Here is a 143,237-nt window from a genome sequence, read left to right on the forward strand (position 1 = left end):
AAAATACTGTTATGAGTACATTAGTTTAATCATCAAAGCACAACATAAGGATATCTTCTTAATTTAGTTATTTTAAAAACCCATTAATCCAATAGCAAGAAATGTAAGATAGATGTTTAAAAATTGCCCTTTTGAATGTAGTATGCTACAGTACTGTACATTACAGTACATTACACTGTTTTCACATTTGGCAATACACTTGCACTACTCAATTGAAATTGACTGAACATCACATTTCCATCATTTCTATCCCATGTGTGATCAAAGGTGTGGTCCCTGAAGACATATTTCACAATGCAATCAAAGGAAAGAAATGAAACAATTATAAGTTGTCACTAGTTTGCATCAAGCCTTTCTTGAGCATTTGGCCGTAGGTTCTCATCAAAATTGCAGTAAATATCCTCATTGTTCCTGCACCTGGGGAAAAAAACTTTTGGCATGGCGAATCCAAGCCTGACATAGGCCTGGACTGAAATCCTTGCATGCCTCATCCATGGGTGGTACGCTTATAGGGATGGCAATCATACATCTTCCACCTGTATTGTAATCGTGTATTGTATTTTATAGTATTGTACAATCAAAAAGACCCCAGCAACTGAATTTTGGACACATGTTTATGCATTTCTTTCTTGTTTGTGACTTTCTTGCTTATTTGCGTATTAGTATTGTATTTATATTGAATTACTACACTGTAGGAGCTAGAAACACAAACATTTCATTGCACCTGCTGTAACATCTGCTAATATGTGTACAATAATAGGTGTATAAACATACAGTACATGGGTGGCAAGGAATAAGTTAGTCCTAAATCTTTCCAAAACTAAAAGCATTGCATTTGGGACAAATCATTCACTAAACCCTAAACCTCAACTACATCTCATAATGAATCATGTGGAAATTGAGCAAGTTGAGGTGACTAAACTGCTTGGAGTAACCCTGGAATGTAAACTGTCATGGTCAAAACATATTGACACAACAGTAGCTATGATGGGGAGAAGTCTGTCCATAATAAAGCGCTGCTCTACCTTCTTAACAACACTATCAACAAAAAACAGGTCAAAATACAGCTTATGGAACAACAGGGACTGTGAAGAGACACACACAAGGGTACAGACACATACATACGCACACAAGCGCTAGCACTCACACTACACACACGTACATTGCAATATTGTTGCATGGTGGTATTACAGTGCATTCGGGAAAGTATTCAGACCCCTTGACTTTTTCCACATTTTTTTTTTTGCAAATGTATTAAAAATACCAAACTGCACCTTTGGCAGTGACTACAGCATCATGTCGTCGTGGGTATGACACTACGAGCTTGGCACACCTGTATTTGGGGAGTTTGTCCCATTCTTCTCTGCAGATCCTCTCAAGTTCTCAATGTACTCCTCCATGGCCTTGGTCTCAGGGCCAGACAGGGAATATAGCCCGGCCTTGAGGTGGTGTGGTGCCCGGGAGGAGGTCAATAGCACCATCGTAAGGACAATGTGGAGGAAGGGAGGCAGCACGAGCCTTGCTGAAAACTTCCAGGAGGTCATGATACTCTGCGGGAACGGCAGAGAGATCCGAGGCCGTACTTAACCCTGAAGGCGTCTGCCAGGGAAGGCTGCGCCGCCTTTAGGCAGTGCGAATGTCAGAACGGGCTCCAACCCAGGATTGAACCCGTGGTCCAGTCAGTATTGGGGTTGTGCTTCTCGAGCCAGGAAAATCCCAAAACAACAGGGATGTGAGGGGACTGAATGAGGAGAAGCTGTATTGACTCACTGTGATAACCAGATATCCGCAGATTAATTGGAACTGCTGTGAGTGACTACCAATGGAGCGGCCGTCCAGTGCTCTGGCATCCATGGGAACGGAGAGGAGTTCAGTGGGGATACTTAGTTCCGATACCAGGGTAGCGTCCATGAAACTCTCATCAGCCCCAGAGTCAATGAGCACCCGCAGAGACTTATCCTGCTGTGGGGATACCAGTCTAACAACAAAAGGAGTATGGGCAGTGAGAATTAGAGGGTTCCCAGTCTGGCTCACCAGTGTACTTGTACCTACTAATGATTGAGGTCTCTTCACTGGGCAGGTGGCTATGAAATGCCCCGCAGCACCACAATACAGACAACTGTTGGAGCTTAGTCTTTATGAACGTTCCTTCGGCGATAATCTAGCTCTGCCCAGTTGCAGTGGTTCCTGTGTATCTGACTCACCCTTCGCCGATGATTCTCGAGAGAACTCGGGTGGCTTCGGGTCTTCTCGGAAATACAGCCTTCGGGGACTTCCAGATTCCTTCGGAGATGAACGAGCAGCAGCAGATGAACAAGCGTGCCCAAGACCAGACCTCCTCTCACTCCTACGTTCCCGTAGACACCCATCAAGCCTAATAGTTAGGGCGATAAGCGAATCGAGGCCCAGCGGTAACTCCCGAGCCGCTAGCTCCTCTTTTATTTCCTCAGAAAGTCCGTGAAGGAAGGTATCGAATAGGGACTCCGGATTCCAGGCACTCTCGGCGGCCAACGTGTGAAATTCTACTGCGTAGTCTGCCACACTACGGGAGTCTTGATGTAATTCAAGTAGTTTTTGGGTCGCCTCTCTCCCGGATACCATAGAATCGAATAGAATAGAATCGAACACCTTCCTCACCTATGCCATGAAATCTTCCAGATGATGACAAATTGCGGATTGTTGCTCCCAAACATCCGTAGCCCAGGAGACCGCCCTTCCTGACATTAGCGTAATAATATATGCTAACTTCGACCGATCCGAAGGGAACGAAGATGGCTGTAGCTCAAAAATGAGGGAGCACTGAGAAAGAAAACCCTGGCAGGTTCCAGGAACCCCAGAATATCGCTCTGGTGGAGGTAAGCGGGGTACTCGGGGAGCCGGGGTAGGTTGTACAAACCCACCACTGATAGTAGACAGGTTACTGGGTGGTTGGGAGGTCTCCGATGTGGCAGGCTGCCTATGAGCTAACTCCCTGATTTGCTCCATAATAGCCTTGAACCCTTGGTCGTGGCGTTCCATCAGGGAATGAAGCCCTTCCAAAAGGTCCAGCAGTAGCTCCTCATGCCTCCCAATGGTGGCTCCCTGCAGGGAGACAGCGTGACTGAGCAAGTCGAAGTCTGCTGGGTCTGTCATGGCCAGTTCGTACTATAAGGGCACAGGGTGAGACCCAGTTGCAGACACGGGAGACAGATGGTTTGAGCCTCTGATATTTATTATAATCCAAGAGCAGGCAAGAGCATGGTCGTGGACAGGCAAAAGATCATAACAAGGTCAGAGTCCAGGAAGTACTGAGTGGCAGGCAGGCTCGAGGTCAGGGCAGGCAGAAGGGTCAGGCAGGCGGGTTCAGAGTCAAGCCAGGCAAGGGTCAAAACCGGGAGGACGAGCAAAAACAGAGAAAATGAAAAGGCAGGAGCAGAGCACTGAACAACATGCTTGTTGACTTTACAAAACAAGACGAACTGGCAAAAGACATACAGGAAAGACAGGAATAAGTACCCAGGGACTAATGGGAAAACAGGTGACACCTGGAGGTGGGTGGATACAATCACAAATACAGGTGAAACAGATCAGGATTTGACAGTTGTCCTATTGGAAGGGGAACCTTCGCCCCAATCTGAGGTCCTGAGAGCTCTGGAGCAGGTGTTCATCAAGGATCTCTCTGTACTTTGATCTTTCCCTCGATCCTGACTAGTCTCCCAGTCACTGCCGCTGAAAAACATCCCCACAGTATGATGCTGCCACCACCATGCTTCACCGTAGCGATGGTGCCACGTTTCCTCCAGACGTGACGCTTGGCATTCAGGCCAAAAAGTTCAATATTGGTTTCATCAGACCAGAGAACCTTGTTTCTCATGTTCTGAGTGTCTTTAGGTGCTTTTTTGGAAAACTCCAAGTGGGCTGTCATGTGCCTTTTACTGAGGAGTGGCTTTCACCTGTCCACTGTACCATAAAGTCCTGATTGGTGGAGCGCTGCAGAGATAGTTGTCCTTCTGGAAGGTTATCCCATCTCCGCAGAGGGACCATTGGGTTCTTGATCCCTTCCCTGACCAAGGCCTTTCTCCCCCAATTGCTCAGTTTGGCCAGGCGGCCAGCTCTAGGATGAGTCTTGGTGGTTCAAAACTTCTTCCATTTGAGAATGATGTAGGCCACTGTGTTCTTGGGGACCTTCAATGTTGCAGAAATTTGTGGGTCCCCTTCCCCAGATCTGTTCCTCAACACAATCCTTTCTCTGAGCTCTACGGACAATTCCTTCAACCTCATGGCTTGGTTTTTACTCTGACAACTGTGGGACCTTATATAGACAAGTGTGTGCCTTTCCAAATCATGTCTAATCAATTGCATTTACCACAGGTGGACTCCAATCAAGTTGTAGAAACATCTCAAGGATGATCAATGGAAACAGGATGCACCTGAGCTCTTTTTCAATACTTATGTAAATAAGGTATTTAAAACATATAAAAAATAATGTCTAAAAAGCTGTTTTTGCTTTGTCATTATGGGGTATTGTGTGTAGATTGATGAGGAAAAATATAATTTAATTCATTTTAAAACAGGGCTGTAACGTAACAAAACTTGGAAAAAGGGAAGGGGTCTGAATACTTTCTGAATGCACTCTATTTACATGCACGCGATGCATGTGTATACTAGCTGAGTTCATGCATATGTTACATGGTTTTAGGTGATAAAAATCTGATTGTACTCCCAGCCTTTTGAAAAGCATAGCATGCAATGATTAAAATGAGGAAAGGGGATACCTCGTCAGTTGTACAACTGCATGCCTTCAACAGAAATGTGTCTTCCGCATTTAACCCAACCCCTCTAAATCAAATCACATTTCAAATCAAATTTATTTATATAGCCCTTCTTACATCAGCTGATATATCAAAGTGCTGTACAGAAACCCAGCCTAAAACCCCAAACAGCAAGCAATGCAGGTGTAGAAGCACAGTGGCTAGGAAAAACTCCCTAGAAAGGCCAAAACCTAGGAAGAAACCTAGAGAGGAACCAGGCTATGAGGGGTGGCCAGTCCTCTTTTGGCTGTGCCGGGTGGAGATTATAACAGAACATGGTCAAGATGTTCAAATGTTCATAAATGACCAGCATGGTCAAATAATAATAATCACAGTAGTTGTCGAGGGTGCAACAAGTCAGCACCTCAGGAGTAAATGTCAGTTGGCTTTTCATAGCCGATCATTGAGAGTATCTCTACCACTCCTGCTGTCTCTAGAGAGTTGAAAACAGCAGGTCTGGGACAGGTAGCACGTCCGGTGAACAGGTCAGGGTTCCATAGCCGCAGGCAGAACAGTTGAAACTGGAGCAACGGCCAGATGGACTGTGGACAGCAAAGAGTCATCATGCCAGGTAGTCCTGAGGCATGGTCCTAGGGCTCAGGTCCTCAGAGAGAGAGAAAGAGAGAAAGAAAGAGACAATTAGAGAGAGCATACTTAAATTCACACAGGACACCGGATAAGACAGAAGAAATACTCCAGATTTAACAGACTGACCCTAGCCCCCCGACACATAAACTACTGCAGCATAAATACTGGAGGCTGAGACAGGAGGGGTCAGGAGACATTGTGGCCCCATCCGATGATACCCCCGGACAGGGCCAAACAGGCATGATATAACCCCACCCACTTTGCCAAAGCACAGCCCCCATACCACTAGAGGGATATTTCAACCACCAACTTACCATCCTGAGACAAGAACGAGTACAGCCCACAAAGATCTCCGCCACTGCACAACCCAAGGGGGGGCACCAACCCAGACAGGAAGACCACGTCAGCGACTCAACCCACTCAAGTGACGCACCCCTCTTAGAGACGGCATTGAAGAGCACCAGTAAGCCAGTGACTCAGCCCCTGTAATAGGCTTAGAGGCAGAGAATCCCAGTGGAGAGAGGGGAACTGGCCAGGCAAAGACAGCCAGGAGATGGGGAGGGTGAATCAGAGAGGTGCGGAGGGCTGCCTTAATCGACACCACATCTTTGGCACCCGGGGAACAGTGGGTTAACTTGCTCAGGGGCAGTTTTCACTTTGTCATTATGAAGTATCGTGTGTAGATTGATGAGGGGGGAAAAAAACAATGTAATCAAATGTAAAAAACAATGTAATCCATTTTTGAAAAATGTAACAAAATGTGGGAAAGGTCAAGGGGTCTGAATACTTTCCGAATGCACTGTATACATTTTTCATTGTAGATATGTAGTGGTATAAGAATGTTATATGATGTACTGTTTTATCGTTTGTTTTGTATGTAGTGTATTTGGCTTAATGTGGACCCCAGGAAGAGTAGCTGCTGCCTTGGCTAATGGGGATCCCTAATACATACAAATACAAAATCTCTGATAGACCACTACATTACATAAGTACATTTGTACTTTACAGACATTCATTTTCATTATGTAGTTCTCAAAATCTGTGGTAGATAAACCCGTTTACATGTAAAATAATAAATTAAGAGCAATCAAATGAAGTAACAATAAAATGTATTTTAACAAAAGAGAAGAGAATCATATGAAATTATATGTGAGCATTGCATTGTGAAAGGCAAATACTTTATATGAATATGTATCGCAATGTGAAACATGTATTTCTAGATGAAACTGATTAAGTTATGTGAAAAGTGACTGTGATTTTGTGTGTTATACTTAATCAATAAAAAAACGGTTCCTTTGAATATTGACCACTAGAGGGTAACACATTATAATATACCATGACATAGACATAAACTCCACTTTAAGAGCAGAGTCAGACATAGTAATGCACTCCACAGATGTCCCCAGTAGAGCAGTGGTTTCCAACTTTTTTGGTTACTATACCACCAAAAATGTTTTACTCTTTCCAAAGTACCCCCTCGTGTGCATTTTACCAGTAGGCCTATGGGCTCATGAGTCTTCCCAAGTTCCCTGTGGATAGACCAAGTACCCCAAGAGGTTCTAGTACCCCTGGTTGGGAATCACTGCAGTAGAAGGGAAGTACAAACACACACAACTCCACACAGTGAATCACTTTAATTTGTGCTGTGTGATAGGAAGGACCCAGAGAAAAAGGAGGAGACCCTAATATTTGGAACCAACCACATGCCTTTTCCCTGGAACAGTTAGCAGTGGGCAGTGAGCAGGAGAGCCATGCAGGCCAGGGTGTGTTACAGGAAGGGCAGGGCCCCCTTCTCTCTGCCCAGGGGAATGGTACATTATGAGCCCTGGAGGTGGGTGGTATGGCTAAAAAGTGTGGTGGTTATTATGGTGGAGAAGGACGCATTTCCTGCTAGAAACTAAAGTTTTGGAGATGGGGAGGGTAAGCTGATCCTTGATCTGTACCTAAGGGAAAGGTCTGATTTGGAGCTAGCTATTGTACAATGTTTGCTTGTGTGCGTGTGGAATGCTGAGTACAAGTGACACCTATTTACTGCTGTTACAACAGTCACCCCTCAGTCTAAACCCTGTCTCAGCTATATGGAATTGTTTTAAGAAGGTCATACCAATGATCATTTAGCAATTTTATTTAGAATTTTAAGACCACTTGAAATATTAAAAAAATATTATTAAAAAATATTTGCTGAAAAATTATTTTTGGACTTACTGCTATTAGCCCATACAATTGCATTGAATAACAGCTTCACTACATTGAACAAATAGTTTGGTTTTTTTACATGTATTTAATCACTTATTTTTGGCATTAAACATTTTCCATATATACTTCCTTTGATTTTTTCCTCTGGTACCGGGGACCTTCAGGCGAGTCTTGTGAGGCCTGTGGGCATCCAAAGCACAAAACAGAGAACACCATCATCAATCAAATCAAATCAAATTTTATTTGTCACATACACATGGTTAGCAGATGTTAATGCGAGTGTAGCGAAATGCTTGTGCTTCTAGTTCCGACAATGCAGTAATAACCAACAAGTAATCTAACAATTTCAAAACTACTGTCTTATACACAGTGTAAGGGGATAAAGAATATGTACATAAAGATATATGAATGAGTGATGGTACAGAGCGGCATAGGCAAGATACAGTAGATGGTATCGAGTACAGTATATACATATGAGATGAGTATGTAAACAAAGTGGCATAGTTAAAGTGGCTAGTGATACATGTATTACATAAGGATGCAGTAGATGATATAGAGTACAGTATATACGTATGCATATGAGATTAATAATGTAGGGCATGTAACATTATATTAGGTAGCATTGTTTAAAGTGGCTAGTGATATATTTTACATCATTTCCCATCAATTCCCATTATTAAAGTGGCTGGAGTTGAGTCAGTGTCAGTGTCAGTGTGTTGGCAGCAGCCACTCAATGTTAGTGGTGGCTGTTTAACAGTCTGATGGCCTTGAGATAGAAGCTGTTTTTCAGTCTCTCGGTCCCAGCTTTGATGCACCTGTACTGACCTCACCTTCTGGATGATAGCGGGGTGAACAGGCAGTGGCTCGGGTGGTTGTTGTCCTCTCCACTACTGTTCCATCGATGTGGATAGGGGGGTGTTCCCTCTGCTGTTTCCTGAAGTCCACAATCATCTCCTTAGTTTTATTGACGTTGAGTGTGAGGTTATTTTCCTGACACCACACTCCGAGGGCCCTCACCTCCTCCCTGTAGACCGTCTCGTCGTTGTTGGTAATCAAGCCTACCACTGTTGTGTCGTCCGCAAACTTGATGATTGAGTTGGAGGCGTGCGTGGCCACGCAGTCGTGGGTGAACAGGGAGTACAGGAGAGGGCTCAGAACGCACCCTTGTGGGGCCCCAGTGTTGTGGATCAGCGAGGTGGAGATGTTGTTGCCTACCCTCACCACCTGGGGGCGGCCCGTCAGGAAGTCCAGTACCCAGTTGCACAGGGCGGGGTCGAGACCCAGGGTCTCGAGCTTGATGACGAGCTTGGAGGGTACTATGGTGTTGAATGCCGAGCTGTAGTCGATGAACAGCATTCTCACATAGGTATTCCTCTTGTCCAGATGGGTTAGGGCAGTGTGCAGTGTGGTTGAGACTGCATCGTCTGTGGACCTATTTGGGCGGTAAGCAAATTGGAGTGGGTCTAGGGTGTCAGGTAGGGTGGAGGTGATATGGTCCTTGACTAGTCTCTCAAAGCACTTCATGATGACGGAAGTGAGTGCTACGGGGCGGTAGTCGTTTAGCTCAGTTACCTTAGCTTTCTTGGGAACAGGAACAATGGTGGCCCTCTTGAAGCATGTGGGAACAGCAGACTGGTATAGGGATTGATTGAATATGTCCGTAAACACACCAGCCAGCTGGTCTGCGCATGCTCTAAGGGCGCGGCTGGGGATGCCGTCTGGGCCTGCAGCCTTGCGAGGGTTAACACGTTTAAATGTCTTACTCACCTCGGCTGCAGTGAAGGAGAGTCCGCATGTTTTCGTTGCAGGCCGTGTCAGTGGCACTGTATTGTCCTCAAAGCGGGCAAAAAGTTATTTAGTCTGCCTGGGAGCAAGACATCCTGGTCCGTGACTGGGCTGGTTTTCTTCTTGTAGTCCGTGATTGACTGTAGACCCTGCCACATACCTCTTGTGTCTGAGCCGTTGAATTGAGATTCTACTTTGTCTCTGTACTGGCGCTTAGCTTGTTTGATAGCCTTGCGGAGGGAATAGCTGCACTGTTTGTATTCGGTCATGTTACCAGTCATCTTGCCCTGATTAAAAGCAGTGGTTCGCGCTTTCAGTTTCACGCAAATGCTGCCATCAATCCATGGTTTCTGGTTAGGGAATGTTTTAATCGTTGCTATGGGAACGACATCTTCAACGCACGTTCTAATGAACTCGCACACCGAATCAGCGTATTCATCAATGTTGTTATCTGACGCAATACGAAACATCTCCCAGTCCACGTGATGGAAGCAGTCTTGGAGTGTGGAGTCAGCTTGGTCAGACCAGCGTTGAACAGACCTCAGCGTGGGAGCTTCTTTTTTTAGTTTCTGTCTGTAGGCAGGGATCAACAAAATGGAGTCGTGGTCAGCTTTTCCGAAAGGAGGGCGGGGCAGGTTAGTGTTGGTGAAAGTCTTATCATTCTATAATAGTTTGTTGGCCAAACCGTTTGGACGCTACAGATGATTTTGTGAAAATACCGAATTTCGGAATGTCTTCTGGTCTGACAAACACCGCTCTAGCTCTGTCACCTTAAACGCAGATGCGGAAGTGCAAAATCGGCAGATGTGGTAGTTTGAGACGCATCCAATGCAGATATCTCTACTTTAAATGTACAGATTTGTATGGGGATATTTTTATTATGCTAATTAGATTTCAGAGAGGGCGCAGACATCTACCTTAGGGGGTTAAGTTGGGCCATAATCTTTACAGAATCTCAGTGATGCAGAGACAGACAGTTGCGACCATTGGCCAGGAAATCGGATTTGCCTTAGGGAACTCTAGGAATCAAGGTCTGGGCTATCCCCTCAGATACAGGGCCGGTCCTGGCTGTTTTGCCGCCCAAGGTGGGGGAAAAATTGCTGCCCCTACAAGAGTAGTCCCAGTAAGCAAAATTACGTTAAAAAGACATTTACTATACATATTTTAAATGTTCAATTTAGGTTCTAAATGAAAGGTGAAAATAGCTATTTTCTGGATGTGGAAATCAGGTTCATTTTTGGTTCTGAATGAAAGTTGAAAATATGCAATTTATAGACATATAAATGTAGATATCTATCTAAATCTATATAGATATCTATGTTCGGGGCCAAATTAAGACTGGTCTAGACCGGACAAAATCTGAACCAACCATAGAAATCTATGATTTGGACTGGACCAAAAACCAACATCCATGGATGTAGAAATCTAGTATGGACCGGACTGCACAAAAAAAATAAAGTCCAGTCCTGACAGGACCAAAAAAAGACATCTAAAAGGCATTAGCGTTGGTCCATGCTAATGGAGTTATAGCTTACAGCAGGGATGGGCAACTCCAGCCCTCGGGACCAGAGTGGTGTAACACTTTTTCCCCATCCCTAGTCAACACAGTTGATTGAACTAATTGCATTCTGAACTGAAGATCATGATTTGTTGACTATTGGAGGCAGATGTGTTAGCTGGGACTTGGGCAAAAGTGTGACACCAACCAGGCCCCAGAGGACTGGAGTTGCCCATCACTGGCCTACAGTGTTGCTTGAAATTACATTTTGTAAAACATAACAACAAAAAAGACGTCCAGTCCAAAAAGGACAGAAAAAAGACGTCCGGCGTCAGTCCGTACTTACTGGGGTGTAGCCTGCCATGTCGGCCAGCAATGGAATTTTATGAATGCCCATCCATGTGGTAGGCCCACCACTTGTAAACAGGCCGTTGCATTGGTTTTATTAGTCCTGATTTCTGTGACTAATCAATTTCAGCTCTGAATATCAGAGTTATCCTGAAGCGATTTGCAATGTGTTTACACAGTGGGAAATGCAGAAGAAGTATTTTCTTTTTCGCTATGATCAGCTCATAAAACATTTTCAATAGAAAATTGAAACCACCTGATCATGACAATTTAGACAATTTTACGTTGACCTGTCCAGTTTTTAGGATATGCTGTTTGTTAACATATATGATTGGGTGCCATTTAGGTTAGGCTATTTGATCGAAGAAACCTGCATGATGTAAAAAGTTTACTTCTCAGTAAATTGTCATAGATTTTATCTCCAGACTGTAGGAGACATACTCTGAGTGTACAAAACATTAGGAACACCTTCCTAACATTGAGTTGCACCCCCTTTTACCTTCAGAACAGCCTCAATTCGTCTGGGCATGGACTGCAAGGTGTTGAAAGTATTCCACAGGGATGCTGGCCCATGTTGACTCCAATGCTTCCAACTGTTGTGTCAAGTTGCCTGCACATCCTTTGGGATGTGGACCATTCTTGATACATTGCAACAGAAAACGTTTTTGCACGAAAATGAACCTTTCGTCTTTCGGACCCAGTTGCTTTTCAATATAGCCTTTCACTGATATAGCCTTTTTGCTGTCTCACATGCCTGTGGTGGTGGAACCTAGTACTACACTGTAATGTAGTTTAGTTTGAAAGGCATAAATACATGGAAAGATGGGTGTTTTCTTTACTGAAGTTCTGCCATAATTAGTTTTTTTTATCGCTTTGGTACTATTTTCACAAGTATATGGTGAATTTTCAAAACTCTTAGTATAAAACTCCAACTGGTAACACTTGTAACTCTTCACATTGAATCACTTTAACTTGTGTTGTGTGAAAGAAGGAGGGACCAATAGAAAAAATGACCCCAATATGTGGAACCAACCACACGCCTTTTCCCTGGTGTAATTAGTAGTGGGTAGTGGGCAGTGGGCAGGGGAGCCATGCCAGCCAGGGTGTGTTACAGGAAGGGCAGGGCCCCCTTCTCTCTGCCCAGGGGAATGGTACAGTATGAGCCCTGGAGGTGGGTAATATGGCTACAAAGTGTGATGGTTATTATGGTGGAGTAGGAAGAATTTCCTGCTAGAAACTAAAGGTTTAGAGATGGGAAGGGTAAGCTGATCCTAGATCTGTCCCTAAGGGAAAGGTCTGATTTGGAGCTAGCTACTGTAGAATGTGGTTGTTTGTTTGTGTGCATGTAGAATGCTGAGGACAAGTGGCACTTATTTAGTGCCTAAACCTAACCCTAACCCTAAAACTAACCCTATCTCCTAAACCTAACCCTAATTCTAACCCTAACCCTAATTATAATCTTAACCCTAAATCCCCTAGAAATAGAATTTGACCTTGTGGGGACCAACAAAATGTCCCCAGTTGGTCAAATTTTTCTGGTCCCCACAAGAATAGTTAAACATGTCCACACACACACGTCCACACACAAACAATCCTCCGATCTGTTACAGTCATGGTTACAACCTGGTCTCAGAGCATTTAGTATTATTCTGTACATACATCCAAGACACTCCATTTAGTATGATATGTTATGTTTTGTATGTTATGTATTAATTTTGGGATGTCCATCATCCATTTCATATGATATATGACGGCTCGATTCGGTCTGATGTAGCAAAATTTGAAATTGTGTTTTTTGCATTGGATAAAAGTAGACTCAGAGCTAGAAAATTGTATATCATACACTACAGTTGAGGAACAATGGGAAAGTAATTCTGCTTTGAAAGTTGATAAACTTGTATCCTCACTTTGGATAAAATGGCCTGTGAATGTTTTGGTACCAACTGGAAAGCTCTTCTTTGTCTACACACATTCAGCATCGTTCACACCTTCTTAAGCTTTAACCCCACCCATCTCTTTATGTCACGCCCTGACCTTAGAGCTTTTTCTCTATTTTGGTTTGATCAGGGTGTGATTTGGGTGGGCATTCTATGTTCCTTTTTCTATTTTTTTGTATTTCTTTGTTTTGGCCGGATATGGTTCTCAATCAGGGACAGCAGTCTATCGTTGCCTCTGATTGGGAACCATATTTAGGTAGCTTTTTCACACAGGGTGTTTGTGGGTAGTTAATTTCTGTTTAGTGTTTTGCACCTTTCAGGACTGTTTCGGTGATTCCTTTTGTTATTTTGTTATTAGTGTTCAGTTTAAATAAAGTAAGCATGAACACTTACCACGCTGCGCTTTGGTCCGATGATTCCTCATCTTCCGACGACGAATACCGTTACAATTTAAGGGTTGATCCAAGCGTTCTGTCCTAACAACAGCAGTCAAGCACCCAAGCTAACTGGCCAACATTGGCCAGTTAGCTTGACACAATGAGAGAACAGCTCACTAACCATTGTACTTGCCCTAGCAGAGCTGCTTAGGCTGTTTTTATGGTGACTGCAACTGTGCTGCTGGCAACAATTGACGCTTTTTTGCCAATGTTTACTGACAACGGCCATATTCAATGGGTGTTGAGCATTGGTAAATTCATCAGTTATTCTGTGCTCTGGCACACTCAGACGAGAGTGCTCTGAAATTGGAGTAGATAGCCAGAGCAAATTTACCAGCTACCTCTATCAACAGCTGTCGCAGTGACATTATTTTACTCGGCCTATGGAAATGGTTACTTGTATAGTGGAGTCTTTTGTTAAGACATGTAGCTAGCTAGCTAAACAGTGAACCATAATCCCAACTCATTACGTTACTACCCTGCATGAATCTGCAGGTAGATAACCAACCAGGTTCAACATTAGCTAGCTAACATTATGCTATAACAAGCAAAAGCGGAGAGCAACACTTATGCAGTTCTACTACGCAATACATATATATTTTTAAAGCTGCGTTAGACAGGATTACCTAGACATACTGACCAGCTCAAATAGACAGAAACGTGCTACATGGCAGACCAATCCAAACGCGTCTCTCGGCATGTCCAGCCCACTTATTATCTCAGCCAATTATGGCTAGCAAGAAGGTTGCTTCCTTTTTCTGTGGCTCGTAATTTAACAATTTTATTTTTATTTACAGATGGCATACAAGGTTGTTATTAAGGAACATGAAAGTTCACATGTTCCAGAATTTTGATTTAAAAAAAGTTTACGTTCAAATGGCTCTCCTGCGAAGTAGTGACGCGCGACATATGCCTAGTTTCCTGAAATGAGTCACATGTTACAAATTACAATGCATATGATATGTTACGAATTCCAATTTGTTGTCGCTAAGGTGGCTAGGTGGCTAGATGTCTAACACTAACATATATTATAGCTATGCTAGGGGTTAGGGCTAGGAGTTAAGGTTAGGGTTAGGAGTTAGCTTAAAAGGTTAAGGTTAGGGTTAAGGTTAGGGTTAGGAGAATGGTTAGCTAAAGTTGCTAATTAGCTAAAATGCTAAAGTCCATGATATCCATCCATCCACCCTGACCAACCACCCTCCTTTTGTGTTTGCCTAAAGTGTCCAACAAATCATGAAAAGAAACGTATCTAGTCTATGTGTGTCTTCAGTAAGGTCTCACTTCTGACCATGGGGAGTAAAACAGTGGCCTGTGTTGTGCTTTTATATGGAGAGTCATCCAGGACTCTAGTGGACACTGACATCTTATTCAGCTCTCGAGATAACGGCTGTGGGTGGACAAAGAAAACAGTCAGGATGGATCAAACTAATCTGAATATCAAAGCTGTGTTGTGCTGAACTAGCTTCTGAGAGAGTGGAAATGAGGCGAAGAAAAATGTGATGGAATGAGAAAACAGACTTGATTTCTACTGCTTTGGTCTCCCAGAATGCCTATGATGATATCAGGGCTGAATTAAATGAAAGCTACAGTATATTGTAATTTCACATTAGCAAATAAATCAAAATGTGTGATTGCTTTACCTAAAACATGCCTTCTCACTTCATTGACACAAGCAACATTATTTCCCTACAGTTTATGTTTCCACATTGCATGTTTGATTGAATTACATGTCTTAGGACAATGATTAATTCTGTCTGCCTTTCCTCTCCTAACTGCTCTTTGCATTCTTGAGTGGGCATGTTGATTGCTGACAGGGTGGCCTGTGTCCATGTACCCAGTCTACCCACTTTTCAACAGCTCGCGGGGCACTTCGCATGGCTACGCTGGCTGCTGCCGGCCTATCAGTGGAATGTTAGGCCCGATTACATCATGCATTCTTCCTGTGCTCTTAAGTGTAATACCCAGATAACCTCAGCACTACAACTCCCTGTGTGTGTCAGGAATAAATGTGAAGGAGCAGAGCACAAATAGCTCTAACGTTAAAGATCTCTAAATATGGAAATGTTCATCCTTTTTTTGGTTATGGATGAGCACAATGCATGTCATCAACTGTGGAATTGAAACATTCAACAATGGAAAATGTAGCAGTGAAGATTGCTACACATTTCTCTGTAACCAGGTCATGAAGCTGTGGTTAAGATGTTCCCACGCAATCATTTTTATATTCATGTATTTCCTCATATGTCTACCATTTGTGTGTGGAGTTTTGAATAATGGTCAAGTCAGTGTGGTCATCGACTGTAAGGTGTCATGCAAACAATACAAACGCAGAGGTACTGTTTGTCATGTTGTATTAAGATTGGAGACAGGCGTAGGAATACGTAATAGGGGGTTTTACTTTCTCCACCCAAATGAAAGAGAGATGTGTAAACCTCTAAATAACACACCGGACAAGACCCGCAAAACAAGTGCACAATAACACTTAGCACGGAAGCCGATACAATAGCACATGTACTCACACGACCAACGTACATGGTAACAATAACCGACAAGGACAATGGGGAACAGAGGGCACACATACTAATCAGGGGGAATGGGAACCAGTTGTGCGTAATGAGACAAGACAGTCCAGGGTTGGTGGTAATGAATCCAGTTCAGTGACGCCTAGAAGGCCGGTGGCGTAGACCTCTGGAGCTGGTGAACTGGAATGAGCAGCAGTACCGAGGGGATCCGTGACACTGTTTCACTTTCCTGTGGGGTCTTTGAAAGTGGGTAATCCCAGGACAGAGGCAAACAAGTCACAGAATGTTGAATTAGAGCCTATTAATAATTAGCAATCATTCAAACATTATGTTGGCCCGGTCTCACTCATGTCTCATCCATGCTAATACTCTCATTTTCCTTTGGACAAAGTCTTGCATTTGCTCTCCTTCCCTTTCAACGCCCAGCTCTTGTGCAACTTGTGGCTGCCATTTATGAATGAATGCAATGAAATGATAAGCATTGTAAGTACACTTCGCTTCACATCATATTCTTCAATCATTCAAAGCCCTGGATCTTTATTTATTCCCTGTCTCAATGAACAGCAGGAGGAGGCAAATGTAACTGCAGATAACGGTGCCGGCTGGAGAGGATATAATGATTCAGCTGTAAAGTGTAGACTGATACAGTCTTTGTGTGGAGAAAGACTGTCCTCTTTCCCATAGCTTTTACTGCCATGTAGGGTGCCTACATGATGACGTGCTCCACTGATGAAGAGAACAATAAAGAAAGGGTCCGACTTGAGTTATCTGTGTTATTGTGACCTCCATGAACACAGCTCACACAGTGTAATCCAAGTCAAAGGGAGGGCACAGAGGGTCAATGTTATTGATGAGAAAGACTCCTGGAAGCAAATCTCTGGCCATGAGAGGTCATGTAGGTGAAATGTGATGTTTGATGTTTTTTCACAGTGTTCATCTGGGATATGGACACATTTCTTGTTGAGGTTTCCTTTGTAATTTATGACACATTTCCTATGGTCAAGAACTGCACTGTAAAAATAAATAATGTTGTTTTTACAATAACTTACTGGCAACCAATTACTTGTAAAAAATTAAATTAACTTTGGTTTAACAGTACATTACTGTAAAAACAACAGGATTTCTTACTATGTGAGTCATTCAGTACTGTAAACGTCTGGAGAGGACGACACAGTGAGGAATGTTTACAATATATCGTCAGTGCCAAGGCTCATTGGCTTATATTATGCAATAAAGATATAGAAATGCCTGAGGTTCATGAATGCTCTGTACATAAACGTTCGATAGTGAAATGTTATGAAAATTTGCCATGTGTAAGAGACAGTGACGTGAACCACCTCAAACAGACTTAAACTAGGTATAGTATCTTCACCAAGGACAATAAGAGAATGTAAGCTAATGCTCTGAGTGTTTTACCGATTGGTATCATCTGTTCTTGTACAATTTAACTGGCATTTCTGTTTTTTGTCCTTAAGGGTATCTTATCTACACTACACAAACATTCAGACTAACATGTTCAAAGTAGTGTGAGAGTTAAATCCCTGTTTTGTCCTTCAGAAATACACTAAGCTCTATTTTTCCCTGTGACTCTGTAGCTTTAAATCCAGCTATATCTTACTCCTATTCCCCAGGCAAACAGCTTTTAGGGAGTTTTTTTTACCTTAAAAGGCCATGCCGAGTTGAGCTGTGGTTTCCTGTGGGAGGGTTTTCCTCGCTCCGCCTGTGCAACTGGGCGACTTGAGCCCCCCCCCCCTTTATATCCCTCTCTCTCTCTCTGGTTCTCCCTCCCTTTCCAGCGGCAAGTCCTGGCTCCTCCACTGTGCCACTCCCTCACACACTAATACATGTTCACTTCTGGTCTCTTTCCTGTTCCAGGTAGAGTAGAGCACAATCCCCACAAAGCCAGATATACACAGCGTATGTGTGGCTCAACTGGACGGTTCTCTGCGAGATTGTGCTGTCCCCACCACTCAAAGCTGACCTGACCTCTTACTTAACAGAGGTTTAATGTACTTTAAGGCGTTCCTCCTATCTCTCATGCTGGTTTAGATTTTTCACTAAATAACCCAAAAGTCAGAACCCAATGATTGCTTAATGGAGGATACTGTAGGTATGTCCAAACAATTTTACTGCCCACTACAACTACACAATCATGAGAGGCTGGGTGGGGGTGGGGTGGAAGAGACGGTGAGAAATGAAAAGAGAAAGGGGAGAGCGACAGAGAGCGAGAGAGAGAGAGAGAGAGAGAGAGAGAGAGTACTCCAAGTAGTAGGTGCTCATTGAAACATGAAATCATCCTCAGTGCGTAACATCCTCTGTGAGAGGCATCCTGATTCCTGCTCAGACCAGACAATAATACATGACTCAGTCAGCTCATGTCCATATAAGGTATACTTCCACATGCTGAAGATGACTCCTGCTTTACTGAGTACTGTGGAGAATTGCCACAGGTGTCGGTGTGTCATTACTCATCATTAGGTTGGATATTTATCATCCCTGTTGAGGAAATTAATAAGTGTGTTGTGACACAGAAACATAGCCTTCTGAAAACAGTAGCCATACAATAAATAGTGTATTATCACATTTGAGTACTATAAATGATTGGAATAGACCTGCATTCATGATACATTTATTTATTTTTTTATTTCACCTTTATTTAACCAGGTAGGCTAGTTGAGAACAAGTTCTCATTTGCAACTGTGACCTGGCCAAGATAAAGCATAGCAGTGTGAGCAGACAACACAGAGTTACACATGGAGTAAACAATTAACAAGTCAATAACACAGTAGAAAACAAAGGGGGAGTCTATATACAATGTGTGCAAAAGGCATGAGGAGGTAGGCGAATAATTACAATTTTGCAGATTAACACTGGAGTGATAAATGATCAGATGGTCATGTACAGGTAGAGATATTGGTGTGCAAAAGAGCAGAAAAGTAAATAAATAAAAACAGTATGGGGATGAGGTAGGTGAAAATGGGTGGGCTATTTACCAATAGACTATGTACAGCTGCAGCGATCGGTTAGCTGCTCAGATAGCTGATGTTTGAAGTTGGTGAGGGAGATAAAAGTCTCCAACTTCAGCGATTTTTGCAATTCGTTCCAGTCACAGGCAGCAGAGTACTGGAACGAAAGGCGGCCAAATGAGGTGTTGGCTTTAGGGATGATCAGTGAGATACACCTGCTGGAGCGCGTGCTACGGATACAACATAAATAAGGGAGAGATTAATAGTTCAACTCTCCTTCTCATCTAGTCTCAAAATCAAATCAAATCAAATCTTATTGGTCACATACACTTGATTGGCAGATGTTAATGTGAAATGCTTGTGCCTCTAGTTCCGATAGTGCAGTAATATCTAACAAGTAATCTAACATATTCACAACATCTACCTTATACACACAAATGTAAAGGGATGACTAACAATATGTACATATTGTAACGAATTTCCTCCTCTTCATCTGAGGAGGAGTAAGGATCGGACCAAAGCGCAGCGTGGTAAGTGTTCATGATGATTTTAATTAAAGAAAGCACTGAACACTGAATCAAAACAATAAACGATGATGTGAATTTACAAAACCGAAACAGTACCGTGTGGCCCAAACATTCACACGGAAACAAACACCCACACGGAAACAAACACCCACAAACCAAAAGTGAAACCCAGGCTACCTAAGTATGATTCTCAATCAGAGACAACTAACGACACTTGCCTCTAATTGAGAACCATACTAGACCGAACACAAAAACCAACATAGAAAAACAAACATAGACTGCCCACCCCAACTCACGCCCTGACCATACTAAAACAAATAATAAAATAACAGAACTATGGTCAGAACGTGACACATGTAAATATATGGATATATAGGCAAGATGCAGTAGATGGTATAGAATACAGTATATACATATGAGATGAGTAATGTACGATATGTAAACATTATTTAAAGTGGTGTTATTTAAAGTGACTAGTGATACCTTTATTAAGTCCATTTATTTAATTAAGTGGCCAGAGATTTGAGTCTGTATGTTGGCAGCAGCCTCTATGTCAGTGATGGCTGTTTAACAGTTTGATGACTTTGAGATAGAAGTTGTTTTTCAGTCTCAGTCCCAGCTTTGATGCAGCTGTACTGACCTCGCCTTCTGGATGATAGCGGGGTGAACAGGCAGTGGCTCGGGTGGTTGTTGTCCTTGATGACCTTTTTGGCTTTCCTGTGACATCGGGTGCTGTAGGTGTCCTGGAGGACAGGTAGTTTGCCCCCAGTGATGTGTTGTGCAGACCGCACCACCCTCTGGAGAGCCTTGCGGTTGAGGGCTGTGCAATTGCTGTACCAGGCAGTGATACAGCCCAACAGGATGCTCTCGATTGTCCATCTGTAAAACTTTGGGAGTGTTTTAGATGACAAGCCAAATATCTTCAGCCTCCTGTTACGCCTTCATCACAACGCTGTCTGTGTGGGTGGACCATTTCAGTTTGTCCGTGATGTGTACGCTGAGGAACTTAAAACTTTCCACCTTCTCCACTACAGTCCCGTCGATGTGGATAGGGTGGTACTCCCTCTGCTGTTTCCTGTAGTTCACGATCATCTCCTTTGTTTTGTTGACGTTGAGTGAGAGGTTATTTTCCTGACACCACGCTCCGAGGGCCCTCACCAACTCCCTGTAGGCCGTCATGTCGTTGTTGGTAATCAGGCCTACCACTGTAGTGTCATCTGCAAACTTGATGATTGAGTTGGAGACGTGCATCGCCACGCAGTCATGGGTGAACAGGGAGTACAGGAGAGGGCTGAGAACGCACCCTTGTGGGGCCCCAGTGTTGAGGATCAGCGGGGTGGAGATGTTGTTTCCTACCTGGGGAAGGTAGGAATCTCTCTGTAGTCTCTTGCTCTCTCCTGTGATATCAATGCTTCACGAGTGAGTGATCAGATGACTGTTTGTGTGCATCCTGCTCATTATCACCCCATATAAACTTGTACCACAGGTTTCTGCCCCAGCGTGCCTCAGGACAATTCTCAATTAACTATCTGGATTATTGTGTACTGATCAGAACAAATCAAAGAACATGTGGTCATGGAATAAACCTGCTGGACTTGTCTTTGTTATTTTGCTTCATAGAAACAATTGGCTGTAGGCCTACAGCCCATCTGGTTTCCAATGGGAAGTGTACATTGTGAGGCAGTGTAATGTGATGGTGATGTACTGATATGGGATCCCACAGGCGTCACATGGTGACATGCACAGGGACAGGCTTTGTCACCGAATAACTGAGAGGTGAGCAAAGGTTGAGTCACACAGGTGTGTGTGTCTGTATACGAGTGAGCGTCAGTGTTAATGTGTATGCGTGTACGCGTCTATGTACTGTCTCTGTTATTCTGCAAGAGTACCATGGTACAAAACGTGGTCCTCATGCCCTAGTGCTCAAGGGGAAGTTCATAGGTGAGCTCACGTCTGATTGGCTAAATGTGATCCAAACATCTGTGCATGGCCAGGGGGGTTGCATGACGTCATTTCAACAGGCACGAAGGCAGCAATGATAATCAGGGGAACATGTGCCCTTCTCACACAGGTGAGTGTTTGTGTGAGTGTGTTTGTGTGTGTTACAGAGGAGGAGGAGAACGTCATCATCACGGCTGGTAACAGAGACCAGGTGGTGCAGTGTCTAGGATGAGTCATAGTCAGAGAGTCTGAGATGGATTACAAGGTGATGAATGGAGCTGGAGGTGTACTTCAGGCCTGATTTAATTTCTTTGACTGGGAAAGAGTGAAAGTCATGACTACATGCTTTTGTGTTCACCGTAGTGATAAGGAATCAAATTGAAAACGAATGACTGTTTGAGCAATTCAGAGAAGTGTAACTACATTGTAATTCATGGTCGAAGCCATTAATAGTGGTGATTAACATGTTCATATAGATTTACCACTCATAAAATATAATAGGTATGGTAGGAATAGGATTCCTTTCCTCTTAAGAGAGAAGAAGATCAGCAGATAAAAATTATTTTAAAAATGACGTTTAAGAGTTGTTGAGTCTGTGCAGATTCCTAATCCATGCCAGAATTAATATCCATCAATTCCATTATAACTCTCCCCTTTCCTTACCCCTCTCATATGTTCCGCCTTACATACTTTCAGACCAGTATAATTCATGGTTATAAATCAAAACTGTACACTTATACTAGCCATTCAAACTCTGTTAGCAACATATTTAATATTGGTCAAACTTATTTTGAAGCATTTCTGTGGCTTCTTTTCTGAAACAGAATGTGGGCCTGGAAATGTGGGAGAGAATATTAAAAGCACTAAATTATGCTCCATAGTTTCTGTCTCAGAGGCTGAGAATGGAACATGCTGAAATATTCAAAAGTATTTCTGATCTCTGGATCCAGAGTGTTCTGAGGCCCCATCAACCTATGTGGTGCCAACTCCATAGAGTCCACCCAGTTGCCTGTCTGAACTCAGGCCTATTCCTAAAGAGGAGACATTTAGCAGATGCTCTTATCCAGAGGAACTTGGGTTAAGTGCATTGCTCAAGGGCACATCAGCATATGTTTTATCTAGTTGGCTCGGGGATTTGAACCAGCAACCCGTTGGTTACTGGCCCAGTGAGCTTAACCACTAGGCTACCTGCTGTCCCAAAGACAGACATTGAAGGGACAGAGGAAGCCAATTGTAGCACATATTTAAATAACTATCCTATGTGATCCTTCTGGTTCTCAACCCACATTCAGAAATGGGCTCCGTATTTGGGAAATTCCAGTGGGATCCATCCATGCAGAAATGCAATGTGAACAGGATAGCAGTGCAATGTCTTATTCTCAAAGGGAGAAAACACCACAACAAAGAATCATGAAACACTAGAAAAACAAGTAAATGTTCCTTTTTGGATTTGGATTCCTCGTGTCTCATTCCTTAGTGGATGAGATTTGTTATAATAAGACCCTCTAACTCTCTTAGGGGGATACCTTTAACCACACTGGCTTACAGTTCTTACATGCAATACAAATGTGTTGTTCTCCTTAAAGCCATATTATCATCATCTTAACCTATCATCAAATGATCTTTGCCATGTATCAAATGCTTATGGACTTAGCAGGCTTATGGCCCTACGATAAAGCTGTTAGCCTGGGTTAACGGGTGGGCTGGATGGTACATGGTGTGACATTTTTCCTCTAGTGAGCTTTTTCTGGCCAACTCCCTTGGCACCGCTTAAGGGGGAAATATGTATGATGGGCAGGGTTGCAAAATGACGGGAACTTTCAATACATTCCCTGGTTTTCCCGAAATCCCAGTTGGAGGATGATAGGACCCTAAACGATGGGACTATGGCAGCTTTGCTCCTCAGTGTCACCCAAGTCATAGCAGCTGATGTGTCTGTAAACAATGCTGCTCCATGAATCAGGTGAGTCGGGGCGGATGGGATGCCTTCGCCACTGACAACCCGAACATCTAACAGTGAAAGCACAGTGTTTACAAATCAGATCAGGATCCTCGCTGGATACTACGTGTAGGGCCAATCAATAAAGGTCGCCAAGAGGCCTCTTCCGACCCCTCTAAAAACATTTACTATTGTGTAACATCCAACCAGTTGGAATATTCTGTATTTTTTTCTTCCTAATCTTTAGGAATTATTAATTTACAGCTATGCTGTCTATACACAAGTAGTGTGTGTGGAAGAGACTGATCCCAGATGTATTTTGTCTATGTGTTTTGCTTTGGATAAACATGCCAAGGAGAATATACACAGTGTTAACACTGCTATTAGCTTCAAAATAACATTGTAATTAGTTGCGTAGGCTGTTGTCGTAGTGGTTTACCACAGCTAGACAGTTGTAGTGCAGCTGCTATGCTACTAAGCTGTGAACAGACAAACAGGCTACAGGTCCAGGTTTAGGGGGGGTTACACCCCTACCCCCTGCACATCTCTCCACATACACCCCTATGAGAGAAGCTCTCCACAGTTCTACCATTGTTCACAATGCCCTGGCTCTCTGTGAATTTTCACCCCTCACTCATCAAACTCAAATATCAGGTTTACAGAAATCTGGGCAAAACTGTATCTATCAGAGGTTGGTGTTTGGTAGCAAAATGCAGAATTTTGCCTTCTATTTATTACTATAGTAGATGTATGTCAAACCTTAATTAGAATCGTGTTTATCTTCCTGTTTTGATGGCAGCCATTATTCTCCATCAGGGTTGGGGAGTAACTGATTACATGTACTTTTTGGATTACTTTTAAATTCAGAAAGAATGGAAAAATACAATATGACACCTTTCTGTTTTCTCAATGACATTTAATTCAGAATTGAAAAAAGGCGGAAGATTAAGTTTGTTCCACCTGAGCGAGTCTGACCACAAGTCAGAGACCACATGATGACACACCAAATGTGTTTGATGGATCCTTTTTGTCTTCTAATGGAAAGTAATCTAACAGTAACTGAAAGTAATACGATTACATTACTGAGTTTTGGTCATCCAAATGTTACGTTACTGATTACATTTTTGGACAGGAAACTAGTAAATGTAATGGATTACATTTAGAAGGTAACCTATCCAACCCTGTACTCCATTCTCTCCCATCAACAGGACATCTGATCCCCTCATCCAAACCTCAAAACCCTGCCATTCCCACTAATATCAGCTTGGTGAGGGGAAACTACGTCAATGCAACCTCATTAGATCTGTCCTTTGATGTATCTGGAGCTGCTAAGCATCCTGTATTAGTGGCTTGGATGGCCCGTCCAACAATAGCCTACAGACATCTTCACTAAGCAATCACAACTTGATAACTCTCTCTTTTTCTTTCGTTCTCTTTCTCTCAATATCTCTGTCTCGCCCCTGCTCACTCATAACAGAGCCTAAACCTATTCTTGAGCAGGACAAGAAGTGTGTTAAGCCTTGTACTGTATGTCAACACTTCCATCCACAAGGTTAAATGTGGAAACAGGCCTTGTGTTTCTCTCTCCTGTCTGATCGGTCTTTTTTTTCAGTGAAAACATAGCAACCCAAATAAGGAGATTGGCTGAGGGCTGCTGTGTGAGTGAGTGTGTACAGCGGGCCAAGACATTCTTTAGAAAGGCCTTGTATGAGTGTTTTGATTGGGTGGAGTGGGGGGGTGTCTGGTGAGGTGAGGGGGACAGTGTGGTGAGTGCAGGGTGGGAGGGATGGAGGAGAGGAGAGGGGGTCATCGGAGATTACACTCAGGTTTAGTTGGGCGTTTCAAGTATTGACGGCAGCCCTAGGCTTGAGTCTGCATCCCTCTGTGCTGCGCGTGCTCCCTCGCTCTCTCTCACTCCCTTGCTCTCCCTTGCTCTCCCTCGTTTCTACCTCTGTTTGTCTCTCTATCCCTCTGACTCTTGTGGACGCAGGTTCCAGTGGAGGTTGCTCCAGTACTGAACAGGACAGACTTTGTCTCACACTACAGTGGTGACATCTCAACTTTCTCAGCTGCATTTCTCATCTCAGTGAGCACACTCTAACCAAGCACCATGGAGGCCATCAAGAAGAAGATGCAGATGCTGAAGCTGGACAAGGAGAATGCCATCGACCGCGCAGAGCAGGCCGAGACCGATAAGAAGGCAGCGGAGGACAAGTGCAAGCAGGTGAGTTCAGAATGATGGAGAGAAGGATACATGCCGATGGATCTATGGACCATACACTAGACACAGTAAAATTGCACACTCTTAGATAAAAAAGGGTTCCGAAAGGTTCTGTGCCTGTCCTCATATGAGACCCCATTTTTAGTTCCAGGTAGAACTCTTTTGGGTTCCATGTAAAAAGGGTTTTACACGGAAGCCGAAAGGGTTCTACCTGGAAGCAAAGGGGTTCTGCAAAGGGTTCTCCTACGGGGACAGCCGAAAAACCCTTTTATGTTGTACAGAGTTGGATGATGATGATGCTCAAACTCAAGCCATGTACAGGCTCTGATGTTATGTCTCATACTGCCCAGACTCTGTAAGCCAACCTCAGCATTTATTCCATACCAGACATATTTCTGAGGAAATGAGGCGTAAACACATCACACAGTTTATTTAATTAATCCCAGGCATTATGTTTGATTAAAGTATGGACCTAAATCAAAGATTGACATTGTTAGCAATTTATTGTTAGTGAATTTTAAAAGAAGATGTAAGACCAAGTCAATCAAAGTTGATGAAAATGGATGAAATAATCCAATTTTATGAAGCAAAATGAAAGCATATTGAAGATGATGCTTCATGGAGTGAGAGTGCACAGTATGCCTACAATGGTTTGAGCTGACAGAGCAAAGCCTGGTTTGAAAGTGTGAATGTCGGCATAAATCAACAAACGACTCATAGACGCTATGAAACCTGAGGACGCTGACCTCTGAGGCAAGTTTCCTTCCCAACAGCCCACAGCAGCCTTGGGAGGGAAAGAGGATAGGATGACATCTCCTTCAATGGACCACACACATTACCACTTGGACTTGACAAGAGGAATAAAACAGAGCTACAGTTGAAGTCGGAAGTTTACATACACTTAGGTTGGAGTCATTAAAACTTGTTTTTCAACCACTCCACAAATTTCTTGTTAACAAACTATAGTTTTGGCAAGTCGGTTAGGACATCTACTTTGTGCGTGATACAAGTAATTTTTCCAACAATTGTTTACAGACAGATTATTTCACTTAAATTTCACTGTATCACAATTCCAGTGGGTCAGAAGTTTACATACACTAAGTTGACTGTGCCTTTAAACAGCTTGGAAAAGTCCAGAAAATTATGTCATGGCTTTAGAAGCTTCTGATAGGCTAATTGACATTATTTGAGTCAAATGGAGGTGTACCTGTGGATGTATTTCAAGGCCTACCTTCAAACGCAGTGCCTCTTTGCTTGACATCATTGGAAAATCAGAAGTAGACCAAGGGCATCTGTATGGTCATCCATCCAAATGTCTGACAGGTGTCTCCACCTGGATAGCAGCTGTATTTTTAGACAGAGGAGAGATAGGCTGTGTGGAATCCAGTGGGATTATCAGGAGGCTGTGCATGCCAACGCTCTGGTTATTACTGACTAAAAATAAACTCATCTTTCAACACCCCGAAGGAAGTCATCATGCACTTTATAGACTTATCATCTCATCACTGTTACTTTGAGCAGATGATCAATCCATCAGCAGAATTGTTATAATTTTAAAGGCATTAATTTTCCTCTGTAACATTTTACCATCCCATGATAGAGGGGTGTAATAATGGTACCCATGCGGGTGTCTGCTAAATAGGTCCCTGAATAACAAGATGGATTGGTCCTGTAAAGTTCACTGAACACAAACATCTAACGAAGTCATTTATTAAATTCAACCTTTATTTAACTTGGCAAGTCAGTTAAGAACAAATTGTTATTTACAATGACGGCCTACGCTGGGCCAATAGTGCACCACCCTATAGGACTCCCAATCACAGCCGGTTGTGATACAGCCTGGATTCAAACCAGGGTGTCTGTAGTGACACCTCTAGCAGTGAAATGCAGTGCCTTAGATCGCCGCACCACTCGGGAGCCCTGGTAAATGAAAACACACACCCTTTTATTTGCGGCTCTGGGGAATTTGATGTAGCTAGATGTATAGCTGAGACACAATGCTGTGCAAAGCATACACACTCCCGCCCATACCAAAATATTTTCTTATAGAAAGTGAAAAATCTTTCCAATTCAACCACTTAAATGGATTTTATTCATTCATAAAAGAGCATACACAAGAACGATAAGACATAAAGGAAACTTGATACTAAAAACCTTGAGTTGACCTCAAACCATAAAAGCCTGGAGGAATTTGAAGAATTCTTCAAGATACTTTCTTGTTTAACTTTGATGGGGCTGTAATTTAAGAAGAGTAAAATATGTTATTATAATACTGAAAGAAGAAAAGACACCAAAATAAAATGTGTGTGTTTTTGTGCCTGTGTGTGTGAGAGAGAGCTAACGGGGTGTGTGTGTGTGTGTGTGAGAGAGAGAGAGAGAGAGAGAGAGAGAGAGAGAGAGAGAGAGAGAGAGAGAGAGAGAGAGAGAGAGAGAGAGAGAGAGAGAGGGGAGAGAGAGAGAGAGAGAGAGGGAGGGAGAGGGAGAGGGAGAGGGAGGGAGAGAGAAAGAGGGGTGGGGGTGAGTTAACTGTGTGTACTTTTAACTAACAAACACCTGTCCTGCTCTAGCTGGAAGACGAGCTGCTGAGCCTGCAGAAGAATTTGAAGGGGACTGAAGATGAGTTGGACAAATACTCTGAGGCCCTCAAAGATGCCCAGGAGAAACTGGAACAGTCTGAGAAGACCGCCGCAGACGTGAGTAGGCACCAAAGCCTCTGGGTAGAGCCCCTATAACACGCCCACTGGGTAGTGATTGGAGGGAGGGGACTAGGAGGAGGTTGGAGGTTGGAGGTATGGGTTAAGTATGTTTGGGGCACACCTGAGCCAATACCCTCATTAACCAAGCCACAGGCCCCCCAGTTCCTGTCATATGTTTAGGTTTGTTTAGAAAATGTAGAAACTAAGAATAACGGCTAAGAATAACGGGCTAATATTGCTTATTTGGGGAATGGTAATGTAATGTAATAGTCCATCTATAACACAGGTTCTCTGTTATGAACAGTCCCTATTACCAAGGCTTTATTATTTAGTTAGATAATTGTTACAGTATTGAGCATTAGTGGACTGGCTCCCACCTGTTGGGACTGAGCCTTCACCCTGTCCCTTCACTGTCACTAAGGGCTGGAATACACCAATAGCGTTTGCCTACCGAGAGTACTTGCGAATCGAGTGGAGACTAATTTTACATGTAGAATCGCAGAATCGGCAGTCAGACGTCAACAGCATGGTGAGCGATCGGTAGGCGGAAAGGAGATCCACATTCCTGTGCAACTTGTGTGACCCTTAAGAGGCCTTAACACCAAAACCAAATATGGACACTGTTGTACCAGCACAAATCATTATTTTGAATGGGAATATCCATTCTACATATTCTAGTTCTATAGCTGGCCAGTTGCCCCAGTGCCAGTGCCAGCTGTGAGTGTGCTTTGATCAGGCCTATCTGCTGGGGAGGAGATCAGAGAGTGTGTTCACATTCCTGTGCACCCAGTCCTGAAAGATGAGCTCACTAACACCCCATACACACTCACACTCAGTCGATCTGTTCCACCTAAACACAGTAGCACTGGTTAACAGACAGTAATGCTGATAAACCCTGCATAGTGATTATTGCATGGCTGGTCAGCTGCTGTAAAGGGGGTATCCCTACACCTTCTCTGACTGTACTGCACTGTCCAGCTGTACTTACAGGCTTAGGCTTCATTTCAAAGTTTCATTTAGAATTAAGGGTGTATTTGTCATGCTTAGCCACAATCTTATTTTAATCTATAGCCATTCAAATATACAAAATGCACAGATTTTCATCAGAAGATTTTGACACAAGCAGCTGTCAGAGAGGACGACACTGTCTGTTTTGCCTGTGGCTAAATTATGTTATCCTGCTTTCGTCCTCAGATATTATCACTCACACCAAACACAGCAGGCCTGGTGCCTGGGATCTGCAAGCAGACAGACAGAATGAATTACCATAAATATTTATACAATAAACAATATAAGCTAACCAACATAATGATTAACATCAGGATTTTGGGGAGGGGGAAGCTGATCCTAGATCAGTGCCTAGGGGGAACTCCAACCTGAAGCGTGTGGTATGTCCTACACTCTTAGAAAAATAGGTGCTATCTAGAGCCTAAAAGGGGTTCCTCGGCTGTCTCCATAGGAGAAGCCTTTAAAGAACCCTTTTGGGTTCCAGGTAGAACCATTTGGGGTTCCACGTAGAACCATTTGGGGTTCCACATAGAACCCTTTCCACAGAGATTTCTATATGGAACCGAAAAAGGTTCTAACTGGATCCCAAAATGGTTCTACGTGGAACCAAAAAGGGTTCTCCTATGGGACAGCCGAAGAACCCTGTTAGAACACTTTTTCTAAGAGTGTAGGTCTGTGTCTTTGGGGCATGCTACATTATGAGGGAGTGGGCTGTAGTGAATAGGGGGCTGGTGGTAGTTCATTGCAGGCCTGTTACTGATAAGGACTGTGGAGCAGCAGGGGAGAGCAGGCTCCAATAGCTGAGTAGCAGTCCCAGAATGTCAGGAATGCAGCTAAAGCAAACAGAAAGGCCCACACAGTCCTGTGTCTAATGAAATCAATGCTCCAAGCTTTTCTGGTGGGCAAATCACACTGGCATTTACAGAGCTGGAGCTGTATCGACCACATTTCCACAACAGACACTCACTCAAGACACCATAAATCGAAACCTGCTTATTCTATCTGCTGGTTGGAGTATATACAGACAACTGAATCATAAGTATTGCTTTGTGTATTGGCACCCACACACATATGAGATATTTAACAATAAAGTTACAGTAGCCAATACAAATAGGCATCTCCAGAACTACACTAACACACCACAACATACAGTAGCGTGTTGTCAGGAAAACAACCTCTCACGCAACGTCAACAAAACAAAGGAGATGATCGTGGACTTCAGGAAACAGCAGAGGTGGCATCCCCCCATCCACATTTGAGGGGACAGTAGTGGAGAAGGTAAAAACTTTTAAGTTCCTCGGCGTACATATCACTGACAAACTGAAATGGTCCACCCACACAGACAGTGTGGTGAAGAAGGAGCAACAGCACCTACCTCTTCAACCTCAGGAGGCTGAAGAAATGTGGCTTGTCACCTAATACCCTCACAAACCTTTACAGATGCACAATTGAAAGCATCCTGTCTGGCTGGTACAGCAACTGCTTCCTCCTCAACCGCAAGGCTCTCCAGAGGGTGGTGCAGTCTGCACAACGCATCACCGGGGGCGAACTACCTGCCCTCCAGGACACCTACAGCATGTCACAGGAAGGTCAAAAGATCATCAAGGACAACAACCACCCGAGCCACTGCCTGTTCACCCCGCTACCACCCAGAAGGCGAGGTCAGTGCAGGTGCATCAAAGCTGGGATCGAGAGACTAAAAAACAGCTTTTATCTCAAGGCCATCAGACTGTTAAACAGCCATCACTAGCACAGAGAGGCTGCTGCCTACATACAGACTCGATTAATTGGCCACTTTAATAAATGGATCACTGGTCGCTTTAAATAATTCCACTTGAATAATGTTTACATATCTTACATTACTCATCTCATTCATATATACTGTATTTTATACCATCTATTGCATCTTGCCTATGCCGCTCGGTCATCGCTCATCCATATATTTATATGTACATATTCTTATTCCATCCCTTTAGATTTGTGTGTATTAGGTAGTTGTTGTGGAATGTTAGATTACTTGTTGGATATTACTGCACTCTCGGAACTAGAAGCACAAGCATTTTGCTACACTCACATTAACATCTGCTAACCATGTATATGTGACCAATTCAATTGAATTTGAGTATAGGCTAAAAATCTAACACTTTGGACTTTGATCTGGACAACTGTTGATAAAACCTGGATTTTTTGGTACACTGTAACATATACTACATAGCATCATACGAATTAAGTGTTCAGTTTAATTTCTTTAATGTCAAGTATCTTTTCCCTGTCAGAGAGGGGAGCTATTTTTTAGGCAGTTAAAAGTGTTACATTTAGCCTTATGTTTGCTGTACTGGATTTCCCCTGTAACGTGACTCCTTGTTCTTTTGTTAATGAACTGAAGCCCTGAATTTGAAGAACATTCGTTGAAAAACTGTTGACTTACATACGGATGTATAGGCTATGCACTGTGTTGATGTCTCATCATTTAAGCTGTTCATTGAATTTTCATTGAAAGTTCCCTTCGCCTACACCCCCCTCAAGCATCACGCAACCAGGACCGGCACGCCCTGCCTACCCTGGAACCGTGACCTCATCTGAATCACACTTCTCTGGGTTGGAGGAGTGCACATTAACTTTCCCTCATCACTCCTGCCATTTTATCTGGCTTTCAAAACGGGAACGCTGCGCTTCGCTAATGCGTTCATCCATATTACATTCCAAATTAGATATTTTAATACTTTTGTGAAGCCATTCTTAGGCTGAAGCTGAACTAAAGAAACATTTCGGAAACACCTGGAAAGCCTACTGCTTTGGTTTATACAACTTAAATTTTTCCACTTGATTTCTATTCGGCTCTTTCGGGTCCATTCCAAAGACTTTGAATACTATTTGTAGCCTATATCCTGTTTCGAATAGACTAAAGCAGCTTTTACCACAATATTTTATTTTTCTATACCAAAAGTTTTCTTTTTAACCAAATAGTACGACAATGGCAGGTTTGAATTCTTTGGAAGCTGTGAAGAGAAAGATCCAGTGTTTGCAACAGCAAGCCGACGACGCAGAAGACCGGACCCAGGTTTTACAGCGAGAACTGGATGGGGAACGAGAACTTCGGGAGAAAGTGAGACAATAGAATACTTATCTTTTCCCTCTCTCTGTCTATTCCCTTTGGAAACGTCTTTTACCTGTCCTTCCCCCCCTGATCAAGTCTGCCATGTTCACTACGACAGAACAGTGTTACGTTCAGTGATAGTGTGGTAAAGCCACGTGAATTAATTGATCTGCCGGTAGTGATGAAGACATACAATGCATGGCGTTGGTCCCCCAAAAAAAAAAAACAGGATAATCATTCTCAGAGGTGTTATAAAAGTAGGAATCATCCATCTTTGTCTTAGACAGTCCTCTTTTGACATATTTCATAGCATGAATATATGATCTTCTTCTCGTTTTGGACATTGTCACGTGTACTTTTCGTTCTAAAGGGAGTAAGCTGTAAGTAGGCTACTTCATTAGTATTACATCTTAATAATTTTGGTTTGTATAAGTGCAATGCTACTAAGTGTTAGTAGCCTATAGGTAAACCAGGGTACTTCTGGAGGGCCAGTTCAAACTTAGCTGGATGGTTTCAAAAGTATTTCACACATGGTTCCTTTTTAAATGTGCCTAGGGGATCTGAATCCTCAAACATAATATGATGATATTTCCAATATAAGTATTAAATGGCTTGTTGCATTATGCGATATTAGATTTTGACTGAGAGTGAATGAGGGAGGGAGAGCGAGAGATTGGCAAAAGAATGAGAGCGAGAAAGGGAGAGAGAGTTGTGGAGTTACTGCTCAGTAGAATGGGAGGCAGTCTTGACATGTTGTGTATGGTAAAATACTTGATTATGTATGTAGAGAGCGTATGTAGGCTACCATTTGCATACTTGTAGGAGGCCCGGATGAGAGAATTAGAGAGAGAAAGCTCAGGTCTTTCCTGGAAAGGCAGCAGAGGTGAGGTAATGAGAGGATCTGGCTAAAGGAAGTGTTTCCCCTTCATTTCAGAGGAATCTATTGCAGGGAGCAAAGAAAGAGAGATGTGAAATGGATGGAATTGTCCTCCATGAGAAGCCCAGGATGTCAATGTCCCAGACCACTGGCATCTTGGGAGTTGTTGTCAGCTATAGGCCTTGTGGGGAGGCAGCTTTCACTGATATATGGTGATAAACAAAGAAGAGAGAACCTCAAAGCTCACTGATAACAGAATACTGACTTATTATCATTGTACCATCTAAATGCGGTGACATATCTTTTCAATAACCAAAACATATTGTATTTTCAGCTGTTTGAAGCTGGTGTACAAAACCGAAAGTAATACACGCACAAACGAAACATAAGAATGGGAATCCAAGAAGGAGCGCACCGCTTCCTAGACTTGCTTTCAATGAGAATGACAGATCTATAGCTCATAGTTCTATGTGAATTTGGTCAGGTCGCTCAAAAAGTTAAATATTGCATCCCTTGACTTAACCCCAAGCCCCCAAACTGGTTGCGATTGAGATCTGCCATTCATTCACAGTTTACTCAGACACAGACTGTCTTAACATCATTTCAGTCATCTCAGCTTCAAAGCATAAGAACACGTACCTCTTAAACTCAAGCTATTTGTCTGTGTTCAAGGATGAAAAGACTTGAAGTGGTTGACTGAGCACTTGTGTAGCAACCTTGTGGGAGTATGGGCCCATGTGTGAGTAATTGGCGCAGAGCAGGATGATTTCTTGGCACAACAAACCCTTTCATTGCTACATGGTGCACAAAAGAGGGAACATTGGTGTGTCTTTGAGGTAATGAATCGTCTTTTGAATAGTTAAAGAAGGGAGACTCTTTTGGCATCAAACAAATTCCTTGACGTTAATTTGGTGTGAAGTGGTATTCTTGTCTTTCAAGGCGTTGCTTTACTTCACACAACACCCTCAGCTTTTGTTGAATCACCATTGAAAGATTCAATTAAGGAACGTGTGAGGAGCAAAGTGTGTACCGTTTACATTCTTCTGGATATTCAGGTCAACAGTTCTCACAGTTTAGTTTAGAGATTATTTGAGGTAAAATCTATTTTCCATTCATGTCGATGAGAAGGATGGTTGCCACCCACTGGGCACAGACACCAATTCACATCTATTCCACGTTGGTTAAACGTAATTTATTTGAAATAATGTGGAAACAACGTTGATTCAACCAGTCAGTAGATATAGCCCAGGCTCTGCTAACTCCATTCCCAGCTGAGCCAAGTATCTTCCTGGAGGGAATACCTCTGGCTTGATATAGACCTTTTTGCGCCAAACCACAGATCTAGGATCAGATTACCCTACCCCCAGTCCTAGTCTTAACCATTAGAGGGATGAAACAGTATCTGACCCAATATCAGTGGTTAGAGACACAGCTTCTCTACTCCCTGCCCCTGAGGAACATACCCAGGATACTGCCTGTCTGCCAGCTCCACTCCGACACTTCCTGTGCTTCAGCCCAGATCAGCAGGAAGATAAGCAGATGCTGGACATTTCTCCCAGGCTTGGGCTCTATGATACAGACACATCCTGATGATGCGAAGGGTCAAGACAACCCAGTTGCTATTTGAAGTTGGCCGCTGTTGCTGAAAGTATTTCTCACCGATACTTTTTTTCTTTGAAATACCCCCAACTAATCCCTTCTTATACGAGTCTTGTTGTCTGTCCCTCTCACCAAGCTTTAAATTACATTTGTTTGCTTAGATCCGTATGCTTTTGACAGCCACGTAAACATACAGCAGCCTGCAGTGAATGCCAAATAGGCCTAGATCTGTTGACTGGCCTGTCTGGTAATTGGCTAGTGGTTTCCTGCCCCTAATAGCACCAGGATGAATTGCATGCTATGGAAAGAATTACTTCCTTGTTCCACTGGATTCTTTTTTCTCTTTGGACTTTCTCTATGGGAATATCATGACTTTCCTAATTTAACTTCAACAGTCATGCATTTTGGCATTAATTGAAGTTCCACGGGGCACTCCCATGAGCCTTCGAAGTACAGTATTTGAGGGAGTGGATCAGGGATGCAGTGGCGGGTAAACGCACGTAAACATTTACGCCGTTTACGCACTTTTTGTTGTTGTTGTGAAATAGCGTTTACTCACCTTTTTATTTTGTTAATTATCGTTTACCTACTTCTTATTGTGTTCCCAGCGTTGATCAATACTCAGAACACGAATATTCTATATGGGGTCCCCTGAAATGTACATGGAGTCCATTGAGAGAGTCTGTAACCTTATCAAACTTATGTCTCTTCAAATGGGTATAGAGTACATTTTAGAGTCAACTAAGGGCCTTTTACACTGGTGCACTTAAGCAGTTTACAATACAGAATTGCAGTGCTGCTCACATGAGATACTAATAACATGAACATGATTTTTTTTTAAACGCCACATTTCAATATAAACATCTCTACATCCTATTTTTCTTTACTTTTCTAGCGTCCAAATGGACTATTTTGGGAGGGATTATCTTATGTGCATTATGTGGAATTTCTACCACTGAAAATGACATTAGGCTTCCCCTATAGACATGCATGAAAATTCAAACAATACAGTTCTAAAAATGTAATATGTTTTGGTTTATATCGGTGGTTGTTCGTCTTATCTCGATCACCCACTGGAGTTGATATTTTACCACTACATCGCTGGAGTGGATGTTGTCTTATACTTACTTACAGTGTTGACCAGGGGTCCCACTGGCTGCCATGCGTAGTGACAGGCCTAAGCTTGTCCACTGCTTTAGAGTTGTGGGAGGGGGTCACCATGATATATAGACCAGTAATTAGTTTTACTAGCGGAATGTTTACTTGACCTGATGGCACTTAACTCTCTGGTCTCTGCTGTCAGCAAGGCTCAAAGATTTAAGACCCAACTGAGCTCTTGCATCCTTATTTGCATGCATACCCACACTACTGTGGACCCTTCTGAAGCTCGGGCCTTTGGTTTTACCCATGTTCTAAGACTCATATACGAATCAGTGAGCAGTGAGCAGTCTCCACTATAAGGCTGGCTTAAGTCTGGATGAAGAATGGAGCAGGGTCTGAATGTGGCTGAAATAGGATGGAGTTGTCCACTCTATTGATTCAGCATCCTATTTGCATTGAAAAGGAGTGAGGAGCTGCATTAGAAGCATGTGCCTGATGTTTAATAGCCTCTCTTTACATATCTCATTCTCCTCCTGACATGCCTGCTTATATGAGGCTGTCTTTGCATGTCAAGTCTCTGCTAACAGATGGGATCTCACCAGGACTGGATCAGCATATAACATAGCGCCTGCCTGGAACACTTCCATAGAAACCCAAGCCTTATGCTCTTCATTACCCCACCATCCTCAAATTAAGCAATTATTACATTCCTGATGTCTCACTTCCTTGTGCTGTAGCCCTTCTTCCCTCTCAATGCCTATGACTCAACAGGATGAGTGCAACAACAGGAATGTATTTCCTAATGAATGGCATGTCTCACCTCCTTGGTCCTTTGTGGCTCAGTTCAAGTACCCCTCGCTGCGGCACATAGAACGGGGTGGGGTCGGCTGTGGGGTTGACCCCATCCACAACACATTGTTATTGGTGGAGGCGCATTCGCATTCCACCGCGTTTGAGACGTTTGTTCAGCAACACAACCTAGCCTGCGTGGTTATACATCAGCACGTCCATGCAGCTACTGATCAGCTAGCTTTCCACTCTAGCTCTAGCTAGCTGGATAGCATTATAACTAGGTTTACAGTGTCAGTCACAACTGTCACATCACATGTTTACAGAGTCCGTCACAATAAAAAACATTTGTTTCTAAAACATTTTGGGTAATAATTTTGGTTGCCTGTAAATACTTTTTTATGCATGTTTATGGTGCTATAGCAATTCACTTTTCACACTTCGAAAATGTTTGTTTACTCCATTGCTATGGTCACCATTGGCTGTTGTCCTCTGTGTGTGTGCCCTAACCCTAACCTTAACGGTCATGTATAGTAAAAAAAAAAAAAAAATCTTCATAAAATTGGATGATATTTGGATGAAACCAGTTCAAAGTATGATGACCAAAGTATTACAAAGTACTGGTGCTTCTACAATGGTAAGGTTTGATCAGAAAGATACTGGTCCCTTCCCACATGTCAAACACTTGGATTCAGGATTCAGCATTATTAAGGGGATGGGGGTTACTCTTATTTTAATACACCAATGGTAACATGATATTCTCTTACCTAATTTAAATAATTACAGCCTTGTGACACACAAAGGTGTGTTTTGCAGAGGGGCGTGGTTAATATAGCTAGATAGCTACTCAACTGCTGCCAAAATTTGACTGTAGGCTGTCAGGAAATATAATTAGAAGTTTACACTATTCATCTATGGCAAAGATACTTATATGTTTCCCATTTCATGTGTCTGGTGTTAGCTACTTAATGGCTAGCTAGGTCTTCAGCCACCATGGAACAAAAGGGAGGAGGGTTGTTCAAAACTCTGATGCAGTTGTCATGTCAACACATCCATCAGTGCTGCTGTGAACCGCATCACAAGAAATACGCCAAATTTCAATGTTGTTTCAGTTGCTTTGTGTTTCACCAAATTTGCTTGAGATGATTTTAGTGCAACACTGTTCACTGCATCCAAGTTTCTTGACATAGGCATTTCAAATAGCTGTCAGTCAAGGCGAGCTCATGATTATAAGCCCCCCAAATCAGCCTCTTTTTTAAAAAACTTCCTGGTCGTTAGCCATGAGAAAAATACATTTTTCTCAAAATTTGAGCATTTCAACCCCCCCCCCAAAAAATATTCTAGGTGATATTTTAATCACCCAAAAGGCTATTTTACACGGAATCAGAATGACTGATCGGGACCTTTAACCCTTACCAGAACCATTTTACATTTCATCTTCAATAGGTCAGAGTCGGGAAGTCCAAAGGATTCTGGATAGCACGGACCAAGGCACTAGCCACTTTGACAAGAGGGACAAGTGCGTACCAGAGCCATGTATTTAGATTAATAAATGCATGCCTCTGGTGGGTACCAGGCATACCCAACTCCACTCATCACTTGTATGTATGGAAAGAACTCTTAAGCAAAGATGGTTTAGTTTGAAAACTCTGGCATAAGTATGAATATGGTAGTAGTAGTCTTGGTCCTGGTTGAATAGCACAGAGCGTCTGCTCTTTTCATAAAGTATGGTCCTTTGCCTCCACAAGTAAAAATGTGTGGTGTGCTGGTTCGGGCTCAGGGTGGTAAGAGCGTGACGCTAGAGACGCCAGGGTCTTGGGTTCGATTTCCGCTGGGGCCATCAATGCGAAAATGTATTTAGGCACTGTATAAGTCGCTTTTGCAAAAAGAAAGTGCGAAATTATATAGCCAAACCCTGTCGTCTATTGCTCGGAATTGACATAATTGTGGCCATTGAAAAGGCTCTGGTGTTGATATAAAGTATCTTGAAGTTATATTGGCAGCATAAAGAAAGCCAGTCGTGTGGCCCAAGAGAGGGAGATACCACTGTGTGCAGAGCGAGGGACAAAGGGAGTGATTCAGCGATTCAGCACTCCAGATGCTGGGCTAACAACATCAAGCTTATTCTAGTGAGCTGCGGGCGCTCATTGAGGATGCTGTGTCAGTGTGTAATTAGTGTCAGTAGGGTGCCGTTGTGTCATCAGCTGCCAAGCTTCAAACAGCCTCCATATAACATAACACATTCAGCTGGTACTTCAGATATATTGTTGCTACCGACCTGCAAGGAGTCTTTCCTGACCAATATAACTTGGGTTTTCAGTTTTTCCTGATCTGGCCATGGGATCAGAAAAAAAAAACGTTCCTAGTTATAGACTGTAACGTTAACTGAGGTTGCACGTTTTTCCTGACCAGGAGACACTCCTGGCCCTAGCCATAGCTACTGAGAGACTTTTCATTCTGAACACATTATTGTTGATAGCTATATTAAGTGTCATCATGACGTAATATTAGACATGTCATTAATGTAGTCTGTTTAGTTTCTCACCAGACATTTCCTATCGTCATTCGTAATAGGGGGCGGCAGGTAGCTTAGTGGTTAGAGCGTTGGACTAGTAACCGGAAAGTTGCTAGATCAAATCCCCGAGCTGGCAAGATACAAATATGTCGTTCTACCCCCTGAATATGGCGGTTAACCCACTGTTCCTAGGCCGTCATTGTAAATAAGAATTTGTTTTTGACTGACTTGCCTGGTTAAAATTATAATAATAATTCAATCGGCTTAGTTTATATGAGGAAGAACAAACAGAGCACGTCCTTGTAGCTTGGTATCTTTCCTTTTCCTGAATCCCAGATGGTTTAATTTAAGCATTGTTTTCTGTGTGTCCTTGTGTGATTGTGTGCATGTAAGCAAGTGTGTGTGTGTGCGCGCGCGCAGGTCTGTGTGTATGTGCGAGTGTATGTGCGCGAGTGTGTGTGTGTGTGATTGCTCTCAAACATCTTGCTGGCACTGCTCCACAAACATTCTTGTGAGTATGTTTTACCATATAAGGCGTGCAGGCAGCTGGAGAATGCTGGGTGACTAAGGAAGGGGCATGGCTAGGGAAAGAGAGAAAGAGGGAGAGCGAACTTTCCTCTGACCCTGAACTGACAGAGAAAGAAAGAGGGGAAGGAGGAAGGAGAGGGTTGTCTTCCTGTTCCTTTTCTACCTTTTACCCCCTTGAAACTTATTCCACTTCCTTTCCCTCAAAAAGGGTCATTACATTTAGTCTAAAACGTTTAATGTGTAACAGGAATGTACTCATGTACTGTATATGGTGAACCTGTAAGCTGTTATGTCAGCTTATTGGAAATGTGTTGCATACTTTTCAAGTCTCCACAGAGTATTCATTAGCGACAATCCATAATGACATGGGCCTGGGCCATAGATAAGTGACTGTGTAGCTGAACTAACAGCAACAAAATGCCTCTCCCATCCAACCCTGAGAGACTTCAGTTGTTGAATGCCAGTATCTACCATCATCATGCATCTCACAGAAGAATGCCTGGTTCCCTCCACATGGCTGAATGAATTACCTTCGGCAGCATGAAGGGACATACTGTATAGATGGATAAGCATGTTTTAAAACCCACAGAGTTCTGTCTGAGGGAGATTTCCCTACGTCTTAATCGAAGACATTTCACTGTACTTGTGCATGTGACATTAAAAACGTAAAAACTTGAAAGTCTGACGTTAGATCGCCATTACAAACTAGTACCTCAACACTATTGCACATGTTTTTATGTGGTAAATCCCCTGGTAGTCATGTTTCTATGCTGCTGATATTTTGACTACAGCCGTTAAACTGTTCTGGAAGCTAGCTCTGTTGCTAACTGCCTGCCTGTCTGTATCTGGACCTGTTTTACAGCCGCATACCGACCTGCATACCTAACTGACCTGCGCTCATGAATAGAATGTTTGTTTATGGAGGAATTCTCCAGATAGACATTACTTCACCCAGGAAATAACAATCCGTTTTTCCGGCCTGGTTTGTATTTTCTTTCAAACTGTCTGACAGTTGATCTGATATCCATAACATCCCATAAAGAAGTCAGAGAACAATATATTATCCAATTTATGCAACAGCATTCACTTTCTGGAAAATCGGTCATGTTGGATTCAATTGGCTTTTAGCTGGCTGGCTGTTGTTCCATCAACCTTCATTTAACAGACATTTCCTGCCCTCCTCCACTGTCTCTTTACAGGCTTCTGTCGTAACTAGGGAAAGACAGAGAGAGAGAGAGAGAGAGAGAGAGAGGATGGGTGGGGTGTCAGTCAGGCCTGAAAGAGAGGGAGAGATCAAGAGAAAGCAAAAGAGACGCATAGAATGGAGAGTGCTGACTAACCACCAGTCCCTGAGCAGAGCAGGAAGCCATGTCTCTCTCCCACAGTCAGCCCTGAGCAGAGCAGGAAGCCATGTCTCTCTCCCACAGTCAGCTCAGAGCAGAGCAGGAAGCCATATCTCTCTCCCACAGTCAGCTCAGAGCAGAGCAGGAAGCCATGTCTCTCTCCCACAGTCAGCCCTGAGCAGAGCAGGAAGCCATGTCTCTCTCACACTGTCAGCCCTGAGCAGAGCAGGAAGCCACGTCTTTCTCCCACAGTCAGCCCTGAGCAGAACAGGAAGCCACGTCTCTCTCCCACAGTCAGCCCAAAGCAGAGCAGGAAGCCACGTTTCTCTCCCACAGTCAGCCCTGAGCAGAGCAGGAAGCCACGTCTCTCTCCCACAGTCAGCCCAGAGCAGAGCAGGAAGCCACGTCTCTCTCCCACAGTCAGCCCAGAGCAGAGTTTGAATATCCAGCCCATGAGAAAATGGAATGGAGTGGCACTCACTCTGCACAAATATCTCCTAATTACCCTTTTCCCCTGTGCTCTGTTAGCTCCCTCTCCAACTGGAAACATCCCTCTCTGTGGCCCTTTTATTCCAGGCCCTAGCCCTAACGTGTGTTTTACTGGCCTCTGAGACAGCATCTCTAGCAGGCAGGCCTCATGTTCAGTCCTCACACCCATGGTAACTACCTGACTGAAAGACTGACTGGCTGGAGATAGGACCAAGTGATAGAGGGCAGTGGAGGGCAGCTCCCTTTGTCAACACGCCTTGTAATTAGGAGGAGAGTAACTGCAGGTTATGTAAAATGGGTCTGGTCATGGTCAGCCAGAGGCAGGCCTGCGGGTGCTGTACTGAACTGTGGGATAAGTAGTAGTAGGGCCTGAGTGAGTCGGAGTTCGCTGGAGAACTTCCATTGCAGAGGTCTGGAGTCAGTTCGCTGGGAGGTGGATATGCTTATGGACTAAATAAATGTTTGCTTTTCTGTTTGCTTTCTACAACGCGGATTGTTTATTGAGTGAAGAGCATCCAATTTAGTACAACAGCGTTCCGATGCGAGTGTGACCCTGATATCTGTCTAACCGTTGACCCCTCTTCCCCCTCTCTTCTCCCAGGCGGAGGGTGATGTGGCTGGTCTGAACCGCAGGATCCAGCTAGTGGAGGAGGAGTTGGACCGGGCCCAGGAGAGGCTGTCTACCGCGCTGCAGAAACTGGAGGAGGCAGAGAAGGCCGCAGATGAGAGCGAGAGGTCAGTACCAGCCAGCCACAGAACCTGATGGATTTCTAATCTTTCATTTGACAGCATATTTATATGCCCTATTTTCCTGCTAATCTGAGGCCTGATGGATAGTACCAGGCACATGCAGCTTCCTTTGAAGGTTCTTTATTGTTATAAGGTTTGTTGCTATGTGCTTTGCTAGCAAATGACAAGCCCCTCCAATAGCGTAGTGAAAGCGCGCTATTTCCCAGACAGCCATCTTGATTGTGTAAAACGATTCAATGTGCCTTCGTGTTGGATGGGCTATCTAAATGACAGTAGAAATTGAGTGTGTCTTGGGTGTTGCTGACATCGCTGTGTGTCCTATCCAATCAGAGGAATGAAGGTGATAGAGAACAGAGCCTCTAAGGACGAGGAGAAGATGGAGATCCAGGAGATGCAGCTGAAGGAGGCCAAGCACATCGCTGAGGAGGCCGACCGCAAATACGAGGAGGTGAGATGTCATATAGTCCCATAGAGATTGTCTTGTCTGCAGTTCTACACCAACCGTCTGTTCACCCATCCGTAGTGTTTTCATACTCTTCTCCCATTCACTCCTCTTCCTTTTCATATTCCTTTTACTCTTACTGTTCACTCATACAGTTGGCTCTGTCTACCTTAGGTGGCCCGTAAGCTGGTGATCTTGGAGGGGGAGCTGGAGAGAGCTGAGGAGAGGGCAGAGGTCTCAGAACTGTAAGTGCAGCACAGTCCGCCTATTACGCTGGAATGACAAAGGGGAATTGGGGGTTAGGACCTCTGTGATGGGGTCTCTTATCCTCCTATTTAGAAATAGATGAGTCAAAGACTAAGGTTTGTAAGGAGTTTCATAACATTTTTTAAAAATTAACATTTAAAAAACAGTGTCTAGTTAAAAACTGGGATTTTCTGCCATAAACTAAAATGGACATCAGTAACTTGAAGGTTTTTCCAGGCTTGTGTAGCTATTACGATGTCAAAGCAAAGTACTTTTCTTCCTTTCTCCCCCTGTAGTAAATGCAGTGACCTGGAGGAGGAGTTGAAAAATGTGACCAACAACCTCAAGTCCCTAGAAGCCTCGTCTGAGAAGGTCAGTGTGCATACTATTACATCATACAAGTAAATGCAGTCAACTACTGATAAGTGAACGTTGGATAAGTGCGAAGTGCGGTGTAGATCACCATTCACAATTCAAAATACATGATTTGAACTTATTCTGGATATCTGCATGTTCAGGGTTAGTTCACCCACTTAAGGGCTGTCCCGAGCCTTTGTATCTATCAGGAGTTGACTCGACATGGCTGATGTGAAAGCAGAGTAGTTTAGAGTATAATCACTGCCTGCCACACTTTTACCTTCACAGACGTCAGAGCAAAGACCCTGTTATCAACCGGACAAACTGGACCTTGATTTCTTTATAATAATGTTGATGACGCATGACGGTGTAATAGTTCTAAACCAGCACAGATTTGTCTCTGCGTTCCGACCCAGCCGCTCTAGTGCCAGTCACGCCACATGATTCCACCTTAGCCACTTAAGCAGTTGCCCTGTGCTGATTAAATCAATGTCCTTCTCTTTGGCATCGCAGCACAATGTGTTCCTTATACCAACACATAGCCAGTTTGATCACACTTGAAGAGTTGTGTTTACAACTAAGCATGGTTGACACGCAGTCCTGCAAGACCATCATTCTCTGTGCACTTTCATGCTAATATGTCTGCATCTGTCTTGAGAGTTCAGGCATGTTCAAGAGTTCAGAGCTTGTCTGTAACAGACTTGTATTTTGACAGTACTCAGAAAAAGAGGACAAGTATGAGGAGGAGATCAAGGTTCTTAGTGACAAGCTGAAGGAGGTAAGCAACTGCTGGCATCTGATTCTTTATTCATATAGTAGTAAACCAATTTGCTCCATGTCAAAGATGGCGTCTTGTTCTGACGCCCTCCCACTCCCTCTGTGTCCCCCAGGCTGAGACTCGTGCAGAGTTTGCAGAGAGGACTGTGGCCAAACTGGAAAAGTCCATCGACGACCTGGAAGGTATGAGTGCTTTGTTTAAGAAACTGTTGCCAACTGCTCTATGGCAATGTAGAAGAGAAAGTCAACTTATCTTATTGTAGAGCAACTTACTGTAAGTTAGACATATTTCATGGCATGATATTACACTATATTTGGGAAGAACTGTTTTATCATTGTTTTTAGTAGCAACCCAGACCTGTAAACCTGGGTATCTCTAACAAGAATAACATACAGGGATTATAATTATTGTTTGGATAAACCTTTTTCACTATTATGGATAGATTTGTACCTTTTAATTTGTTCACTCTTTATGCAATGCACACTGCAGAGAACCCCAGAAGAAGAATTATCACTGAATTACCACAGTGAATTATTGTAATGTTTGTTTGTGTCAATTGATCACATAAGGGATGGGTTGCCAGTGGCGATTTGACACAAAAATAAAATGTCATTAAATTCATCCATACAGTAGTATATCAGGCAAGAGAGGCCACAGTTTACCATATACATTTCTCCCAGGGAGACGTTCCAATTTATTACATTACTAAAGATGTCAAAGCTTGTTCAGGAATCCTCGGTGGATGTAGTTTCCTAGGTCAAGAGGTTTGGTTATTTAATCCTCTCCGTGAGCAAAGCAACATCATCTTAATATACACAGTTCCATTTTTGTGATAACGTTTCCTGTTGACACGGTCCTAGCAAGGGTTTTGTGTTTCAACTAGCTGGAAATATTTCTCTGGAAGAAATGGTACCTTGCCAAACGTATGGAAACTTCTCCGACAAGCTAATAAAACACACTGCTGTGGTCTCAAGTGTAAAGAAATATGTAGGCCCATTCTCTACTAACCGGCAAAATGCCGGCTTCCAAAGAGAACCACTTCTTGTGTCTGCTGTCTGCACAAAGGACAAAGTATACTCAAATTCCTTTTAGATCAGCATATTTGGCCCTAAAGCCACATGGAATGGGTTTACCGGTATGAAGTACTTTGATGAAAACCTTTAAATGGGCTTAATTGCATAAAGTCACCTCCTGCCCATAAAAAAAGATGTGCAACAACATTTTTATTTTTAAATGCTCACAGGTAGACAAACATCTCTTATCTTTCTGGCATCTTCTGTTCTTAAATGTTTATACTGTATGAATTTTCTCTTCTGCAACCAGTGACCTGTCCTCTATTTCTCTTCCCTCTCTTTTTGCTGCTATTTCTTTTCTCGTTCCCTGTCCTCCACCTCTCTCTCTCTGCTACTGCTGCTTCCCTTGGGCCTTACCTGCACTACTTCCTGCTGCGCTTTGACCTCCAGATGAACTGTACGCTCAGAAGCTGAAGTACAAGGCAATCAGCGAGGAGCTGGACCATGCCCTCAATGACATGACCTCTTTGTAGATGTCTCTTCCTGTCTGTCTCATGCTGCCTCTAGGGTGTCTGTCCTCTCACCCTTCCCACTGTAGGCCTACTGTGTCCCAGGGTTCGCTTCCAGAAACACAGGCCGTTCTCCAGTTCTCTGTGCCCTTCTGTCCATCTCACTGTGCAAATGAAACTCATTAAAAGCCTAATCTTTCCTACGTCTAAACCAGCCTTTCTTCTTGAATTGAATGTTTGAATGTTTGAAAACAACTGTTTTAAGAAGGTGAGAATTTATGGAGTGACGTATGCATTCACGTTGAGTGGCCCTCACCTCTTTTGCATAAATGTCACACAACTGTGTATCTCTTGACTAACACACTCCTGGTTGTGGTTGCAGTTTAAGTATTTGAGGTGTGTTCACAGCAACGTGTGCATTTTGCTTACAGCTCATAAGATCGGAAATGTCCGGTGGCTTTGTCTTTTAAGTTCAGTTCAACAAATTGCTTTCAATAGACTGTCACTGTACATAGTTGCTGAATAGAGGCAGACTTCGCCATCATCCATTTTATGCATGCAAATCTGCCTTTTGTTTTGGGGTAGGGTTCTTTAGTGTGGTTGGGGTTTGCATATGGAACAACTTAACATGACCACAGCAGTTATGTTAAACAGCTGTTGGACATACGGTATAAGAACCGCTTTGGCGTCAGTGTAGACTATTGTTTATCAAACCTAAGGAGAGTGAATGAATATGAATCAACTTTATGATGCTCCTGTCCTGTGTGGTTTCATTCAATTATTCTTCAATATGTCATTCTTTTTTATTTTCCAGAAAAATTAGCAGGTGCTAAAGAAGAGAACTTGGGGATGCATCAAGTCCTGGACCAAACACTGCAAGAGCTCAACAGCTTATAAAAATGATGAAGAAGGAAAGGATAAAAGTCTTGCAACATTCCATAAATATTCAATTTCGTTCCACATTTCCAGCTGTAAAGTCTTATTCCCAGGGAAAGGGGATTAACTTAAATACTTGTACCCTTAATATTCTCTTCTCTTTTTAAGTCACAACTTTCTCTCTCTTTAAGAGAAATGCATTCCAAATCACCAGCTTCCTCGAATCCCGTTTCTTATGTTTACAGCATTTTGTTTCATGGAACTTTGAGATTATAGACCAGCATTAAAATAAAATGGATTATGACCATATTTACAAACAGTCTTATATTCAGGCCAATTAGTAAAGAATAGAAAAAACAACTATCTGAAGTGTGCACTCCAAGAGCATGTTTTTGAAATAGGTCTTGTGACATGGTCTTCATTTTACGTATGATTCATGAGCTCCACCTCGGTCTTATGTGAACAGTTTACAGGAATCAGCTTTACTGTCCATGCACCCATCGACATGGTCATATTTAATGCATTCACAATGTGTGTGACCATATTCACAGGTTGGACTGTGCCTTTTCAGAATGAGCCAATATCCTACCTTTGGTGTGCTTGCGTGTGTTAACATGGTCGTTGAGACGAAAGGATGACTCAAGGAAAGTATGGTGAACATGTCTGTGGTGCTACTTGTGGTGGTAAAATACTATGACCGACAGTCAGGTGGAGGGTTTGCCAAAGCCAAACTCAAAATGTTTTTGATGTGAAAAGAGCCTCATGCAAATCCTTTAAAGAACTGCATCCCATCCTCTGACTTAACCTATAATCTGTATGGTTTTAAAGTGCCACCATATGCTGACATGCAGCTTTATAGCACCTCCTTTCCACTATCCCAGCTCTACATTTGACTGCCTGAGCCTTGGATGTAAAATCACATTCCTGGTATTAAATGTGGTGGTAGCATATGCAGTAAACGTTATGCCAAATAAGCACCACTGGAGCCTCAATCAAGGTAATACAACATGGATACTTATTGTATATAGTAGAATAATGTTAGTTATTGAGAAGATGTATTGCTCCAGTTTTTCACCACTTTCCAGCAGGGGAACTCTCGAAACCAAAGAATACACATACCAGAGAAGATGAACCCTCAAATGTTTTTTTATTGTCTGTGAAGGTGATCATGGCTTCTCATCCTTGGCCCGTGAAAAAAGCTTCTCATTTGACTTGAGTCTGTTGAAATGTTTCATTCACCTTTCCCTCTTTCAATCTAATAAATTTTTACAAAACAAAGTAACCTGGCTTAAGCTATTATTTATTTGATGATTTACTAAGAAAAATATACATTTCATACACATACAGAGGGAGATTATTTCAACTTATATTATATCATATTATTCCTATTCAATATGAAAAGAAGACATATTGTAGCTGAACATTAATCTGCTTGTATTTTGCATGAAAGACATCACAATAAGATCCAAACACTGTCAATCAGCTCAGCTAAATATACCCATTCCAATCAACATAATGTAAGCTAAAATTAAGACTGAACAGTCAATCATTCATGGTCCACCTTCCACGACTTTCAAGAGTTGAAAGCTCACAACTGTAACCTCCCTCAGTGTTGCTTTCTTCTGAACGAGCAGCCTGGACAGAGGCGAGAAAGAGGAGTTGAAATTAATAATCAGTAGACATTCAATAGAGCTCTAAACTGATATAGTGTGCGTCTATGCTACTGTATAAGTTCAGGCTCTTGAGCAATGTGATTGTACAACGTCTTACCCTCAGTGAGGCGACATTTACCCCCTCTGGGCTGGCACAGGACGAAGGAGCAACCGCCACAGGGCACCACTCTCTGGGCATGACTGAACACTGTGGTGATCCTGTAGCAGCCTGGAATAAACGGGGAAACAAAGATGTTTTTCTGTTCCCTTATATATGTTATTTTACCAGGTAAGTTGACTTAGAACACGTTCTCATTTACAGCAACAACCTGGAGATTAGTTACAGGGAACAGGAGGGGGATGAATGAGCCAATTGTAAACTGGGGATTATTAGGTGACCGTGAATGGTTTGAGGGCCAGATTGGAAATTTTAGCCAGGACACCGGTGTTAACACCCCTACTCTTACAATAAGTGCCATGGGATCTTTAATGACCTCAGAGAGTCAGGACACCTGTTTAACATCCCATCCAAAAGACAGCACCCTACACAGGGCAGTGTCCCCAATCACTTCCCTGGGGCATTGTGATTTGTTTTTAGATCAGAGGAAAGAGTGCCTCCTACTGGCCCTCCAACACCACTTCCAGCAGCATCTGGTCTCCCATCCAGGGACTGACCAAGACCAACCCTGCTTAACTTCAGAAGCAAGCCAGCAGTGGTATGCAGGGTGGTATACTGCTGGAAATGAAAACATTCATATGTTTTCATTAAACTAATAGTTTGGGATTTTGGCAATGACACCCTTTATCCACCCCAGAGTCAGATGAGCTCATGGATACCATTTTTATGTACCTGCGTAGTTTGAAGGAAGCTGCTAATGAGTGTTAGTGCAATTGCTAACAAGCGTTAGCGCAATGACTGGCATGCTAGTTGTTCCTGTAGATTTTGTCATTGCGCAACACAAAAAGATACATAAAAATGGTATCCACAAGTTCATCTGACTCTGGGGAAGTAGCTAAAGGGCCTCATTGCCAAAATCCCAATATATCCCTTTAATAAGCCTTTGTAAATGCTTTATTTTCATGCTTCATTTATTTGTTGTAAATTATAATTATTTTAGATAATAATGTTATTAGAATAATAATGTGAACACCATTTTTATTTATTTTATTTTTATTTAACCAGGCAAGTCAGTTAAGAACAAATTCTTATTTACAATGACGGCCTAGGAACAGTGGGTCAACTGCCTTGTACAGGGGCAGAACGACAGATTTTTATCATATCAGCTCAGGGATTTTATCTAGCAACCTTTCGGTTACTGGCCCAACGCTCTAACCACTAGGCCGCCCGCCGCCCTGTACATACGTACATACATACACATAGTTTATCAATGGAGTATGGTAAATAGTGATGGTGGGGAAATAGTTACATGTCATTATATTATTTTGCAAGACATACAGTCTCCATACTTTGACTCCAAGTAGAGGGCTGCGCGTCCTGACAGAGATCATTGTGGTGCATCCTAATTTTCCATGCTGTGGGCAGGAGCGGCCAGTCAGACAGACAATTTTGGGATGAAAATGTTTTTTTTTGGTCGCGCATATTATTTGGAAACAATTGTCTTTTTGCTTTGTATGCATTAGCCTGGGCCTACCTACTGTATTAAAAGCAACCTTTTGGCGCATTATTCACACACTTAGAATTCACTGCTTCCAAGTTCAATAGCCTACCTCTCCTCTCCTAGTTGGGCTTGCAAGATCAAGTGTGCCTACAGTATGTGTGGTCTCAATTAAATAGAGTAGGCTGCCTACACATGGGCGGAAGAGAATCACTTGACAGTAATCTTTCCAAGGAAATTAACTTAAATATAGTTTACTACAGTGTCTGTAAATAAATATTGGTAATGGAAAAAAAGTGTCAGGCCCTCAACTAATGAGAGTCGAGGTACAATCAAACAATTAGATCCTCATTGAAAAGGTAAAGGCTCAAGGCGCACACAGGCTATGGTGAGCAAGCGTTGTGCTTTTTCATTTTCTGTGCCAAAGCTCCAGTATTGTTCATCCAATAGCTCGTTCCCCGCCTTCTTTCTATAGTGAGACAACATGTTTCCAACACATTTATTTCCATGACTAATCAAAAATCATTTTCTCATGGTCTCTCTGCAGCAGACATATAGTGAGCAATATTTGGACCATCAAATCGCAATCAAATATCAGTATGGAAGTGCAACGCATATACAGAATCGTGAGAATTACAATGCATATCGTATCGGCACATATGTATTGTGATAATATCATATTGTGAGGTCCCTGGCAATTCCCAGCCCTAATGGTAAATCGCAAACTTGGGAAGTTGTACATCCTTAATACTCACCTGGGCATTTTACATCCATGAAGTAGGAGTTGGGACTCTGAACCAACCTCTTCTTCTTGTGTCTTTGCCTCTCAGCCACCAAAGTAGGGTGCATTAGGTCCTTAGCGAGCTGCAATACGGATTAATGTGTAAATATATGACTGTACAGTTCATACATTAAGATCCATAGAAAGATATAAACACAGATTAGAAGGGAAATCGTTGGTTATAATAACATTTGATATAACTGTATGTTTTTTTATGTAAATAAGTCAAGGGCGCCCTCTCATGTCTGATACAAAAACTTCAGCAGAGCTATTTTTGAGGCATGCCCAGACATGTATCCCATTCCCGGGACAAGCTCCACTATTTAATTTGTTTATGACATGTGGTGAAAAAGTAATCAATCGTCATACTTGAATAAAAGTAAAATGAAAATTCTATACATCAAATTCCTTATATTAAGCAAACAGCACGATGTTTTACTTACGGACAGACAGTAACACTCCAACACTCAGACAAAATTTACAAACAGTATGTGTTTAGTGAGTCCACCAGATAAGAGGCAGAAGGGATGACAAAACGTTATATTGATAGGTGCGCGAATTGGACCATATTGCTGTCCTGTCTGAGCATTCGAAATGTAACGAGTACTTTTGGGTATATATTTTTACTAAAGTACTTTACACCAATGAAAGCAAGGCCTACAATAAAGAATTAGGCCTACAGTATTTGACTGGCTATTCCAATGGTGTAAACACGATAACGTTATATGTGGCTACTTCCCACATGAGCAAAGAAAAAACACTTACCGACATTGCTTCTCTTAGTTATTGTTATTTCACTGGCACTGTACTTTGATAACAAGATTATCGCACGGCTTTCAGACTGTACACTGATATTGTTGTCGTGAATGTGAAGCTGAGAAGTTGTAAAACTGTATAAAGGGTGAGATCATATAATGGGTGGGATCACATCTTAATGGGTGGGACAATGACTACAAACGCACAATCAGCTGCCTTTTCTATTTTGATTGACAGTGGGGAAGTCGCGCTTCCGGAGCCACGACTGCTGTCAAGAGTGACATGTTGTTTGTCCAATCACTGGTCCAGTATAAATCGAAAAAGAAGTGACATATCCAAATATTTTTTTCAACTAACCATATCTCTTTACACAGCTGCCGGGCGGGATTTCCGCAATAGCTAATAACATGGCGAAGACTTACGATTACTTGTTCAAATTACTCTTAATCGGCGATTCTGGCGTCGGAAAGACTTGTGTGTTGTTCAGATTTTCAGAAGATGCGTTTAACTCAACGTTTATCTCGACAATAGGTATGTACATTTCGTAAGTTTTGTGGTTCGAAAAGTTATGCAGGAGGAGGGGTAGCTAGCTCTCGACCCCAACTAGCAATATTGGTGGTGAGCGCCCATCCTGTCATGCTAACGCTAGCTAACTAGAGCTTGTTTGGTTAGCATTTAGTTCCTCAGCCAGGAAACAACCGGCTTGTTTACAGGGCTCGCTTGACAATAAAACCAGCACTTCAGCATCCCCGGCATACCTCAAATTGAAATGTTCATGATATTTTTTTAGCTGGCGACGTCACCAGCTGACTCCTTAGCTATCTAGCGAACGTTAGCTGTCAGGTGAGCAAGTAAACTACCCTGACTAAGTAACTACACAATATATATATACAAAAGTATGTGGATACCAGTTCAAATGAGTGGATTCCGCTATTTCAGCCACAACCGTTGCTGACAGGTGTATAAAATCGAGCTCACAGCCTTGCAATCTCCATAGACAGACATTGGCAGTAGAATGACCTTACTGAAAACCTCTGTGACTTTCAACGTGGCACCGTCATAGGATGCCACCTTAACAACAAGTCAGTTTGTCAAATGTCTGCCCTGCTAGAGCTGCCCCGTTCAACTATGTGCTGTTATTGTGAAGGGGAAACATCTAGGAGCAACAACGGCTCAGCTATGAAGTAGTAGGCCACACAAGCTCAGTGCTTAAAATTTGTCTGTCCTTGGTTGCAACGCTCACTATTGCTACTGAGTTCCAAACTGCCAACACAATAACTGTTCTTTGGGAGCTTCATGATTTTTTTTTTATCATGGCCGAACTGCCATACACAAGCCTAAGATCACCATGCACAATGCCAAGCTTCGGCTGGAGTGGTGTAAAGCTCGCCCCAATTGAACTCTGGAGCAGTGGAAAAGTGTTCTCTGGAGTGGTCAATCACACCATCTGGGTTTAGCGGATGCCAGGAGAACACTACTTGCCCCAATGCATAGTGTCAATTGTAAAGTTAGGTGGAGGAGGAATAATGTTTTTTATGATTTGGGCTAGGCCCCTTATTTACAGAGAAAGGAAATCGTAACGCTACAGCATACAAGGACATTGTAGACCATTATGTGCTTCCAACTTTGTGGCAACAGTTTGAGGTAGGCCCTTTACTGTTTTAGCATGACAATGCCCCTGTGCACAAACAGATGGTTTGTCGAGATCGGTGTGGAAGAACTTGACTGGCCTGCACAGAGCCCTGACCTTAACCCCATCAAACACCTTTGGGATGAATTCAAACTTCGACTGCGAGCCAGGCCTAATCGCCCAACATCAGTCCGCGGCCTCATTAATGCTCTTGTGGCTGAATGGAAGCAAGTCCACGCAGCAATGTTCCAACATCTAGTGGAAAGCCTTCCCAGAAGAGTGGAGGCTGTTATAGCAGCAATGGGGGAACCAACTCCATATTAATGCCCATGATTTTAGAATGAGATGTTCGACGAGCAGGTGTCTGTTTTTATAGAGTCGCACACTACATGTATAAACTCCCAGTAATTTATTGGGTAAACCTGATGAGCATGTGTCCACATACTTTTGTTCATATTGTGTATTCTAGCTAGCTAATCTAGCAGTGATGTTCATACACAGCAAGCAGTCCAATTTTAGCTGAGAGTTGCATTACAGAAAGGTTAGCTCGGAGGTGAGGTCTCCCCTGAAGTTTTGCAGCAATTTACATTGAAATCGTTGACCTCCTGTGTGTGGCTTGCAACATCATCTAAAAAAATGGGCCTCCCTAGCCAGAACCCAGTCACTCTGGACTTGGTGTCATGCAAATAAGTACTTGCTAGCTTCCGAGCAAATGTTGAATGCAGTCTGCTTTTGCTACCTGTGCATAAACAGTGCTGTACATCAACGTCAAATGGTTGTTTCAAAAATCCTTTGTCATTTGCAACTCTGAGATGACAGTGAAATGTACATCTATTTTAGGTGGGTAGAAGTGCAAGAATTGTCTCACTCTTGCTAATCCCCTCTGCCTTTTTAGGTATTGATTTCAAAATTAGAACAATAGAACTAGACGGGAAGAAGATCAAGCTACAGATATGGTAAGACAGCCCTTTGACTTCTTCACACAGTGTCTTAAATTATGTATTAGAAAGAGCACCTTGGGAATGCTCACAATTGGCCTATAATTCAACAAGTGGGTTGATTCAGGGACAGGAATGAAAGGCTCTCATTGTGTTGTTCTCTTACCAGGGACACAGCTGGCCAGGAGCGGTTTCGAACAATCACAACGGCATATTACAGAGGAGCCATGGTCAGTTGCCTTGCTTCACTATGTCACTCTCACAATGTCAGAAATGTACTAAGCATATGCCTAGCTAGCTAAGAACTTAGTTTGAATTAATTTTTGTATCATATTCGGAGACGTTCATGGCGATCAGTGCATCAACTAATAGATTCCAAACTAGTTTGAGCCGCTCCCTTTTTAGAGTTGTAAATGAAGCAGTACATACCTGAGATCATCCATGGGAGGTGGGTACAATCACCCTGGAATCCTGTTTAGGCCCTTTATAACAATTCGCTATCCTCCCAAGTGTACAGGTTTCTCAAGTTTAACAGGATGCTAATATCTGACATGCTCTGTTTAAATTGGTTGTTTGATTTTACTTCCTCCCCAGGGCATCATGTTAGTCTTCGACATCACCAACGAGAAGTCATTTGAAAACATCAAGAACTGGATAAGGAATATAGAGGAGGTAGTCATCAGAAATTGTAACATTTACATCTCTGCAGGAGAACAGAAGTTAGTGAAATTGAAGGCGTTGCATTGCTCTATAAATGCTATGGATGACTTATCCTCTCTTCCTGTCCAGCATGCCTCTGCAGATGTGGAGAAGATGGTGCTGGGCAACAAGTGTGACGTCAATGACAAGCGACAGGTGTCCAAAGACAGAGGGGAGAAGGTGGGTGATCACTGACCAGTAAATGAAAAGTATATCATAAACTAAATAACTCATAGTGTCTATAGAGTAGATGTCGATTTCTGATTGTGATACTGTCCATGTAGCCACTCGAGGGCACCTGATCCACACAAACTTACATTAAAACGCTGCATGTAAGCTCACAGGATCAGGTGGCTTTGCGAGGCAACATGGACAGTACAATAAGAACTCTACATGTTGACTGAGGTTTTTTGTGTGTGTCCCTCTTATCTCCTGTTGGCAGTTAGCGTTGGAGTACGGTATTAAGTTTATGGAGACCAGTGCAAAGGCCAACATCAACGTGGAGAATGTGAGTTGCAGTGGGGTAAAATTTGATAAGACTATCCAATTAATATGATCAAAGTCTATTAAACCAAATGCCTGACTCGATTCAACATTATAGTAAAACCATGTGCAATTATGTGTTTAGCTGACTAAGATCAAGGAATGGTCATGAGAAGAGAATATCAAAGCAAGTATTATTTAATAACTCTGTTAAATGAATGGATTCACATTAGAGGTCTTCACGGGTCCAAGTCCGAAATGGATCTGGGCTTTCCCACCCAGACCCGATATGAATAAATATATATTTTTAAATATTGTGACCAATTCCAAACGAACCCGAGGACAACTAGACCCATTCCGTATCGACCTAGTTGGCTCCAGACCCGGTCCGATCCGAGTGAGGGAAACAGCAGAAAATTATTTTTACAAGCTACTCTATTAACCGGAGCTAAAGCGTAAGAGGGAGAGGGAGGTGCTGCTTTAGCAGGTGGGGGAGGAGCCGAACTGTGATGGAGTAACACGGGGAGGAAGAGATGGCAACCAACCAAGACGACTCGCACCATAGTAGACTAATGGCTGCCGTAGCGAACTTATTTATCGTCACATATCATTATGTAGTACCTGTCTGGACTGCATCAAACCGGGGGAAGCTAATTAAGCTCGCTAGCTAGGCTAATTGCAGTTTCTCATCCTACAGTTAGAAATAACAACTCCATTCAGAATATTAAGTAGCAGCCTAGCTGTTTGCTCTTGGTCATTGTAGCCTATCCTCCTTTAACATTTAATTACATCATTTTAATTACATCTTCCATTGAGTAGATGTCTCCTAACTTTAGACATACACAGAGGCTCTATGACTGTAGGTTATTGCTGCTTTGATGGCTTATGATAGACCAAAAACAAGCTACACGTGCCATGCTCCACTCTCGTGAAAAGCAAGAGTAGCAGCATAAATTATTAAAATGTTGTTCTCTCTCGACTGCAGCAGTTGCGTTCGGATCTGTACCAGCCCTTACACATACCCGTGACGATCAGACCCGTGACTTTATTTAGAATTCTGGATCCAGACCCGCTCGAGTCCCGGTTTGGGTCTTGGGTATTCGGGTACAAGTGGGTCCGTGAAGACCTCTAATTCACACACAAGTCATAATATTAAGGTTAACTTACAAGACCAAGCATGAACGAAGAGATGCCTACTAGGCCAGTGTCTGAGGAAATATCACACAACCATTATCCAATGGACTGCATGCAGGATAAGAGGGAGAACAGAACTTCATTTCATACATCTGAAGGTGTAAAACCAACCACCATTGACCAATCATATGATACAAAGTTTACAGTAACCTGATCACCCATAGGGTGTCACAGCATCTACAGGCTTGTGTGAGGGGTGAGACTAATGCAAATAAGACAGAATTCCTGAAGACAAACTCCGATTCATTTGTCATTTAAAGTTCACCCTGTACAAATACAAGTTAGCACAGAGATCATGCATCCATATAGACAGCTTCATTTGCCGTGCAGCCCCAGGTGACAGCGAGCACAACGTTTAGGGCCGAGCCTACAGAGTTGACTCATTCCAAGCAGTTCTAAAAACAATGGGAGTACAGTAAAGTTGTGACATTAGTGAAAGACAATGCACATTGTTTTGTCTCTTTTGATTTGATCTCTATTTGCCCTGTTTTTTCACCCTGACATTTTCAGGCATTTATGACCCTTGCCAGAGACATCAAGGCGAAAATGGACAAGAAACTGGTAAGTGTGTGTGTAGTATGTGCACATCTATTTCAATGGGCTATAATGTGTGTTCCCTCTGACTTACACTCAGTGTATGTGTGTTCCAGGAGGGCAACAGTCCTCAGGGCAGCAGTCAGGGGGTGAAGATCACAGAGCAGCCCAAGAAGAGCAGTTTCTTCCGCTGCACCCTCCTGTGAGGACCACGGCCTTCTCATTGTCCACAGCTGGACAGAACTGGACTGAGCTTGCTCAGAGCTCTCCTCTCTTTCGCCCTGTTCTCATCCCTTTCTCATTCCCCATATCCCAGGCCTCTTTGGGTTTTGAGCTTTTTTTTTCTGATTCACCATGTGTCCCCCAGTTTAAAAACAGATGTATTCATTGGTCAGGTGGATCAATCAGTTGCTCAATCAGGGTTGTTAGATGGAGATCTCTATACCGGGCACTCCTCATGCTCTTATATCGTTTCTCATAATTACACTTAGGCTTCTGCTCCCCCTCTCCTCTCTTTGTCTTATGCAACTGGTATTGTTACAGGTACTTCATGTTGCTATGTGGTTGCACTGCTGCCAAAGTTGATCCTTAGTGAGTTTTTTTTCCTTCTCAACATGAATTAACCTTAAAAGCAGTGGCTTATTTCCATGATAAGACTAGTTAACCATCATATACATCTGACGTCTTCTGTCAGAGTTGCCTTCTGTGTCATCTAGCTACTACTATGGAGATCTATGCGTCCCTGTTTTTTTCCTTTCTCAAATGATAGTGATTCTCTCTATTCTACCTTGACATTACTCATTTGCCATCCAAGAAAGACACTTATGTTCTTAAGATAATACCTAGAAAAATTCTGAAGTCTTACCATGTTAATAGTGAAGATGTGTGAGGTGAGGACAGTGGGAAGGTAGGCCCCTAAATGGCAGGCAATCCAAGAAATAAGATGAGTAGGTGGCCAGTACGTTATAATAAACTTTAGTGAGCTGTTAACAGAAAATATACATATTGGAGCAGATCGGCATTGTACTTGAGGACGCACAACTGCAATGCATTTTGACGCTGAATGTAGAGAAATCAAAAAGCGTTGCAGTTGTGCGTCCTCATGTACAATGCCGATCTGCTCCAATATGTATATATTTCTGTTAACAGTTCACTAAAATGTATTGCAACGTACTGGCTGCCTAATCATGTTTTTTGTTTTTTTTTCAATAGTGGACATTCCATCTTAGACATACCTAAAAAATAAAATAAAAATACCTGTGTTCATCATTTTACATGTACTCTATCGTTATGCAGTTCCAATTTGTTTCCTGCGCAAGGTTTATCAACCATATTTGAGTGGTAAAACAATTCTGTGCCGATATCTGCACATTTTGATTGCACTTTAGTAATGAAATTGGCTTCACTGCTTAACATTTGCAAAAGCATGTCTTATTCTGTTAGCTTGTATAGGAATATGTCAGTGTTCTTTAGAACTATTACATTCCGGAACTTCCAGTGGCTGTCAGTTGAAATCTGTTCCACAGTAACATCAGTCTAGTTGGAGCACAATTCATTTCCTAACAATTGAGTTGCATAAATTGCCCACAACTTTGGTTTTGGCATTCGAAATGTGTTTTAATATTAAACCACTCCACAAAATGTTTTCTTTGCCCCAATTTTGAATATTGTGTGTGATGTGGAGAACACTGAAACAGAGAGAATCTTTTGGGTGGTAATAATCACTTTGTCATGGATTATAATTATTTTTTTAAAGTCATGTCTTGGGCAACCTTTTCAAATGCCAACCTCAACCTATTCCTTATTTGTTTACTGGTTGTTAAATTGTGATACTGTAATACCATTCGGGTTTAGTTGTGTGGCCTTTGTCTTTCTAAGCCTGTTTTAATGCTGCTGTTGTCAGTATTTGTGGCAGAAAATTAGTGACAATGGCGCAAATATTAGTCTGCCTTGTAGTTGTTTTGTAGGCCTATAGTCCATTCCAACTAAAGTACATGTTATGGTTATAAGAACTCAATTGAGTAACGTCAACCTACTGTATTGAGAATATTTGAAATACAATATGCATTGACAGTCCATTTCACTAGAGAACCACTCCTGCAGCTTTTTTTAGTCGAGGATAGTAGCTATATGTTTTCCTAGTACTTGCTGCTTTGAAACTGAAGAGACCCACATTTTGGTGTTGATAATTACTATTCATGTGCCAGTATTAAGACAATCTAATTCTGGGTGTTTTGGGTTTGTTGCAGTTTTACATTGAATGCATTGGCATCAGTACTTTTTCTAAGCACTAGGGGGCAATGTAGTGACATGGCAATGAACTAAAATGTCACAAGCAACGAGTCAAAAGGACATGTAGTCAGTATTTTCAGTGAAACAACATCCAAATATGAAAGTGCCCTTGTAGAAACCCTTGCCAGAGTTGAAATATTCTTCCAGTCCCTATCCTCAAGACTTAATCATAGTTTCAGTGATTTTTAGTCCGTTATAGGGTGACAATGTTAAATGGATGCCTGGAGGAAAGTAGCTTTGCTTATTGGAGTTTGCGTTTCGGTTTCGTTCTCCTTCCTTGCTTGCCCTTCCCTCTGAATTTGCCACTGTCCATGACAGCGTCTTATTTTCACCTAATACTTGATATCATGGTCTTTGCAACTATGCATCATGAGGCTGTAGGTCCTCTTGAGGGTTTGCACATTTGACTTGAAGAGCTTTTCTTTGATATTAGACATGTGCAAAGGATCATTATTGCATTGCTTTCTGTTCTCTTTATACTTTGTCACTCCCATCATTCCCATTCAATCCGTCTTAATGTGGAACTTGCATTCCATTTGTCAACACAAACATTTCTAGGAAATTGAGCACATATTAAATCACATCAAAAGGAAACGACTTCCCCCTGATTTTGCACAGCTCTTATCTCTACTTGTGACCAAGTAAATTGTATTTAGAAATACTGTATATTATTTTGCGGATGAGCTTTTCATGTCCTCTCTTGTGTAGAACATCACGAGTGGCACAGTCAGTTTGCTGAACCGCTGTGTATGTTCAGGACCTTGTATAGGTCTGGCAAATGTTTATTCAGAATAGCAATTATGACGGTTTCGTTTCCTTTTGGTGGAACTATTTGTACATCTTTTTCAGTTCATAAATCATTCCAGCATTCCATGTTCAAGACAATTTGGATTTCATAGATAACTTATGGAAAATGGGGGAGAAATGGCATTTAGAAAACAATTGTAAATAAGAAAGATCTAAAATGATTGTACTGTACTTTCATAAATATTACTGAATTGATCTACACCTTTTGTAGATGTGTACTTTTGATGATTTATTAAAATGATTGTACTGTACTTTCACAAATATTACTGAATTGATCTACACCTTTTGTAGATGTACTTTTGATGATTTATTAAAATGATTATTTTAAAACTTGCTGCAGTTTCTCAATTGACTTACAACTTATTAGGCCACCATCATTGTCCCAATGAATTCCTTCCTATAATATTAAGGGAACCGTTAGCCATGCAGAAATGTCAGATATTTATATCCCAAGATCGGCCACAACGAAACTCGTTTTTATTTTTCTTACTTTCGATTGCACCTGTGCTGTATATCTTATCAATCGTATATATTGAAGAGGACTACTCCTATAGAATTAAAATTAAATGTTTAAATTAGCTTGATAAAGCTGTAATTGGTATTGAGGCTAGGCAAGGCTATTTTACGACGATAGACCTACCAGATTCACGCATGGGAAAAATATCTCCACCCTTTTCCCTCACAGGAGCTAACTTGTAAAGGTGTGTGAACAGCGCAAAGCTTCAGTTTCGAGTTGCTCCTCATGAGGTAAATTGCTTTATTGAAAAGGCGACAAAAATTGTAACTAGCCACAACAGGTGCGTAGACAATGTAATGTTCGTTTTATTTGTGGGATTGGACAACTTTTCTTATTATGTACATTTTCAAAGAAGAGTATTTGTTTTGTTAGACAATGTGGTATGCAGATGTATAGTTAGTAGGCCTAATTACTCGGGTATTACTATAGTTTTAGTATTCATTTGGATGCATTTTTTGTATCTGGTTTTACCCACTTGTCTAAATAATATTTGAATATTAAGAGCAGAGTAAAAAAAATAAAGATTTCCATTGAGGCCAACAATGTATGTGAAGCTATTTCACTTTGTGTTAACTGTCTCAGTTTAAATGTAGTTGAAGATATACGTAATACTAATCCAAGGTTTATTAGTGCTACTAAATATTTGGCAGCATAAATGTCTTTGTTGCCCTAATGTAAATAAGTATCAACCAGCCAGCTGAATGGTCTTCCTCTTTGAATTCAGAAACTGCAAATTATAGAGGAACAATCAGAGCAATAGCGAAGTGCTCTTTGAAGTTGGGGTGATTACATCTTTTACCTTCTTACAGTTTATAACTGGACATTAAATCTGTCATTTATACCAAATGTGTTTATACTGTCCTTTAAAAAATAATTGTTGACATGTCAAACTGGCAATGGAATAACATTTAGAGAATGAGGGGTGCTTCCTGACATCATTCTTTACTGTATGTTACCAGGACACAACTGGGGGGGTATGGATGGAACACAGACTCAGGGAAGACATGACGCCCTTTCCTGGTTCACTGAGTTCCAACTGGACTGTGTCATCAGGAATGGGGTAGTTCCAGAATGGTTCCATGGCATTATTTCCAGGAAGTAAGTTCTCAAATTGTGTCTCTGTTTCTTTTCCCTGATGAACAACATGGATGAGACCAATGTGTGGCTTGTGGTGAAGGATAAACTGTATGCTTTATGAATGTTATTGTCTTACAGTAGGGCACTAAGTTTGTTCTAACGTCGTAGTGTTTATTCACCGCAGGGTTGCTGAGGAAATGCTCCTGTCCAATCCCACAGGCTACTTCCTGATCCGTGTCAGTGAAAGCAGGATAGGATACACACTCTCCTATCGGTAAGCCTCTGTGCTTTGTACATGAGATAGACAACTCCAGGTGAGGCATCATTAGATTGGTTGTTTGTTCAGCTGATGACAATAAGCATATTGGTGTGTTCTGTTTCCATAGCTTTTATCCTATTCTACGTCAATGCCACATACTACCCACTCTGAAACGTCATGTTCTATTCAACGGTGTAGTTCAAAGTCCATCTGCATTTCCTCATCAAAATAAATTCTCTGTGCATCTAGTGCCACTGATCGGTGCAGGCACTTCATGATCGATGTGCTGAAGGACAATCGCTACATTATTGTAGGAGAGGACATGCATCACAGCTCACTGCAAGACCTGGTGAACTTTCACCGCAGGGTGTCTATCATGCCTTTCAATGAGCTGCTGACTGTAGCTTGTGGACAGGTGAGGAACTATACTTGATTCAGTAAACTACAAACTACCGTATTGTTTATTTTGTATACACACCAGTACGCTATAGGCTTGAATTGAGTTGGTCTCATATAGCATAAACACACAGTGGTCCGGGTACGGTACACTGTGCTGCATTTCTGTACACTGTTTTGGATACATTAGTGAATTGACGTGTGTTTGACTCAACATTCTCCCCCTTCATCTACTTCTTGTTGTAGGTATCAAAGGACAAGACTGATTATGCAGAACTGTTATTCCCCAAAAGACCAGCCATGAACCCTAATCATGGTGTGTTGCCAAATAACCCCCCACACATGCACAGTAGTACTCATCTGAAAGTAGCTGAGGACATTCCACCTGCCCTCCCACATCGTCCCAGCACATTGAGTGACCCTGCCGGCCCACCTCCAAACACTAGCACACCACCTGTATCTCCAAACACCCCTTCTCCCAGACTCTACCCCTGCCTGGAGACTGAGTTAAACACACTGAGCTTCCAAACCCCAAGCATGGTAAAGACGCTGGACTATCATAGTGTTTACAGTATGTGTTTGTTGGGGGATAGGGCTAAATCTTTATTTTCATACTTTGAATGGTGAGATAATGCTATTGCAAATGTGTTGTAGGCCTACATTGCCATAATATTGAGGTTTCCTAACTCTGGGTCTAAAAAAAACTAAATACCTACATATTTCATTGTAGGTTAAGCAAACTAAGGTTAGACTGAATTTATTCTTTTCATTCCAGGTAGATCATACTGCTAAACCAGTGCCATTGCCCAGGAAAATGCATGTAGTCACCACGGCCCAGCCGGACCAACCTCCTGAGTTACCTGCCAGAGGCCCTGCTCTACCACAGAGAAAGGACACGGACCAGAGCAGCACAACATCTAAAGGTCCCACAGAACCCAGGACTGTGGGTACAGGCAGACCACAGACCCGACCAAACACACACCACCAGGACCCAAACTCCAACCAACAGAAGATTCAAGATGTAAAGTCCGTGGTCAGCAACCTGAGCTACTTCAGGAGGAAGTTCCATAAGAAGAGAAGTGCCTCTCAGGAGCACATGTATGCAGAGATTAGTGTGGAGGATGAGCAGGGGAAAGACCAGGGGAAACTCACAACCGTGGAGGCTAGAGATAGGGATATTGATACAGCTGCTGATAACGAGTATCAGATGCTACCAGGAGAGATTGACAATGGCCTTCCACCCATCACTGCTGTCACCGCTGTTAGACCCACGGACTGTGGGTTACTGCCAGAGTATCTGAACCCTCCTCCTTTTGCCCCTGGATACTAATGTCCACTTCTCTACCCTCAGGATGGCTGGGGGGCCAAACGGACACATGCATTTTGAGAAGGCACTGACGAGTTAAAGTTAGTCTGAAGATTTTCTAATTTAACTGGATATATCTAGAATCTCTTTTACAACGTAACATTGAGAACTATTTATGTCTGCAACCAGCTCTGGTTAGTGATTAGACAATATCCAATGTGTTTTTTTTACAGTGCTATGTATGGTCAACTATTTCATATCAAATGTGAAAATACTTTTGTTTTATTTAATTTGATGTGAGGAATTATGTTAGACATCTATGTATTATTTTCATTAAAATACAACCATGGCAAATACCTGTTTCAATTGCCCATCCAGTTATGTGATACAACTTTGTTTCTGCAAGAGATGGCAGTCAAATGCTGATCTGTTATCAACAATGTAATAGGGAAGTGTGCTCTCAGAGATAGGTGCTGGTCTAACTGGTTTGACCAGATGAATGTGAGTGAGACAATCGGGAGAATCAAGTGACAACGTGGGCATTCGGGTGCATTCAGAAAGTATTCAGACACCTTCACTTCTTCCACATTTTGTTACGTTTCAGCCTTATTCTAAAATTGATTAAATTGTTTTTCCTCAATATACACACAATATCCCATAATGACAAAGCAAAAACAGGTTTTTAGACATTTTTGCAAATGTATTAAAAATGAAAACTATCACATTTACATACTGTAAGTATTTAGACCCTTTACTCAGTACTTTGTTCATGCACCTTTTGGCAGCGTTTACAGCCTCGAGTCTAATTGGGTATGACGCTACAAGCTTGGCTCACCTGCATTTAGGGAGTTTCTCCCATTCTTCTCTGCAGATCCTCTCAAGCTCTGTCAGGTTGGATGGGGAGTGTCGCTGCACAGCTACAGTGCCTTGCGAAAGTATTCGGCCCCCTTGAACTTTGCGACCTTTTGCCACATTTCAAGCTTCAAACATAAATATATAAAACTGTATTTTTTTGTGAAGAATCAACAACAAGTGGGACACAATCATGAAGTGGAACGACATTTATTGGATATTTCAAACTTTTTTAACAAATCAAAAACTGAAAAATTGGGCGTGCAAAATTATTCAGCCCCTTTACTTTCAGTGCAGCAAACTCTCTCCAGAAGTTCAGTGAGGATCTCTGAATGATCCAATGTTGACCTAAATGACTAATGATGATAAATACAATCCACCTGTGTGTAATCAAGTCTCCGTATAAATGCACCTGCACTGTGATAGTCTCAGAGGTCCATTAAAAGCGCAGAGAGCATCATGAAGAACAAGGAACACACCAGGCAGGTCCGAGATACTGTTGTGAAGAGGTTTAAAGCCGTATTTGGATACAAAAAGATTTCCCAAGCTTTAAACATCCCAAGGAGCACTGTGCAAGCGATAATATTGAAATGGAAGGAGTATCAGACCACTGCAAATCTACCAAGACCTGGCCGTCCCTCTAAACTTTCAGCTCATACAAGGAGAAGACTGATCAGAGATGCAGCCAAGAGGCCCATGATCACTCTGGATGAACTGCAGAGATCTACAGCTGAGGTGGGAGACTCTGTCCATAGGACAACAATCAGTCGTATATTGCACAAATCTGGCCTTTATGGAAGAGTGGCAAGAAGAAAGCCATTTCTTAAAGATATCCATAAAAAGTGTCGTTTAAAGTTTGCCACAAGCCACTTGGGAGACACACCAAACATGTGGAAGATGGTGCTCTGGTCAGATGAAACCAAAATTGAACTTTTTGGCAACAATGCAAAACGTTATGTTTGGCGTAAAAGCAACACAGCTCATCACCCTGAACACACCATCCCCACTGTCAAACATGGTGGTGGCAGCATCATGGTTTGGGCCTGCTTTTCTTCAGCAGGGACAGGGAAGATGGTTAAAATTGATGGGAAGATGGATGGAGCCAAATACAGGACCATTCTGGAAGAAAACCTGATGGAGTCTGCAAAAGACCTGAGACTGGGACGGAGATTTGTCTTCCAACAAGACAATGATCCAAAACATAAAGCAAAATCTACAATGGAATGGTTCAAAAATAAACATATCCAGGTGTTAGAATGGCCAAGTCAAAGTCCAGACCTGAATCCAATCGAGAATCTGTGGAAAGAACTGAAAACTGCTGTTCACAAATGCTCTCCATCCAACCTCACTGAGCTCGAGCTGTTTTGCAAGGAGGAATGGGAAAAAATGTCAGTCTCTTGATGTGCAAAACTGATAGAGACATACCCCAAGCGACTTACAGCTGTAATCGCAGCAAAAGGTGGCGCTACAAAGTATTAACTTAAGGGGGCTGAATAATTTTGCACGCCCAATTTTTCAGTTTTTGATTTGTTAAAAAAGTTTGAAATATCCAATAAATGTCGTTCCACTTCATGATTGTGTCCCACTTGTTGTTGATTCTTCACAAAAAAATACAGTTTTATATCTTTATGTTTGAAGCCTGAAATGTGGCAAAAGGTCGCAAAGTTCAAGGGGGCCGAATACTTTCGCAAGGCACTGTATTTTCAGGTCTCTCCAGAGATGTTCAATCGGGTTCAAGTCCGGATTCTGGCTGGGCTACTCAAGGACATTGAGACTTGTCCTGAAGCCACTCCTGTGTTGTCTTTGCTGTGTGCTTAGGGTCATTGTCCTGTTGGAAGGGATCCTTCGCCCCAGTCTGATGTCCTGAGTGCTCCGGAGCAGGTTTTCATCAAGGATCTCTCTGTATTTTGCTCCGTTCATCAGTCCCTGCAGCTGAAAAACATCCCCACAGCATGATGTTGCCACCACCATGCTTCACCGTAGGGATGGTATTGGCGAGGTGATGAGCGGTGCCTGGGTTCCTTCAGATGTGATGCTTGGCACTCTTCCTAGTGCTGGCCGCCTGGCCAAACTGAGCAATCGTGAAAGAACGGCCTTTGTCAGGGAGGTGACCAAGAACCTAATTGTCATTCTGACAGAACTCCAGAGTTCCTCTGTGGAGATGGGAGAACCTTCCAGAAAGACAACCATCTCTGCAGCACTCCACCAATCAGGTCTTTATGATACGAGTGGCCAGACAGAAGCCACTCCTCAGGAAAAGGCACATGACAGCCTGCTTGGAATTTGCCAAAAGGCACCAGACACAAGATTCTCTGGTCTGATGAAACCAAGATTGAACTTTTTGGCCTGAATGCCAAGCGTCAGGTCTCGAGGAAAACAGGCACCATCCCTACGGTGAAGTCTGATGGTGGCAGCATCTTGCTGTGGAGATGTTTTTCAGCGGCAGAGAATGGGAGACTTGTCAGGATTAAGGGAAAGATGAACGGAGAACAGTACAGAGCGACCCTTGAATACTGGGGCGAAGGTTCACCTTTCAACAGGACAACGACCCTAAGCACACAGCCAGCCAGAGCACAGAACACGATCTAACATCTCTGGAGAGACCTGAAAATAGCTGTGCAGTGACGCTCCCCATTCAACTTCACAGAGCTTGAGAGGATCTGCAGAGAAGAATGGGAGAAACTCCGCACATACTGGTGTGCTAAGCTTGTAGTGTCATACCCAAGAAGAGTAAAGGCTGTAATCGCTGCCAAAGGTGCTTCAACAAAGTACTGAGTAAAGGGTCCGAATACTTATGTAAATGTGATATTGAAAAAACAATGTATTAGGTGCAAAAATGTATAAAAACCTGTTTTTGCTTTGTCATTATGGGGTATTGTGTGTAGATTGATGATGGGGGGAAACAATTTAATCAATTTTAGAATAAGGCTGTAATGTAACAAAATGTGGATGGACTCAAGGGGTCTGAAAACTTATCCGAATACCCTGTATGTCGTCTGCACATGCAGGTGATAGAAAGCTGAAAGCACTACCATCGTTTTTAAAAAGTCTGTTTAATAATTATTTCCTGTGTACATTTTGTCACAAATTCCATCTGCATAATGACTAATCACCTAGACAACAGGTTGAGTAAATTAAACTGTAATTGTATTTAAGAATCTGGCTTGCAGTGGTCCTGAAAGCACCCCTTCCAAATTATTGTACAGACAAACGGGGTTAGGGTAGGTGGGGTTCCGTGTATATCGTGGCCAATGGTTTTCCGATGTAAAACAGCAACGTGAAAACTGTTGTTTTTTTTCAAAACGAGAAACGCTTTGATTTTTGTCATCTCGTTTTCAGAACATGAACAAAACAACAATTAGCTTTTTATGCATTTTTTTTCTCTCTTTTCTTTTTTAAAAATGGTTAGTTTTTTGTTATCTCGATTTATGCATATAAAAAACAACATGATATTTCGAATTGCAGTGGGTGGGGTTACATGTGGAATGTCTGTCATTGGCCAAATGCACGGCCAACACTTCCTGTCCCTTCAAAATAAGAGTTAACTCTTTCTAACGTTTTTCTATTAATCTACTATGAATTAATGTATTATTCATTCACTATTAATCTGTTATTAATGCATCTACTGTAACATACATGGTAGGCTTTTTCTACATGCTATCAATGTTTGTAAAGGGGTTTGTGTGTCTCTGTGCTAACCATCATGCACAGTAAAAATCTTCTGTCCTCGGCTGAAACACTCACTTCCCGAGTTCCAAACTGCCTCTGGAAGTAATTCAGCACAATAACTGTTCGTCTGGAGTTTCATGAAATGGAGTTTCATGAAATGGGTTTCCATGGCCGAGCAGCAGACACAAGCCTAAGATCACCATGTGCAGTGCTAAGCATCGGCTGGAGTGGTGTAAAGCTCGCTGCCATTGGACTCTAGAGCAGGGGAAACGCATTCTTTGGAGTAATATTTCACGCTTCACCATATTGCAGTCCGATGGATGAATCTGGGTTTGGCAGATGCCAGGAGAACGCTATCTGCCCCAATGCATAGTGCCAAGTGTAAAGTTTGGGGCTGTTTTTCATGGTTTGGGCTAGGAAATCTTAACGCTACAGCATACAATGACATTCTAGATAATTCTGTGCTTCCAACATTGTGGCAACAGTTTGGGGAAGGCCCTTACCTGTTTCAGCCTGACAATGCCCCTGTGCACAAAGCGAGGTCCATACAGAAATGGTTTGTCGAGATCGGTGCGGAAGAACTTGACTGGCCTGCACAGAGCCCTGACCTTAACCCCATCGAACACATTTGGGATGAATTGGAATGTAAACTGTGAGCCAGGACTAATCACCCAACATCAGTGCCTGACCTCAATATGGCTCTTGTGGGTGGAGTGCAAAAGAGCTTTGTGTGCATCTCTGTGTGTGGAGTAAAGGTGGTCTAGAGTTTTTTGACATACTGGTAGAAATTAGGTCAAACGGATTTTAGTTTTGCTGCATTAAAGTGCCCGGCCACTAAGAGCGCCGCATCTGGAGGAGCATTTTCTTGTTTACTTATGACAGCTCGCTGAGTGCGGCCTTAGTACCAGCATCGGTATGTGGTGGTAAATAGACAGCCATGAAGAAGATAGATGAAAACTCTCTTGGTAAATAGTGTGGTTTACAGTTTATCATGAAGTACTAACAGGCGAGCAAAACCTTGAGACTTCCTTAATATTAGAGCACACCAGCTGTTGTTGATAAAGAAAAATAGATCACCCCCCAATCTTACAGGAGGTTGCTGCTCTGTCTTGTTGATGCACAAAAAACCCAGCTAACTGTATATTATCCATGTCCTTGTTCAGCCAGGACTCAGAGAAATATAGGACATTACAGTTTTTAATATCCCGTTGATAGGATAGTCTCGAACGAAGTTCATCCAGTCTATTCTCCAGTGATTGCATGTTCACCAGTGGAACGGAGGGTAGAGGCGGATTATCCATTCGCCGATGCAGTCTCGCCAGGCATCCGGCTTGTCGACCCCTGGAGCGGCACCTCCTCTTCTTACGAATGACAGGGTTTTGGGCCTGGTCCGGGAAGAACATTATATCCTTTCCGTACGACTCATTAAAGAAAACATCCTTGTCCAGATCGAGGTGAGAAATCGCTGTTCTGATGTCCAAAAGCTATTTTCGGTCATAGGAAATGATGACAAAAAAAGTTAAAAACACACAAAATATCACAATTTGTCAGGAGCCGTAAGAACCGCGGCAATCCCCTCCCGGCACCATTCTTACAAAGCAGCATTCTACAGCAGCATTCTAGAATTCTATTGGGGTCTAAAGGGTTAATTACTGTTTCCCCTTCCCATGTGAAGCCCACTGGTGTTGATAGGGTTAATTGTTTTCTGTATTTTATTTGGATTTTTGCACTATTGTGCTGTATTAACTATTTGTGAGCCCAGTGTAAGTAGGAAGGGGAAACAGTAATTAAAGGGATAGTCATACTCAAATGACAAACACTTCAACAGGAGGTCAAAACCTGAGAATTCTACCTGAATTTGATAAAGTTGGTATATATTTTCCGAGCTGCAGGAAGGAGAGACAAGGAAGATGTGTCTATCCTCAGCTTCGGATGAACACATCCTCCACATCTCTCTTCCCCAGCTGGTATTGAAGCATGAGTGAGTGGGGTACTGCTGCCCCACAGGAGAAGGGGAGACAGGGAAGGTGTCGCTCTTCGGCGTCAGATGGACACATCCTCCCAATCTCTCCATCCGCAAGCTAGGACATACCATCCCTCACTCCATACCATTCTCCACCCTCAAATACACCCCGCTACCCAAGTCCATCATGGCACAGGTGCCTCCACACCCCTGGCCCGTCTCCTCCTTCCTCCTTCCTGGTCTGCTGCCAGCTGCAACCACCTCTTCATGACTGACTCCACTGTACTTTAGATGTTTTGGGATTCTTCCGGACAGCAGCGGAACAAGAGCACAATTGGTTGGAAATATGTGAAATGTAGTTGTAACAGGTGAATGGAATGCTGTAAAATTGAATCTCTCAAAAAGAGCATGACATACAAAGTGGAATGAAACTCACCAGTTTCAGTTTGAAGTCGGCCCCCTGAAGTTTGGTTTCCAGGCTCTGGAGACCTTGTTGATCCTTAGATGGCAAAAGGCCTTCTTCAATCACATATTCTGCAGCATTCCACTATGAATTGTATGATGATTGTTTTCTGTTCCATGCTTGATGAGCATTTCCTGAATTAACGCTGAGGGGCATTTCACAATAACACAACGAGGTGGACTAGAGTGAAGTATATTGCTGCCCACCAGGAGGAGAGATTGGGAAGATGTATTTTTCCTCTGCAACGGATGGACACATCCTCCCCATCTCTCCCTCCACCAGCTGACACTGAAACATGAGCAAGTGAGGTATCGTTGCCCACCTAGATAAGAAGGAGAGACAGGGAATATGTTGTCTATCCTCGGCGTAGGATGGACCCATCTCTCCCTTGTGCGTCTGATGAATCCTTGGGTTTTCTTGTGGTGGTGTCTGCTGGGGCCTAGGTCTTGCAAGGTCTTGAGGAATCTGGTGGGCTAGAGATAGGAAAGGAAATAAGGAAAGGATGTTTCTGAACACGTCGACATTAATGTGGATGATACCATTATTATGGATAATCATGAATACATTGTGAAAGATAAAAAGTGAGAAAGTTACAGAAGGACAAAGATCATACCCCCCACAAAAATGCTAATCTCCCCTGTTATTGGTAATGGTGATGGAGGTTAGCATGTTTTGTTGTAGCCTCTGTAACCTTCTCACTCATCATTATTCCTGATTTTTCTGATCATGGCATTATAATATACTGCCATAACAAGCAAAAAGGCAGTAACTGCTCATTTGGTCAGAAATTAGTTCATGTCATTTTTGCTACATTAAATACATGCTTAATCATATGGACAAGTATCCTGTCACATCCTGACCTTAGTTCCTTTTTTATGTCTCTATTTTAGTTTGGTCAGGGTGTGAGTTGGGGTGGGCTTTCTATGTTTTGTTCTGTGTGTTATATTTCTAGGTGTTTGGCCTGGTATGGTTCCCAATCAGAGGCAGCTGTCAATCGTTGTCTCTGATTGAGAACCATACTTAGGCAGCCTGTTTTCCCACTATGGGTTGTGGGTAGTTGTTTTCTGTTTTGTGTATTGCACCTTGCAGAACTGTTCGTTTGTCATTTATTTTGTTCAAGTATTCGTATTGATTAAAAGGTATTATGAATACTTAGCACGCTGCACCTTGGTCTTCTCCTTCTCCCGACAACAGACTCTATTGTATTGTGTTTTGGAGAAAATGGGGGTAGTGTTAGCAGTAACTGCATAAAGTTACTGTGAAACCAAGGTAAATGAAAGTCATTTGGCTCAGTTTCACACTCTGAGCAGTTACTGCCTTTTTGCTTGGTAGGCAGTATAGTTCAGAAACATTTTACTGTATCCACTTACATAGACAGAAAATTATTCCAGTGATCATTCAGTTTCTATTGGGAAAAACACAGCCCAAAACAAACTCAAATTGGGGTACTAGATGTATAAAGTGCTTCAATTTCTAAACGGTAAAAACAGATATGTATGAAAATCCCCATAGGAAACATGCTGTGAGTATAGAGCCAAATATTATTATTACATTTGTGTTAGCTTCACTGTACAAATACATACAAGGGGAGTGACTGTGGTAGGGAGATTAACCACAGTCAATAGTATTAATGTTAGTTTTAGTGCAAGGCCAGTGTATTTAGTGACAGGCCATGCTGTCCTTCAACTACACTGATATGAAAAACCTGCACAGAAAAGGAGACAATGATGGGGTCCCCTCGGGGCATTGTGCTTAGTTCCCTCCTGTACTCCCTGTTCACCCACGACTGCGTGGCCGTGCACGACACCAACACCATTATTAACTTTTCCGACAACAGGGCGGTGGTAGGCCTGATCACCGACGATGATGATTCAGTCTTTAAGGAAGTTAGACCTGGCAGTGTTGTGTCAGGACAGCAACCTCCCTCTCAACGTGGGAAAGACAAAGGAGCTGATCGTAGACCACAGGAAACATCAACAGGGCTGTAGTGGAGCAGGTCGAGAGCTTCAAGTTCTGTTGTGTCCACATCACTAAGGACCTATCATGGTCCAAACACACCAACTCAGTCGTGAAGAGGGCACGACAACGCCTCTTCCCCCTCAGGAGGCTGAAAAGATTTGGCATGGCCCTCAGATCCTCAAAAAGTTCTACATCTGCATCATTGAGAGTATCTTGACTGGCTGCATCAATGCTTGGTATGGAAACTGCTCTGCATCCGACCGCAAGGCACTACAGAGGGTAGTGCTTACGGCCCAGTACATCACTGGGGCCAAGCTCCCTGCCATCCAGTAACTCTATACCAGGCGGTGTCAGAGGAAAGCCCTCAAAATTGTCAAAGACTACAGCCACCCAAGTCACAGACTGTCGTCTCTGCTACCACACAGCAAGCGGCACTGGAGCACCAAGTCTGGGACCAAAAGGCTCCTGAACAGCTTCTACCCCCCAGCCATAAGACTGCTAAATAGTTAGCCAATACATACTGGGTGAGTGTATGTGGTAGGGAGATTTAGCCACAGTCAATAGTATTCATGTTAGTTTTAGTGAGAGGCCAATGTTTTAGTGACTGTCCTTCAACTACAGTGATATGAAGAACCTAGACAGGTTAAGGCAAAATTACCTGAGAAAAATCTTAAAAGGAGACGATGATGATGTTGAGATGCAGCCAGGGTAGCAGTGCAAGTAAGTGCATCAGGATCAGTTGGTCTAATGGAAAAGGTCGGTCTGTGATTGAAGTGTTTGTCTCTTGATTCAGTGGCAGACATTCAAAATATTGTTCTGTAGAGCAGACATAACATTGTGTGATTTCTCTATGCTACAGACCTTGGGGACCCGTACAGATAGTTACAATCTGTAAATAAGTAGCTATCCAGGTAGCCTGTTACGTCATCTGATAGCTAGCTAACGCTATCGCTGGACCAAAGATACTAAAGGATGGATTGAAATGTACAGAATTGGTATCTGGAGGAAAATGGGGGAGGGTCATGCTTTTTCAATTTCAGTCAAGGGGAGAGTTTTTTTTTTTATCATGTCATTGTGTTTTAGAATGAGCTGCTTGTTAGGCTATACAGTATATCTATGTGTGCCCTATGCCGACCCTCATCTCTGATTCTCAGCTGGGTGCACAATATCAAGTTCACATATAGGCTATTTAGTGTGGTCTCAATCTATAGGCTACGAACTGCATGCTCAAAGAAACACAAAGTTACAGTATATTTCTAAGATAGCTGCTGGGATGGTGTAAACAAAACTAAGATATATTATACACGGCAATGGATATATATATTCCAACCCTGAGCCCCGGCCTGCTCTACTCTTGCTGATCAAAACCTTTTTTCTGTGCTGCCTAAACAATGCTGTGCTGTGTAGGCCTTCATGGGCAGTTCAGGAAGAGAATCAAAGGTTTCTTCCGAATTTGTGTTTTGTTTGGGCCTAGTCCAAAAAATGCAATATCTTGCGGGCGGATTAGCCTATAGCATATGTTCTGTTCAATTTGAGAAGGAAAGCGCAAAGACGAGGAGGACCAGAGGTCAACTTTGATAGTTTGATACAACTATAATTGATTTGAATAAAAACTGTTTCTTACCCATGACGTATTCATCAGAGATATTGTCTTCAAAATAAGCCAGATTCAAGTAACTTACATTGTGTTGCTGAAACATGAAACAGCGGCTGAGGCACAATCGGAAATGGACATGGAAATGGACATGGCTCACGGTGCTGAAAGTAGGCAAATTCAAGTAGACATAATTCATTTCAACGTCTTCATTTGAATGCGACTCACAACTAGACGGCTTTGTGTTGGAGTCTATTCCTTACTATTTAAGAAATAAGAGGTAGACCTACCTGTTTAACAGAAAAATGTTTGCCCATGCTACAGATGGCTGTTTTGGTCCACTAATACAGGACTAATACAGGTCCAGTGTACTACTTTTGGGGGAAAAGTAATATTCTAAAAAAATAATAGAGTTTCTCAGGGGGTGCTTTATGCCCGCCCACCCTAAAAAGCCTACCTCTGTGTCAGTGACTGTTAAAGTTAAAAACAGGACGAATTGATGAGAGAGTGTGCCATAGGCCTACCTTTTATTAAAGAAAATGGAAAAAAAGCACAGGCCTACCCCTTGTTAGATTTGGAGGAAAATAAAACTGATCCGATTTATATAAATTGATCTATGACAGCACTTTGGTCCGCGGTGGTTTATGCTACAAACAAGCTGTAAAATACCCGGGAAAGAACTAACTCTGATGCACATGGGGATATCATTGTTTAGTTTCTTTGAGATTTAGAGGCTGGGCTACAACCTTCTATAGCCGAGGAGACCAAAAAATGACTTTGCTTGGGAAGTAATCTAATTCTGTCACTATCAACTGATTAAGCTATTCACTTTCTCTGCAATAGAAGATGTTTAAACCCAGACAGCTGTTAGGGAAACACTTGTGACCTTCTCTAGTTGGATTAAGCCACAGAAGAAGGGTAGCCAGCAGTTAAAGCTTACATTTTTCAGCATCGGTAGTCCTACTCTGTCTGGGGAGGAAAGGTAGGCCTAACTTTTGAAAGTACCATGCTAATGGGATCTCAGATTTCATTGCAAACAAGACACACTGATTTGACATTGGAGAAATATGAGAAGATGAACACACAGGCATATATCTCTCTATCAGAACTCAGAATAAGACCCAGATGCAGACAGCTAGAGTCACAGATGTTTATTGACCCAAACAGGGGGCAGGGAAAATACAGGTCAAAGGCAGGCAGAGGTCCATATTCCATGGCAGAGTCAGGCTGGTACAGAACGGCAGGCAGGCTCAGGGTCAGGGCAGGCAGAATGGTCAGAACCGGGAAAACTAGGGAACAGAACATGAGAAAGCAGGGAGATGGGAAAACACACTGGGAAGACCTGACAAGACAAACTGGCAACAGACAAACAGAGAACACAGCTATAAATACACTGGGGATAAGGAGGAAGATGGGCGATACCTGGAGGGGGGTGGAGACAAAGCAAAGACAGGTGAAACAGATCAGGGTGTGACACTGTCCATTTTTAGCCTGTAGTTTCAGTAGTTTGTGTGGTATTAAAAAAGACACTGCTACTATGTCAAATTATGTAGAATTGTTTATAGAAATGTTTTTTAAAAGACAATTTTTTGTCGGCCCTGCAAATAGATAGATAGAGTCCACCCCTACTTTTGTCCATGGTGGTCTGTGAACCCACAACCTTCTGGCTTCAACCTTCAGCCCTCTGTGCTATCAAAATTCCTTGTAAGTCTTGTAATGCTTACAGGATCCAAAACAGTTGTTTAAAGCTCTGGTCTGTCCAAGTAGATAGAATAAATGGTAGTCATGTTCTCTGCTATCTACTTTGTTTTAATTATTATTTTGGGTATAGGGGAGGGTCACTTGTTTGTTTTTTCAAGCGTTCAGGGAGGGTTTAGTTAAAATATATTTTACTGAAGGGAGGGCCATCCATTTTCATTCTAGAGAGGCCCGATTTTCTCCATGTAGCCCTTATTATAAATAACGTTCACTTCCAGTGTATATCGGTGTATATCATGGCCAATGGTTTTCCGATGTAGAACGGCAACGTGAAAACGGACCATTTTTTGTTTTTTTCATGTGAAAAAATACTTGATTTTTGTTGTCTCATCTTTGGCAGATGAACAAAACAAATTGTATTTTTGTTGATATTTAGTTGTTTGTTTTTCATTTTTGTCAAAAAATTAAACAATTGAGAAATTGTTTGTTTTTGTCATCTTGCTTTTGCATATAAAATTTGATATTTAGATTTTCACAAGTGGGTGGGGTTAAATGTGTTATTGTCTGTTATTGCTCAAATGCACAGCCAACACTTCCTGTCCCTTCAAAATAACATTTCAGCCTTCTAATTTATTTAATCTACTATCTATAAATTAATCTATGATTAATTCATTATTAATCTGTTATTAATTAATATACTGTAATGTTAATAGTAGGCTTGCTACATGCTATCAGTTTTAGTAAGGGTTTGTGTGTCTGTGCTAGCCATCATACACAGCCTATAGGCTATTATGTGATGATGCGTTAGCTTGATTGCTACTTCAATTGAGTTTTGTGTGTCTGGGTTTGTGTGTGTGTGTGTGTGTGTGTGTGTGTGTGTGTGTGTGTGTGTGTGTGTGTGTGTGTGTGTGTGTGTGTGTGTGTGTGTGTGTGTGTGTGTGTGTGTGTGTGTGTGTGTGTGTGTGTGTGTGTGTGTGTGTAGGGGCTGCCGAGATGCAGCTGTGTATGAAGTCTCTCTGGTGACAGTGTTCTAGGTGTTGGTCGAGAGCTGGGAGAGTTCAACGTGACTGTGGAAAGGGCCAGACCGGGGAGCACCCCTTATACTGCATGCACACAGCCATGGAGCTATCAACAACACTCCTTGTGGTACAGCCATTACTCGTAAGACGGGGAGAAATAAGGGAGGAGGGAGGAGACGTGTGTTTGTGTGTGTAGGAGGTGGGGAGGCAGACCGTGTCGTACCCTCTGTCCTCTCTGAAGGGGCTAGTGTGTGAGGGCTCTAACCTGCTACTCTCCCTCTGCTCCCTCTGAAGAAGTAGGTCACGGAAGACATGACCTTCCTCTCCTTTTGTGTGTTGTGTGTCACTCTGTTGGTGGACATCCCAACAAAGTGTCAGTGTTGGCACAGCTACCTCCTACATGATGAATAGGAGGTCCTCACTTGTACTTAATATACCATCTATCAATCAAGTATATATTTTTTATTTCAGCAGTTGTCACAAAGTGCTTTTACAGTAACCCGGCCTACACCAGAGAAACCCGGGACATACAAGGCACTACTGCTCCTGCCATATCTATCTTGTTTGATGTCATATCCTGTTCCTGTTTAAGCCAGCCAAGTGCAGGTGGGCTCTCCTGTCAACATGAGCTTCCTGCTGCTCTCGCCCCAAATACACACACAGTATCATAATGATGCTATACAGCACTTTCAATTAATCAATATTATTTTATGAAGCCCTATTTTAGTGGCCAGATTGTTTTTCAGTTCATGGTGTGCATATGTATGTCAGACTGATGAATAATCAGACAGGATAGAGTACACAAAAAGACATTAATGAATATGTTCATAGATGGGTCATATTATAAATAAATAGGATACACACTCCTCAAAACCGATGGTCAGATTACTTTACATAGATGATCAACTAAAGTATGTGGCACAACTGTTTACAGATTCAACACATCAGCTATTGTTTATTTATTTTGGATGTTGAAAGTAAAAGATTACAAAGAAGACACTACATGAAATTTAGCCAAACAGGTTTAGAATAATTCTTCATGTATTTCGATGGGTATAGTTGGCTGGTTGTTTTTGTGGGGAAAAATTGACGATCAAGTTACAGCGTCGCGAGTGAGCGAAGCACAATGTTGCCTTCAATCAACTCTTGTTTTCTTGCCTGACAGACTAACTACAGAGTTTGCCAATGTTAGCTGATTAGTTACGAAGCTAGGACAGTTTCCACATGAATAGCTTCGGTAGAAACAGGACAAAACAAATACATTTGACTTGTTAGCTGGCTATGTAAACAAATATCACTGCGCGGGCATCTACCCTAACACGACAGCTAAACTGTCAAATAATAGGAAAACGAGGGAATGTAAAGACTATGAATATCTGTACCTAGCAAACATGACAAACCATAATATAACAGATAAACAACAATTACTCTAATCTACATTTCGGTGGGTAGTTAGCTGGTAAAAGTGACAGCTGAGTTTGACGCGTCGCAAACGCAGTTTACTGCCACACAACCTTTCTTTCCTGACAGACTAGCTAGCTAGATATACCAAGCAGTTTGGGACGTTTCCATATTAATTACATCAGTAGAAACATTACAAAACAACCAACTAGTTAGCTGACTATATACAGCTAAACACTGCAACTCTTTCCATGAGAGCATGAGAGCTTTCTCATGAGAGCCATGAGAGCTCCACCGTTGATGTGCTCGCCTGTACCAACCAAGAGACCGTGACAGGATTTGCTCTGAGAGCTACTCCCCAAATGTCAATGCATCAAACATCGACAACTTCAAACATACAGTGCATTCAGAAAGTATTCAGAGTTTCGTTAAATACTCATTATAAAATGGTTACCAATACCCCATAAGGATCCATTTAAAACAGGCTTTTTAGAAAAAGTGTTAAAAAGAAAAAACAGAAATAACTGATTTACATAAGTATTCAGCCCCTTTGCTATGAGACTCGAAATTGAGCTCAGGTGGATCCTGTTTCCATTGATCATCCTTGAGATGTTTCTACAACTTGGTTGGAGTTCTGTATTATGTCATGTTTCATGCTTTTGCATCAGCTAATGGGATCCTAATAAAATAACAAATACCACCTGTGGTAAGTTCAGTTGATTGGACATGATTTGACAGTGCATGTCTGAGTAAAAACCAAGCCATGAGGTCGAAGGAATTGTCCGTATAGCTCTGAGACAGGACTGTGTTGAGGCACAGATCTGGGTAAGGGTACCAAAGCATTTCTGTAGTATGAGAGGTCCCCAACAACACAGTGGCCTCCATCATTCTTAAATGGAAGAAGTTTGGAACCACCAACACTCTTCCTAGAGCTGGCCACCCGGCCAAACTTTGCAACCGGGGAAGAAGGGCCTTTGTCAGGGAGGTGACCAAGAACTCGATGATCACTCTGAAAGAGCTCCAGAGTTTCTCTATGGAGACGGAAGAACCTTCCAGAAGGACAACCATCTCTGCAGCCTTTATGGTAGAGTGGCCAGATGGAAGCCACTCCTCAGTAAAAGGCACATGACGGCCCACTTGGAGTTTGCCAAAAGACACCTAAAGGGCACTCAGACCATGAGAAACAAGATTCTCTGGTCTGATGAAACCAAGATTGAACTATATGGCCTGAATGCCAAGAGTCACGTCTGGAGGAAACCTGGCACCATCCCTACGGGAAGCATGGTGGTGGCAGCATCATGCTGTGGGGATGTTTTTCAGCGGCAGGGACTGGGAGACTAGTCAGGATCGAGGGAAAGATGATTGGAGGGGGAAAAAACAATTTAATCAATTTTAGAATAAGGCTGTAACGTAACAAAATGTGGAAAAAGGGGTCTGAATATTTTCCCAATTTGCATCTGCTGTTAACTCATCTCAATTACCTCGATATCATAATTTGTGGCATGAAGCCTTAAGAATGTTGGGCCAGTGACCAAAAGGTCACTGGTTCGAATCCTTGAGCTGGCAAGGTGGGAAAAAAATCTGACGTTCTCTCCTTGAGCAAGGCAGTTAAACCCCAACAACAAATGCTCCCCAGGCGCTGAAGATGTGGACGTCAGTTAAGGCAGTCCCCCGAACCTCTCTGATTCAAAGGGGTTGGGTTAAATGCTGAAGACACATTTTGGTTGAATGCATTCAGTTGTGCAACTGACTAGATGGCCGTAGATGGCCGCTATGGGTTCTAAAGAATAAGGAAATCTCACCCAAATGGCATTAGAATGTAAGCAGTCTATGGACAAGGTATGACAACAGTCCATGCTTTGGTTTTGTTTACCTGGCCACTGTTTCAAATGCTAACTTTTTTTGCATTTGTGGCAACAATCCACTGCAAGTCAATAGTACCTATATACAATGAGTACAAAACATTAGGAACACCTTCATAATGTTGAGTTGCATCTCCTTTTTCAGAACAACCTCAATTCATTGGGTCATGGACTCTACAAGTTGTTGAAAGCATTCCACATGGATGCTGGTCCATGTAGACTCTAATGCTTTCCCAGGTTGTGCCAAGTTGGCTGGAAGTCTTGGGTGGTGGACCATTCTTGACATACAGGGGAAACAGTTGAGTGTAAGAAACCCAGCAGCATTGCAGTTCTTGATATACTCAAACTGGTGCGCCTGGCACCTACTACCATACCCCGTTCAAAGGAACGTAAATCTTTTGTCTTGCCCATTTACCCTCTTAATGGCACACATACACAATCCATGTCTCAACAGTATCAAGGCTTAAAAAGCCTTCTTTAACCTGTCTCCTCCCCTTCATCTACAGTGATTGAAGTTGATTTAACAAGTGACATCAATAAAGAATCATAGCTTTCACCTGGGTTCACCTGGTCAGTCTGTCATGGAAAGAGCAGGTGTTTCTAATGTTTTGTATACTCGGTGTATTAGCATTTTGTGCACTACATGTCAGAAGCTGTCTCTTTTTCCTATGCTCCATGTTACCTGTTGCAACTTTTTATGAACCAGATAGATTTTTGATTGACTACATCTGCTCTTCTCTTTAATTTAAATACATAATTTGATAGCAGAGTACATAACTGTGATTTGGGGAGTAGCAGGTTTAATATATCCCCATATAAGGCCCGTGTGGCAGCGTGCATCTAGCCACCCTCTGGTCCGGGAATCTAGGTGGGAACTCAACCTTTGTGCAGTACTTGAACCAGACCTTTTTATTTTACAACCGTTTTGCACCAGATATGGGCCACACCTTTTACAATGAGCAATTGTACAGAGGGCCACACATTTCAATTTGATCAGTCTGCACTCTGTGGGCCAGGTCCTTTTTAAACTGATGGTGATGCCGTATTTTACCCAGGCATATGGTCCAGAAAAACACAAAGTATGTGCCCCACAGCTGCACCAGAGTCATTTTGTTAACTGGGGAACAGGAGAAAAGGCCAAGAGGCCATTGATTTTAGGCAGTTAACTTGAGATGCATGCCCTGTCAAACTCAAACACAAAGCAGAATTCTGTGAGAAAGACCATTTATTTTAGTGGTAATGAATCCTCCATGACATGAGTTTTCCAGTTGCCAATTAAATTAAGTCCTTAAAAAGTAGTGGGCATTCAGTAAAGCTCTTGACAGAATAACTATTTTCTTAATTGGCAGGTAGTATGCCCATCATACAAAGAGAAATACTGTAACGGGCCTGCCTAACCCTTTTCTGGGCTACACCCCAACCTTGTCCCAGGACATTACAGGATCCATGATGATGACTAACCACGGAAGGCAGTATGACATCACCAACCCTGCCTTTACATGCCAGGAATCATTTGCTAGTTGTTTTCACGCTTAGCAAGTTGCTTCGAGTATTGTATGATTTAATGAAAGGAGCAAAAACGACTTTAGACCGTTGAGTTATTTGCAACCGGGGAGAAACACAAAAGTGTCTGAACATTCTGAAACAATGTCTTTCATCCCAGGACAACCAGTTACTGCTGTTGTGGTAAGTTTTGGAATGATAACGTTCCACTTCATTCAATAGCTACGGCATCCATTGTCCAGGCCTACAATCTTTCCAGCAGTGCCTCGATGCAAACTATAAATACCTACCTGAAGTATTTCGTTAAAAAAAATCGGTTTCACATTGTAGTATTACTGTTTACAATAGTGAATGTAACATTGTGGTCATGCTTGCTTGTTTCTACTCTTGACAATGTAACCTGGTTATTCGAATTTACCCTTGTAAAAGTGTTACATTCTAGCAGTAAAACTCGTTCGAAACATTGCTGTTCGATAATCCAACTACCTATCTACGTTTTACTCCTTTCTCTGTTTGTTGTCAGTCTTGTTTCTTTTAGATTGAATGAAACTGCTGTAGCTAGCTTGCTAATAGTTTGGGAGAATTTCATTTAAACTTAATGGGCTATGCATTTAATTTTCATATGCGCAATCTAGTATTAACCTAAAGTAAATGAATCTAGCCAGCTAATGTTACACTGTTCTGTCTTGGCAACATTTTATTTCTTTAGTAGCCTGTTATCTCTGCACTATGGATAGCAGCTAGCATTAGCCAAATTGTTCGCTAAGCTACTTGCATGAAAGTGAAGTGTTTCAGAGGAAGGCGTCACCTAGCTATCTGAGACAACTTGGGTACAAGCGCCCCCCTCCCCCTGGTCAAATAGCCCTTACACAGCCTGGAGGTGTGTTGGGTCATTGTCCTGTTGAAAAACAAGTGATAGATTCCCACTATGCCAAGAATGTGCAAAGCTGAGTTACAGGAGTAATAGTGACCAGCAACAGAACACAATAGATAGATACTAATGGTAATGGCAAACAATGATCATTTTTGCAGCAGTAGTAGTTTTATGGCCAGGGGATAGAAGCTGTTTAGCAGTCTGTTGGTCTGAGCCTTGATGCACCAGTACCGTCTGCTGGACGTGAGCATGGAGAACAGCCCATGTCTCGGGTAGGTGTCTCTGGCAATATTTCAGGCCTTTTTTAGACACTGCCTGGCATGTTAGTCCTCAATGGCTGGGAGCCCACCCCCAGTGATGCGCTTGGCTGTCCACACCATCCTTTGTAGGGCCTTCTGGTCGAGAGCGGTGCAGTTGATACAATCAGCCAGGAGGCTTTCGATGGGATTCCTCGCAACACACTGTTTATTCCTAACATCAGCAAGACATATGAGTCACGGAGTAATTGCCTAGTGACAAAATTATGTGATTTAGGCTACAGGCTACACACACCAATCTTATTTAGTTGTATGATTTAGTATGTGTTGCCCACTCTTATGCAACAGTTATCTTCCATACACTCTATAAGTTGAATGCCGTAGTATGCTGCTGTTTTCTGGTTGATCTTTTTTTGACAAATCTGGTGTCAGTCATGTGAACAATGGGTTACACAGATACTTTGGGTTGATCTTTCCGTTAATATGGTCAGCCTGCGTTATACATTTCCATGAGTATTTCCCATGTTCTCATCACCAAGAACTTCAGATCCACTGAATGATTGTTGACCATGTTGACCACTGAGTGCAGTGGTTGGAAGAACTTTGAACCACTGACACTATGAACCACACTGCTGAGGCTCCTCTTATTCACCATCACACAGACTGGCTTTGTGCTGTAAAGAGCAGCGAGCTGGATGTGCCAGAACTCTCCATCTGCTCTAATGAGAGGGCAGCTGTCTGAGGACCATGGGGATAGCTAGACTGAGAGAAAATCTGTGTCTCCAGTCAGTTGGTGGCAGAGGGCTTCCCTTTCAGCCGGTCACTCGACTTCACACGACAGTGGGATTCTCTTTGTTCCTTCGGGGGAACTACAGCCTATTCATAACCATAGTGTTCTACATTCTTAAAGGGAACACAGTGCTCAGCAATCAATTTTACATTCTATTCATTTACCACAATTTTATTATTGCAATGGTGGAATGGGAATATAACAACTACTTGATGGTTGTTAAAGTTCTGAATGATTTCCTCTCTAAGCTCAACTCCCAATGTTCATGTGTTTTACAGCAACGGATAGAAATCCGCAAACTCCGCCAGGGTGAACATTTGATCCTGGGTTTCAGCATTGGAGGAGGAATAGACCAAGACCCGGGCCAGAACCCCTTCTCTGAAGACAAGTCAGACAAGGTACGAGTTAAACAGGGAAAACACTCTCCCTGTCAGTTCTCAGGGAGCTCAGCTCTGGCCAAACTCCATTAACATCAGTTGTAAGGTATCAAAGAAGCAGGCCTGAACACATTAACTGTAGCCTCAGGTAGCAACACCGCAGACCCAGGTAACTCATCTTATACAATAGCCTACAGTGTTACTCAAATAGTGGCATTTAATAGTTCTATAATCAAACCAGTTTATTGAAGCTAGTTAGTTAATACATTTTATATGTAGATGCACAGATGTTACACTTCCATATATTTCTCTATTGTTGTTTTTGTCTTTTTCTGTGTGGCTGTGGGATCACAGGGCATCTATGTGACACGGGTGACACCAGAGGGACCAGCAGAAGTTGCAGGCTTGATGATGGGAGACAAAGTAATGCAGGTAAACTTCAAAATATTTGTAGAAATGCATGTTTCAAACTTTTGCCCTCGAGACCTGTTACGTAATCCCTCTTGGACAAATTACGTAAACATACATTTGACCAAATTACGCATAATTTTAGTTCTGGGTTAAAGGTAGACTCGGCACCACCACAGATATTGAAATGAGCGAGATGCAAGACACAGTCACACAGTATCTGCGCCTGCACATGGGTTCGCTTCACGCTGTTACAGCCTGCTAGCCAGGGCACCAAAACAGCAGAGAAGTTAAGCCCCACGCTTCAACGCTCTGAGTTGTGGAAATTGACCCACTATGCTGTTTACTTTCTGCATCATATCACTGAGTCTACCTTTAACCGAGATTACTTTTTACTTTATTGATACATTTCCACAAGGTGGCACCATTTACTCAGTTTCAGTTGTGATTGGACTTTGCCGAGTGACTGTAAAAGACCAGTACACTATTCAATCCAGATATTATACTTACCTCACATCAGGAATAATAACTACTGTAAAGAAGAATATTATAATTATTATCTGTTGCCACCAGGTAAATGGATGGGATATGACCATGGTGACACACGACCAGGCACGCAAACGGCTGACGAAGAAGAATGAAGATGTCGTGCGGCTACTGGTGACCAGGAAATCCCTGGAGCAGGCTGTCAAACATTCTATGATGTAATGACTCCAAACTGTAGCAGCAGCTTGGTGACCTCATTGTCTTTCGACAGGTGGCGTCCCTTCTATGCAACGCTAGTCCTTTCGTGCAGACCGAGTTCGCTATCTGACGTCAGACAATGCCAGTGACCGAGAGCACAGTATTCCAAAGCTTTTCTTGCAAGCTGTAATGTTGGGGTGAATTCCATATCAATTTTGTCAATTTAGGAGGTGGAAAGAAAATGCTATTCAAGAATTGAAAATTGCCATTTATTTTCCTTCAGATTTTTCACTTCCTGAATTGATGGAGTTGAAATTATATTGATTACAGTCCTACTCACATTTTCCCAATTCAAACATGGTACAACCCTTTTATAACATCACTATAGAACCAATATGGTGCAAGTTATTGGGATCATTAATGCCTTTACTAGCTGACATGAGCATGACTTATTAAGTAATTAGTACACTTCATTACAGTTAATGATCTGTCATTTTTAATTTAGCCAACTAATCATTTGATGTTTTCAAGTCGATGTCTTTACAAGCCAAAGGAAAACAATGCCAAGAAACTGTAGATTGATAGAGGATGCTTTGCAAACACATGTGTACAACGCACATAGCATTTATCTGCTACGGTAATTTGTATGTATTCCATAGAGGCTTCCTGTTTATATGAGTTATGTTTGATGTATGGCATTAATAAGAATGGAACGCTTAGTGCTTAACACTGCTCTGTGTTGGTCGAAATGAATGAATATTCATCGGGCTTGGACAATATATCTTTATTTTGGTATCTTTATCCATGCAGTGCATCTACCAAAGTAACAAGCACAGCCAAACTGCATACTTTATATTTCATTATACTCTAATTGTACTTGTCTACCAAATACTGTAATACTCATTTGAGGATTGGATTTTTGTAGGTAGTGTAGCAGGAACACAGTTACTTCTCATTCTCAACCCTCTGGGTATAATTCATTTGGTGTTGCCATCGTTGCCTGGAAATCAATGCTAGGGTATAGTCAACTTTAAGTGCCTTCTTTCTCAGGTTTATATAGAGAAAGTGGCATGTTGGATTGTTAATTAGGTTGCTTGCTGGTTGATGTCAGACAGCTAATACACTTTAGTTGAATGCTGAACCAACGTTGAAGGATCAAATGAAATGAGATGTTTGAATACACTTGAATACAAATTACACTCTAGTGAGTACCACTAAAACGTGATAGCGCCAATAGGGTTTTAGTATTCATGCTCCTTTCCATTCCTATATAGTTCAGTAATATATCATTTTTCACTGCCTCAGCCATGTTTTACACAGTGATGCCTCACTTTTGTAATCCAATTTGATCAATTCCTATTCAAATGAATCAAAGGTAAAGTAATATTGTAATGTGGATTACAATAGTACCTAGTATGTTCTACTAATTCAATATTTTGTATGGCTTTGTTTTTGCTAGAATTCTTTGAATTGGGAGATTATCATTATACTGTATATCGTTGGCAGAGTGATGTACACACAACTTTGTAAAGAATGAACACTTCAAAAGACTGCCCAAACTTTTGATAAATGTAGCCTTGCATGAATTTTCTATAAAGTTGATTTCTATCAATATGTCGTTTGTGTTAAAATATCTTTTTTTAAATAATTACTCCAAGTATATGAGGAAAAACGTTGAATGATCATTTTGGCATATGATTGTATATTGGACACTTTCCGAATGTTCTTTAACATAAATCAAAAATGAACTGAAAGATTGCTTTCTTTTTTACAGTATTATGTGTTTGTCAGGCAATTTACAACATTTTTGGTTGTTGTCACCCATAGACAGTCACCCATACTGTAGGTCCCAGAGGGATGGATAGAGAAAAAGAGAATATTTGGTTATAAGATATGAGCAGGGATATTACCTTCCCAGTGTGCACTGGATGTTGGAAGAAATATCCCAAAACAAGCTGTTTTTGTGAAAAAAGAACCCAACATCAGCTAAAACCATGAAGAGCAGCTGTTCTTCACAGATTCACAGCTGCTAATTAAATGGTGTTAGTGAGCATAAGAGTGGTGGAGAAAAAAGTGTGAATGTTAGATTTGAAGTAATTGGATCATCCTGGTGTGTGCATAGATTCATGGTGTGTGTGGGCAGTTCCACAGCTTACCATCACCCCGTCATCCACCATTGTATGTAGCATATTAATCAATAGAAAAACAGATGTGTGTTTGTGATGCAGTATTTTCATAGGTCGATTCTTATTGTCATATCGAAAGATGTGATCTTCAATATTGTTTGTTCATTGTACTGTATTTTGTCAAATTGTCTTGATCTGCATGGCCTTTATCACCACTATTGACTAGATATATTCATGTCACCAACTCGAAAGTAATCGGATGACATTTCAAAGCAGCGAATCTATTACCTGACCTTTCCCTGTGTGCTCAGGCATTTTATATGGGGGTGCAATAGAAACACATTTAATAACATTCATAGATGGCTAAAGAGGCATTCAACAAATGTATCATAAGGAACAAGGTTTTGAAGTGTCTGTCCTATATCTAGGAGATATAAGAAAGCTCAGGAAATATTTTTTTAAATTGGACACATTTAACCCCTTTTTGTTGGCACAAAAGTACCTCCATACTTCCATTTTTTTTTAAACTGGTACCGGGTTACCTTCAGATGAGTCCATGACACTTGTGGTACCATCGAGTCCCGTGACACAATCATGATCGTGTGGTCATATTTGTTTCTAGGCCAAACCTTTCCAATACTACATAAGTTTTCGTGAGAAGGCCGATTTTTGGGATGTCTGACAAACAGTGCTGGGGGGTCGATTCAGTGAGATGCTAGCTAAAATCTTTTGAGAAATAATTGATGAGGAAACTGTGTGCATGCGCCGCACACATTGTGTGGGTGTGTTTCTCCCTATGAGAGAGAGAGTGAGTCTGTTGACATGAAGACATCAGTAAGAGTTTTGTTTGTCTCATTGGGACTGACTTTTTTGGGGGGTCTACTGCAGAGGGAAGCGTGCTCCATTCCACTTGCCTTAACACTGTAGGGAGATTTTACGTGGGGCTACAGTGGATGTAGTTGACCACAGATTTCTTGTTTGCTTGTTGCTAGGTAACTGGATATTATGAGATATGAGATAATCACCTTCTAATAAATAATACTGTAGTAGAGTAGTTGTTCATGTAGAGGAAATCATTTCATTGAGGTAAACTCAAACCAAAACTATGCCAAAACAATAAGCTTATTGAGAAACTATTCATACTGTTATTCTACCAATAAACTGGACACTTTTTGAAAGCCAGAGACTTTCTTATTTTTTATTCCTTATCTGTACTGATTTACATTGGATCAAGCAACCATTTCACACTTGAGAAAATCACATTGATTTAATCAACAATTCAGATTTCATGCAAGACAATAGAGCCATCACCCATCACACATACTATCCAGCAAATGACATGCCTTACTTTCTACAGAGAAGTGCATAATTATCTGGCTAAATGTGGATCATACATGGTCCAAACCTCCCACGCTGTGACAGGGCAATTGTGTTTCCATAGTGATGCAATCTGCTCCCATCACTTTGGAGACACCAGATTAGAATCATGTGATCATGGAACCATAGCTTCCAATCTCTGCTGGTTCTGAGGGAAAAGGATTTTCAAGCCATTGGTTATGATGATGGTTCACCACTTAAGACAGTGAAATAATGCAGCACACAATTAACAGTATTCAGCTGTTGGACAATTCCATCCCACTGGGCGCAGATGTCATTTTAACGTCTAGTTTTGATATACATTTGGTTGAGATGTCAACTAACATGAATTCCACATAAAATCAACAAAACATTTCACTCTGTCATTGGATTTAGGTTAAAAGTTGGGTTAAAAAAGATGAAATGCCCTTCTGTTGATTACTTTTTGCAAATCCAATCAGTTTTCCAAGTAGCTTCAACGTCATCACATTGTATTTTTTGGTTGAAATGACGTGGAAACAATGTTGATTCAACCAGTTTTTGCCCAGTGGGAGCCTTCACAATTTGAATGGGAAAAAAACCTGGAGAAAGAGCCTTGCTCATACTTGGTCAGAACTAGGAGAAACACATTTAATTCTAATTAAACACTAAATTGAGGATAGACCATAGCCTACTTGTTTTTTTTAAAGTATCAGAAAAAGATGGCCTATTGAGCCATTAAGAAGTCTTTTGGCTTGAACTTTGTCTAAGGCTTAACATTGCATACTATTTTGAGATGGATGGTATTCACGTCTCCATCTGACTTATTTAAAGGCCCCCTGGGACAGTTTTTCTAGAAATGTCAAATTCTCATGGTACAACAAATATGTCCAATGCGCTTCCTGTTTGTGCGGGGGAAAAACACAGTTGATCACCTTTGTTGTTTTTATCATACAATAAAAATCAGTCTAATTCACATCTATAAGAGGACAATATCTGAGTTTGAAGAAACAATGGTAAGGCTCACATGATTGAATGTCTCAAGGGTATACACCTTTTTCTATTAATAAACAGATACCAGCGCATGACCTCACCCACACTACAGCTCCAATACTTAACATTATTTTACTACTTTGTAGAATTTAATGATGGTATTTCAGTGAAAATACTATAATGTCAATAACATGATGACGAGGAGCCAATGGATTCTGAACAAGGAGTTATCTGAAACCCTCTGGAAAAGTTTTAGAACATCCGCATTGAGGCAATGCTTGTGTATGAAGAGGGCCTAAAACAATGTGTGGGTGGGAGTGTGGGTTGTCAGGAGTTGAATGTTACACATACGGTTTCCTTGAGCTGCTAAAATCAGACCCTGAGCAATTGCAGGAAGGCAGGTTGTCATGGAAATAAGAGCAGGGTGTATATACCTTTTCACCCCTCTCTCTCCCAAGTTCACAACATCCAATGAGATGTAAAAATAAAAATAAAAAAAACGATTAAAATATGTCAACTATTAAAAATATCGTCAACCTCACAGTCATCCTTATAATGACAGCAAAAGGATTACACTTTTAATTGGTTGTCCAATTACTGTGGCCATTAGAGAGCAAATTATCTCTGTTATCATTATTGCAATAACCACTCTACCACCCGCATTGGGACCCTGCTCCTGTATTTGAGCTCTGCCGATTCGGATGGGCAGCAGGTGTCTTTTCTTCGCGCCAGAAAAACTCTTAACCTCTTTCCTCCCACGCAGACCTCTGCTCGATGTCAAGGCGTTTTTTTATCGCGCCGGAGGGCTGGAGAAAAAGCGCTTAAGCTCATGTAGTAAATTAAAATGAACTGTAGATGTGTGTGAGTGTGTGCTACTGTGCTTCATGTGAGTGGAAAGCAGGCAAGGAAAGAATGAACCATACCGTGTGAGGACCGTCATGAGATAAGGTATGAAGATATGACAAGGCCTACTTTTTTTTGGGGGGGGTTGTATTCATTTTAAATGAATGGTTAATTATCACATGCAAAACATGTATTTCACCGGTTTCAATTAATTCCTTCTCTGTTCATAACTACATGATTTCATGACTCCTATAAATGGTACCAACTTTGAAAACGGATTATCAAGTACTAATATTGCAATTTAAACGTTACATTTTTACGATTATGACCTAGAGTGAAGAACCATCAGTTGAAGACGTTTCACCTGGACCAGAGAAGCTCTCCATGACTGTGGACTATCTCAATCCATGAAGACAAGAAAGGAAGCATCAGAAACAGGGTATTTTTCTCTTTGCCTATTTTATTAACAGTGATTAAATAGGAAATACATTTAAGTTATAACTTATTCATTGTCCAGATTTGTTGTCAGTCAGTGTTTGGAGAAAAAAAGGACAACGACAACAGCTCATTTCCTCCAGCATTGAAAAGGGAAAAAAATAGCTCCCACAGCTGACACTGACAACTCACTTGCTGATGCTCAGTGAGTATGTCTGTTAACCATTTATTAGGATTAGGGATAGTTGTAAGGATTCTGCTCTGCTGGGTTATCACCACGCCCATGCTAGAGTAGTGTCAGTAGTGTTGATGCAATGTGCACCAACAATAAGAGTATTTTTATGAATGAACAAATATGTGGAGGACCACATTTTTGAAAATTAGTTTGCTTTGTTATGTATTATGTATTTCCAGCCCTGAGACTGATACTAATGTTGGCTAGGGCAGTGGGAAAGGGGTAGGGTTGTTTGCAGTTAAACTGTACCTGCTGTTGTCCCAGGGCTTTGTAGTGGTGTTCTGCTGTGTGTGTGTGTGCGTGCGTGCGTGCGTGTGTGTGTGTGTGTGTGTGTGTGTGTGTGCGTGCGTGCGTGCTAGAAAGGGAGGGGAGAGCAGGCATGTGAAGGTCAGATCAGACGAGATGACAGACCTTTTCATGTCTGCCTACTTCAGATTAGTGAAGTGTCACCTCCAGTCAATCTGACCCTGAGTCTCTGGACAGTACATGCTATCTGTTTTATCTAGGATTTGGACTGTTCGAAGAGAATCCCTAAACTCAACCATGAGTGGTGAGTATGCTGTAACGCTTAAAGAGTATGCTAAAGGTAAGGCAAATAGAGTCTGCTTGGAAAAAGGGTCCACAAGTGGGAGATTAAGTTGTGTAGCTAAAAGGAACCAGATTATATTTTCTGCAAAAACTTTGTGTCTCTGAGAAACGGAGCTGTTTGATCTCCCACAGTGATTTTGCTTCTTTGTTTCCAAAACTTGCTTAGAAAAGCTTTGATTTGTTTCTGTCGGTAAGATGTTAGAATTATACTGTCAAATGACTTTAGGTACTCTGTGCTCCTGCATATTTTAGCAGGATAGTTGGAAGAGGCTCAAGGCTTTCTTGTTAGGTGTGAAATACCATCTCCTCTAACAAAATGGGGCCATGTCTATGCTAGCCTAGTCCCAGATCTGAATGTGTTTTTTACCCAACTTCTCCATACATGGCATGGCAATTCTACCCAGAGGAGTTGGCTATATCTCAGACAGATCTGGGACCAGGCCAATGTAGGTTACCTGTACCGCCCAGGGACTCATCTAGTCAGAAATGTATGCAACTTTAATACCATACCGCTGAGTGTCTGAACCAGGACTGGCAACGCTTGCCAGCCTGCCAGCTTGCCAGGAAGGACACGCAGGGCGTGTTCATTAGGGTGAAACATAAAGAACTTTGCCAATAGAAATATAATGTTGACTACTGAGCTACCAATGTGGTTGGATCTTCATTGAGTGTACAGTAATGCCTGTATGCTGTCTGAATTCACCCTTTTGGGAGTAAAGGTCGATTATTAAGGCACGTAATAGGTCAATTTCCTGGGATCAGTTATGTATACGATATGGATTGGACCTGGCCCATCTCATTCTTCTGCAGGGCATTCATTGACATAGCTTGCACACTGTATTTGCAGCACAATAATGCTTTTCTGTTTCTAATGAATAGATTTGTGAAAGGATTCCCAAGTGGCCATCCATTTGAATAATAACTGCATGGAGAATTCCGTCATGTTATCCACTTATTGAAGCACACAACGCCCACATCAATTAAGACTACTGTGTGAGACTGAATCGACTGTTATATGTGGCTTTATGATTCATTGTGAAAGAGTGTTAGTACGTTTCAATCAAGGTAAGTATCACAATGGATTTTTTTTTAATTTGACCTTTATTTAACCAGGAAAGTCAGTTAATCAGTTAAGAACAAATTCTTATTTTCAATGACGGCCGAGGAATAGTGGGTCAACTGCCTGTTCAGGGGCAGAACGAAAGAGTTTGACCTCTTTTTTATTTTTTTACCAGCTCTTGGATTTTGATCTTGCAACCTTTCTGGTTACTTGTCCAACACTCTAACCACTAGGCTGCCTGCCGCCCGGCTGACTTGATCTGCTGATCCGTTAAAACAGAGACACTGCAGTGCGGGAAGTATTATGCTACTGACACCAAGCTAAATGATAGATATGGACCACGGGTCATTCAACAGTCCTCTACCACGATGGATGGATGGATTGCATTATGAACATTTATAGACAGAGCAGAGTAAAACAATGAACAAAGAGGATCAATGGGCAGTAAGACAGAATCGGAGGACATTCCCTGTGGACCATGTTGCCACTGGTCACCTCTAGTTAGTGTTCATCCTTGGGGGAAGCTGTAGAGATATAAAGGCGGTTCAGAGAAAGATCTGGAAGGGCATCAGCTACAGACACACTGTTTGCCTTATAGGATTGCCTTGGACCAGGTAGGAAGATCATCATTCAGAAAATAACTCGTATTTCAATGCAGAGCTGTGATCCTTCTCTTTTTACATTTTTGAACATTTATTTCACCTTTATTTAACGAGCTAGGCCATTTGAGAACAAGTTCTCATTTACAACTGCGACCTGGCCAAGAGAAAGCAAAGCAGTGTGACAAAAATAACACAGAGTTACACATAAACAAACGTACAGTCAACAACACAAAATAAAATAAAAATTGAAAAATCGATGTACAGTGTGTGCAAATGTAGAAGAGTAGGGAGGTAGGCAATAAATAGGCCGAAGAGGTGAAAATAATTACAATTTAGCATTAATACTGGAGAGATAGATGTGCAGATGATTATGTGCAAGTGGAGATACTGGGGTGCAAAAGAGCAAGAGGGTAAGTAATAATATGGGGATGAGGTAGTCGGGTGTGCTATTTACAGATTGGCTGTGTACAGGTACAGTGATCGGTAAGCTGCTCAGACAGCTGATTCTTAAAGTTAGAGAGGGAGATATAAGACTCCAGCTTCAGAGATTTTTGCAATTCATTCCAGTCATTGGCAGCAGAGAACTAGAAGGAAAGGCAGCCAAAGGAAGTGTTGGCTTTGGGGATGACCAGTGCAATGTACCTGCTGGAGCACGTGCTACGGCTGGGTGTTGCTATGGTGACCAATGAGCTGAGATAAGGCGGGGCTTTTTCTCTCCTCCAGTTTCCCACGAAACCTGCCTCCTGGACCAGGTGCTGGAGCTGATTATGAATGAGAAGCCCCCCAACACTGCCAGCCTTTTCCTGAACGAGGACGCCGACAAGCCCCCCCTCCCCAATCGAGGCCTCTGGCGGCGGCTACGTAGAGCCATGCAGAAGAGAGCGGCCAGCACCCAGGACAGGATGAGCACCATCACTAAGAAGAGCATCAAGGGCTTCCTGAAACGCAACCTCTTTGTCCTCCTCACCATCGCAGCAGTGGCTCTGGGCAAGTGGACGAGATACTCGCTTACTGTCTTTCTAGGTTTAGGGCAAAGCTTAAGGTGGGGTTAAGGCTAAGGTTATGGGTAGTTTGTTGATAGTTAACACAATTTTAATTTAAAAAACAATAATAACTGCAGTATTATTATAATTACACAGGTATATGAGCTGTAGCCCAAGGTAAAGAAGTCTTTGTCGAGATGACTTGAAATACAGTATTCTTCATCAGCGCACCAGCCTTGAAATCATGTCCCCTGTGTGTGTGTCCAGGTGTCATGCTGGGTTTCGCCCTGCGGCCCCACAACCTGACCCTCAGGGAGATCAAGTACTTTGCCTTCCCTGGAGAGCTGCTGATGAGGATGCTGCAGATGCTGGTTCTGCCTCTCATCGTCTCCAGCCTGGTCACAGGTAGCTGGTCACAGGGGTTCTGCTTTATTAGCGTAATTATTTACATTTATGTATTGCTTTTCACAAACTCAAAATGATTGTCATATTACGGTGATCGCTCACCCCTCCTGCAAGCTACTATTTTCCATACTAAGCTACTGTTCTTCACCCTAATACTACTTCTTGCAATGTTGAGTTTCAAAGTGAGTTGGTACAGTGGAAGTACCTAGAGTGTTCATGAGGAAGGAATGAACTTTGTCTTGTCTTGCAGGTATTTCCTCTCTGGACAGCAAAGCGTCTGGGAAGATGGGAATGCGGGCTGTGGCTTATTACATGGTGACCACCCTCATCGCTGTCTTCATTGGCATCGTCATTGTGATTGTCATCAAACCAGGGAAAGGCCATAGGGACAGCCCAGTGGCCTCTAGCGGTACCATAGAGCCGGTACACGCAGCTGACGCCTTCCTGGATCTCATCAGGCGAGTAACTACTGTAGGATCTAAATTACGGTGTCAATATGCGGTATGAATCATTTATTGGCCTTTATTCACTGTGATAGATGCTGAAGGAAAAAAAATGTCACCATTGTTTATCTTTCAGGAACATGTTCCCTCCTAATTTGGTGGAAGCCTGTTTCAAGCAGGTAAGGGAATTCACTTCAACGTGATTGATCATGTTGCCGATTCCCAATACACTGTGTTAAATTGCTCACTCACCATTACAGTATATTTTTGAGGACTGATACTTTACACTGCTACGGTAGATTTTTTTTTACAACAATATATGTGTTATATATCAGTACAAAACGGTCTACAAGAAGACCATCCACACGAAGAACGTGACTGTTGCCCTCAGTCTGACTGACTCCCTCAATGCTACAGAGGCTGCCTTGGCTGTTAACATGAGCAGAGTGCTGCAGACCATCCAGGTGGGTGATACATATTTGTGGTGAATAGGGGGACTTACCCCAAAGTCCTTTGGGGGGGAAAAGAGCTACAGTTATTTTGGATAAAAGTAAATATTATGTGGATGGTTATTCTCCTCCTGCTCCAGGAAACAGTGGTGGAGATGATCCCCGTGTCTGGTTCCTCTAACGGGGTGAACGCCCTGGGTCTGGTGGTGTTCTCCATGTGCTTCGGCCTGGTCATTGGCAGCATGAAGCAGCAGGGACAGGCTCTCAGGGACTTCTTCGACTGCCTCAACGAAGCCATCATGCGCCTGGTGGCTATCGTCATCTGGTCAGTAGTCAGATTAGTGTTCACAAGTAACATGCTAATGAACTCTAACGTGCTCCTACCATTACTTCTCACATATATCTCTCGAAATAGTTGCTTTTGGTGGAATTGTTGTAATAGGTGAGAGTGTAAACTATCTCTGTTTTTCTCTCCTCCTGCCTCTCTCTGTCAGGTATGCTCCAGTGGGCATCCTGTTCCTCATAGCAGCTAAGATCGTGGAGATGAAGAATCTGGCCGAGGTGGGAGGTCAGCTGGGGATGTACACGGTGTCTGTCATCGTGGGTCTGCTCATCCACGGCTTGTTTGTCCTGCCCCTGCTCTACTTCCTGGTCACCAGGAAGAACCCCTACACTTTCATGGCTGGCCTTCTGCAGGCCCTCATCACAGCACTGGGAACATCCTCTAGGTGGGTGTATGAACTGATTCAGGGTGGGTACATAAACTGATTTTGCAATTCCTCTAGGTGAATGTATGAACTCATGAATTGATTCGGGGTCAGGCTAATTAATTTCCCTGGGGACACCCTCTAGTTGTTGTTCGGACTATTATGATCTCACAAGGTATTCCATTATCTAACACTCCTGCCATAGCTCTGCCACCCTGCCCATCACCTTCCGCTGTCTGGAGGAGAACAACCGTGTGGACAAGAGAGTGACACGCTTCATCCTTCCCGTGGGTGCCACCATCAACATGGATGGAACTGCCCTCTACGAAGCCGTGGCAGCCATCTTCATCGCCCAAGTCAACGACATGGAACTCAACTTTGGCCAGATCCTCACCATCAGGTCAGTCTAAAGACACGATCTGATAAGGCACAATTCTATCAATGAGAATAAAACTGTATTGTCCATCCAGAAGGACATTTTTTTGGCATCACTTTACATTAAAAGGATCACACACACACATACAGTTGAAGTCGGAAGTTTACATACACTTTGGTTGGAGTCATTAAAACTTGTTTTTCAACCACTCCACAAATTTCTTGTCAAACTATAGTTTTGGCAAGTCGTTTAGGACATCTACTTTGTGCATGACACAAGTAATTTTTCCAGCAATTGTTTACAGACAGATTATTTAACTTATATTTCACTGTATCATAATTCCAGTGGGTCAGAAGTATACATACACTAAGTTGACTGCCTTTAAACAGCTTGTAAAAGTCCAGAAAATAATGTCATGGCTTTAGAAGCTTCTGATAGGCTAATTGACATAATTTGAGTCAATTGGAGGTCTACCTGAGGATGTATTTCAAGGCCTACCTTCAAACTCAATGCCTCTTTGCTTGACATCATTGGAAAATGAAAAGATATCAGCCAAGACCTCAGAAAAGAAATTGTAGACCTCCACATGTCTGGTTCATCCTTGGGAGCAATATCCAAACGCCTGAAGGAACCACGTTCATCGATACAAACAATAGTATGCAAGTATAAACACCATGGGATCACACAGCCGTCATACCGCTCAGGAAGGAGACGCGTTCTGTCTCCTAGAGATTAATGTACTTTGGTGCGAAAAGTGCAAATCAATCCAAGAACAACAGCAAAAACCTTGTGAAGATGCTGGAGGAAACAGGTACAAAAGTCTATAACTACAGTAAAACGGGACCTATATAGACATAACCTGAAAGGCCACTCAGCAAGGAAGAAGCCACTGCTCCAAAACCACAATAAAAAGCCAGACCATGGTTTCCAACTGCACATGGGGACATTGATCGTACTTTTTAGAGAAATGTCCTCTGGTCTGATGAAACAAAAATAGAACTGTTTGGCCATAGTGACCATCATTATGCAAGCCGAAAAACACCATCCCAACTGTGAAGCACGGGGTGGCAGCATCATGTTGTGGGGGTGCTTTGCTGCAAGAGGGACTGGTGCACTTCACAAAATAGATGGCATCATGAGGATGGAAAATTATGTGGATATATTGAAGCAACATCACAAGACATTAGTCAGGAAGTTAAAGCTTGGTCACAAATGGGTCTTCCAAATTGTCTATGACCCCAAGCATACTTCCAAAGTTGTGGCAAAATGGCTTAAGGACAACAAAGTCAGGGTTTTGGAGTGGCTATCACAAAGCCCTGAACTCAATCCCAAAGAAGATTTGTGGGCAGAACTGAAAAAGTGTGTGCGAGCAAGGAAGCCTACAGAACTGACTCAGTTACACCAGCTCTGTCAGGAGGAATGGGCCAAAATTCACCTCTACTTATTATGTGGAAGCTTATTGTCATCCTACAATCTAAGCTTGACGCCCTCAATGCCCTCAATCTCACACAAATTATCAACGAACCTACCAGGTACCACCCCAAAGCCGTAAACACGAGCACCCTCATAGATATCATCCTAGCCAACTTGCCCTCTAAATACACCTCTGCTGTTTTCAACCAAGATCTCAGCGATCACTGCCTCATTGCCTGCATCCGTAATGGGTCAGCGGTCAAACAACCTCCACTCATCACTGTCAAACGCTCCCTGAAACACTTCAGCGAGCAGGCCTTTCTAATCGACCTGGCCGGGGTTTATCCTGAAATTATATTGATCTCATCCCGTCAGTAGAGGATGCCTGTTTTTCCTCACCATCTTAAATAAGCATGCCCCATTCAAGACATTTAGAACCAGGAACAGATATAGCCCTTGGTTCTCTCCAGACCTGACTGCCCTTAACCAACACAAAAACATCATATGGCGTTCTGCATTAGCATCGAACAGCCCCTGTGATATGCAACTTTTCAGGGAAGCTAGAAACCAATATACACAGGCAGTTAGAAAAGCCAAGTCTATGTTTTTCAAGCAGAAATTTGCTTCCTAAAAACACAAACTGAAAAAAGTTCTGGGACACTGTAAAGTCCATGGAGAATAAGAACACCTCCTCCCAGCTGCCCACTGCACTGAAGATAGGAAACACTGTCACCACCGATAAATCCACTATAATTGAGAATTTCAATAAGCATTTTTCTACGGCTGGCCATGCTTTCCACCTGGCTACCCCTACCCCGGTTAACAAGACTGCACCCCCCACAGCAACTCGCCCAAGCCTTCCCCTTTCTCCTTCTACCAAATCCAGTCAGCTGATGTTCTGAAAGAGCTGCAAAATCTGGACCCCTACAAATCAACCGGGCAAGACCATCTGGACCCTTTCTTTCTAAAATTATCTGCCGAAATTGTTGCCACTCCTATTAATAGCCTGTTCAACCTCTATTCCGTGTCGTCTGAGATTCCCAAAGATTGGAAAGCAGCTGCGGTCATCCCCCTCTTCAAAGGGGGGGACACTCTTGACCCAAACTGCTACAGACCTATATCTATTCTACCATGCCTTTCTAAGGTCTTCGAAAGCCAAGTCAACAAACAGATTACCAACCATTTTGAATCCCACCATACCTTCTCCGCTATGCAATCTGGTTTCAGAGCTGGTCATGGGTGCACCTCAGCCACGCTCAAGGTCCTAAACGATATCTTAACCGCCATCGATAAGAAACAGTACTGTGCATCCGTATTCATTGACCTGGCCAAGGCTTTCGACTCTGTCAATCACCACATCCTCATTGGCAGACTCGACAGCCTTGGTTTCTCAAATGATTGCCTCGCCATGTTCACCAACTACTTCTCTGATAGAGTTCAGTGTGTCAAATCGGAGGGTCTGTTGTCCGGGCCTCTGGCAGTCTCTATGGGGGTGCCACAAGGTTCAATTCTTGGACCGACTCTCTTCTCTGTATACATAAATGATGTCGCTCTTGCTGATGGTGAGTCTCTGATCCACCTCACATAGACAACACTATTCTGTATACTTCTGGCCCTTCTTTGGACACTGTGTTAACAACCCTCCAGGCGAGCTTCAATGCCATACAACTCTCCTTCCGTGGCCTCCAATTGCTCTTAAATATAAGTAAAACTAAATGCATGCTCTTCAACCGATAGCTGGCTGCACCTGCCCGCCTGTCCAACATCACTACTCTGGACGGCTCTGACTTAGAATATGTGGACAACTACAAATACCTAGGTGTCTGGTTAGACTGTAAACTCTCCTTCCAGACTCACATCAAACATCTCCAATCCAAAGTTAAATCTAGAATTGGCTTCCTATTTCGCAACAAATCATCCTTTACTCATGCTGCCAAACATACCCTTGTAAAACTGACCATCCTACCAATCCTCGACTTCGGCGATGTCATTTACAAAATAGCCTCCAATACCCTACTCAATAAATTGGATGCAGTCTATCACAGTGCCATCCGTTTTGTCACCAAAGCCCCATATACTACCCACCACTGCGACATGTACGCTCTCGTTGGCTGGCCCTCGCTTCATACTCGTCGCCAAACCCACTGGCTCCAGGTCATCTACAAGACCCTGCTAGGTAAAGTCCCCCCTTATCTCAGCTCGCTGGTCACCATAGCAGCACCCACCTGTAGCACGCGCTCCAGCAGGTATATCTCTCTGGTCACCCCCAAAACCAATTCTTCCTTTGGCCGCCTCTCCTTCCAGTTCTCTGCTGCCAATGACTGGAACGAACTACAAACATCTCTGAAACTGGAAACACATCTCCCTCACTAGCTTTAAGCACCAGCTGTCAGAGCAGCTCACAGATTACTGCATCTGTACATAGCCCATCTATAATTTAGCCCAAACAACTACCTCTTTCTCTACTGTATTTATTTATTTTGCTCCTTTGCACCCCATTATTTCTATCTCTACTTTGCACATTCTTCCACTGCAAATCAACCATTCCAGTGTTTTACTTGCTATATTGTATTTACTTCGCCACCATGGCCTTTTTTTGCCTTTACCTCCCTTATCTCACCTCATTTGCTCACATTATATATAGACTTGTGTTTCTACTGTATTATTGACTGTATGTTTATTTTACTCCATGTGTAACTCTGTGTTGTTGTATGTGTCGAACTGCTTTGCTTTATCTTGGCCAGGTCCCAATTGTAATTGAGAACTTGTTCTCAACTTGCCTACCTGGTTAAATAAAGGTGAAATTAAATCAAATTAAATCAAATTGTGTGGAACGTTTGACCCATAGTTAAACAATTTTAAGGCAATGCTACCAAATGCTAATTGAGTGTATGTAAACTTCTGATCCACTGGGAATGTGATGAAAGAAATCAAATCTGAAATAAATCATTCTCTCTACTATTATTCAGACATTTCACATTCTTAAAATAAAGTGGTGATCCTAACTGACCTAAGACAGGGAATTTTTGCTAGGATTAAATGTCAGGAATTGTGAAAAATTTAGTTTAAATGTATTTTGCTAAAGTGTATGTAAACTTCCGACTTCAAATGTACACACACATTTAAACCAGTCAGTCCATCAAATCAAATCAAATTTGATTGACAAACGGGGGGTGTAGGTGTTCTGGAGGGCAGGTAGTTTGCCCCGGTGATGCGTTGTGCAGACCTTTACTACCCTCTGGAGAGCCTTACGGTTGAGTGCGGAGCAGTTGCCGTACCAGGCGATGATACAGCCCGACAGGATGCTCTCGATTGTGCATCTGTAAAAGTTTGAGAGTGCTTTTGGTGACAAGCTGAATTTCTTTAGCCCCCTGAGGTTGAAGAAGCGCTGCTGCGCCTTCTTCACCACGCTGTCTGTGTGGGTGGACCAATTCAGTTTGTCCGTGATGTGTACGCCGAGGAACTTACTACCTTCGCAGCTACTGTCCCGTCGATGTGGATAGGGGGGTTCTCACTCTGCTGTTTCCTGAAGTCTACGATCATCTCATGTTTTGTTGACGTTGAGTGTGAGGTTATTTCCCTGACACCACACTCCGAGGGCCCTCACCTCCTCCCTGTAGGCCGTCTCGTCGTTGTTGTTAATCAAGCCTACCACTGTAGTGTCGTCTGCAAACTTGATGATTGTGTTGGAGGAGAGGGCTCAGAATGCACCCTTGTGGGGCCCCAGTGTTGAGGATCAGCGGGGTGGAGATGTTGTTACCTACCCTCACCACCTGGGGGCGGCCCGTCAGAAAGTCCAGAACCCAGTTGCCCAGGGTCTCGACCCCATACTGCATACACTGGAAACATAGAGGACATTGATAGATTCACTCACAACTGACCACTGCCCCAAATGCACTGTTAAATAGAAAAATAGATAAGTGTATATACCGATACAATTTATGTTGCATTTGGTAGTCCAACAGCACAATCAACTAATTAATGTTTAAACACATTGTTCTTGGCCATGGGCATTCTGAAGTGCTGGCCAGAGGGAAGCCTCTCAAACTGAGGGTGTAGGGTGTGGGAGGGATTGCCAATGACAGCCAGTGGCTTCCTTTTGTTTGCCTTGTGGACAGACTGCTCAAATGTGCCTGTGGTCGACCAGTTACTTTGCTGGCTGTGTTTACTATTCTGGTCAGTTTGCTTTTGCTCCTCACGCTCAAATTACCATACCAGACTGAACGTTTTGCCATACCAGACTGAACGTCATATTGAACATGAAGAAGCTCTCCACCAGATTGCTGTACACCCTCTCCACAACCTGGCTGACCCCAAACCTCTTTCAATTTCCCGATTAAAAACAGGTGTTGGCTTGCTTTAAAAAAATACGTTGCATTCTCTGTAAAGCTCAGCTTGTCATCAATTTGTGTCCCTAAGTATTTGAAACACTCAACCACCTCCACTGGTTGGTCATTCAGAGAGAATGTTTGGGACATTGGCAGGTTGTTGCCATTGATGATCAGCTCCTTTGTCTTGTCCACACTGATGTGGAGGGCACTTGACCGGCACCTTTATTGAAAGTTGTTGGCCAGTTTAAAATTGCTGTCCCCATCTGACTTAGCATCTTTGAAAAATAGTCTCACCAGAGTCATGTCATCCGCATACTTGAAAAGGCTCACATTGTTTCCTTGGATTTTCATCTCACTAGTGTAGATAGAGAACAACAATGGTGAAAGGACACACCCCTGGGGTGCCCCTGCGTTCAGTGCCAGTTCATCAAAGAGGGCCCTATTCATGAGAACCCTTTGTGGGTGGTCAGTTAAAAAGTCCTTGATTCAACTTGCAAGGCTTCTGTTGCCCTTCAACTATCAGACCTATTAAGTCATGTTAATGTGAACTAATCTTACAGTAAAATACTTGTAAAGGCTATATCAGCTAATTTTATGTCCACATTAGTGGAAGGAGAGAAAATAACAAAGACTTTTCTTGGTCTTGATAAGATTGATTTTGTGGTCTTTGCCGAACTCCTCCATGTTATTGACTTTCTTCTATTGACTTCACTACCAAGAGGGTTAACCTCTACCGTGGAGTGTTGATTTATACTTCTCTATATCCATATCACTCCCCAATGTGTGTGTGTTTGTCTCTGTTATTAAATGGCGCTGTCGCCACCTCCTCCACAGTATCACAGCAACAGCTGCCAGCATCGGCGCAGCAGGCATCCCACAGGCTGGTCTGGTTACCATGGTAATCGTATTGACATCGGTGGGACTACCCACAGAGGACATAACGCTGATCATCGCTGTGGATTGGTTCCTGTAAGTCTGCCTAAATGTCACTATGAGGCCGCCACCCCACTAGAACAGGTTATTGATGCATTATGCACATCAGATTATTGTAATTAATGAAGTGTTTACAACTAGCCCTATCTAATTTTGTGCTTTGGTGTTGTATTGTGGCTGGAAACCATTTGAATACATTTTGGGTTGATTACTGGTAGGTGGATTACCCCAAAGACTGCCTTGTGTTTTTGTGTGGCTGAGCAGGGGTTGAGACCATGACGAAGCGTGTGTGTGTGTGTGTGTGTGTGTGTATGTGTTTATTTGCATTTTTCACATGCACGGAATACAACAGGTGGATATATGGATATACAACAACCTTACAGTGAAATGCTTACTTACATGCCCTTAACCAACAATACTGTTTTAAGAAAATACCTAAGAAAAAAAATTAATAAGTAAGAGCAGCAGTAATTAACAGTAGCGGGGCTATATACAGGGCGTACCAGTTCAGAGTCAATGTGTGTGTTTGTGCGTGCACTATATAATGTGGGTATACCTGTGCAGGGATCGCTTAAGGACTACCACCAACGTGCTGGGGGACTCTATCGGGGCAGGCATCGTGGAGCACCTGTCTCGCCAGGAGTTGCAGAGCCAGGATGTTGAGGTGGGCAACTCAGTGATTGAAGAGAATGAGAAGCCCTACCAGCTCATCTGCCAGAAAAACGACTCAGTGAAGCATCGCAACAGTGAGACCCCCATGTAGGGGTTATGACAGTCTGAAAGCATCCACTAGCTACTACCGTACTTCTTCAGTGTTTGTAGATATGGAGGAACTGGATAGGTGTAAGCAATATGGGGAAAGCTATTGGATGCCTAGGTGGAGCCATCACCATATTGCTAATAACACTTATCTGGGTAACTTCAGGTCTGCAAACACTGTAGGGATAGTGGCTGGAGATTGTTTTGACACTGTTAACCATATCAACTCATATCAACTGTTTTGGTCCTTTCAGTTCAAATCTGAGATGCATCTCAATTGTCTAGAGCAGTGTTTCCCAAACTTTTTATAGTCCCGTGCCCCTTCAAACATTAAACCTCCAGCTGTACCCCCTCTAGCACCAGGGTCAGTGCACTCTCAAATGTTTTGTGTGTTTTTGTCACAACCCTGCTAGTGGGAAGTGACAAAGAGGTCCTATAGGACCAGGGCACAAATAATAATATATTAATCATCAATCATTTTGCTCTTTATTTAGCCATCTTACATATGAACTTTATTTGTTCATCTAAAATTGTGAATTACTCACCACAGGTTAATGAGAAGGGTGTGTTTGAAAGGATGCACATAACTCTGCAATGTTGGGTTGTATTGGAGAGAGTCTCAGTCTTAAATCATTTTCCACACACATTCTGTGCCTGTATTTAGTTTTCATGCTAGTGAGGGCCGAGAATCCACTCTCACATAGGTATGTGGTTGCAAAGGGCATCAGTGTCTTAACAGCGCGATTTGCGGATACTCTGAGCGCAGCCCAATAAAGAAATCTGGCTGTGGCTTCTGATTAAATAACATTTTCACAGAACAGCTTGTGGCAATTTCGATGAGGCTCTCTTGTTCAGATATTGATAAGTGGACTGGAGGCAAGGCATGAAAGGGATAACGAATCCAGTTGTTTGTGTCATCCGTTTCTGGAAAGTACTTACGTAATTGCGCACCCAACTCACTCATGTGCTTCGCTATGTCACATTTGACATTGTCCGTAATCTTGAGTTCAATTGCACACAAAAAATCATACAATGATGGAAAGACCTGTGTGTTGTCCTTGTTAATGCAGACAGAGAAGAGCTCCAACTTCTTAATCATAGACTCAATTTTGTCCCGCACATTGAATATAGTTGCGGAGAGTCCCTGTAATCCTAGATTCTGATCATTCAGGCGAGAAAAAACATCACCCAGATAGGCCAGTCATGTGAGAAACTCGTCATCATGCAAGTGGTCAGACATGTGAAGATTTTGGTCAGTAAAGAACTTTAAGCTTGTCTCTCAATTTTAAAAAATGTATCAATACTTTTCCCCTTGATAACCAGCGCACCTCTGTATGTTGTAAAAGCATTACATGATCGCTGCCCGTATCGTTGCATAGTGCAGAAAATACATGAGAGTTCAGGGGCCTTGCTTTAACAAAGTTAACAATTTTCACTGTAGTGTCCAAAACGTCTTTCAAGCTGTCAGGCATTCCCTTGGCAGCAAGAGCCTCTCGGTGGATGCTGCAGTTTACCCATGTGGCGTCGGGAGCAACCACTCCACTGTGTCTCCCTGTCATGGCTTTTGCACCATTAGTACAGATACCAACATATCTTGACCACCAAAGTCCATTTGATGTCACAAAGCTGTCCAGTACCTTAAAAATATCCTCTCCTGTTGTCCTGGTTTCCAGAAGAGGATGTCTTCCTTAATTGACCCCCCGTAAACGTAACGGACATATACCAGGAGCTGTGCCAGCTGTAACACATGGAATTCACTGGCTTGTAATCGAAGCAGTTATTGTTTCAAAACATCTCCTGCCATGGTGCGTCGTGAAACAGTGTTTGAAGAAGTCATTGTCTGTATAGTTTTTTTGGCCTTTACCCCAGCATTGTCCCAGCCATATCCGCGGCAGCAGGAAGAATTAAGTCCTCCACAATAGTATGGGGCTTGCCTGTCCTAGCCACTCGGTAGCTCACCATATAAGATCCTTCTAGCACCTTCTTATTAATGGTATCTGTTGCTTTTTGCACATATAACACACCGTGGCTGAGGAAAGGCACTACTCCCAATATAAGTGAACCCCATTTAGTTCTCATCATATTTGCTCCTCTTTGATGGTCCATTATCCATCTGTTGTTTGGGGCAGAAGCTCTTCGGATGCAACAGTTTCACAAATGTAGAATTACTGATGCTAGCATTGGATGTGCTTGTGGAAGCAGAACAACTTGTGTCGTTGACAGGTGCAGGTGTAGTACTGCTGGTGTGTCTCTATGGACGAGGGCCTTACAAGCGGAATGAGCAGCAGCTACATTTGGCTACATACGGACCGTTAGTGGAATTCCCGTGAGAGAGTAACGGTTAATTTGATTGGATGTTCATTATTTGAGTAGGCTACCTGTATTTGACATCGTGTTGTTATTTTGCTGAACACTACTCTGTAGAGGCTACTCTGGCGAGAAATAAACCTTACCCAAATGTATAGCCCTGTTGGAAAATATAAATGGACCATTTGAAAATGTGATTTAAAAAAAAATATTTTTTTTTTAAATGTATCACATTTTTATTTGGCATACCCCCGACGGAATCCCCAGTTTGGGAATACCTGGTCTAGAGGAAACTGATGTGAAATAACTGGACAGGTGAAATCAAATTTATCATAGATATCTAGCTACTATATTGTTTTCACTTATTTTATGTGTTCATAACAGTAGAGACCACTTTTGACTGTTGTTATGTACTCTGTATAGGCTTGATTTTCATGAACAAGAAAATAAATGCCATTCAATGGCCTTTTTAGAATTAGTGAATAAATGGGATATCCATTTGTATACTCACAATCAATTAGCTGGTTCTGCTGCATGGCTTGATTTTTAGTTTATTGTTCTATATTTTGCCACTTTAAGTTGGTGGTTATTCTTTTTAATGTGAATCTACCTCTAACATTCAAGTGTACATTATGCTTTCTCTTGAGTCATTTTATTTTCTGCCCCAAACATTACCAAGAGGTCATTTTTATTCCGTATTATCCATGCTACCAACTTTGATAAGCATTTTTTCTACGGTTTCAAAAACAAGTATTGAATTTATGATGTAATGTACTGTAGTTTACTTGATCTGTCAATTGAATCAACGTGAATGTATACAGTAAATATTTGTACCGATATCTGTTTTATACTTGGGTGATTTCTATGTTACTTATTGAGCTAAATTGGGGTTAGACTTTGTTTTTCAAAACAATATTTGTAACAAAGATGTATTTTCAGTGTTAACTAGTGTTACTTAACTGAACATATTTTGGTACTAGTCACTTAAGTCTGAAGTATGTGAAAGTATTACTGTATGCTTGCTTTGAATAGGAATGTTGATATCATTGGGGCTGTTGTATGTTTCTGTGTGTAGTAAAGATGGACAAAAGAATGTTACATAGCCTACTGAATTACTTGATATGTTTCTCCCCCAATGTTGCGATGGTTTATATTTTAGGGCTTGAATCCATCCCTCTTTGTTTGAGTGTTGTGAGTCTTTTCAGACAATGTGAGGGTTGAATATCCATTTGTAGAATATAAGGGAGATCTTCATGTATTTCTTGAATCATAACTAAAAAGTTCACCAGTTATTCCCTTTCCTTGATGCTGTAATCTTACCTGGCCATTTCAGTTCAACGTCTGGTGCTTTATCGATGAAAGCACTATAGCCAGATGTGGTACATTTGATTATGGCTTTTCTCTTTGATTTGACTGTTGAAAAAAGTGGAAAAATGTTATGCCTAAAACATCATTTGAAAGCAATTAAGTTGAATGTTAAGTGGGAAATGTTTTTAAAGTAAGTAGGCCTACTGTGTATGTAGTTACGTAAAAACTAAACTTGACCTGTGTTGAGAGCATATTGTTGTAATGTGTGACTCTTGTTTAATGTATTAAATAGTTGATTTATGTTTTTGTGAGATGGCTCAAATTTGGATTGCTTTTGGGAAGTGTCATTATCAGTATTTTGTTGGAAGAATAGCAGTTGCAACAAATACATGTCTCAGGAATTGACAATTGTGTTTATCTCTGGAGTGTAATAGATGTGGTCAAGAGATTCCCCAGGGCGTGGTGGTATCTTCCCGTTTTCTGGCTACCCCTGGTGGAGAATCTCCTGTTTTTGGCCCTGAGTCTCCATGGATTCTTCCTCACGACCAGTCTAAACTGCAGGACTGAACACCTGCATTACATTCCAGTTGGCTTCACACTTACAGTTCTGCCTCTCATTGAATAAAGTCTCCCCATTGTTGGTCTAAACCTCTAGGTAGCGATATGGTGTCAAGCTGCCTTCACCAAAATGAATGAACTGTCAAATGGAGTGCCAGAGCCGTTTTGGGCGTCTCAAACAGTGTTGAGCCAGAAGCTCAACGCTATGGGAAGCATCAATTACCTTTTGTCTTTGAGTGAAGGTGCTGGGTACCTCGACATCAAACAGAGTGCACCCACCCAGGGCCAGTAAACAGAAGCAGCGTGGGGCCTCAGCCAGAGAGGAACCAACACCACCTTTGTGTGTACATATACACGCTGCTTCTATGGGCTATTAATACAGCCGTGTTTTATAGCAGTTACTGTTACAACTGCACCTATAAGAAATCATTGAGTAGCTACTTGAACCAATTAAATATAACCACACTAATACTTTGAGTAATCCACTGACCTATATTATAGATTGAGCCTAGGCTACAATAAGGAAGAAAATCTCATTCCTTCAGGTCCATTTATTTAGAAAAGATCCACTTCAGATGTCGTGTTTAAACAGACAGTGCATTTTTCTACATTAGATTGTGTTTCAGGCGAGAACAAGCCCTCTAGGAAATTGAACAGGTATACATTGAACAGGTATACATTGAACAGGTATACATTGAACAGGTATACATTGACGGTGAAGACTGGTTTCTTGGGCTAGAGTAATCAGAAATACTTAGCATAATACTTTGGCATAGTTAGCGACAGTCAGTGTAAAATACATTTAGCTATATATCAAAACCTCTCATGGACTGTATGGCAATGACAGCTCAGCCACCACACTCCCAGGGAGATATTGACACGAGACGACTGGAGAGTCAGAAAGCTTGGCTGAGTTAGGATGACAAGCCGCTGGAAGTTTACTTGGCCTGCAATGACAGGAGAGATAGTTAGGGTTCAGTTCAAGAAATCTTTATTGTCCCCAAAGGGCAATTTAAGGGTAATTTGAGTGACCAGAAACGTTACATGCTTTAGATCATAGAGACAATACAATATTGCTGGAGTAAAAGGAAGAACACATGTCACCTATGACAATAATTCTCTTGTGGTAACAACAACCTCACACTCATTCCACATGGAAGGCATCCCACCCATCCTTCTTGTCCTGATAGAGAAAATAAAACTGTTCAGCAGTGCACTCAAATGTGGAAAACCATTGTCTATGGAGACATAATCAGGGGGAAAAGTCTACAGCACACTTTTGAATAAAGCTAATATTTCCACTCTTTCTAATAATGCCTTTTGGATGTTCAATCACTCCCACCATAGGAATGTTTATGTAGTATCTTAATGTAGTATAACTGCAGTGTGGGTTAGATTGAATTGAGCCCTATGTGTATAAACACAGTGCATATTTCCCACCTCCGACATGACTGGCAGGTTGCCATGAGGGTAGAGCCACATGATCCTATGTGCTTTGGTCCTCTGCCTCTGGAGCAGCTTCCTCAGTAACCTCTTGACCTTTCGGTCTCTGGGGTCAGCACACTTCACCGCCTTCTTGGTGTACAGTCTGCAGCCACAACAACACAGACAAAGAACATTCACCACGACAACCTTCCAACTGAAACATACAGTACAAACTGTAGATATGCAGCATGGTTTTAATAAAGCCTTCTCTGAACCAAAGCCTCAACAAAGTTGGCTAGTGAGGATACTTTTTTTGGGGATGGCTTATTATTCCCACATATTTCCTTCCTCACTTCCCTGGCAATTACAGTAGAACATGAGCCATAACAACAGGACCTGGATAGATGACAATGCCTCTTAGCTGAGAGGCATATTTTCCATGTCTGCGAGTTGCTTCAGGATAGTTGAAATACTTGCATGATGGCTTTTATACTGCAGTCTGGCCCCTCCGTCTGTACCTCAAACCTCAGCACGTCTTTGGTGCGCACTTTCCCCTGGGAGTACTGCATACAGCACTGAACATCTCTCTGCATCTGTACCCCGTTACCTGAGAGAGAGGGGGGAGAGAGAGAGAGAGAGATGGAGAGAGGCAAACGCTTAAGTCAAATTCGTCAAAGCACACTTACGGTATATGAAGGCTATATGATTGCTATTGGCTCATAAGGAGGGTTGTTATGATACTGTAGATTATAAACACACATGTATTAGTAGGAATGTAAGGCATTTCATTGCACTGTTCTATACAGTATAGTTAGACTATCTCAAGGTTCATATGTAATGGTTGCTCTTTTTGACAGGATATGTCATCTAGAGTGCAGACAGTCAGAAGGAGTTAGAACATCCCATGATCCCCCATAATGTGCTGTTATGCCAGTGGCACTGTGACTACATGACAAGGCTTTTCATCCAACCAGAGTGAGTAAGCACAATAATATTAGCTGAGGTAAACAGTTACCATATGCGTGTCATATGAAAGCTGCTCTGAACCTTGTCATATTTCATCATTGATATCATTTTTTCCCCCCATTAAAGTCTGAGGTTTTCAGTTAGCTTGTTATTAGCGTTCAATGTTTTGATGTGAAATCAGTCTTCATTCTAGCCCTCTATTTACATCCATGGCTCTCCCTGCTGCTGCTCCAGTATTCCCTCTTCCCCTCTCCTCTAGCTTGCTCTCCTCCGCTTCCCTGCTAAACTGGCTCCCAGCAGGGTGCATGCTGCTAACGGTATACACTGTAGGTGTTATTGTGTCTTACCTTCCACCGAGCCCAGGAGAATGACAGTCAGGGAAATAACAGTCACAGTCTGCAACAGAAACATGGTGAGCCTGGCAGGGAAGTAATCTGCTGTGTTACCTTCCCCTCTATTTCTGTCTCTTATATTTCTCCCTCCCTCCTTTTCACTCTCTCCCTCGCTCTCCCTCAAACACACACATGCACTCCCTAACCCTCCCCCCTCCAGCTCCCCCTCTCCTCTGAGTGCCCCACTCACTGTGTTCATTTCCATGTCGTTCCCACTCTTCAAAAAGGTGCTTTCCCCCCCAAAAAGCTCTTAAAATAATCTAGATTTATGGCATTCTCTAATGCAGTCATGGAAACTGCTCTACCTAGTTGTAGGTGTGTCCCATTACTCTTACAGCTATGTTATGACTGATCACTGCTCAAGCACAATACAGGGAACACCAAAGCTTGTGCAACACATGACACTAATACATTCATGTTGTTTTCATTCATGTAAAATGACAAAAGGCATCTCTAGTAGCAACATGGTTCAAAGCACAAGCAAGTTACAAGCAGTCTGTTTCCCAAAATAAACCACCACTAATACTATAAAACGGCAACCAGCTCTCTACCATTAGATAGATCACAAGAAATGATAACATGTTCAGAACAGAAGCCGATTTGCCAACTAACGTACAGAACATGACGTACAGTACATGTACACACTAACGTACAGTACATGTACACACTAACGTACAGCTGTACATGTTCAATAGAGTCTGGACTGTGACTGACTTTAAATAGCAGCTAAATTCTAACAATCATTCTCCGTACAACACCTAACAACCTTTTCAAGAGGCTTGGACCTTTCTTGGTTTAATGGCAAAGGTCTTGGACTCACAAATGCAAGTCCCAGACGGCTACCCCATAAATTTGCAACGTTTGGTGTCAGAAGTGTAACGCATGTGGCTAAGCACGATGGCATCCAAAGTGTAGGAGTAGTTTGTAAGTGTGTTTCTTACTTGCCTTTCTGAACAGTGTCTGACAAGTCCCCAAATTCAGTACTATAACTAAATACAAAATGTCAAATATAAAATGGCCTACGTTATTGGAGGAAATGGATGCAAAGTCAACACTGGATGGCAGTTGAGGATTGACTGACCCAGAGTGTGGTTTTGGGTAATGACTGTTTGCTGTGGCAGGTTGAGTGTCATTAGAACCCAGCTGAATCTCCCCCAGTCAAAAACCACCCTTCTAACCAAGCAATGAAACTACTGCAGAATTACAGCACATTCTCTAATGCCTTTGGTATTCAACGATATTAACATGGTTGAAAAAAAGTGGAAGTAATGCTATGAAAATATTTTTTTACATAAAAAAAAAAGCTAAGTTACAACGACACAAATGAAAAACAATGGACAGGAAATCACAAATAACCTTTGTATTTAATGACGAGACTGATTACCCGCTGTTTAATGTACGTTAGAAGAAATTCTTCCAGTGACTACAAGGAAGTGTTTAGCTATTAACTACTATTGAGAAGAGCCACTTCACCATATCTTGTTTGTATTTTACAGCAGTAGCTACTACTTATGTTATAGTACAATGGAACAACACCTGGAGAGTTGCAACATCCATGAACAGACAATGTGGTAAAACACATGGTAAATGAATACAGGGTAAATCTCTGCTGAATGTGAGGCTTTAGGTAGTGGCGTTTATTAGACGACATGGCCAGTGTAATCCATACTATCTGACTGTGCATACCTGAGACCTGGAATTAAAAATATGCAGTCTGTGAGGTAGGGAGGGGAGAGGGGGGGCAGCGTGCAAGAATTCAACCCTTAAGAAATCAAGCTGGAATCTTTCAGCTGCAAAAACATACCTTCCCCTTGACTTCAGTCTGCTCCTGAGCCAAACACATTTCCGGCATATCTTTGGGGCGATTAAGAGATCACTGTAAAAGTATACTAGGCACAAACTTTCAAACAAAAGGTCAAAAAAAAAACCTAGTGACTGTAAATCATCGACTAAATCGGTGTTCCTCTTTGAGGAGGTAGAGAGCCAGAGGAGGGATAGGTATGTCATGGGGATGTTGTAGGGCAAAGCTAACTATACCTGTGGTGCAGGCCGGGGCAGCTTAGCCCAAAGTGTTAGGTTAGGTTTCAGGGAGCAAATGTGTCAAATTTTGAGATGTATCATTTATCAAGCACATAACATTTGGTATGTACTATCTGGAATGTTCTGAGTGGATGGGTGATTATAGCCATCTTGGGCCATTGTCTACTCTACAACTTCATGAAGATTGAAAAGTGAATACTTCTCAGCTTTATACACTAAATTACAGGTGGTCCCCAGTTCATGTTCTGTTCTTGTAAAAAGCATGAGTTGACACACACCCCTCAAAAAAATGTTGGCGGTGCCGACTAATGGAATAGTAAACTTATAAAAATTAAGTTGTGCATATACAGTAATTTAATGGGTATAAACAAAGTTTCTTCAGGGGTACATAATGATTGCTTGAATGTTCTGATCTTGACAAAAGGCTTGGTGAAACTATACTTACTTTACATGAGAGCGATTTCTAATAGAATGTCTTCATTTACTGTCAAAATAAAATTAAGTCCATCCATGCAACATGTAGTGATTATATTTTATTATAGCCAGGGCACTGCATGCAAGGTTTTCTTCTGCATTGAAAAGACTTGGGCGGGCCGCACCCAAGTGTTTTATCACACTGCCCATGTCCAAACAGTAAAAAAAGAAAAGAAAAATTGCAATCAGGGTGGGAAAACGTTTAGTGTAAACTTAATTATGTAGCTTTTTTGGCGCGCAACCAATTTCACATAGAATGGTGAGTTATAAATCTGATTCTTCTTGGAAGCAAGTCTAAGAAGCGGTAGATATGTTCTATGTGCACTATTTCTATGCTTCCCGTGCTTAAGTTTTGTTTTTGCGTCTTTTACTTTCGGTTTAGTACACCAGCCTCAAACAGCTGAAACAATATTTTTGGTTATGAAAAATATATTTCACAGCAGTTTAGATGGTCCAATAATTTTCTACACTATACTAGCTTATTTTGTCTCAAACTGAAATCAGGCAAATTAGAGTTTTAGCAACCAGGAAATTGCAGAGCGATTTCTGCATAGTGCAAATTTAAAATGACTTAAAACCAGATATAAAAGTAGAGAAAATCTCAAATGTAAAATAATTATGCAATTAGGAGTATTTTTGTCATGGCATGTGGCCCCCAGTGATTTTGCTATGATGTTTGAGTCACTCATAATATCAGCCATAGCAAAATGTCTATAATTGCAGGATATTATCTTTAAAACTGCATATTTTCTCTCAGACTCATGGCAAGGTGTAGAGTTGCAGGAAATGTAGCTTTCAAACTGCAACATTATCTCAAACACGTCACATTTTGTAGAATTGCAGGAAATTAGCTTTAAAACAGCTAAAGTTTGACACTGCAGCCAACAGGGGGGCCTCAAATGTTCTGTCGATGACCGTATCATTGGCCACGCCCACCACCTAAGCCCCATTTTGATCCAGAAAAAAACCCTGGCATGTTCTATGCTGCCTAGCATTCTTCTGGTGGGAGTAGACAAACTTTGCAGTCTCCTCAAACTAACATATGTGGTTCACACAGCTTTGTTTATTTATATACACTGTAAAACTAAACCAGAACATGTTTGGTTAAACACACAAAAGGAATTATTTCAAATCATTGCAAAACATGGCCTTAACTGTGCTTAGAGTTAGGGAACTGAACACTTTTCCAAAATGGGTGTTTTATTTTTAATTTAGGGGAAATGGATGTGTATAACAAAAGCTGCAAAAGAAAAACAAAATTGCCATTTGAGAAGGTACAGGGGTGGGATCTTAATTTGACCTATAGTCAAAGCAAAAATAATCCTGCAGCAACAGGATTTGAACATTTAGTCCATGATTTTGCTTGATCAGTCGTTAGGCTATTAGCTAGCCAAAAGTAAGATAATAGCAGCCTCTGGTAAGACACGGGGCGGGGGCCTATGCATATATGTAAACAGCTGGTGCACGATATCTAAGGAAGTCTCAAGGTTTTGCTCGCCTGAGGTAGAGTATCTCATGATAAACTGTAGACCACACTATCTACCTACAGAGTTTCTGTATTTTTCATAGCTATCTACATACCGTACCACAGACCGATGCTGGCACTAAAACCACACTCAATGAGCTGTATACCACCATAAGCAAACAGGAAAATGCTCATCCAGAGGTGGCACTCCTAGTGGCCGGGGAATTTATTGCAGGGAAACTTAAATCAGTTTTACCTAATTTCTAGTAGTATGTTAAAATATGCAATCAGAAAAAAACATTCTAGACCACCTTTACTCCACACACAGAGACTGATACAAAGCTCTCCTTCGCCCTCCATTTGGCAAATCTGACCTGATTCCTGCTTACAAGCTAAAATTAAAGCAGGAAGCACCAGTGACTCGGTCTATAAAAAAAGTGGTCAGATGAAGCAGATGCTAAACTATAGGACTGTTTTGCTAGCATAGACTGGAATATGTTCCGGGATTCTTCCAATGGCATTGAAGAGTACACAACATCAGTCACTGGCTTTAGCAATAAGTGCATCAAGGACGTCATCCCCACAGTGACTGTACGTACATACCCCAATCAGAAGCCATGGATTACAGGCAACATTCGCACTGAGCTAATGGGTAGAGCTGCCAATTTCAACGAGCGGGACTCTAACCCGGAAGCTTATAAGAAATCCCGCTATGCCCTCCGACAAACCATCAAACAGGCAAAGCGTCAATACAGGACTAAGATCGAATCGTACTACACCGGCTCCGACGCTCCTCGGATGTGGCAGGGCTTGCAAACTATTACAGACCACAAAGGGAAGCACAGCCGAGAGCTGCCCAGTGACACGAGCCTACCAGGCGAGCTAAAAAACTTCTATGCTTGCTTCGAGGCAGGTAACACTGAAACATGCATGAGAGCATCAGCTGTTCTGGACGACTGTGAATACGCTCTCCACAGCCGATGTAAGACATTTAAACAGGTCAACATTCACAAAGCCTTGGTGTCCACATCACCAACAAACTAACATGGTCCAAGCACACCAAGACAGTTGTGAAGAGGGCACAACAAAACCTATTCCCCCTCAGGAGACTGAAAAGATTTGGCATGGGTCCTCAGATCCTCAAAAGGTTTTACAGCTGCAACATCGGGAGCATCCTGACAGATTGCATCACTGCCTGGTACAGCAACTGCTCAGCCTCTGACCGCAAGGCACTACAGAGGGTAGTGCGTACGGCCCAGTATATCACCGGGGCCAAGCCTCCTGCCATCCAGGATCTCTATACCAGGCAGTGTCAGAGGAAGGCCCTAAAAATGTTCAAAGACTCCAGCCACCCTAGTCATAGACTGTTCTCTTTGCTACCGCACAGCAAGCAGTACCGGAGCACCAAGTCTTGGTCTATGAGGCTTCTAAACAGCTTATACCCCCAAGCCATAAGACTCCTGAACAGCTAATCAAATGGCTACCCAGACTGTTTGCATTGCCCCCCTCTTCTACGCTGCTGCTACTCTAAGGTTATTATCGATGCATAGTCACTTTAATAACTCTACCTACATGTACATATTACCTCAACACCAGTGCCCCAGCACATTGACTCTGTACCGGTAGCCCCGCTATTGTTATTTACTGCTGCTCTTTAATTATTTGTTATTCGTATCTCTTACTTTTTTAAACTGTTGGTTAAGGGCTAGTAAGTAAGAATTTCACTGTACACCTGTTGTATTTGGCGCATGTGACAAATAAAATTTGTCTTCCGGGTTGGATGTGCATTGTGTCAAAAAGAAGTGCGGCTTGGTTGGGTTGTGTTTCGGAAGACGCATGGCCCTCGACCTTCGCCTCTCCCGAGTCTGTACGGGAGTTGCAGCGATGAGTAACTAATACCAATTGGGGAGAAAAAGGGGATTTAATTTTTTTGGGTGCAATTTTAATATAATTGTGATTTAGTATGAGTTGGAGTTTTCAGTGAATTTATGTAAATCATGAAAATTCTCAGCAACAACAGAGTTAAGATCCTACATCAAATTAAGATCCTACAGCTGTAGATAATAAGTGATCCCCCCAAATTGACTGGTGCCAAAAGGTGGTAGGAAATAAATAAATGTCAATGACTGAATTTCTCAGAAATACTGAAAAGTTACCAAGTTAGATTTGATATATGGTTAATGAAAAGTTAGAAATAAATTCATAAAAGTGGGAATTAATTATATAAATGTTCTGCAGTAATATCATGGGAGGTGGGTTAAAAATGCACAAAAATCATTATTCTGTTGATACACTACACCCGAATCTATTCAGGAATGCACAAGGAGTACATACACAATTGTATTTTTAGTCCAGCCTTGATTTCCTCCAGATACATTTTATTTGCCATAGCAGCAGACCACCAGCACAGCCACTTTCCCCAGCATGTGAGTCTGTCCTGGTGTAAGCCATTCTAACATTAAGATAAGCTCATATTATGCTTTTTTATTATCAAGTCCCTCTCTGGGCTGATGTTTTATTGAAACAGCAAAACAAACAGGATATAATGGTATATCCAAATATAGTCTCTACGCTACGTGCTTACAGACAGAAAAATAGACGTTTGGAAATAATATGCCAGAAGTCTTTACCCTTAGTCTGCAAAAGATAGATCTGATCATTTGCTAGACCCCCTGTAAAGCATTGTGTCTGCTAGAGGTTTTACATTATTTTGGGTGGATAGATTCTCACGTCTTGTACTTTCCTTCTTATTAAAATGTAGTCTATACAGTTGAAGTCGGAAGTTTACATATACTTAGGTAGGAGTCATTAAAACTCGTTTTTCAACCACTCCACAAATTTATGGTTAATAAATTCAGTGCCTCCTTGCTTGACATCATGGGAAAAATCAAAAGAAATCAGCAAAGACCTCATTAAAAAACATTGTAGACCTCCACAGGTCTGGTTCATCCTTGGGTGCAATTTCTAAACGCCTGAAGTTACCATGTTCATCTGTACAAACAATATTACGCAAGTATAAACACCATGGGACCACGCAGCTGTCATACCGCTCAGGAAGGAGACGCTTTCTGTCTCCTAGAGATGAACGTTCTTTGGTGCGAAAAGTGCAAATAAATCCCAGAACAACAGCAAAGGACCTTGTGAAGATGCTGGAGGAAACAGGTACAAAGTATCTATATCCACAGTAATATGAGTCCTATATCGACATAACCTGAAGGTCCACTCAGCAAGGAAGAAGCCACGGCTCCAAAACCGCCATAAAAAAGCCAGACTACAGTTTGCAACTGGACATGGGGACAAAGATAGTACTTTATGGAGAAATGTCCTCTGGTCTGATGAAACAAAAATAGAACTGTTTGGCCATAATGACCATGTTTATGGTTGGAGGAAAAATGGGGAGGCGTGCAAGCCAGAGAACACCATCCCAACCATGAAGCACAGGGGTAGCAGCATCATGTTGTGGGGGTGCTTTGCTGCAGGAGGGACTGGTGCACTTCAGAAAATAGATTGCATCATGAGGATGGAAAATTATGTGGATATATTGAAACAACATCAAGACATCAGTCAGGAAGTTAAAGCTTGTTCGCAAATGGGTCTTCCAAATGGACAATGACTCCAAGCATACTTCCAAAGTTGTGGCAAATGGCTTATGGACAACAAAGTCAAGGTATTGGAGTGGTCATCACAAAGCCCTGACCTCAATCCCATAGAAAAGTTGTGGGCAGAACTGAAAAAGCATGCGAGAGCAAGGAGGCCTACAAACCTGACTCAGTTACACCAGCTCTGTCAGGAGGAATGGGCCAAAATTCACCCAACTTATTGTGGGAAGCTTGTGGAAGGCTACCCAAAACGTTTGACCCAAGTTAAACAATTTAAAGGCAATGCTACCAAATACTAATTGAGTGCAAGTAAACTTCTGACCCCCTAGGAATGTAATGAAACAAATAGAATCTGAAATAACTCTCTCTACTATTATTGTGACATTTCACATTCTTAAAATAAAGTGGTGATCCTAACTGACCTAAGACAGGGAATTTTTACTCGGCTTCAATGTCAGGAATTGTATTACACTGCGTTTAAATGTATTTGGCTAAGGTGTATGTAAACTTCCAACCTCAACTGTATTTTCCTCACAATGGAAAATGTGTAGTTGTTGCCTAAACAGTTGACACTATGGTATACTAATGAGGATGGATTTATTTCTGGCGCAACTTTTGGAGAAAACAAATGAGAACTATAAATGATCAGGTTTATACACTATGATTTATTTCAACATAATCTCACATTATTTACAAATAGAAAATGGCAGACTCCTTGCATACAAGACAAACTGAGGGAGGATCATCACTGATGTCTTTACAGTTTATATATGTCCAGGAAGGAAAGTCCTTGTGACCAATACCAACTCAGCGATATCACTTCAAAAGTAAGACAGGTCAGTCTGTTTTCCAAATGCCTCTTGTCCTTATGATGAAGAATGCCTCTGATTCTTGAACTGCCTGCTGTCTCCTGAGTGTGTCTAGGCGTCTAGAGTGCCTTTAAAGAGAACATAGACCAAGAAAACCTTCTCAAACCGGTTACACAAACCTATATTCACTGATTCACTACAGCCAATGACTCGGGATAATGCAACACAGTGTGAATATTCAATTACAAAAAAATCTATTATCTGACGAAGAATAAAATATGGTAGAGGTTTAGTCAAGATGGATGCTTTGGAAGGGAACTTACCTTCCAAAAAGGCAAACTCATCTACGGTCTCTATTGCATTGTCTGTTAGTAGAAACAACAAATAACACAATAGCTGGAAGAACTAAAGTCAAAGGTTGGCCTAAATGACCCCCGATCCTGGCCTTGTAAAGCTACATGGTGTGCAGGCTTTTATTCTAGAACCGCATGAAGACCTTGATTGGTTAAATCAGTTAGGCCTAACAGGTGTTTAGTACAGGGATGGAACTAAAGCCTGGCATGCCATGTAGCTCTCCAAAACCAGGGGTGGTGACTATTACACGTAGCAATAATCATATGGTATGATTGGTGTACTATATGATCATGCCTGCTTGACATTACTAACCTAAATCTTTCCTCTGCAAAGTTTTCCTCTTTCCTTGATGGGCATACACCAGGGCATCTTTGGCAATCATCTCAACAAAGAGTTCCTGGAACACATGAAGTTCAGTATACAGTCAGTAACATCGCTGTAACATATAACATAAGTGCATTGTGACTACAGTAACGTGAATGTGAGGCAGGTAGCCTAGTGGTTAGCGCATTGGGCCAGTAACTGAAAGGTTGCTAGATCGAATCCCCGAGCTGACAATGTAACAAATCTGTCGTTCTGCCCCTGAACAAGGCAGTTAACCCACTGTTCCTAGGCCGTCATTGTAAATAAATGTGTTCTTAACTGACTTTCCTAGTTAAATAAAAGGTTAAAAAAAAAAAAAATACAAATATGTCATCTTAGGTAGCTAAGCTAGATATTGCCTTTACAGCAATGATGTGTTGGTGCTGGGTTGAAACTAAAGCCTGCACACCAAGTAGCTCAACAGTTGACGACCAGTGAACTACAAGGAACATAAAGTAGGTCCTTCCTAAAATCCTCCCCAACTTCACTCTGTATCTGGAATAGAGTACCACAATATGAGTCATAATACCCATAAAACCTAGCAGCCGAACAGGGAAATTGTTCCAATAGTTTTTCCACCATTCATTTTTCCCATAGGGGATTTTTAGAAACACTTCAAATAAGGGCTGTGTTTTGTGTAGGCTTACTGTGACGTTTTGATAACCGGCGTCAACTGTTGGTGTCTGTCGCCCCTGTGGCACCTACTGGGTCGGACCCAGAGTGGTGGTCAGGCGAGGAAGAGTTACGGGGGAACGAGGCTGAAGAAGAGAACAACCAACAAACTGGGCCTGTTGCGGCAGCCTCCTTATTTTAAGCGGTGGAATAACGACTGGAACCATTTGCCTGTTTGACCGCTAGGCTCCATGGGTATTATGACTCATTAAGTGATCATGCCCTTGAGGCCAGTGTTCGGACGATATATTGGCACAGGTGTTGTTATGGAGGCAAACTGTGAAAATATATCATCCAAACACCAGCTTCTTGGGTGGTCTGCCCAACGCATCATCGGTGGCACATTGCCTGCCCTCCAGTACACCTACAGCACCCGATGTCACAGGAAGGTCAAAAAGATCATCAACCACCCGAGCCACAGCCTGTTCACCCCCGAAGGCGAGGTCAGTACAGGTGCATCAAAGCTGGGACCGAGAGACTGAAAAACAGCTTATATCTCAAGGCCATCTGACTGTTAAATAGCCAACACTAGTCGGCTACCACCCGGTTGCGCAACCCTGCTGCCCTATATACATAGAATCACTGGTCACTTTAATAATGTTTACACACTGCTTTACTCATTTCGTATGCAAACTCAGCAAAAAAAGAAACGTCCCCTTTTCAGGACCCGGTCTTTCAAAAATAATTTGTAAAAATCCAAATAACTTTTAACACTGTTTCCCATGCTTGTTCAATGAATCATAAACAATTAATGAACATGTACCTGTGGAAAGATCATTAAGGTAGGCAATTAAGGTTACAGTTATGAAAACTTAGGACACTAAAGAGGCCTTTCTACTGACTCTGAAAAACACCAAAATAAAGATGCCCAGGGTCCCTGCTCATCTGCGTGACCGTGTCTTAGGCATACTGCAAGGAGGCATGAGGACTGCAGATGTGGCCAGGGCAATAGATTGCAATGTCCATACTGTGAGATGCCTAAGACAGCGCTACAGGGAGACAGGACGGACAGCTGATCGTCCTCGCAGTGGCAGACCACGTGTAACAACACCTGCACAGGATCGGTACAGCTGAACATCACACAGGTACAGGATGGCAACAACAACTGCCCGTGTTACACCAGGAATGCACAATCCCTCCATCAGTGCTCAGACTGTCTGCAATAGGCTGAGAGAGGCTGGACTGAGGGCTTGTAGGCATGTTGTAAGGCAGATCCTCACCAGACATTACAGGCAACGTCGCCTATGGGCACAAACCCACCATCGCTGGACCAGACAGTACTGGCAAAAAGTGATCTTCACTGACAAGTCGTGGTTTTGTCTCACCATGGGCTATGGTCAGATTCCTGTTTATCGTCAAAGGAACGAGCGTTACACCGAGGCCTGTACTCTGGAGCGGGATCGCTTTGGAGGTGGAGGGTCCTTTATGGTCTGGGGCGGTGTGTCACAGCATCATCGGACTGAGCTTGTTGTCATTGCAGGCAATCTCAACGCTGAGGGTTACAGGGAAGACATTCTCCTCCCTCATGTGGTACGCTTCCTGCAGGCTCATCCTGACATGACCCTCCAGCATGACAATGTCACCAGCCATACTGCTCGTTCTGTGCGTGATCTCCTGCAAGACAGGAATGTCAGTGTTCTGAAGAGCCCGGATCTCAATCCCATTGAGCACGTCTGGGACCTGTTGGATCGGAGGGTGAGGGCTAGGGCCAGGGCCATTCCCCCCAGAAATGTCCAGGAACTTGCAGGTGCCTTGGTGGAAGAGTGGGGTAACACCTCACGGCAAGAACTGGCAAATCTGGTGCAGTCCATGAGGAGGAGATGCACTGCAGTACTTAATGCATCTGGTGGCCCCCCCCTTTGTTCAGGGACACATTATTCCATTTCTGTTAGCCACATGTCCATGGAACTTGTTCAGTTTATGTCTCAGTTGTTAAATCTTGTTATGTTCATACAAATATTTACACATGTTAAGTTTGCTGAAAATAAACAATTAATTAATTCTGTAATGGAGCTAGGATGCAATAACATCTGCTAAATGTGTACGTGACCAATACAATTTGATTTGCACTACAGCTAACTTAGAGTCATGTCAAACAGTGCAGCCAGAATAACAGCAAAGTAGCTGCATTTGTTTAAGCTGTTTTCTCGTGACATTTATTTGGATACATCCATAACAATGAGCTTATGAAGCATTCAGGATGAGACCCACCTGTTGTATAAACTGTGATACTTTATACAAGAACACTGTCCAGATTTTGCATATTGTTTATGAGTCAGTCCCACATATTTATGAATGGCTGAGCCTGATGTCCTTTGCAGTAAACCATCATGAATTTATATAATGTAATCAAGTGAGCAGACACCTAAGTCAATTGATTCATGAATTGCCCTTCGTGCCTGCATCCTTACCCTATAATTCTGTATTTCTTTGTGACTAACTTGAATACAGGTAGACCAGGAAAGCCACATCCCTGATTGACAGATGAGTGACAACCCTGATTAGAAGCACCTGCTGCTCATCAGTTGTTCAAATGCTGTTTTGAATTAAAAGAGAGCACCTACACACTAAAGGCAGCTGCAAAATGTCTGTGTAGGCTATTCACGATGCAGTGAAAATATATATATTTTTTCATCTACAAACTGTAAGTAAGCTTTGACATTTTTTTGAAAAAATGAATGGTGGAAAAACGATTGGAATCATTTCCCTGTTTGACCGCTAGGTTTTATGACACTTCACTGTGGGGCTCTATACCCTAACCGTTTAGAGCGTTGCTGAATCCCAAAGCTGACTAGGCGAAAAATCAGTCGATGTGCCTTTGAGCAAGGCACCTAACCCTAATTGTTCCTGTATATTGCTCTGGATAATCCCATCTCCTAAATTACAAATGTAAATAAACTGGCTAGCAACATGACTTAACCCACCTTGAATGTAGGCTACAAAATATGAAAACAAACTAATACTGCTAGGGGTAGCTAACGTAAATGTAATACTTTTAACTTACTGTGGCTTTAGCAATGATAAACACAGACTCTTGACTAGCGAGGGACACGTCTGGGTCCGCTTTCATCAGTGCCTTGATACGGGACAGCGGTAACTTCGCTAGACGGTTCTGGGAGGGTGCTGCAACGGGCCCAGTATGTTGGTTACTCTCTTCTTCAGCCTCGAGCACCCGTAACTCTTCCTCGCCTTCACACCGCTCTGGGTCCGACACTGTAGGGGCGACAGGCACTGCAACAGTTGACGCCATTATCTTGTACACAAACGAGTTGTCAAAAACGTGCCTAGTTCTGATAAGTGAATAATACATTCGAATGTTCCTCCCCTTCCACTCCCGCCAACTATTCATTGTGTGTGATTGGTGGAATGGCCGACTTCATGAGGTGAGGATTGGCTTGAACCATGGCCAAACAAATATTTGGTTTAAGCCATTGGTGAATGTTCACAACTCCTTAGCGCTCCTAAACGTTGTGAATCATTGACTACAGAACCGCGAGGCTGCTAAAAAGAAAAGATGACAGATCACGACCCTAATGAACAACCTCATCATATTTGTTACATAAAATGTACATCTTCATCTCTCTATTACTGCTCATCCAATATATTAGAAATGTGTTCAATTACTCATTGTTTGAATTGTTTGTAGATAGACCTGTGATACATTTGAATTTGATAGGCCCACCTTTCAATATTGCTCAATGTTTAAGTGATAATAGGCCTAGATTAGATTTATGTGAAATAGCTGTTAGTGCTGCTTTATCTATGTCAGTATCTATCTAATTATGCCATAAGGCCCAAGGGACACTGCCTTCAGAAAGTATTCAGACCCCTTGACATTTTCCACGTTTTGTTACATTACAGCTTTATTCTAAAATTGATTAAATAAATAAGGAATCCAAAGCAATCTGCATACAATACCTCATTAGGACGAAGTGAAAAGTTTTTATTTTATTTTTGCAAACGTATTAAAATAAATAAATACCGGTTTTCCCTAAGTATTCAGATGCTTGCAATGAGACTCGAAATTGAGCTCAGGTGCATCCTGTTTCCATTGATCATCAATTATGTTTCTACAACTTGATTGAAGTCCACCTGTTGCAAATTCAAATGATTGGACATGATTTGGAAAGGCACACACCTGTCAATATAAAGTCCCACAGTTCACAGTGCATGTCAGAGCAAAAACCAAGCCATAAAGTCAAAATAACTGTCCGTAGAGCGCAGAGACAGGATTGTGTCAAGGCACAGACCTGGGGAAGGGTACCAAAGCATTTCTGCAGCTTTGAAGGTCCCCATTATTTTTTTATTTTTTATTTTATTTTACCTTTATTTAACCAGGTAGGCAAGTTGAGAACAAGTTCTCATTTACAATTGCGACCTGGCCAAGATAAAGCAAAGCAGTTTGACAGATACAACGACACAGAGTTACACATGGAGTAAAACAAAAATACAGTCAATAATACAGTATAAACAAGTCTATATACAATGTGAGCAAATGAGGTGAGAAGGGAGGTAAAGGCAAAAAAGGCCATGGTGGCAAAGTAAATACAATATAGCAAGTAAAACACTGGAATGGTAGTTTTGCAATGGAAGAATGTGCAAAGTAGAAATAAAAATAATGGGGTGCAAAGGAGCAAAATAAATAAATAATTAAAATTAAATACAGTTGGGAAAGAGGTAGTTGTTTGGGCTAAATTATAGGTGGGCTATGTACAGGTGCAGTAATCTGTGAGCTGCTCTGACAGTTGGTGCTTAAAGCTAGTGAGGGAGATAAGTGTTTCCAGTTTCAGAGATTTTTGTAGTTCGTTCCAGTCATTGGCAGCAGAGAACTGGAAGGAGAGGCGGCCAAAGAAAGAATTGGTTTTGGGGGTGACTAGAGAGATATACCTGCTGGAGCGTGTGCTACAGGTGGGAGATGCTATGGTGACCAGCGAGCTGAGATAAGGGGGACTTTACCTAGCAGGGTCTTGTAGATGACATGGAGCCAGTGGGTTTGGCGACGAGTATGAAGCGAGGGCCAGCCAACGAGAGCGTACAGGTCGCAATGGTGGGTAGTATATGGGGCTTTGGTGACAAAACGGATTGCACTGTGATAGACTGCATCCAATTTGTTGAGTAGGGTATTGGAGGCTATTTTGTAAATGACATCTTCAAAGTCGAGGATTGGTAGGATGGTCAGTTTTACAAGGGTATGTTTGGCAGCATGAGTGAAGGATGCTTTGTTGCGAAATAGGAAGCCAATTCTAGATTTAACTTTGGATTGGAGATGTTTGATATGGGTCTGGAAGGAGAGTTACCAGTCTAACCAGACACCTAAGTATTTGTAGTTGTCCACGTATTCTAAATCAGAGCCGTCCAGAGTAGTGATGTTGGACAGGCGGGTAGGTGCAGGTAGCGATCGGTTGAAGAGCATGCATTTAGTTGAACTTGTATTTAAGAGCAATTGGAGGCCACGGAAGGAGAGTTGTATGGCATTGAAGCTTGCCTGGAGGGTTGTTAACACCGTGTCCAAAGAAGGGCCGGAAGTATACAGAATGGTGTCGTCTGCGTAGAGGTGGATCAGAGACTCACCAGCAGCAAGAGCGACCTCATTGATGTATACAGAGAAGAGAGTCGGTCCAAGAATTGAACCCTGTGGCACCCCCATAGAGACTGCCAGAGGTCCGGACAGCAGACCCTCAGATTTCACACACTGAACTCTATCAGAGAAGTAGTTGGTGAACCAGGCGAGGCAATCATTTGAGAAACCAAGGCTGTCGAGTCTGCCGATGAGGATGTGGTGATTGACAGAGTCGAAAGCCTTGGCCAGATCAATGAATACGGCTGCACAGTAATGTTTCTTATCGATGGCGGTTAAGATATCGTTTAGGACCTTGAGCGTGGCTGAGGTGCACCCATGACCAGCTCTGAAACCAGATTGCATAGCAGAGAAGGTATGGTGAGATTCGAAATGGTCGGCAATCTGTTTGTTGACTTGGCTTTCGAAGGCCTTAGAAAGGCACGGTAGGATAGATATAGGTCTGTAGCAGTTTGGGTCAAGAGTGTCCCCCCCCTTTGAAGAGGGGGATGACCGCAGCTGCTTTCCAATCTTTAGGAATCTCAGACGACACGAAAGAGAGGTTGAACAGGCTAGTAATAGGGGTGGCAACAATTTCGGCAGATAATTTTAGAAAGAAAGGGTCCAGATTGTCTAGCCCGGCTGATTTGTAGGGGTCCAGATTTTGAAACTCTTTCAGAACACCAGCTGAATGGATTTGGGAGAAGGAGAAATGGGGAAGGCTTGGGCGAGTTGCTGTTGGGGGTGCAGTGCTGTTGACCGGGGTAGGAGTAGCCAGGTGGAAAGCATGGCCAGCCGTAGAAAAATGCTTATTGAAATTCTCAATTATGGTGGATTTATCAGTGGTGACAGTGTTTCCTATCTTCAGTGCAGTGGGCAGCTGGGAGGAGGTGTTCTTATTCTCCATGGACTTTACAGTGTCCCAGAACTTTTTGAGTTAGGGTTGCAGGAAGCAAATTTCTGCTTGAAAAAGCCAGCCTTGGCTTTTCTAACTGCCTGTGTATAATGGTTTCTAGCTTCCCTGAACAGCTGCATATCACGGGGGCTGTTCGATGCTAATGCAGAACGCCATAGGATGTTTTTGTGTTGGTTAAGGGCAGTCAGGTTTGGGGAGAACCAAGGGCTATATCTGTTCCTGGTTCTAAATTTCTTGAATGGGGCATGTTTATTTAAGATGGTTAGGAAGGCATTTAAAAAAAAAATATCCAGGCATCCTCTACTGACGGGATGAGATCAATATCCTTCCAGGATACCCCGGCCAGGTCGATTAGAAAGGCCTGCTCGCAGAAGTGTTAACACAGTGGCCTCCATCATTCTTAAATGGAAGAAGTCTGGAACAACCAAGACTTCCAAGAGCTGGTCGCCCAGCCAAAATGAGCAATCAGGGAAGAAGGGCTTTGGTCAGGGAGGTGACCAAGAACCCGATGGTCACTTTGACAGCGATCTAGAGTTCCTCTGTGGAGATGGGAGAAATCAAATTTATTTATATAGCCCTTCGTACATCAGCTGATATCTCAAAGTGCTGTACAGAAACCCAGCCTAAAACCCCAAACAGCAAGCAATGCAGGTGTAGAAGCACGGTGGCTAGGAAAAACTCCCTAGAAAGGCCAAAACCTAGGAAGAAACCTAGAGAGGAACCAGGCTATGTGGGGTGGCCAGTCCTCTTCTGGCTGTGCCGGGTGGAGAGGAGATTATAACAGAACATGACCAAGATGTTCAAATGTTCATAAATGACCAGCATGGTCAAATAATAATAAGGCAGAACAGTTTAAACTGGAGCAGCAGCACAGTCAGGTGGACTAGGGACAGCAAGGAGTCATCATGTCAGGTAGTCCTGGGGCATGGTCCTAGGGCTCAGGTCCTCCGAGAGAGAGAAAGAGAGAAGGAGAGAATTAGAGAACGCACACTTAGATTCACACAGGACACCGACTAGGACAGGAGAAGTACTCCAGATATAACAAACTGACCCCAGCCCCCCGACGCATAAATACTGGAGGCTGAGACAGGCGGGGTCAGGAGACCCCCCTTTCTGCCCTGAGAACCTTCCAGAAGGACAATCATCTCTGCAGCACTCCACCAATCAGGCCTTTATGATAGCGTGTCTTAACGGAAGCCACTCATCAGCAATAGGCACATGACAGCCCGCTTGGAATTGCCCAAAAGGCACCTAAAGACTCTCAGAGAATGAGTAACAAGATACTCTGATGAATCCAAGATTGAACTCTTTGGCCTGAATGGCAAGCATCACGTCTGGAGGAAACCGGGCACCATCCGTATGGTGAAACATGGTGGTGGCAGCATCATGCTGTGGGGATGTTTTTCAGCGGCATGGACTGGGAGACCAGTCAGGATCGAGGGAAAGATGAACGGAGAAAAGTACAGAGAGATCCTTGATGAAAACCTGCTCAGGACCTCAGGCTGGGGTGAAGGTTCACCTTCCAACAGGACAATGATCCTAAGCACACAGCCAAGACAACACAGGAGTGGCTTTGGGACAAGTCTCTGAATGTCCTTGAGGGGCCCAGCCAGAGCCTGGACTTGAACCCAATCGATTATCTCTGGAGAGACCTGAAATAGCTGTGCTGCAACATTCCCCATCAAGCCTGACAGAGCTTGAGAGGATCTGCAAAGAAGAATGGGAGAAACTCTCAAAGTAGTGTGCCAAGCTTGTAGCATCATCCCACAAAAAACGTGTCTGTAATCACTGCTAAAGGTGCTTCAACAAAGTACTGAGTAAAGGGTCTGATACTTATGTAAATGTGATATTTCAGTTTTATTTGAACACATTTGAAAACTTTTTTTTTTAAATGTTTTTTTGCTTTGTCATTATGGGGTAGGTTGAGAGAAAAAACAGCAACAATTACATCAATTTTAGAATAGGGCAGTAACATAACAAAATGTGGAAAAAGTCAAGGGGTCTCAATACTTCCTGAATGCACTGTATATACAAAAGTATGTAGACAACTCTTCAAATGAGTGGATTACGTTTTTTCAGCCACACCCGTTGCTGACAGGTGTATAAAATCTCCATAGACAAACATTGGCAGTAGAATGGCCTTACTGAAGAGCTCAGTGACTTTCAACGTGACACCGTCATAGGATGCCACCATTCCAAAAAGTCAGTTGGTCAAATTTCTGCCCTGCTAGAGCTGCCCTGAACAACTGTAAGTGTTGTTATTGTGAAGTGGAAACATCTAGGAGTGACAAAGGCTCAGCCTTGAAGTGGTAGGCAAAACAAGCTCACAGAACGGGAGTGCTGAAGCACGTATCACATAAAAATGGTCTGTCCTCGGTTGCAACACTCACTACCAAGTTCCAAACTGCCTCCGGAAGCAACGTCAGCACAAGAACTGTTAGTCGGGAGCTTAATGAAATGGGTTTCCATGGCCGAGCAGCCGCGGTGTAAAGCTTGGACTCTGGACTAGTGGAAACACTCTCTGGAGTGATGAATCACGCTTCATCATCTAGTAGTCCGATGGACAAATTAGCCTATGACTCTGCAGACTGTAGGCTCTACAGCTGCAACATCGAGGGCATCCTTACTGGTTGCCTCATTGCCTGGTACGGCAACTGCTCGGCCTCTGACCGCAAGGCACTACATCACTGGGGCTAAATTGCCTGCCATCCAGGACCTTTCCACCAGGCGGTGTCAGAGGAAGGCCCTAAAAATTGTCAAAGACCCCAGCCACCCTAGTCATAGTCTGTTCTCTCTACTACTGCATGGCAAGCGGTACCGGAGTGCCAAGTCTAGGACAAAAAGGCTTCTCAACAAAAAAGGCTTCTCTTAGGCCCTCATGACATAATAGTCTTCTCAAGTGTATTGTCTGAAGGCTACATTGGTTATACATTACAGAACAATGGGATGCACTTCCATCATATTTTAACATTTCATTTCTGTATTCTTGCTCTTACCAGAGCAATGTACTAGGATGGCATGGATATCAAATTAGCATGAAATACTTAAATGGTCAAACAGGCCATTCATTTATTTTTATTCCGTTTGATTCATGTTTTATTTAATTGAGGAATAGGCCAGAAATAAGATGCTCTGCTCTGACCTCATCGGACTAAGGCCTCATTAACTAGTCCTGCACATGATAGCAAAGGTGCTGCCAGCCTAATATAAGCTGAGTGTACAAAACATTAAGAACACCTTCCTAATATTTAGTTGCATTCCCCCACTTGAGTTGCAGCCTCAGAAAGGCCTCAATTCGTTGGGGGCATGGACTCTACAAGATGTCGAAAGGGTTCCACAGGGATGCTGGCTCATGTTGACTCCAATGCTTCCCACAGTTGTGTCAAGTTGGCTGGATGTCCTTTGGGCAGTGGACCATTCTTGATACAAAGGGGAAACTGCTGAGCTTGAAAAACCCAGCACCGTTGCAGTTCTTGACACAAACCAGTGTGCCTGGCACCTACTACCATTTCTCGTTCAAAGGCACTTAAATATTTTGTCTTGCCCATTCACCATCTGAATGGCACACATACACAATCTGTGTCTCAACTGTCTAAAGGCTTAAAAATCGTCCTTTAAACTGTTTCCTCCTCTTCATCTACACTCATTAGGCGCTAATATATGGATTTCACAAGTCTGGGAATACAGATATTATGCATCTGTTGGTCACAGATATCTTTTTTTTAAAGGTAGGGGCGTGGATCAGAAAACCAGTCAGTAACTGGTATGACCACCATTTTGTCTCATGCAATGCGACACATCTCCTTTGCATAGAGTTGATCAGGCATTTGATTGTGGCCTGTGGAATGTTCTCCCACTCCTCTTCAATGGCTGTGCGAAGTTGTTGGATATTGCTGGGAACTAGAATACGCTGTCGTACACGTCGATCCAGAGCATTCCAAACATTCTCAATGGGTGACATCTGGTGAGTATGCAGGCCATGGAATAATAGAGACATTTTCAGCTTTCAGGAATTATGTACAGATTCTTGTGACATGGGACCGTGCACAAGGATCTGTACATAGGGGTGCGTCACTTGAGTGGTTTGAGTCACTGATGCGATCTTCCTGTCCAGGTTGGCGCCCCCCCTTGAGTTGTGCCATGGCGGAGATCTTTGTGGGCTATACTCAGCCTTGTCTGAGGATGGTAAGTTGGTTGTTGAAGATATCCTTCTAGTGGTATTGGGGCTGTGCTTTGGCTATATCCTGCCTGTTTGGCACTGTCCAGGGGTATCGTCGGATGGGGCCACAGTGTCTCCCGACCCCTCCGGGGCCTCATGTTATCTCTGTGCATTCAATTTGCCATCAATAAAATTCAATTTTGTTAATTGTCTGTAGCTTATGCCTGCCCATACCATAACCTGACCTCCACCATGGGGCAATCTGTTTCCAACATTGACGTCAGCAAACCGCTCGCCGACACGTCGCCATACACGTGGTCTGCAGTTGTGAGGTCGATTGGACGTATTACCAAATTCTCTAAAACGACATTGGAGGCGGCTTATGGTAGAGAAATTAACATTCAACAGCTCTGGTGGACATTCCTGCAGTCAGCATGCCAATTGCACGCTCCCTCAAAACTTGAGTCATCTGTGGCATTGTGTTTTGTGACAAAACCGCACATTTTAGAGTGGCCTTTTATTGTCCCCAGCACAAGGTGCACCTGTATAATGATCATGCTGTTTAATCAGCTTATTGATATGCCACACCTGTCAAGTGGATGGATTATCATGTTGCGTTTATATTTTTGTTTGGTGTATGTGAATAATACAGCCAACTGGAGATTCCATGGAAGATGGCAACCAGGTTGAAATTGATTAACAATGTAGTTCTATTACCCTAGTCCCTGCTATCGAACACAGTGAATCTCATCCAAATTAAAATCTCACCTCTTGGGCCTCCAGAGTGGCATAGGTCTGACGGAAGGCACTCCATCGCAGTGCTTGAGGTGTCAATACAGACCCAAGTTCGATCCCAGGTTGTGTCAGTGACCGGGACATGGAGACCCATGAGGTGGCGTACAATTGGCCCAGCGTCATCCAGGTTAGGGGAGGGTTTGGCCAGCCGGGATTTCCTTGACCCATCGTACTCTAGCGACTTCTTGTGGCAGATCCGGGCGCCTGCAACCTGACTTTGGGAGCCTGCGAGCTGACTTCGGTCTCCTGCGAGCTGACTTCGGTCTCCTGCGAGCTGGCTTCGGTCTCCTGCGAGCTGGCTTCGGTCTCCTGCGAGCTGGCTTCGGTCTCCTGCGAGCTGGCTTCGGTCTCCTGCAACCTGACTTCGGTCTCCTGCAACCTGACTTCGGTCTCCTGCAACCTGACTTCGGTCTCCTGCAACCTGGCTTCGGTCTCCTGCAAGCTGGCTTCGGTCTCCTGCAAGCTGGCTTCGGTCTCCTGCAAGCTGGCTTCGGTCTCCTGCAAGCTGGCTTTGGTCGCCAGCTGAACGGTGTTTCCTCCAACACATTGATGCGGCTGGCTTCGGGGTTAAGCGAGCAGTGTGGCTTGGCAGGGTCGTGTTTCCGGGGACACATGGCTCTCGACCTTCGCCTCTCACAAGTCCGTATGGGAGTTTCAGCGATGGGACAAGACTGTAACTACCAATTGGATACCAGAAAAAATGGGGTTTAAGTATAAAATCTCACCTATAATTTTCATTATTTTTTTATTTTTTTTGCGCCTTTAGAACTCAAATCCAGACTAGCCTGAAATGCAAGGACAAGTGAGATGAGTGAGAATCGGTGAACAATTCACCCAAAGTCCTTCCAGCCCTTCCTATTATACCAGAACTGACCCTAGACCGAAGGGTGGTCAACGACCTTATACTGGGCCGAAGGATCTCCTTCTACGAACTCAGGGGGGAAATAGGGTGCGGCAATGTTAGATTGGGGGTTTCATACCTTGAATAAAGGTAAGGAGGGCTACCGTTTATTAGTTTGTCATCCTTTCAATAGTTAGTTAAATAGTTATTTGGTTCATTAATTCGTCAAGTCTGACTGATAGAGTAGCAAGAATGAGAGTTGAGCAGACTACAACTGATACCACTTCGGAAAATGTAGCAAAATGGGCATTACGAGGTGATAGAGACCACCAAGTTCCTGCACCTGGTGACGGAGTATGGTGGTGGAGGGGATCTCTACTCACGTATCGCCAACTGGTGGGCATTTGTCTGACCTGGAGACCAAGCTCATCTTTGCCCAGATCACCTCAGCCATCAAACACATGGTGAGCTATGCCCATTGAAAGCTTTGAACAGTAGACACGCACAGATGTCAATTCCACTCCATGATTAGGGCTGCTTGAGGATTGGGTGAGTAACTTTCTCATCAATGCATAATTTATGTGTACAGTCATGACTTACCAGTGTGTGTCCAATGATTGTACTCTTGATGGCTTGATTTAGAGAGGCAATGAGAAAGGGGGAGATCTAGTCAGTTGCACAACTGAATGCATTCAACTGAAATGTCTCTTCCGCATTTAACCCAACCCCTCTGAATCATCTTAATTTTGTAGCAACATCCAACCAACACACCCCCACCCCTTTTTGTTATCATTCCAGCACGACGACAACATTGTCCACCGAGACATGAAAGCAGAGAATGTCTTCTATACCACCAGCTACTGCATCAAGGTGGGAGACCTTGGCTTCAGCATAGTGACTGGTCCAACCGAGGTCCTCACCACATTCTGTGGTTCCACATCCTACGCCGCTCCAGAGCTCTTCAAAGAGAAAGGCTACATGGGTCGTTACGTGGACATCTGGGCTTTGGGCATCCTCCTCTACTTCATGGTCACCCAGGTCCTGTGCTTGGAGGAGCAGGAGGTGAAGTTGGCCTTTTCTGGCCTGGGCTTCATGGCGGTCCATCTGCAGAGCAACACCTGTACAGACAATTGCAACCCCCTGACGGGGACCTACCGTATCCTCCTCCACCACATCCAGAAGAGGAGGTCCGTGGAGGATGTGGGATATGCAGGCCTCTACCCTAAGGACTTTGTCACTACCAAGAGATGGACGCCACTGCTGTTATGGTCAAGCACAACCCTACTAATGTCTGTGTTATGCTATAGACCAGGGTTTCGTAACAGTTTTTGTACCAGGGACTGGCAAGTTATGGATCTTCTCTTAGGATTAAAACAAACACTTTTGGAGGACCACTTACATTGAAATCGAACATTTGAGAACTGAAGTTCTCAGACAACTATCTCAGAGACCAGTGGTGCTCCATGGACAAGACACAAACACACCTGTGCAGACATGTGCATACTCACACACACACACACACCACTCTCTCAGGGATCTGTTGTTGCTTATTCATCGTAGTACAGAGGATAGGTAGATAAATATCACCATCTTGTGCTCACATTATTCATTACATTTCAGTATGCCTCAGAAATCTGTGATGGAAAGAAACCGTGGTTAAGATTACAGGATCTGGTTTGTAATGTACAGTCCATTAATTCTATTGAGGCTTATGGACTAACAAGGCTTCAGTAATTGACTTTAGCTTGTTGTGACCGTCACTTTACTCAATAGGTCTATGTTCTGTTCAATAGGCTTACAGCAAGAGGCAGACTGAGGCAAAGGATTAATAGCACTATCTTCCAAGCCTACTTAGTCCAGTGCTTCATCAAAATATAACTGGGGTTGTGCAAGGGCATGGCTAATCTTTCTTTGTTGTGATACAGGAAAAGTGCTTTGTCCAGATATGAATTGTAAGGGAGTCAGGCACCAAGTGTGGGCCCATGCCCTGATATTTTCATTGCAATACTTAGGTCTACAATACTTTTTTATCCTTAAACACTTAAAAGTTCATGTAAATATAACAAATATAATCTTCAGTTTATATACTTGTAAATTATATAATGTGCTATTCACAACATTCTAAAATGTGTAAAACACATTTCTTGTACATAGTAGAGCACATGCACAGATCTTAATTTTGGCTATTCAATGGCTTGGAAGGGCAATGTTTTGTCTAAAAATGAATGTCTTTACTTTGATATCATGCAATTACACTGCAGTAACACATTGCTTATGAAGATAAATATATACAATCATTTTATAAATGCTTTACTGATATACTTCGTTCACATATTTGCAATTGGGGGTGCACATTAATGCTCAAGAGAAATGTCACGGCTGTTCAAAGGAGAGGACCAAGGTGCAGCGTGGTGAGCGTACATGTTCTTTAATAAAGAAAGAAGACGCCGAACAAAACAATACACACTACAAACTAAAACCGTGAAGCTTAAGGCTAAGTGCCATAAAGAAAGTCAACCTCCCACAAACACAGGTGGGAAAAAGGGTACCTAAGTATGGTTCCCAATCAGAGGCAATGATGGACAGCTGTGTGGACTCCGGCCGCAAAACCTGACTCTCAAGGGGAGGGTCTGGGTGGGCCCTCTTTACGGCGGCGGCTCTGGTGCGGGCGTCCCGCATTTGCCGGGTGGAAGCTGGCATCCAGCCAGAACGGGTGGGGCCAGCTCTGGCCTCGAGACCAACTTACGCTCTCATAAAAATCAAGACCATTAGTTTGTATAAACATTAGCAGTTTCTCGAACTCTCCTCTTCTCTTACTCAACACTCATTTCCCATGAGAGTATTAGTAACCTCTGTGCTCTAAGCAGTGATAGAAGCTGTCAACACTTTCACTTTTCTCAAATTCTTGTGCGTAGGTTCTACAAGTTTGCACCTGCACCTGTCATGTTTCTCCATTAATTGGCAGTCTGACAATGCAGTACATTTTGCAATAATGAGATGAACCCCAATCTTGCCTTTATCCTGTTAAGTCAAGCATGTGAACAAATGATGGAGAGACAAACTATCAAATTACCCCAAGCTAGTGCCAAAGTGGAGTCCTGACTTGACTTGAACCCTTAGAATTTATAATTTTTTATGCTATGCTCAATAGGTCTAAAAATGGCTTTGACTATGTCCTTTTGTCTTCAAGAGTGCAAGCTAATAAATCAAATTGAAAGAACACCAATAGATATTTTCTGACTGGAGCATTATGATAAGGAATAACTAATCATATCCATCATCCCATGTAATCTTTGGGAATGGTCTGTTTGACATGCTAAGGTTCTGGGTTGCTTTGTGTCTTAGCTGAGTCAATGTGGTTGCTACTTGAATTCATTGTCCCTCAATGAAAAACAAATGATTCTTTCTACAGTTCAATAGTTCCCTCTCCTGAATGTTATAATGAAGTGTTGAAAGCACCTGTGCAGAAGATATGTCAAAATGAATAGACAGAGATAATAGCAAAGGGAAACTTGGTACACACTTAATTACACAATTACTCAATTAATTTCAGTTTTAACTCAACATTTTTGATTGGAATGACAGTTCGGTCCGTGCAAAAACTTGTTGAGTGGATGAGCAAGAATGTAATAAAAAGCTAATTCTCACCGTGCTTACACAGAGATACTTTAGTCAGTACTTCATATCCCCGTGCTCCTTTTAAATAAACACATCTAACTTGTATGCACTGAGCACTGAGTCACTAGCAGTGAATATCTGCTCTAACTCAAATGTTTACCCCTTGGACATTTACCCCATGTTTCCTTTGGACATTACAGCAATAGCTTTCAGATGAACTGTACCTATCTCGTCCCTTATTATTCTCTCCACTCAGGTGAGACTGTTGAGAAACATGAAGTACATGCCAAAAACAACTTTGTCTTTGTTTGTCTTGGCAAATACAAAAAAGTCAGAGTTCTGGAACATTGATCACAGGACATGTTCTGTATTTTGAAAACCATATCTTGATCAGTGTACGTTGGGTCTGAGGTTTATACTGAGTGTACAAAACATTAGGAACATCTGCTCTTTCCATGGCATAGATTGACCAGACGAGTCCAGGTGAAAGCTATGATCCCTTATTGATGTCACTTGTTAAATCCACTTCAATCAGTGTAGGGGAAGGGGAAGAGACAGGTTAAAGAAGGATTTCTAAGCATTGAAACAATTGAGACATGGACTGTGTATGTGTGCCATTCAGAGGGTGAATGGGGAAGACAAAAGATTGAAGTAGCCACCCGAGCCACAGCCTGTTCACACAGTTACCATCTAGAAGGCAGAGACAGTACAGGTGCGTCAAAGCTGGGCTCGAAAAACTGATGAACAACTTCTATCTCCAGGCCATCAGACTGTTAAACAGTCACCACTAGTCAGCCTCTGTCCTGTACCCTGCCCTGAACCTTAATTACTGTTACTAGCCGGCTACCATCCGGTACGCTACCCTGCACGTTAGAGACTGCTGCCCTATGTACATGGAGTCCTTGAACACTGGTCACTTTAATAATGTTTGCTATCACGTTTTAGGGAAAACCCAGATGCAGACAGTGTCGAAGTAACAAAAACATTTACTAGAACAGGGGGCAGGCAAAACGACAGGTCAAGGGCATGCAAGAGGTCAGTAACAGGAAACAGGAGACAAAGGGCTGTGAGACATGGGTTTGATTTTAGACACATGAAAAGCGGGATGTATACGGATGGTACGGGGCAACAGAAGACAAAGACCTCGGAGACAGGGAAAGGGACGATAAACCGGGGGGAAAGTTTGTGGGACTTCACCCGGAGGGGCAGATCCCGGAGACGGTGCCGGGGTCCGGTGGCGGTCCGCTTGTCGTCGATACCTGGAGGTGGTCTTGAGAAGGGCTGACCGGGCTCTCTTCCAGGTACGACGACAGCAGCGGACAAACATCTGGGCTGAAGGCATGCCGACCTCTTCCTCTTGCTCAGTAATGCAAGGAAGAAGTCCCGGCAATATATACAGAGAAATGTCAATTGAAAAAGGTAAAATGAAACGAAGCACAGCTACTTTGCAGTCTTTCCACCTTCAGTTTGAAGTGATTGTTTTAGCTGTGTTGTTGGCTTGCTCCTCTGAACAACTGTGTCCTGACTAGTGAGCACATTTTCTATGCCAGGCAAAATCGCGCCTCATTAGCTCATTGTTCTGGATGTATCCAAATAAATGTCACTAGAAATCAGCTAAAACAAATGCAAATGCAGCTACTTTGCTGTTATTCTGGCTGTAAGTTAGCAGTAGTTGGCTAGCAAGCAAGAGATAAGAACATTGCCAGCCAGTATGGCAATGGAGCATTTAGAACAAATGACTGGGTCGCATCCATAGATACAGATCAGTGTCGGGACTATATCTTGTGGAAGGATGAAATAGTGTGATTAAATTAATCAAAACAACTTTTTTAATGAAAATATGTCAATCATTATTTGAATATGTTGGTAACCCATTGCATGAAAGTGTTAATGCCCTTGAAGCCAGTGTTTGGAGGATATAGTGGCAAGAAAAATATGTGAACCCTTTGCAATTACCTGGATTTCTGCATAAATTGGTATAAAATCTAATCTTCATCTAAGTCACAACATAGACAAACACAGTCTGATTAAACTAATAACGCACAAAAAAGTATGTGTTTTCATGTCTTTATTGAACACAACGTGTAAACATTTACAGTGCAGGGTGGAGGAAGTGTACCCACTGTGACAATTAAAAGCTTCCCTAATCAGAAACCATGGATTGATGGCAGCATTCGTGCAAAACTGAAAGCACATACCACCGCATTTAATCATGGCAAGGCAACTGGGAATATGGCCAAATACAAACAGTGTAGTTATTCCCTCTGTAAGGCAATCAAACAAGCAAAGGGTCAGCATAGAGACAAAGTGGAGTCCCAATTCAATGGCTCAAACAGGAGATGTATGTGGCAGGGTCTACAGTCATTTACCGAATACAAAAAGAAAACCAGGCCCGTCGCCGACATCGATATCTTGCTTCCAGACAAATTAAACAACTTCTTTGCATGCTTTGAGGACAACACAGTGCTACTGACACAAACCGCAACCAAAGATCGTGGGCTCTCCTTCTCCATGGCCGACGTGAGTAAAACATTTAAGCGTATTAACTCTCGCAAGGCTGCCGGCCCAGACGACATCCCTAGCCGCGTCCTCAGAGCATGCTCAGACCAGCTGGCTGGTGTGTTTACAGACATATTGTAATGGCCAGTATGACTAGAGGAGGGTGACGTATGGCCCCAATAGATCAAACAGTCGCGGACAGCGGACGGAACGTACAGGAGCCCAGCTGGACACTGGGAGGGAGTGGGCTCTGTGCGTAACGCCCGCTCGATGTCCGCGTCCAGCTCCCACACCACCGGTGCCACCAGGCAAGAGGCCAGAAGTATGGGAGTGTGATCCATGGACCGCTCCTCTGTGTCGTACATCTGGGACAGTGCGTCTGCCTTAGCATTCAGGGAACCTGGTCTGTAGGATAGAGTGAAAACAAAATGGGTAAAGAACATAGCCCACCTTGCCTGGCGAGGGTTCAGTCTCCTCGCAACCCGGATGTACTCCAGATTGCGGTGGTCAGTCCAGATGAGAAAAGGATGTTTAGCCCCCTCAAGCCAATGTCTCCACGCCTTCAGAGCCTCAGCTCACAGCTCCCCACATCATAGTTTCTCTCCACCGGGCTGAACTTCTTCGAAAAGAAAGCACAGGGGCGGAGCTTTGGTGGCGTGCCCGAGCGCTGAGAGAGCACGGCTCCTATCCCAGCCTCTGACGGTCCGCCTCCACTATGAACGTCAAAGAGGGATCCGGATGAGCCAGCACGGGAGCCGAGGAAAACAGAGCCTTCTGGTGACCAAAAGCCTTGTCCGCCTCAGCCGACCACTGCAGCCGCACCGGTCCCCCCTTCAGCAGTGAGGTAATGGGAGCTGCTACCTGACCAAAACCCCGGATAAACCTCTGGTAGTAGTTGGCAAACCCTAGAAACCTCTGCACTTCCTTTACCGTGGTGGGAGTCGGCCAATTACGCACGGCTGAAATGCGGTCACTCTCCATCTCCACCCCTGACGTGAAAATGCAGTACCCTGGGAAGGAGGGACTATTGGAAGAACAGACATTTCTCAGCCTTGACGTACAGGTCATGCTCCAACAGTCGACCAAGCACCCTGCGCACCAAGGACACATGCTCAGCGCGTGTAGCACTGGCTGTGCCCAGACGTTGCAACATGGGCGTGTGCTGCTGACTCCATTCTTCGGGTGAGTGATTCTGTAAAGGCGCCTGTGTGTAGCTGGTATGATGAGTCAGGCGTAGGACAGCAGATATGAGTAATAAAATACTTTACTCAAAAATTCAAACATAACACGTAATTTACACAGCCACACAAATAAGGACCACAATACAACAAACAATCACTCACAAATACAACATGTAGAACAGGGGGTTAAATAGTAAACAAGTAATTGATTAAGTTAAGTCAGGTGTGATAAGACAAAGACAGAACAAATGGAAAATGAAAAAAAAAAAGTGGATCGGCGGTGGCTAGAAAACCGGTGACGTCGACCGCCGAACGCCGCCCGAACAAGGAGAGGGACCGACTTAGGCGGAAGTCATGACACATATTCAATCAATCCCTATCCCAGTCTGCTGTTCCCACATACTTCAAGATGGCCACCATTGTTCCTATTCCCAAGAAAGCCAAGGTAACTGTACTAAATGACTATCGCCCCATAGCACTCACTTCTGTCATCATGAAGTGCTTTGAGAGACTAGTCAAGGATCATATCACCTCCACCCCAGATGTCTCCCTAGACCCACTTCAATTTGCTAACCGCCCCAATAGGTCCACAGACGATTCAATTGCCATCATACTGCACAGTGCCCTATTCCATCTTAACAAGAGGAATAACTATGTAAGAATGCTGTTCATTGACTACAGCTCAGCATTCAACACCATAGTACCGTCCAAACTCATAATTAAGCTTGAGTCCCTGGGTCTTGACCCCTGTCCTGTGCAACTGGTTCCTAGACTTCCTGAAGGGCCGTTCCCAGGTGGTAGGAAACAACATTTACACTCCGCTGATCCTCAACACTGGGGTCCCACAAGGGTGCGTTCTCAGCCCCCTCCTGTACTCCCTGTTCACCCACAACTGCGTGGTCATGCTCGACTCCAACTCAATCATCAAGTTTGCAGACGACACAACAGTGGTAGATCTTGATTACCAACAACGACGAGACAGCCTACAGGGAGGAGGTGAGGGCCCTCGGAGTGTGGTGTCAGGAAAATAACCTCACACTCAACGTCAGCAAAACAAAAGAGATAATATTGGACTTCAGGAAACAGCAGAGGGAGCACCCCCCCTATCCACATCGATGGGACAGCAGTGGAGAAGGTGGAAAGTTTTAAGTTCCTCGCACACAGACAGTGTGGTGAAGAAGGCGCAACAGAGCCTCTTCAACCTCAGGAGGCTGAAAAAATGTGTCTTGTCACTGAAAACCCTCACTAACCTTTACAGGTGCACAATCGAGAGCATCATGTCAGGCTGTATCACCGCTTGGTAAGGCACCTTCACCGCCCACAAAGGCAGGGCTCACCTTAGGGTGGTGCGGTCTGAACAACGCATTACCGGGGGCGAACTACCTGCCCTCCAGGATATCTACAACACCCGATGTCACAGGAAGGCAAAAAAGATCATCAAGGACAATAACCACCCGAGCCACTGCTTGTTCACCCTGCTCCCATCCAGAAGGCGAGGTCAGTACAGATACATCAAAGCTGGGACAGAGAGATTGAAAACAGCTTCTATCTCAAGGCCATCAGATTGTTAATTAAACAGCCACCACTAGCACAGGAAGCGGCTGCCTACCTACAGACTTGATATCATTGGCCACTTTAATAAATGGAACACTAGACACTTTAATAATGCCACTATTAGAATGTTTACATATCTCACAATACTTATCTCACATGTATATACTGCATACTGTATACTACACTATCTATTATTTACTATCTATTGCATCTTAGTCGCTCTGTCACTGCTCATCCATATATTTTATATTTATATATTCTTATCCCATTATTTTACTAGATTGTGTTTATTAGGTTTTGTTGTGGAATTTGTTAGATATTAGGTTTTGTTTTGTCCAGGTTAGCTGACTCCTGACTGCAATTAGATTTTGGAGAAGTCATTAGCCTATGGGTTCACATACTTTATCCAACCTGCACTGTGAATGTTAAAATGATGCATTCAATATAGGCAAGATAAATACACTCGGCAAAAAAAGAAACGTCATCTCACTGTCAACTGCGTTTATTTTTGGCAAACTTAATTAACATGCACTGCATTGCAGTGCTAGCTGTGCCACCAGAGACTCTGGGTTCGCGCTCAGTCTCTGTCGCAGCCGGCCGCGACCGGGAGGTCTGTGGGGCGACAATCGTCCTAGCATCGTCCGGGTTAGGCAGGGTTTGGCCGGTAGGGATATCCTTGTCTCATCACGAACCAGCGACTCCTGTGGCGGGCCTTGCGCAGTCCGCGCTAACCAAGGTAGCCAGGTGCACAGTGTTTCCTCCGACACATTGGTGCGGCTGGCTTCCGGGTTGGAGGCGAGCTGTGTTAAGAAGCAGTGTGGCTTGGTTGGGTTGTGTTTCGGAGGACGCATGGCTTTCGACCTTCGTCTCTCCCGAGCCCATACGGGAGTTGTAGCCATGAGACAAGATAGTAATTACTGACAATTGGATACCACGAAATTGGGGAGAAAAGGGGGTAGAATGTTTTTTAAATATATATATATATTTTTTTTACTTAAAAAAAAATTAATTAACATGTGTAAATATTTGTATGAACATAAGATTCAACAACTGAGACATAAACTGAACAAGTTCCACAGACATGTGACTAACAAAAATGGAATAATGTGTCCCTGAACCAAAGGGGGTCAAAATCAAAAGTAACAGTCAGTATCTGGTGTGGCCACCAGCTGCATTAAGTACTGCAGTGCATCTCCTCCTCATGGACTTTGCCAGATTTGCCAGTTCTTGCTGTGAGATGTTACCCCACTCTTCCACCAAGGCACGCACCGGACATTTCTGGGAGTAATGGCCCTAGTCCTCACCCTCCAATCCAACAGGTCCTAGACGTGCTCAATGGGATTGAGATCCG

At 42.7% G+C, this 143,237-nt stretch overlaps 8 protein-coding genes across 18 annotated transcripts; 5 read left to right on the plus strand and 3 right to left on the minus strand.

Annotated features, from left to right (window-relative positions):
- The first annotated feature begins 25,379 nt into the window (after nt 1-25,379).
- LOC112250800 (tropomyosin alpha-4 chain) lies at nt 25,380-47,990 on the plus strand. Of its 4 annotated transcripts, none has more exons than XM_024421241.2 (9): nt 25,380-25,698; nt 28,263-28,388; nt 42,339-42,472; nt 42,818-42,935; nt 43,104-43,174; nt 43,472-43,547; nt 44,248-44,310; nt 44,423-44,492; nt 46,647-47,990. In XM_024421241.2, exons 1-9 carry the CDS (start codon nt 25,585-25,587, stop codon nt 46,727-46,729), a joined length of 855 nt encoding a protein of 284 aa, XP_024277009.1. In that variant the 5' UTR covers nt 25,380-25,584; the 3' UTR covers nt 46,730-47,990. The 4 variants fall into 4 exon arrangements, with proteins under 4 accessions (XP_024277009.1, XP_024277008.1, XP_024277011.1 ...); XM_024421240.2 differs by lacking the exon at nt 46,647-47,990 and adding an exon at nt 45,774-46,043 and having other exon boundaries at nt 25,382-25,698; XM_024421243.2 differs by lacking the exons at nt 25,380-25,698; nt 28,263-28,388 and adding an exon at nt 32,021-32,505.
- Nucleotide 47,991: 1 nt separating this feature from the next.
- On the minus strand, nt 47,992-51,680 carry LOC112250802 (40S ribosomal protein S27-like). Of its 2 annotated transcripts, XM_024421245.2 has the most exons (4): nt 51,523-51,680; nt 50,732-50,840; nt 48,479-48,589; nt 47,992-48,343 (listed from the first exon to the last, which is right to left on the minus strand). In XM_024421245.2, exons 1-4 carry the CDS (start codon nt 51,526-51,528, stop codon nt 48,315-48,317), a joined length of 255 nt encoding a protein of 84 aa, XP_024277013.1. In that variant the 5' UTR covers nt 51,529-51,680; the 3' UTR covers nt 47,992-48,314. The 2 variants fall into 2 exon arrangements, with proteins under 2 accessions (XP_024277013.1, XP_024277012.1); XM_024421244.2 differs by having other exon boundaries at nt 48,318-48,589.
- A 180-nt stretch (nt 51,681-51,860) lies between these two features.
- LOC112250803 (ras-related protein Rab-8A) lies at nt 51,861-60,423 on the plus strand. Its single transcript, XM_024421246.2, has 8 exons — nt 51,861-52,044; nt 54,039-54,099; nt 54,251-54,311; nt 54,676-54,753; nt 54,871-54,960; nt 55,223-55,288; nt 56,968-57,018; nt 57,108-60,423. The coding sequence occupies exons 1-8, from the start codon at nt 51,921-51,923 to the stop codon at nt 57,195-57,197; spliced, it is 621 nt and encodes a 206-aa protein (XP_024277014.1). The 5' UTR covers nt 51,861-51,920; the 3' UTR covers nt 57,198-60,423.
- Nucleotides 60,424-60,713: 290 nt separating this feature from the next.
- Nucleotides 60,714-64,001, plus strand: hsh2d (hematopoietic SH2 domain containing). 4 transcript variants are annotated; one of them, XM_024421249.2, is made up of 7 exons: nt 60,714-60,837; nt 61,332-61,389; nt 61,567-61,705; nt 61,869-61,958; nt 62,193-62,358; nt 62,586-62,879; nt 63,115-64,001. In XM_024421249.2, exons 3-7 carry the CDS (start codon nt 61,584-61,586, stop codon nt 63,667-63,669), a joined length of 1,227 nt encoding a protein of 408 aa, XP_024277017.1. In that variant the 5' UTR covers nt 60,714-60,837; nt 61,332-61,389; nt 61,567-61,583; the 3' UTR covers nt 63,670-64,001. The 4 variants fall into 4 exon arrangements, with proteins under 4 accessions (XP_024277017.1, XP_024277019.1, XP_024277016.1 ...); XM_024421248.2 differs by having other exon boundaries at nt 60,759-60,887; XM_024421251.2 differs by lacking the exon at nt 61,332-61,389 and having other exon boundaries at nt 60,719-60,837.
- A 17,590-nt stretch (nt 64,002-81,591) lies between these two features.
- LOC112250805 (tax1-binding protein 3) lies at nt 81,592-86,632 on the plus strand. The gene is made up of 4 exons (XM_024421252.2): nt 81,592-81,811; nt 83,828-83,947; nt 84,281-84,358; nt 84,908-86,632. The coding sequence occupies exons 1-4, from the start codon at nt 81,773-81,775 to the stop codon at nt 85,040-85,042; spliced, it is 372 nt and encodes a 123-aa protein (XP_024277020.1). The 5' UTR covers nt 81,592-81,772; the 3' UTR covers nt 85,043-86,632.
- Nucleotides 86,633-90,779: 4,147 nt separating this feature from the next.
- On the plus strand, nt 90,780-104,415 carry LOC112250808 (excitatory amino acid transporter 1). The gene is made up of 11 exons (XM_042322059.1): nt 90,780-91,535; nt 93,959-94,222; nt 94,486-94,623; nt 94,874-95,081; nt 95,203-95,245; nt 95,402-95,530; nt 95,656-95,840; nt 96,010-96,243; nt 96,428-96,622; nt 103,177-103,311; nt 103,840-104,415. The coding sequence occupies exons 1-11, from the start codon at nt 91,472-91,474 to the stop codon at nt 104,036-104,038; spliced, it is 1,794 nt and encodes a 597-aa protein (XP_042177993.1). The 5' UTR covers nt 90,780-91,471; the 3' UTR covers nt 104,039-104,415.
- A 4,328-nt stretch (nt 104,416-108,743) lies between these two features.
- Nucleotides 108,744-112,220, minus strand: LOC112250806 (C-C motif chemokine 17). 3 transcript variants are annotated; one of them, XM_024421253.2, is made up of 6 exons: nt 111,181-112,220; nt 110,946-110,994; nt 110,110-110,239; nt 109,648-109,795; nt 109,312-109,390; nt 108,744-109,154 (listed from the first exon to the last, which is right to left on the minus strand). In XM_024421253.2, the coding sequence occupies exons 1-5, from the start codon at nt 111,193-111,195 to the stop codon at nt 109,352-109,354; spliced, it is 381 nt and encodes a 126-aa protein (XP_024277021.1). In that variant the 5' UTR covers nt 111,196-112,220; the 3' UTR covers nt 108,744-109,154; nt 109,312-109,351. The 3 variants fall into 3 exon arrangements, with proteins under 3 accessions (XP_024277021.1, XP_024277023.1, XP_024277022.1); XM_024421255.2 differs by lacking the exon at nt 111,181-112,220 and having other exon boundaries at nt 109,350-109,390; nt 110,946-111,110; XM_024421254.2 differs by lacking the exon at nt 111,181-112,220 and having other exon boundaries at nt 109,345-109,390; nt 110,946-111,110.
- Nucleotides 112,221-119,213: 6,993 nt separating this feature from the next.
- On the minus strand, nt 119,214-124,130 carry LOC112251792 (DNA polymerase epsilon subunit 4). Of its 2 annotated transcripts, XM_024422729.2 has the most exons (4): nt 123,771-124,125; nt 120,044-120,128; nt 119,701-119,742; nt 119,214-119,505 (listed from the first exon to the last, which is right to left on the minus strand). In XM_024422729.2, the coding sequence occupies exons 1-4, from the start codon at nt 124,113-124,115 to the stop codon at nt 119,489-119,491; spliced, it is 489 nt and encodes a 162-aa protein (XP_024278497.1). In that variant the 5' UTR covers nt 124,116-124,125; the 3' UTR covers nt 119,214-119,488. The 2 variants fall into 2 exon arrangements, with proteins under 2 accessions (XP_024278497.1, XP_024278499.1); XM_024422731.2 differs by lacking the exon at nt 119,701-119,742 and having other exon boundaries at nt 123,771-124,130.
- Between the last annotated feature and the right edge of the window lie 19,107 nt (nt 124,131-143,237).

This window comes from Oncorhynchus tshawytscha, linkage group LG05 (genome assembly GCF_018296145.1).
Source record: "Oncorhynchus tshawytscha isolate Ot180627B linkage group LG05, Otsh_v2.0, whole genome shotgun sequence".
Lineage (NCBI taxonomy): Eukaryota > Metazoa > Chordata > Actinopteri > Salmoniformes > Salmonidae > Oncorhynchus > Oncorhynchus tshawytscha.

Bases quoted from the DNA above. Each gene is read 5' to 3' on its own strand.
- LOC112250808 (XM_042322059.1), top strand. From the start codon at position 91,472: ATGCTATCTGTTTTATCTAGGATTTGGACTGTTCGAAGAGAATCCCTA. The intron at 94,624-94,873 runs GTAGCTGGTCAC...CTTGTCTTGCAG, and splicing joins CGTCTCCAGCCTGGTCACAG to GTATTTCCTCTCTGGACAGC. The intron at 95,531-95,655 runs GTGGGTGATACA...CTCCTGCTCCAG, and splicing joins GAGTGCTGCAGACCATCCAG to GAAACAGTGGTGGAGATGAT.
- LOC112250802 (XM_024421244.2), bottom strand. The intron at 48,590-50,731 runs GTGAGTATTAAG...CGTTTATTCCAG, and splicing joins CATGGATGTAAAATGCCCAG to GCTGCTACAGGATCACCACA.
- LOC112250806 (XM_024421253.2), bottom strand. The intron at 109,796-110,109 runs GCAAGTATTTCA...TTGTGGCTGCAG, and splicing joins TGCAGTATAAAAGCCATCAT to ACTGTACACCAAGAAGGCGG. The intron at 109,391-109,647 runs GTGGGAAATATG...TTTCTCTATCAG, and splicing joins ACCTGCCAGTCATGTCGGAG to GACAAGAAGGATGGGTGGGA.
- LOC112250805 (XM_024421252.2), top strand. From the start codon at position 81,773: ATGTCTTTCATCCCAGGACAACCAGTTACTGCTGTTGTG. The intron at 81,812-83,827 runs GTAAGTTTTGGA...TGTGTTTTACAG, and splicing joins AACCAGTTACTGCTGTTGTG to CAACGGATAGAAATCCGCAA. The intron at 83,948-84,280 runs GTACGAGTTAAA...GTGGGATCACAG, and splicing joins CTGAAGACAAGTCAGACAAG to GGCATCTATGTGACACGGGT.
- LOC112250803 (XM_024421246.2), top strand. From the start codon at position 51,921: ATGGCGAAGACTTACGATTACTTGTTCAAATTACTCTTAATCGGCGAT. The intron at 54,312-54,675 runs GTCAGTTGCCTT...CTTCCTCCCCAG, and splicing joins CATATTACAGAGGAGCCATG to GGCATCATGTTAGTCTTCGA. The intron at 55,289-56,967 runs GTGAGTTGCAGT...TGACATTTTCAG, and splicing joins CCAACATCAACGTGGAGAAT to GCATTTATGACCCTTGCCAG.
- LOC112250800 (XM_024421241.2), top strand. From the start codon at position 25,585: ATGGAGGCCATCAAGAAGAAGATGCAGATGCTGAAGCTGGACAAGGAG. The intron at 44,311-44,422 runs GTAAGCAACTGC...TGTGTCCCCCAG, and splicing joins TTAGTGACAAGCTGAAGGAG to GCTGAGACTCGTGCAGAGTT. The intron at 44,493-46,646 runs GTATGAGTGCTT...TTTATTTTCCAG, and splicing joins GTCCATCGACGACCTGGAAG to AAAAATTAGCAGGTGCTAAA.
- LOC112251792 (XM_024422729.2), bottom strand. From the start codon at position 124,115: ATGAATAGTTGGCGGGAGTGGAAGGGGAGGAACATTCGAATGTATTAT. The intron at 120,129-123,770 runs GTAAGTTAAAAG...CATGTGTTCCAG, and splicing joins TTATCATTGCTAAAGCCACA to GAACTCTTTGTTGAGATGAT. The intron at 119,743-120,043 runs GTTAGTAATGTC...TTCTACTAACAG, and splicing joins TTTGCAGAGGAAAGATTTAG to ACAATGCAATAGAGACCGTA.
- hsh2d (XM_024421249.2), top strand. From the start codon at position 61,584: ATGGATGGAACACAGACTCAGGGAAGACATGACGCCCTTTCCTGGTTC. The intron at 61,706-61,868 runs GTAAGTTCTCAA...TATTCACCGCAG, and splicing joins CATGGCATTATTTCCAGGAA to GGTTGCTGAGGAAATGCTCC. The intron at 62,359-62,585 runs GTGAGGAACTAT...TTCTTGTTGTAG, and splicing joins TGACTGTAGCTTGTGGACAG to GTATCAAAGGACAAGACTGA.